Raw genomic sequence first — 144179 nt, forward strand, 5'->3', positions numbered from 1 at the left:
CAGCTGTAACTACTTTATCATGCTTGCCACCCTGGTGCCAATCCTGATAGTGAGCAGAGGTCCTGGTGGGGGTCATGTTTGGTTGCCAGCAGCCAACCTCTCACTTACGTTATTTTAACTGCGGCTGTTGCCATAGGAGACTCAGTTGAGGCAGTGCTGCTGATATTCCCCTGTTCCACTCTCCTGTCTGCTACGGCACTTTTCCTGCCTCTATGTGTATTGGCTCATCTACAGGCACCTGTCTCTGAACCTCCTCAGAATTCAGCCTCTCTTTCTCCCATGAGAAAAATTAAGGCATAAGCCTCATTTTCCTATTTCAGAGGAAACCTGAGGCCAGATCCTGTTACTGGGATGGATGGTCTGAGTAGGATGTCAGAATGTGAGAGAACGCCCTCAAAGATGCCCTCACCTAGATTGTTCTTGAAATTTGGCATCACATGTCTGGGGAATGGCATACAGACGAAAGGAGAGTTGGAGAATGTGCACTTGGGATCCCTTCCTTCTCACCTAGGCCTCAGACCTGAAGACCTGCTGCAGACCAACACAGTGAATTTAAATATGCCAGGCTGCACTTGAGAGAAGTTTCAGCCCCATGCTTTCCTGAACATCACCATTTTCTTCTTCAGTGTCTTAAGAAAACAGGACAACGCTCAGAACCTCTACTTTTGTGGTCCCCAAGGGGTTCCAGCTGTAGCTGAACTCTTCTTACTCTTGTCTCAGACCCTCTTTCACTAGGAGAAAGGCAATCACCCCCCCTAACCTCATGCCCTTCTTCAAGTCAAGGTCAAAAAAAAGGAATGGGTGTTTTATAGCATGCCAATAGGACACCCAGTAGAACCAAGAGCGTGGACTGAGGCTTATTGACACATTGCCAGAGTACCGTGTCAAAGCAAGCACAACCACATACACAGTAGTAAACAGTACCGGTCCCTAGCACCCCCCAAATTTCATGCCATGTGCAGGAGATGTTTAGGGAAAACATCAGCCGTCAGGGAAATATACTGTCCTGGGACCATTCATCAAATTTACAGATGGTTCTAAGAGTTTACAGGTTTACTAAAAACAGCCCAAATGCCAGGGAATAATCATGCACGTGATTCAATTTAGTAGATAAGAATGTGTGATGATATAGAACCAAAGTGTGATGATATAGAACCGATGCTGGACAAACATTACAGGCAAAACAAGAAATTCTGAGAGTTTTCCTTTGGCTTGAGCTGATGTATCCATGTGTTTTCTCTCAGTATGACTCTAACTTTCTGTATTTTACTGCTAGATTTCCTCCATACATAGAAATAAAGTGTTTTAAAACTTGCATGGAGCATTTCAGTTTAGCTACTTGGCCAGGTCGCTGAGAAGTCTTCAACAAAGAGAAATTTCTGCAATTCAGATTCTTCTTAAGGCAGCTATTTTTAATATCAAATATTCTCTTTTAAGAAAATCTTCCAAGAATTTCAAGAATATTTTTCCACGATTAAAGTGTGTTAAACTAATCAAGTGAAGCAAAAGAAGTGAAGCTGAGTGATGTGAAAGGACACTAGGCCTGGTGATAAAGCTATTTATCATTACTATTTTGTCATTCTTATTTAAACCTGTAACCATTTATATTAGAACCAGGAAATTATAGATGAGTTTGAGACACAGAGGAAGAAATCTTCTGGATACAGAAACCATTTTACCCAAAATTCTAGTTTGGTTGATGGCTCTGTTGTGCTAGATACACCACTTGGCTTGTGTTAAAAAGGAAAAGTTATCAGAGTTTTTATACAGGAGATAAACATACTTCTCCCATCTGCAACTGTACTTCCTGCTTGTCTTCACCTTTCATATGCTGAAACTTAGGGCAAGGTGTTGAAAGTGAAATTAGCAGTAGATCCGTATGGAAAAACTTTGAAGTTTTGAGCTTGAGTTAATGAAATCTTACAAAGTAGTTATGAGGTATATTAACTGAATAGATGGAGATAATTGAGAGCATTGAACAAATGTACGTAAAAAATGTATGCAATCAACTTTAAAATTTGCATGTGCTCAAAGTTTAAGGTAAAACTAGATTTACAGCTACTTGTTTAAAACAAATAAGCCTGCTCTCTTTAACATGTACTTATAAAATACTGAATCCAGACACGTGTGTGCAGCATAACACTAACCTACTGTTTTACAGAGCAAAAAGCTGAAATGGATATGTCATCTTGGGAATTCCTGGAGGATCATTCACTTATTCTTAACAGGATTACAATTTTTAAAGCCTGTTACATCATTTAAATAAAGCTAGAACTTTTCTAATTTAAGGATCAAACAGCTGCCTTCAGCATGATAGAGATTTTGTACATACAGAAGATGAGAAGGAATAGTTTAAAAGAAATTATCAGCAAAACTCCCAGGTAGGCATGGTAACCATATCATTGCATTTCTATCAGCATATATTAATAAATAAATATATCAGTATATATTGATATACAGCGTTGTCAGTAACACATGGAACTCTAGAGCTAAAATGTGTATTAGAAGAGAAATTGTTATAAATTTTCAGTTGGGTTTCTCAATAACATTCATCAGCTTTGGTCTTGAAGTTCAGTGAATTTGGACAGTGAGGAAAACTCACTGGGACCTGCAGATGAGTTTGTTGAGAAAAAAAAGAAGAAAGAGAGAACTAGTAAAGAGAAACTACAATGCTGAAAAATAACAGGAAGCAGTTTAAATAAACTTTCCTCTATTTATCTGAAACATAAATCCTTTGCTCCCTGATGGATTTCCAATTACTTTATTTCACTGTTGGACCATTTTCCACTGCTTTCAATCATCTTCTTTCAGAAAAAAAATTTTGGCCTACATTACCTTCTGCACTAGGAAAAGCTGTATAGCTGTTAGCAATGCGTGAACAAGGAGTTACTGTGTACATTTTCACATACTGAGTTTGCAGCATATATATGGATACATATATATATTTCCTACCTGTCTTTGTGTTCAAGACCAGCACTGGGCAAACAAGTTTGTTATGCCTCCATCTTGTGTGGTGAGCCTGTGGGGCTGCTGGGGTGTTTGGCACTTGGGCTGTGTGCAATAGCGAACCTTACACCCAGGAGCACCTCCTATGCACATGAATTGTACACATGCACTGTGTATAACTGGAGTACAGAAAGGAAATCATGACAGCAGAGGCAAATCTTGCCTTAAGATGACTCAGAGGTGATTTCTGATCCTCCAGCACACGCTGTACTGGGAGCCCTCAGAGAAACTCATGTTGCAGCTCACAAATTGGATGAGTCACCCAGCCATGGGCTTACAGCATATAACCTTTTTCCAGCAGGACCTTTCATCTGTAGATAAAAATACATCACTAGTCACATAAATCTTCCTGTTTCTGCTAACAAGTAACTGTTACTGTCTCCCAATGACCATCTTGTTTGGCGTATGATCATTCAGGACACGTTCAAACCCCAAATTCCTTTTCCTATCCACAGGAAGATGTGACAGAAATGATCACTGTGGTTTACCTCATGCATCTGTCATACACTAGCATGTGACATTTATTCCTCAAAGTCTTTAGTGAAAAAAGTGTGGCCTCTTCCAGGTGAAAGCTTGGCTACTGCTGGCCTGTGCGGTATTTCTATGGGCAGATACACGCTACGTACAAGCCAGGACTTGGTATCCCTTAAATAGGGTGAATCAACATAAAGCCTTGAATGTTTCTGTGGCATCTGATACAAGATCTACCATTTACTGTGACACTGGCACTCACCATTTCTAACTAGAAGTCTGGCTAAATGTTGTGAAGACAGCAGACATTGTATCAAGACCTCTTTCTGTTCCTAATAATTTTATCACCTTAGAGCAGACACACAGCAAATTATTTAGAAACATATAGTCTTTTTCACTTGCATGAATTAGATCAGAGTCTGAAAGAGTCAGCAAAGTGTAATTTTTCCTACATAAGATTGAACGAGTACAGCTTGAAGAATTTTCAACTCCTTTGGCACAATAGAGACAGAACAAATTAACAAAATTAGTTTAGATTTAGCCTTCTTGATGTGATTTGCTCAGTTGTCTCTGCCCTGTGTGCTTTTCCTGTTTATAAACTACCCACTATCTTAGTTTTCTTTTCAATGACCACATAGTGCCAATTAGTAGGAAATTTAAATACAAAACCAAAGCAAACTCTTACAGCAGCCAAATCATGCTCCAGCTATTTTACCCGTTATAGCCATATAAACATACCCCAATTAGTCTCTGGCAAAGTTGTTAGTGGCTATTTTACTATATACTGTTTCATTTCCACTCTTGTCTTAGCAAGGAACAGTATTTCATATGCTACAATTTTTTCTGGCCCAATGCAGCTGCTCAGATACTAGCCTGTCCCATGACTGGAGCGTAACAGCATACTCTGCTTGGACTCCATCACAATTCAAGAGTTTATGTAGTTTTCCATCATATTTTCAGGCTGAGTATTCCCTAAAACCCTAAGCCTTTCCTCAAGCAAATTTTGGTGCTCAACTTAATGTATCAATATAGAACCCAATATTACACTCTAGTATTCTATAAATCAGTATGTAAAATGGTGAATATGTTTCATACACCCAAAAGATAAGCCAATGTAAGAACAAAGAATAACAAATTCATAGAAATATTTACACACAAATTACCAAAAATTACCAAAAAAATAAATAAAACTTTAACAAAGGCAGAAATAAAAGAATATATTGTCATGTGTACTATATCCACAACTATTAACCATGCTGTCATTCACATCATCAGTCTTGACAGAGCCAGGTCATTCTCTGAAAACAAGCCATCAATTCCATTATGTTATTTATCATTTACAGTCAAAACTAATATTAATTAACCCTCAAACCATCACAACTGTAGCCTGCAGTGGTCTTGGACTGTGACCGAGAAGATAACTTCCTATATTTAGAGCCATATCATCTCTCACCTTGAGACCACACATGCTGGTGTGTCACAGTGAGTCCTCATGGAAAATTTCTTAGGCTGCAATTTAATTTATGCTGTTTCATTGTTTATCAGTGTAGTTCCACCATGTGGAACTATTGCACCAGCAACAGTCTGTGCAATGGAGATCTGCCCTTGAGGCAGAAAGCATCATGTCCTTCAAATTTACAGCTTTTTGAACAAAAACAGGTATTTTTGTTTTCAAGAAATTAAACTGACCACCATTTCCCACAATTTCTGTTTTCCACAACAAAACAAGAAATTGGAAAGCTCTTCCAGTGCTGTCAGATCCATGGTCTACTTGTGCCTGATGCAGGGAATGCCAGTATGCATACAAAGAGCTTTCAATTTACACAGCTTGCTATACTGCCAGCGTTAAGAACAGTTCTTCACCAAAGCTGTGAAAGTTAGACATTCTCTCATCATAAGGAATCCTAGAGTGAATCCAGGCAGAGAGGCAAGAGAAGCATCAGGACACGTCCAGGAAAGCTAGCAATCAAGATGCACAGAGTGAATAAACAGGAGTAATGGCACGCTTGTGGACTATACAGCTGCAGAAGAGATCACAAAGTCACATACATTAACACCATTAAGGTCTCCGTTGTGTTTACTGCCAGGTAGTCATCACAGCTATATACGCACCAGCACCTGAGTGTGTACTAGGGCAGGTAGACTGATTTGCAGGGAAAACCCATATCTAGTTTTGTTTCAAGGGTTATAAGTCTCAGCAACATCTACAACTTGTTTTCCTTACTTTGTGAAAGAATGTTAGTAATTTGAAACTAACTCACTCTGGGCATTAACAACTCATGAAAAAGAGCAGATCTGAAATCAAGTGGTATACACAAGATGGAGTGAAATAGTTTTGAAGTTACTCATAAAAATTATGTAGTCACTCATTATGAACATATTTTGGTTTATCAGTTGCGTATTTTCAGTATCATTTTTGTTCAGGAAAAAAAGATAGTGAACCTCTAACCCCTTTTCTCTGATATCTTTTATAATGATGACCAAAAGTTCTGGTCTGGATAAGCTAAGTATGTTATCATTAAATTCTATAAGAATTTTACAGAAATACACACTCTCAGCTAAAGAAACATCTTTTTATTATGCTTCTTCCATGACAAGGGCATACTTGGTAGTGTTTATTGTTGAAGAACACAATATAAAACCAACAAGCTGCACTGAAACTGCCTAAGTTGGCAGCTAAAGCACTATGAGAAAAGAAAGTCCTTTGTTTGGCGCTAGGAGGAAGTGACATGGTCAAGTACAACCTCCGATCAAGGTCTTGCTTTCATGTCTCTGTAGATATGATGTTTCAAACACCATCCCAGGGACCAAGAGAAGAAATAGTCATTGGTTTTCCCTGAATAAATTCACACTAGTACAATGTGATCAAGTACATAGAAAGGAAGAGATTAAAGATAAAAAGCAGAAGAAAATAGTTTTCTTTGTTCAAGGGCCTCACTATTTAATTTCCCTTCCATCCTACCCCACTCCCAGCCAGGTAAATACCTTTACTCGACAATTACTAGACAGCACCATGTACACCAAACTCCCCACTGAAATGTTGATGATCAGAAAAAGAAATGAGGGAGGCAGAGGATGAGACCCAAGAGAAATAGGTTCATTTGCTGAGTATCAAACAGATGAAATCTTCATTTACTACTTGCTTCTAACTTTTGCAAATGTGTTGATGGAGATGGGTGCTGTGAAAATCAACACCTTCCTCTAAGTCAAATATTTTAAAATACTAAATTTAAGAATTAGATCCCTATACATTAAATATTTTGTGACATCCTAAGCATACATACTATCCATTCCAGTAGAGTGGTTAAAGAACAGGCTGCATCAGCCTTTTAACATTTGGTACATGAGCATTACCTCATTCTAGTGTTTCTCTTCGAGAATTTGCTTTCATAATACATAAAATGTGGGCGTTCATGAAGAAAGTGGTCTGGATAAAGAAGTTAGCAGCTTGCAAAGGAAACCCTAAAAACACAGTTTATGTTTTGGGGCTTTACATTCCACATGGTGGGTGAGTTAAATATCTAATCTTTTGTAGTTCTTTCAGATTTTGCAAGCCTACTAAGGTTTCAAAACTTGTGTTCTTACACCATGAAGGATAAGAAAGATTATTCAGAGGCAATCCCCTACTTCCAAGCATGCCAATGCAGTTTATACTAGTTCCAAAGCTAGAGTTTTCCAGTAAAATAAAGTAGGAAGTGATTTAGTGTTCACTATATAAATGAATTTTCTGATCTGAATGCAAAGTCTGTCTTGCCACCTAACCAATCTAATCCAAGCTGTCAGGGCATAGCACAATGTCGTCGTTGAAAACTTCTGCAGCTCTGTGGAAATTTTACCTCATTCACACTGCTGCCGAATGAACATCCATCAATTTGACATGATTTAACAGTAAGGAAAAGTATCCATTCTGGCTACTTTAAGTGCTGTAACCCTACTTTTTTCTTCCTATTAGTTTCAGGAAATAAAATTGACTCTTCAGTAGGGGCTTTGTAAGTCATGCTTTGATGAGCAGTCCCAGAAACCTTAAGAAAAGTGACAAGAAAGGCACTGAAACTAGATTTTCTTAAGATGCAGTAGATACACATGATATCACTTACTGTGCCTGGGCAGAGCTTCAGAAGTCAATTGGATGCACAGATGATTTATAGCTCAGAAAAAACATTTATATAAGAAATATGAACAGTTTAGAGACAGCTTCATTTAATTTGTGATCATCCTAAAGCTTATACCTCCATAAAGAGATTCTTACCAACTGGGATGGCCTTAGGAGTTTATCTGTATAAGAAAATAGCCACACCATACTCTAGACCAATTGTGTTTTCTACTTGTATAAATGAACTTTGCCTTTACCTTCTGTGAATTTTAGGGCTGTTAAGATGCAAGTTTATATGCAAAAAATGATACACGGCATCAGTGTGGTGTCAGGTCTGTACTGGTAGTGAGTGAGCATGCGTGGTCACCGTTCTTAGGCTTTCACGGCCCTCCTTTGGTCACTGTGACTTCTACAAACAATTTCCTCTTCAAGTCCTGTTCGTCTCATAATTTGTAAGCAACACAGAGTGAAGGTGGCTTGCTAATTATGTTCCAAGATGAATTTTTTCAGATTTTAAAGGCTAAGGTTTGATCCCTTTTCCCCTCTCTGCATATCTACTGCCCAGCTTCTCATGCCATGTCAGCTCCTGGTGGAAGAGGTTGATGAGGGGCAATTGCTGTTGGAAACTGAGCAGTGAGAGGGGCTGGGGAGGCAGTTAGAGCCGTTGTGGGGGTGACCAGTGACCAGTGTGCCCAGGAAAGCGGCTGGTCCAGGGCAGGGACAAGGTGTGTAAATGGGTGTGGGTTTGGGGGTACCTGTCTGCTCTCAGGTGGGCCCCCATCTCATGGGTGAGCAGACACCCAAGCTGCTGTGTGACAGTGTGCTTGTGGTGGAAGGCATGAGTCAAGACACTCGGTGCATGGGCTTCTGAGCATGCTGGTTATGGGAACCTGCGTTACATACTGCCCCTCATCTGCCGTGTGCCCACATATTTGTTTGCAGATCCATGATTTTGTGTGCATGCGTGTACAAGCAGGAGGAGGGCTTATGCACAGGAGTGTGTGCATGTGTGCATACTCAGGTGTGTTTGTGGAGAAGGCCTGTGCAGATGGGTGCACATCTGTATATTAGAGATGTATGCTTGCACATTTGGGTGCCTGCAGAAGCATGTAAATCTTTGCATGTACTTACGGAAGCATGCAGGAGTGTGCAAGCTGAAGTGTGGTGTACCTCAATGAGTGTTGCCCATCTACGTTTTTTTTTATGTTATCCACTTCCATAGAATTAAAGGGTTGGAAGCACATGGCCCATAAAAGTGCTACCTAGGAACATGTCATACACTTGTACTTATGCCCAGGAATCTATGTGTCTGTATGTATGTATGAATACACAGGTACATGTCAAAATCTCACAGGCACTTGAGTATTTTCATATATGTGTGTGTATGAAGGCTGGAGCAGCTCCCATATGAGGACAGGCTGAGAGAGTTGGAGTTGTTCAGCCTGGAGAAGAGAAAGCTCCAAGGAGATCTTATAGCGACCTTCCAGTACCTGAAAGGGGCCTACAAGAAAGCTGGAGAGGGACTGTTTACAAAGGCTTGTGGTGATAGCACTAGGGGTAATGGGGATAAGCTGGAGAGGGGCAGATTTAGACTAGACATAAGGAAGAATTTCCTCACCATGGGAGTGATGAGGCACTGGCCCAGGTTGCCCAGGGAAGTTGTGGATGTCCCATCCCTGGAGGTGTTCAAGGCCAGGTTGGATGGGGCCTTGGGCAGCCTGGTCTAGTGGGAGGTGTCCCTGCCCATGGCAGAGGGGTTGGAACTGGGTAATCTTTAAGGTCCCTTCCAACCCCAACTATTCCATGATTCTATGAAAGTTTGTGCTAAGGTATTGAATGTCTATCTGCAGAGAGTGTGCATATTCAAATGTCAGTTTGACAGTGTATCTGAGTGTGCACCCACGTCTGGTTTTATATGTGAATAATCCAAGGAAGCAGTTTGGTTGCAAAGTATGCAGGAAGAGATGTAGCATGTGGACAGCAGCATGCCTTGTATCAAGTTAGAAGAGTGTGTTGCCGGAATCAGAATGGAGAAAATGCACTTGTCTGTTCATGTTTTATCAGTGTAATACTGATTGTATTACTGAGAGAATGAGTTATGAGAAAATTTTATAAAGATATATAGATGTCACGTGCATCTTCTCATACATCTCATACAGCTACCGTGCCAGATTAACATGTACATTTGTGTATTTTAATACGTATCAGCATCTGTTCTGCAGCGCTTTCATTTGCCATCTTAGAATGCACGAGTACACACTTCAAATTGTGGAGCACATGTAGACCAATTGGGAAGTATAGGCTATTGTGATGTACGTGGTATATGTTTTGTAGATCTAGTCTTGTGGTACTTGATTCTTATTGCTCAGTGAGAGCGGGTAACAATGAAAGGCAAGTTCTTTAGCCAAACATTTCCCACTGTTATGGCATATTTTCATCTGTCTGTTTCCTATAGGCCTGAATTCAATGTCATGTTAACTAGTCTGTCTTGCTACCTGGTTGAAATGATTTGAAGAAAGCCTGTACCTAACATTTCATTCCTTATTAATATTTTCAGATGAGATGTGAAAAAATAATCAGGGTAAGAGTTATCACATTGGCCACTATGCCTAGTCTGTGATCTAAAGGGAGCAGCTCGAGTGGGAATGCCATGATAGTTCAGATTCTGGATGTATTTAGAGGTCAACTTGTCAGATATTAGTGCCAGTGGAGGTGACATGCATGGCAACACTTTCCATTAGCCCACAAGAAGACTGTCAAGACCTTCATAAAACTCCACTCAAGCTGTTGATCCAGTGATAACATTTACTATTCAATCAAACTCCATTTGGAAGCTGAAGTCAAACTTCATCCAAGTATGTAACTTAAGTAAGATAGTTTTCCTGCCCATTTCATTGTTAATTACCTATCTTATAAAAGAAAGACATATTTTATTAATGCCAAAATGATGAGTGAACCAGGATTCAGTTTGGGAATGTAGTTATGAAAATTACATGTAAGTAATTGATTTTCATGTATCTCAGAAGATAGAAAGCCTGATTTGATGTCGTTAGAGTTGAAGCACTTCAATCAATACTTTTCTAAAACGGTCCACTGTTATAGCAGCAGTCATCCCATTGAAGGTCCTGTGGCCATTCTGAAAAGAGTAATTATAAGCTTGAAAATTTTTTTGAGGTCAAAAAGTGTTAAAGACCCTAACAGGTTAAGAAACTAAATTTTCTTCTGTTTCCTTTGCAGTGTGGGGTTTGCAAGTAAGTTGTATATTGTTTCATGGAATTCTGACACCAGGCATTAACTGCTATTGTTATAGAGTCTTCAGTTAAATTCTAAGGGAATCAGAAGGCAGTGCTGTGTTGAAAACCATATAAATCAGTTCTGCATGTCACAAATTCTTTTGAAAAACTGTTTAATTTTAAAACTGTATTTTGATATGTCTCCTATTATCATAGGGAAATGGCAAGCAAGAAGAAATAAATTCAATTCCAGGTATAAATTCTAATTATTTGAACAATTCTAGAGATTAATATATTTTTTATGCCTTTTAAAGATATTAAAATGTCAATTCATTTTATTTCAGTCCATAATAACCAATAAAACCAGTGCGATGAAATGTTGCTGACCAAAGGTGTAGTAGGTACTAGCTGTTACTATTTTCTGTTCAATCTCTCATGAATACATTTACAGTGTTTCATACTTTTATTTCATATCATCTTTAATAGATACTTGTCATAAATCTAGAAAAGTAGTGTCATATGATCTTTTAAAGAAAGGTTATGTTAATATATTTATAAATGTATATATTGTGTTAATCAATATGCATTGTCTTCTCTGAGAAATAAATACTTGTCACACATCATATTGTATTATCCATTTTATGCATTGCTGTATACTGATGTTTAGGAAATACCTTTCCAATATGGCATTCTTTATGGCAGAAGGCAGGATGTTTCTGTGGAAGTTTTTGCCTGAAATCTTGTATAGGTTAAATAAATACTGTACAGATGTACTTAGCAGCTAACTGACCAGCATTCCTTGGAGTGCGTGTTCTATGATGTGTATTATTCCCGGTTTCCAGTTCACTCACTCCAATAGCAATGTCTAGTAAGTCTTCTAGGAATTGTATTTGAGTAGAAGGAACAAATGTGTAATGGGATAAAATCTGCAGAGAAGCAGTAATTGTAAAGATATTATAGACATAGGCTGATGGAGGTAAAAACCCTATGAAATAAAGTTCTAGATAAGAAAGAAAAACAACAGTGGGAAAAGAAAAAGAACAATTAAAAGGAAAAGGAATATTAGAGAAATGTAGCTGTTTGAAATAATTATCTCAAACAGTACTGTGAAGTAGGTTGTTGATGTCATTGAAATAAAAAAGGAAACCATGAAGGACACATGGATGTATTCACAATGCAGTCATGGACTGGGAGAGGACTGAAAGATACCTCTGAATGCCTTCCAGGGCTGCAATACACTCATAAATACGTCTCATTTTATAATTTCCACAAATCAACTGTTTGTAATTCCAAACCATTACATTTTAGTAATAGATGTGTATCAGGCTTGTTGTGGTCCCTGCAAAGCTATGGTGGGTTTATTCAGACAACTGAAGAACGACTTTGGTGAAGATGATGTGTTGCACTTTGCAGTGGTAAGTAAGTGTAAAAACTGTTTGGAACTTTATTTACATTTTATTTTAAATATAGCTTTTTATCTGCCTGCATATACAGAGTTCTCATTTTACTGCCTTCACACTGAGTTGTCATAATTCTATCTTGTTTGCCTCTTCTTCTGCATATGTCTTTGTAAGATTTTATTCAGAGGTAGATTAGGAATGGCTATAAATACAGAAGGAGCTATGATAGAAAGGGAGTTGATGCCATACAACTTCTTTTGTCGTTATGAGGCTGCAGAAACTTCTAAAAGCCAGACTATATGCTCTTTAGTTTTAAGCCTGCACATTATTGATTATCACATTTAAAATTCTTACATCCCTGGAAAAAAAGCTGTTACACCTTTTTTCCCCAAATATTCCCTTGCATTTCATTTTTAAAAGAACAAAAACGGGAATGAAAAAAAAATTATTAGAGAACTACAGCAGTAGAAATATCCCTCTACACTAGCAGTATAAACCAGGAGATATACACCATATTTTACAGTAGATAAATTTGTTTCACAGATTTGGTTCCTCCCAGATGTTGACCAAGCTCACTCTATTTCATTCAATTGCCTGATAGGAGCATTTTTGCAGAAAATACGTTTATTGTTTATACACAAACAAAAAGTAGGCAGTTATGTTCAGAGATTATCTCAAGTGCTTTTATAGAGCTGACAACATCACAAAGAACTTACAGTGAATGATCTCTTCTGTCAAGACTGATGAACTACATCCTCATTTATATATGTTGTTATAACCTACATTGGAACACAGTATTAAGACAGGGTATATTTCCATGTGAACTGCTGTAATGCAGAGACACCAATCCCATGTTACCAAACCAGTCCTTTCTTCGTCATAATTGCCGAGGACTGCTAGTTGTACTTAAAACTGCAGTTTGAGTGTGTAACACCAAATTATATAAGAATAGTTTTCTTGCAGACAAAAAAATTTATGTATGTGTATGTGTGCGCGCACACTTATATACACTTAACCTAAGTAAACAGTATTTTTCATCTGACTTCAGGCAGAGGCTGACAGCATTTCCACTCTGCAACCATTTAGGAACAATTGTGAACCTGTGTTTCTCTTTTGTGTTTTAAGTACATCACGTCAGTTTCTTCTAATGTGTTGGCTACTTTGCCTTAATGTTTCAGAAGAGTCAAAAGAAATGTGGAGCTGTATAAATTGTATCTTTACATTTTACAGTATGTAGGATCATATAATCAGATTTTCTTTACTTGCACCTGATTCTCATGCCTAAATCTCTGGTTCTCAAACACATTTTCATTGTGGCTGCTGCATACACAGCTTGCGAAGATTTAGGGTAGCCACAGTTTTGGTATTTACTTAGTGAGAAATCTATGTAAGTTCTTCAGGACTGCCTGATGTAAAGTAAGGCTACACTGCAATTATTATTTTATGCACACTTTCCCTCCAGGAATAAGAATTCACAGCCCGATCTAGTGGGATGTCCCAGTCCATGGCAGGGGGGTTGGAACTAGATGATCTTTAAGGTCACTTCCAAACCAAACTATTCTATGATTCTATGATTCTATGATTCTATGATTCTATGATTCTATGATTCCATTCTACCCTGTTTTGCAATGAGGCATTAGATCACTGTCGTAGATTAAATTATGTCCCTTCTCCTTCCTTTTCATGTTGTCTTTATTGTATGGTTCAAGTGACACATCCCTGGCCATTTTTCTTCTCATAAACCCTCTAGGACATAGTAGTATAGTAGTAGAGATCTTCTAGCAATTATATACAGACTTCATGCTAATCCATAGAATCTAAATGTGTGACAAAATCAGGGAAGAAGAGTTTTGAACTTGGGTTCAACTTCAGGTTAGGCTATCCCTCAGAAGCCACAGAGTCACAGAATCACAGAATCACCAGGTTGGAAAGGACCCACTGGATCATCAAGTCAAACCATTCCTAACACTCCCTAAACCATGTCCCTAAGCACTTCCTCCACCTGTTCCTTAAACACCTCCAGGGAAGGTGAATCGACCACCTCCCTGGGCAGCCTGTTCCAGTGCCCGATGACTCTTTCTGTGAAGAATTTTTTTCTGATATCCAACCTGAACCTCCCCTGGCGGAGCTTCAGGCCATTCCCTCTTGTCCTGTCCTCTGTCACTTGGGAGAAGAGGCCAGCTCCCTCCTCTCCACAACCTCCTTTCAGGTAGTTGTAGAGAGTAATAAGGTCTCCCCTCAGCCTCCTCTTCTCCAGGCCACGATATACTAATGCTTGACGGTAACATATTCCTTATCACATGCAAGTGTCTATTAGTGTATTCTAGTACTGGAAACAAGTATCAGTCTGGTGTTTCCATTAGAGCTATCATTAAATTCTTCTGTTGTTTTTAGGATCTGATTGAATTAAACGCTAACACTTAACTGTAAAACTCAAATTCTTCAAAGAAAGATGTAGTTTACATGTGTTACTTCTACAGCTGTTGTAAAAGACTTCAGCATGCACAATGCTAAGGAAACAAACATCTACCATGACAAGAAATGTGTATTTTACTGGAAATCTCCAATATTAATACATATCTTCTCTTAGTGAATTTTCTCTAGTAATATTCATTCCTTTCACATTTCTAGTCTTGTACATACAAAGCATCCACCCTAAATTCTAGGTTTTCCACTGCACTTAGCACCATGTGAACCATTCCTCCACCATATGACCCAAAGCATCCGTGGTTCCTCAAAAATGTAGATTCCAGGGATGGCAAAAGGCATTCTCATACTTCAAGACATACTTTAAGTGCTGGAGTCACTTATTTTTTGGAACCACTGCTTGGCCATCTCAATACCAAAATGGAGAAGCATGGAAATCTGTTCGTAAGCAATAGAAAATTTAGGTGTGTATTTATTTTGATGGATGTACTCATGGATGTATTTTTTTTCAGTTTCCCAGAAGAACTAACCAGATATTCTGCTGGAATTATAAAACCTGATGCTGTCTTAACGGGATGTGTAGAAGAAATTAAACAAAAGGTAGATCAAATCTGAAGTTTCATTCATCCTTTTTAGCTAAGAAGCATAGTAGCAAGATATAAGATTAAGTAGATCCTAACTTATGCCCAGGCTTTAGAACAAGACCTGTTAATACTTTTTTGATGAGGATGAAAACAAGTTAATTTTGAACCTGAAATAATATAGTATTCAGATTGTTGCTATTGCTTTATTAATTTATATCACTAGGTGAGTTATATCAAGATAAAACTGTACTCATTTTAAAGTTTTATGACAGGGCCAGTGATATTCGCAGGGAAGTGTTATATAGGCTGTTTCTGCAATTAGTCTTCCTTGGTCAAAAAGGAAGAAAGCTCAGTAAAGGCAAAAAAAAGCAGGCAGTGCTTGAAATCAGGCTGGAGTTGAGCAGTGATTTATACGCTGTATACTTATATTTTTTCCACACTCAGCCTCGTCAAGGCAGTCTGGAAACAACAGCATCATAGGCGTTTTTAAAGAGCAGAGTGCTGGTTAGCAGATTACTATTGGCATATGATCAGAATTGGGGTCGGGTAGTGCCAGTGATGTTTGAATATCAGTATACAATATAAAAGTGATACCAGTGGAATTTTGGCATAGTTCAGGTAAGTGTGCAACTCTTACACATTGTTGAATTTAATGCAGCAAAGTAAGTTATAATAGATAATCATAAAATAGATTTTTTTCTTGTAAAGTAAGTTATAACAGATAATCATAAAATAGATTTTTTTTCTTGTTCACATGTTGTTTCGAAAGCCAAGTATTCAGCTATATACAAAAATTCTTGTCAAGTACACATTTATAAGACTACTATGATTAGAATCATAGAATCATAGAATCATAGAATCATGGAATCATGGAATCATACAATCATACAATCATACAATCATAGAATGGTTTGGGTTTGAAGAGACCTTACAGATCATCCAGTTCCAACCCCCGCCATGGGCAGGGACAACTCCTGATAGACCAGGGTGCTCAAGACTCCATCCAATCTGACCTTGAGCACCTCCAGGGATGGGGCATCCGCAGCCTCCTTGGGCAACCTGTTCCAGTGCCTCATCAATCTCATTGTGAAGAATTTCTTTCTAATGTCCAATCTAAATCTTCCCTCTTCTAATTTAAAGCCATTCCCCCTCATCCTGTGCCCTTATAAAAAGTCCCTCCCCATATTTCTTGTAGGCCCCTTTGAGATATTGGAAGGCAGCTATAAGGTCTCTCTGGAGCCTTCTCTCCCCTAGGCTGAACAACCCCAGCTCCCTCAGCCTGTCTTAGCAGAGGTTCTCCAGCCCTCCGATCATCTTCACGGCCCTCCTCTGCACCTGTTCCAACAGTTCCATATCCTTCTTATGTTGAGGATTCCAGAACTGGACACAGTACTCCAGTTGAGGTCTCACAAGAGAGGAAGAGAGGGGCAGAATCACGTCCCTCGCCCTGCTGGCCACGCTTCTTTTGATGCAGCCCATGACACGGTTGGCCTTCTGGGCTGCGAGCGCACATGCCAGCTCATGTTGAGCTTCTCACCAGCCAGCACCCCAAATCCTTCTCCACAGGCTGCTCTCAATCACATCATTCCCCATCCTGTATTGAAAGTGCAAGTTGCCCCTACCCAGGTGCAGGACCTCGTACTTGGTCTTGTTGAACCTCATGAGGTTCACAGAGGCCTACTTCTCCAGATTGCCCAGGTCCCTCAGGATGACATCCTGTTATTCTGGTGTGACAACTACACTACTCAGCCTGGTGTCATCTGCAAACTTGCTGAGGGTCCACTTGATCTTGCTGTCTTTATCATCAATGAAAATATTAAACAGCAGTATGGTCCCAGTATGGACCCCTAAGGTAGTCTAAAATAACATTTTATAAGTGGTAGCATGTTAGTCACTCACAATTGTTTAAAAAAAATTTATACAATGTTGAATAAAATGGATTATTAACTACAGAATGAATACATACATTATCTACTATATTTTTCACAAACATCAACTTGGTGGGCGTTGTAAACCTGAACTAAGTGAGGTCTTTTGAAAAGCTGGAACTTCAGTTTAGGTAGATGTAGCAGTTACATTTGGAATATTTCAGAGAATTTTAAACTTAACAGAGCTTCCAAAATCAATCAGTCTTCAGATTTACAATAACATATGATTTTGTGTGTATTCATTTTAAAATGCCTCTGAGTAATGACTGAATAATTGCAGATTGCAAATGCAGGATTTGGCATTGAAGCAGCAGAGGAGAGAATGTTAACTGAAGAGCAAATCAGAGTATTCTATGCCTGGAATAAAGAACAGGTAAAACCAAACTGAAAATTTAAACAAAAGGAAGAGGTAAAACATATAATTGTATCCATATGTGTCTGCAAATCTCTGTCTTGTAAAGTTTGAGTATATTGAAGAACTGAATTACTGTAGATTCAGTCCATAGGGAAAAAATGAGATATTAACTCTCTTTCTTTCTCACTGACTCACACAAATACAGCTTGGTAATTCTCTAACATTCCAATTAAATTAAATTGAACTCCAATTAAATGCTCTAGAAGATTTTGTAGATCTTTCTGTTATCAGAATGTGTATGACCTCTAGTCATGGCCTTAAGCATAGGCTGTTAGGTTTTGAAATATAGCACAAAGTCAAAATCCAGTGTCATCAGTTTTTCAGTACATATCTATTTAACACATACTCTTCCAGCCAGAAAACAAGTGAAAATATGTATTATGTTTGTTCTTCTTTACAGCTTTTATCATGGCATAGTACTGGGAATAAACACGCGCACAGGCAGAAAGAGAAAGAGAAGCTTATTTTTCTGGCCCTGTCCTGGACTAGGGAAAAACAAATAGCTAAGGACAGACAGAAAGTTCAAGAAAACAATGAAATTACACTGGTCACTGTTAAATGGCAGTGCTCTAGCAAACTAGTATCTAGATAGTTACAGTTAACTCTACAAAAGGATGTGAATCACAAAAATTATGCTGCTTAGCAAATATTTATACCTATCTGCCTAAAATAAAAAGAGGCTGGAATTATATGCAGACAACTAGTTTGATATTTATTAGAGAGGCAAACAGAAGGGATCAATGAAAGAGCTGGCATAATCAAAAGAAGTTTGGAAAACTTTCCTGTGGCATTCCAAATGAATGAGAGTGAGTCAAGATGGTTCCTACTGAAGCCAGAGGAAAAAAAGAAATCTCATAGTAATCACCAGATGGCTACACTGTGGTTTAGAAGGGAAGTAACAGGGACAGCTTGTAAAGAATCATGAAGAGCTCGGTTTTGGCAAAGCTGGGATTCTAGTTTAAACAGAGACAGTTTTGAAATAGAGGTAAAAATAAGTTACCTTCATAGGAACAGCAACACAATTTGAGATTAGTTAGTTGTAGAGGAGATGGGAGAGGAACAAAACCAGGGAAAAAAGCATGAAATGTTTGATATATGGCAGCGCTACTACACCACAGCAGATCCTAACCAGTGGTAGAACAGGGAGAAAAACAAAACTACTATGAACTGTCAGAAGCAGTATAATGAGTCCTGCGCATGGTGAGAAGACATTTTTTTGACATGTTTTAAGCTGAAAAGTAATGAGGTTAAAGTGACAATACAGAAAATAGATTCCTTTGTGCTCAGTGGGCAAAACTATTCCTAATTAAATATTGTGCAAGCTTGCTGAAGGTCCAGAGGCTGCCTATTATAAGAGAATAGGGACCCAAGACAATAGACCTTCTGATATAACTCAAAGCAGAACTAGTTTCTTGTTAATGATGAAGCTGTGTGAGCCAGGAGAGACAATTCTAATAGCTACATCTATTTCTTTCAATGGAAGCAAGTGTACTTTTCAATCCACAACAGTATAGATACTCCTTTTCTGCATTGTACTAAATGGTTTTGCACTTGCATTTATTTTCTCTTTTGAGTTTGTTTGTCTTGTGCAAAGGGTTAAGTTTATGCATTGATATGAAAATAACTGAAAGAGAAAAACAATGAATTGAAAGCATAAGTATGAATATTTAATCCTTATATTACTAAAGGAAAATTGTATCTTACACAACCAGATGAGAGTGACTAGTAAAGAAAAAATTTAGTCAAATATTTAAAAGGAGAGAAGATCTTTGGGAAATTCACAATATCGAAGAAAAAGGTGACAAACAAGATTTAAAAAAAGATTAAAAACTCTCATCATCTTCAAAAATTATTTTCTGATGAAAATGTACATTTATAGGATTGAAGGTTGAAACTGAAGGAGTGAAAACAACACAGCAAAGAGAATTAAGGAAAAGCCTATAAATGTCTTGCAACTACCTCAGTGTTCTATATTTACAGCCAGCTACATGGTTTTAGTTTAAAAAATTATGCTTGGAACTGTATTGCGGTTTGTTATATAACACTATATGTGCTACTGCAAGCATAAAGCATAGCATTTGATAACATCAAGTTTCTAGATAGTTTTCTTTGCTCTTGTCTTTCTTATTTAACCTGGAACAAAATGTGGTACACGCTTAATGTGGTTTTATTACTTCCTTTATCTCCATTAATTGTATTTTATACATTTTATAATTTTTTCTCAAATTATTGTTCAAAAACTTTCCAAACAGTTTGACAGAGTTTTCAACAATATATGTGAATGTTATTTTAAAACAGGAGTTACGACTTCCTTAGAAAAGGATGGTCTCATTTCTGACAATGAAGTCAGAGTTCTTACAATTCATAGGGGAAAAATTATGCTTTTTAGCCTGATTTTGAAGACTTTGTTCAATTCATGATGAATGGACCGTGCCATGTTTTGGTGATCACTAAAAAAGAAACAACTAATGCTATTCCTCACTGGAAAGAACTGTGTCAATTGGATGAGAGAGAGCCTGATGAATCTGAGGCTGAGAAGTCAAACAAGAAAGCACTAATGAAAATGCGTGTATGTGATTCAGTTACAGTATTTGGAGCACACCATAAACTAAGGAATGTTCTTTCTCTCAAGTGCCCACATGCACACGGTCTATGGTGTATGCAGAGGTCTTTGCGAACTACCACTAAAGATGCAATCACAGTTCCCGAGGGAAGATAGTAAATCCATGCTTTCTAGAAAAAGATGACAAGCAAAGGGCACTGATCTCTTGCTGTTTCTGAACTAGCCTCAAGTGGTTTGTCAGACCAATAGGAACAGTGCTACATTTAAAAGTTGGACTCATGCAATTTCACTTCATGCTAGTTCATCCAGACAAGCCAGCATTGCCCGCTGAGGGCTGCAGTCCTGCCCATGTTCACTGCTATGTCTACTGTGAAGCTGTAGTTGTAGCCCAAGGAAGTCTAGGGGACAACTGAAACATGCTGTGCTCCCTGGAACCACCCTGTGAAAGCCAGCAAACAAGTGGGAGGTTTGGGGTGTTTTTTTCCACAAGATGCATTAAAACATTGTAAGGATGTGCTGTTCACAATCATGGTATCTTGAAATGTCTGTTTCTCTCCTACGACAATTATTTAGTAGAGAATTTTGAGGAGGATGATAGTTGTACACACAGCCTCGAACAATAAGGAGTCTTCACGAAAATTTAAATATTGGATCAAGTTCTATACCTAGACGAGATTTACTTAAAGCAGTATGAATCTAAATACTTTTCTCAAAAAAAACAAACTTGTCATAATAATTTATATTTGTGTTGATGTCTGCTGTATCCATTTCTGCATGAATTTAGCACAACTGGGGAATATTAATTTTTCTGTTGGTTGGCTGAGAGTGGCTAAATAAACCTTACAAATACATGCAAGTGACAATGAGAAATATCTCTGTTAAAGATAAATTTGCAGTGCTATCATTTTTATCATGATGGTGTAGGTGATTAAAAAATAACTCTTTTTCTTATCATTTATCATACAGTGTGTACTTGTCAGTAGTAATTCTACCTAGTGAAACAAAGAGACTACTTTAAATAAACTAGAGGGGAATTATATAAGCTGCGTAGTTGAGATTTCTCTTTCACAACACATTACAAGGTACTTTTCAAGAAGTTTAATAATTCTCTTCTCGGAAACATTACTTCAGTCATGAATCTGAACTTAATAAAAACTTAGTTTAGCATTGTATTCTTATATTTCACTAAACTTTAAGAAAGTATATTTTCAAGAAGTTGACTGTTAACACCATACAGCCATGCAGAAACTTAAATACTATATTAATTTGTCTCATTAGGTTGGAAGAAACCATGCAAAATGAGAGTCTATTAAATCTATGTGATGTATAAGACAGTGCAGAAGCCAGCAGGCAACTTGCCTTTTTTCCCCAAATTTTCCTAAAATGCACACAGACCAGAAAGTTGAAAAGACTTTGGCTTTAATTAGACCTCTCTCTTAAAGAAAAGAAGAGGTAAGTGTTAATAATCACATTTTCCACCTAAGGTATATAAAAAGTACCATTTTTTTCCTAGATCGTAGATAGGACCTTTATTTATAACTTGAGAATCTATATACTGGAAATAACCTGAACACAGAGATCCGGAAAATGGCAATTGTGACCTCTCCTTGTGTATTTATTTTCTTAGTTGTTGTCTTGTGGAGTTGATTAGAGCAGCAGCTTTGCAGTCCATATATAGGCAATCATAGAGTCATTTTTAATAGTACTAAAAACTGAATACTCATGCACGTGGTCCTGTAAGACTTAGTCAAAGTCCCCTATTCAAAATCCTTTAACCTTTTGGAGACAGTAACGCATATCATCTATCTCAGTCAGGAATACCTGTTGAGGTTTCTGAAATGCAAGAAAGCCCTGAGAAAGTGATCATCAGATTACTGAATGTCCAAGCAACTACTGAAGCCCTCTAGCAGTTGCTTTAAATTAGTTTTCTGTTCTTCAGTTAAGAAATTGATTCACCGGTAAAAATTTAATGTTGTGATTGGAAAGTCCGTGTCATTTTTTGCAAGTGTGTAAACTAACGAACAGATGGCAGCTTAATATCATTCAGATATTTTAAACAGATTCTGACTTGGAAAGAATAAAGGCTGATGGCTTCGAAATAGCAATGCAGAAAGAAATAATCCTATCTGAAGAACAAATACACAACTTTTACAAAGAACATGAAAATCAAGACTACTTCCCAGTCCTTCTAGAGCAAATGGCCAGGTATATTGAATGAAAAATGAGAATGCGGATCTGCAAATAAGACTGAAACTTTCACATTGAATAATTGTCCTGAATAATATATGACTACAAAATACCCGTTTATCTCAGAGTTTAGTAAAACTGAAAAACAGGACCAGACAGGTACAGATAAGATCATTTCCAAGTATAATAAATGAATAAATCAGGCTTTTTAAGACTCTTAGCTATTCCGTATCTGTATGTAGCATATTCAAGTCAGTGGCTGGTTTCATTGATTTAGGTGAAAATAGCTGAGCTCTGCTTTGAAAGACTGCACTTAGGAGTTCTGAAACCTTCACCCAGTCAGTCTGCTGGATTCCTTGGGCAGGAAAAACAAACATTGTTTGGATATTACCTTCATATGAAGTTGGGACATCGCTGGGATAAATACAAAAACTTATGAGACAATCAGCAATTTTATGTCTAATAATAGCCCAGTCCTACAACATACTTGACATCAAGTTAACATTCAGTAACTTTTAAATTTAAATTTGCATTTAAGTCTCATAAGCTTTTATCAGACTGCAGCTGTTTAAATAGAGATGAGTTCTCTAATACTCCAGCACTAGGGCTCACTTTCCTGGCCCAGGCTGTATATAATCAAATTCCTTTTACAAATTACAGAGAGTTCAATATTTAATATTTTTCATGCCTATTTTTCCATTTCACGGTAGTCCAATTCTTGTACTTGCTTTATCACAAGAAAATGCTATAGCATGCTGCAGAGATTTGTTAGGCTCAAAGACTGTTGAGGAGGCTAAGAAGGAAAATCCAGACAGGTAATACTTGTAATAGTAAATTATCATTCACAGCTTCCAAATTGTTTTCACGTTCCTCATCTAAACGAATATCTCATTCCAACTGGTGTTACTATAGTGCCATCATCTGGAAACTGATATATATTTCTGCAGTCTGTTACGCTTTTCATGGAAGAAGTGTTGTATTACACATAGCATCTATAGCATGCTTGAAGAAATAATGGCTATGAAACACAATGAAAAGCTGAGTTAAAGAGAGGGTGTTGAAGTGAAAGATGATCTCTTCAGCAAGGGAAAAATCCTTTACCACTAGAAGTACATGCCACAGGAAAATCCACCTGTAATAATCTTTTTATAATATTGCTCTGGTGGTTGTATGAAAAGGTTAATTGGCCATCAAGTCGAATCTTTGTGACCTTGGACGGCAATTTTTAGGCTTTATAGTCTACAGAAGTATTGCTATTAATTTTCTACATGCAAAAAATATTAATATTTAATTTTTACTGGTTTTTTCTTGACATAGCAAATGATTTTGTAGAACAGTTTCCTATTTTCATAGCTTAATGAAAACTTTCCACCAGTAGCACAGTTTATATGTGCACATATTTCTTGTACAGATTTTATCAACGAACATCTTAGATTTACGTGCTTATTTTATTGGTCTAAGAAACCACTGTGGTGTAGTCTTACCTGTTGTGTTTCATTAAGGAAGAACTGTCACTACCTTGGAAATACAACAAGATTATAGTTAGGAGGGGAAGTGTTCATATTTCAAGTAGTTAATTTAAAAGTTGATTGTTCTTTCTTAGTGAAGGTTTCTTACTCCTACAGGGAGATCATAAAGCACTTACCTTGCCAGATCAATTTTAGTTTATATTCAGTGGGTTAAGGCTAATCATTGTTGAAGCTCAAAATTGCTATTCCTTTAAGTAACTTACTCTTTTAATCATTCTTAGTTTACGTGCAATGTATGCAGTTGACAACACACCTATTTGTCAGCTGCATGGTAGTTCTACACCCGATGATGCTCAGAAGAAATTGGAGTTCTTCTTCCCTCAGGAACACACATCGGCATTAATTAAACCTGCTGCTAATAAGAAGCATAAATGTGAGTGATCTAGAAAGTATGGGCTATGTCTACAGATGCAATTTCTTCAAAATATTACCAAAGTACACTGAAGTAAAACATGCCAGATGCATTCTTTTTATTCTCTGAAATGCTTTTTCTGTGAAGAGAAATGCTCTTACAGGGCTTACACAATTCACATCCAGGTCTTAAATGTTACATTTCCTTTGTTTAAGGCTCCTGTAGCTTTTTCTTAGCCAAAACTATAGTGAATTGAAGTGAGAGAGTTCTTAGCTATGTTACACTGTTTAAAGCCAAGCACTTGCACAAACTAGTCATCCAACACCCTTAGCATCCTTTTAAGTCAAAGGAGAGGGAGGCTTTCCAAATTCGTGTTACTTATTTCAGACAGGTATCTCTACTGACTCAAAGGGATCGTTGCTCAGCTAGACGCATTCCAATCTTTGATTTAGTTCACTATTAGACAAAGGCAATGAGCAGGAAAAGTCAAAGTAAAAAGTACACTTTGTACATTTTGGAATCTTACCTTAAAGATTTTTGCTGCCACTTTTTCTTAAACCCTCTACCCGGAGCCTCTTCTTAGCATCCCTCTTTTCTGTACTAACAAATTTCAGTAGTGCTACTAATGTTAAATCATGATTGAATTTTCTGAGTCTTCCTCCCCTTCTTGTAACAATCCAGATTGATTTTAGCAGACCAGCTGGTGTGTGATGTAGTATTACATCTACAGCCCACATTCTGTCCAATGTGAGGAAACAACAGTGAACGCTACTGATCTACTTTATAACAGTTTGGGTTTGCCACTTGCACAGAGATGTATTAATGCAACAACAACGGTTCTCTATATTTTAGAGGACTGCTGAAGTGTTTGTGACATTGCCTATGATGACCACTTGATATTGTAAGCAGAATTTTAATAGGTAGTGGTGATCTTTCTTAAAAAGCATCTATTTTTTTCTGAAACTTTTAATGTTTGCCATTTTTTTCATCTAAGCTATTTCAATCAAGAATGAGTTTTCTTGTTATTCCTCTAGACGACATTATGCAAAAAGTTAAACATGCTGGATTTGCCATCTCAAAGATTACAGAAAAAGCTTTAACCTATGAAATAGCTGCACAGTTTTATGCAAATCACAATAGAAAACCCTTTTTTGAAGACTTACTGAATTGTATGACTGAGTGTCTTATACAATACTGAGGTATGTAAGTGTAAGTATACATCAAACTCTGAATTTACAGTGCAAACAAAACATGTTAAACTCACAGTGGGCAGAGGATTTTACATTCTGTCACTTTCTTGGAAGTTTAGTGGTTTCTAGCATGGAGTGGTCTTCCTTTAAAAGGAAGAATTAAAATTCTTTCCAAACTTATGGATAATAACTAGTATTTTGGATATTTTTCAAAGAAAAAAAAACCCACGTCATTTTTGATTGAATACTTGTTCTTCCCATGTAGGACAAATATCTTCCTCATAATATTGTTATAACTGCTGATAAAACAGTATGTATTGTCTAACTTCAGAAATCATTAGTTGGGAATATTTTTAGAACAAAAAGTCCAAATCCAAATAGCTGTTCATCATAATCTTTTTGGCTTTCAAATACAGGATGTTGTCTTAAACAAAACACTCAGAAACAAATCTTAAAATATAAAGAGTTTTAAAAAAATTCAGATAGCATAAAATCATAACCCTTCACAGTAATTCTGAAGGCAAAGCTAAAACTGAATCTCAAAATAATGTAAAAGAGCTTAATTATATTTATTTCACAGGGGCCTATCAGTGATAATGGTCTTAATAAAGGAAAATGCTGTGGAAGAGTGGAGGCAACTAATTGGTCCAACCGATCCAGACAACGCAAAAGAGATCTCTCCTGAATCAATTCAAGCTCAGTTTGCACAAGATATTTTGTGTAATGCTGTTCATGGATCATCTGATAGAGAACATGCGCTGAAAAGTATTGAGTACCTATTTGGACAGATTGATATAGACTGAACAATAAAGATGCAATCTCTGAAATTTGATATTTATGTAATTAGATGCATTTGTCTACCCAACACCTATATTTAAGACTCTATATACACACATATTTTCCTTCACATTCCATCTATTTTTTTGTCAGCCAGATTTTATCAGCTTTGTCATGTTGCAAAGTGTATCAACATAACAATGAATATCTGCTAGAAGTTTGATGTTAGTAATGATTTCTTTATGTATGCTTAGTAGACAGTTTATCTTTTATGACTTTAACAGATTTATGCCTTTCCAATAGTTCCACAAGTCAAAGGGTTTTTTTATATATAACTACATTAAAAAAAAAAACAAACCAACAGGGTCAAGGAAGGTCATTAAAACACTATCAATGACACATCCACTATGATGTGGATCGAGTCCTCCAGTTCAGGCAGCCTACGAAGATGCTGAAAGGTTAGTGGCAGCGCTGCTACAACGTTGGCAGGGAGCAGCAGCAAGTGTCGGAATGCTCCACAATGAAGTAGGAGTCAGGAGCTAAACATGACTGCAGCACAGGCCATGCCCTTATCTGTGGGGCACAGGCCCACAGCAGCCAAGTAGAACTGGGCAGCATGTCCATCAACAATCCCAGACAAAGCAAGTTATGAACCAGGTCCAGGACCTATTCAAGAGTCCAGTTCGGGAAGAACTGGCAAGAATACCAGAGATAAATCATAGCTCAGGCAAGGATAAAGCCCAGGCGTGAGCTTAAATAGGGCTTTTGTGCCCATTGGCCAACAGTATAGGTGTGCACCCCAGGTGAGACTGCTCAGGACTATTAAGGCCTATTTGTTCCTTCAAGGCCCTGCAAAGCACACATTGTTTATTTATCCTTTGTCTAAACATCTTCAAAAGTTTACTGTCACAGGTAGGATAATAAACTAGAAGGTCCTATCCAGTCAATTTACTCAATTCAGATACATAAGATGAAGTAAATACAGTCAGCTCTTGTATAACAGCCATTCTTGACATATACCTACTTGCTGAAATAGTGAATTTATATCCTGTCTCAGTCTAGTTTGGCTGGCCTTCATAAAGGACTTCTGTAACGGATATATTCTCACTTTTGCTGTCCGAGACTGTTGAGATACTAAAGAATGGCATTCAATTAAAGCTATTTACTTGTGGCATTGATTAGAAGTGCAAAGTCTTTCTCACACTTTCTTTACAGTTCTGATTGTATTTAACACAACTAGCTGTTTTAAAGAGCTTCCTGACAAATATTTCTGTTGCAATGGGGCATTTGTTATTATAGACATTCCTCCAGCAGAAGCTGGACTGAGCATTATCCTGATGGCCCAGTTTTCACCCACAGATGCTTTACTGCCATAAACTCAACTTGAAGCTAGCTAGCCTGTGAGAAGTTGTGATTAGTGAGAATTTATATGTTGTCTTGGTGAGGAGAGTTCTGAGAAGCATACTTCAGAATTGCTTTGTGTTCTTTGGCTTGTTCTTTACTATAAAAACCTATTAAAACTGTTCTTCCTGGCATCACTTCAACACTCTGAGTCTTTTGGGTGCTGGCACATTGTACTTTAAATGAAGAGGTAGTCTCAGAAAAAGCTTGAGTAAGGCAATTTCAGCTATGTCAATTCAGTTCACTTCCCAAGATCTTTGCTAGAATTACTGGGTTCTCTATCAATGCAGCAAATACAGTGTTGAAAGTTTAGATCGGATTATTTTTTGACAAGAGCAGAAATGCTGAAAAAAAAATATGTCTATGTCTTATTAAGAGTTCACAAAACTTCTGATGGGAGTTCATAATCAAATAGATTGATAGGTATTATACACAGGTTTTGAATCCTGTGGGTCATTTATTGCACTGCTCTTAGAAATTTCAGTTAGTTGTAGTACACCAGCTCTGCCTGTTTAAATGTGATATAATTTTATATACTGAGTTATTGCTTGTTTAACTATCATTCTTTGTTCTCCATTACATCACTCTTAGGCAATACAGAATTTTTTCTGTTTGTTTCAACTATTTAATGTTGAAGGATTTAAATTTTTGGGGTTCATATATTCATGTGTGTCAGTTATGATCCCTGTCTTGTGCTTGGTTAAAATGATCCAGTAGATTACATTGAAATGTTATACATAGATCTATGTCAGTTTGTCTTCACACTGTGTAAGTATCCAAACCCAAAGTGAAATGTGAAAACATTTAATTTAGTAATACTTATTTGCCTTTCCTAAGTATATTCTTGATCTTAATGTATTTTAGCAACTTTGGAAAAGAAGAATTTAAGAGATACATTTCAAAACAATGAAAATAACCATTTAAATCAGCTGATAAAGAGCTTTAGATTCATGAAGATATTACTGTGAGATAGACACGGAAGTAATTTTTAAGAATGTGAGAACTTGTCATGGTATCGAGAAGCGTTTGCCTTTATACAGTCAGGAGGAGCGTGTTCCACCATAAATTCCATTCAGTCTCAGAGAAGAAAATCTTCTTGCAACTAAATCTACACAACTCCTCTACCTACGAATCTTACAGAACATCTGATGTTGTCCTTTATCTCATATTTAAATGCCAGGCCGAAGGAGAATGAGATCTTCACGACCATTTATTTAGAAAATACTTTGTGGTTCAGCAAAGAATTAGGTGGTGCAGATATGTGCAGAAAATTGTTCCAGCATTAACAAAAGTTAAGGTAATTATTCTTCTGATTTTTGTCCCAGTAGGAGAGAAATTAAATCTCGGGCACGTTATTTGCACAACAGACCAAGTATTTCCTTGTTTAGGAAGTTTAATGAAATCATAACCTGACACCAAGACTGCATTAAAGATCTGTTTCAGTTTAGAATGATAAACAAGCTAGTTTTAAATCTCAAAATACTGTTTAAGAAGAACTAGTAAGTCTGATTGTAGTGAATACACTGAATTACTGCATTATAAAATAAGAGAAGTGGGGAAAAGGCTTTTTTCCCTGCCAAGAAGATGGAATCAATCAGTTTGTGGTTGTGTACTGCTAGACTGTTTTTTCTTTGCTCTGACTGCTAAATGAGCTACACTGGCAAGTCAGATCCTGTAAGTATGTATTTTCACTTTTCTTATGAGAAAATTATTAGCTTTCCAATTACCTTGATCAGAGGATAAATACTGATGTGCTCTGAGTAAATACAAACTGAAGTTTTCATCATATTGTAACCTGAAGGAATTGAGGTACTTAGGGTGTTTGGTCTGTTTGGGATATCTCTTGATCATTCTGATGCATCCATTAACTTTCTGTCTGTAGCTTAGATTGTCTGACGTATTTAAGGTACTTTCAGGGTTTGATCTTAGTATTCTCATGCAGAGAAAAGGAGTGCATCCTCCCTTCCAGATGCTTTCCTGTATGCTTATTGCCATACTGGTTTATTTCCAACCCTTTTGGCACAAACAACAGGAGCGAATTTGATATTAATAGATTACCAGGAACCCCTTGAAATTACTGCATCTCTAAGAAGTAAATTTGAAATCCTGTTTCACCTTCCAACAGGCTGGTGTTTAATTTCATAGATATTACAAGAAATACAGTGTCAGCAGTTGAAATTAAATGTAGAGCTGTGACAAGCTCTAATTGAAAGTAATCAACCTCTTTGGAAATTAAATACTTATTCGTAGATCCTTGCATGTTATTGGTTTTTACCATAAATGGAAACACAGTTTTGAATATTTGTTCACTCATATTTATGGATTTATATTTATTTACAAAATTAATTGGAGCTGATGTGGTTTACCAGAAAAATCTGGTTGAGGAAAAGTTCTCAGATGTGCATTTGCATTCAACTGCTAAGTGCAACCAAAAAGTGTGTATCAGTTGTGCATAATGGGAGTAAATATTTTTTCAGGTTTCATTCATTTGGAATCTAGGTTACAACACTGGATAAAATAATTTCAGAGCTGTTTGAGTACTTTGGACTAGAAAATCTTCTTTTTATTTATACAGGAAGTATTTCTCAATTATGCAAAACGACTGGACAAAAGTAACAAAGCTGCAACACTGAGTTCACTTAAAGTGACTGGGTCATTCAGGTCTTATCGGAGGGAGGTTTATGAGGGTTTTGTAATGTGATTCATAAAAGAGTTTTGATCTGCTTTTACAGTGAGCTTCTAAATCAGTGCCAATTATTCATAATTAGAGTAAATATTTTTTCAGGTTTCATTCTTTTGGAACTGGGATTAGAACATTCAGTGAAAATATTCAACGGCACTTTTTACCAAACTGGGTACATGTGTTTGGGAGGTAGTAAGAAAAGCACTAGAAGCAACTGCTTGGTGTTCCAGGCAATTTGTATTTTATATGAAAAAAAAATGTCAAGCTCCTCAGTAGGAAAGCAGCTGTATTACTGACAAAAAACATTTGACACTTCAAGTTTTGGCCTGTTAATTTTTCCAGCTGTAAATAAGTACAGTAATTACTTTTGTCCATTAGCAGACTATTTGCCCACTCTGCTAAACTGAGATTTCATAACCTGGGGTGCACCACCACAGCAATGACTATAGCTGGCCATGGATGTGTACAAGGGAGAGCCAAGTCTGGCATTTTGCCACATGCTGGGGAGTAGAAGTGGCGAGTTGGCCATGGAAGGACACAGGAGGATGCATTTGCCTGCTTGAACATCCCTTTGCTGCTCTAAATTCCATTGTACATGTTCACAAAGGAAGGGCAACGGGCTGGAGGGCAGGGGTGTTCTGGGTCTGGATTCAGCCAGCGTTTGTTGTCACAGTGATTTAATTATTGTAAAGGACTTTCAAAATGGAGTGAATTGTATTAGTGTTGGAGTGGGTTGACTCATGGCTTCTTAAAAAGTAAAAAAAGATTTGGGGGGAAAAAAAGGAACAGTAAGGGAAACCTTACTAATTCATTCCCTTTGTCTGCACATCTGTTCCTTATATTATGACGTCCCTTGGGTTTTTGTTGTATTGCCTTCCCTTCTTCCATATTTTTACCTGATCAGAATGAAAGTTAGTCAGCATAAAAGTGTCAGTAAGTTTGGAAACATCGGTCTTGGTGCATCAAAGTTTATTCCAACACATTGGAATTCTCAGTCCAATGATCGTAACTTACAAAAGGAATGGTGACAATTCTCTATAGGAAATAATTATTTTTTCCATTTTTTCTCTGATATCAAAAAATGCAAAAAGTTTTATTTTAACAGTTGTAAAAGAATATACAATGTTGCTACAAAGTCTAGCTAGCTGTTCCAAAGGTTTCATTTAACAAACACCACTCTCGGTGATGTTCACAACAAAACTTCTTAAAGTGAAATATCACAACTTTGGTACTTGTTATTTCAACATCCCATTGATAGGACTGTTGTTCATTTTTAGTAGCTAACATTATACATATTTATTGGTGTACTTCAAATTAGGATCAAGAGGTAAACAAGGCTTAAAACCTGCTACACAGTAAATAAAACTATTTTAGAAGCTTTCCAACCATATTGATCTTTTAAGTTGTGCTTACTTAAGTCAGCATTTTCAAACTCTCCTAATTTAGTCACCTGCAGTGAAATTCTGTCTCCTCTGATTTCAATTTCATTGTTTCCACATCATTATACAAGATTAAGATTTCACCTACAATATTTAGGCACCTAAATTTGTGGTCTGTTTTTCGTGCATGTCGAACACACATGATTCCCACTAAGTTCAACAGATGCAATATACAGTCAGCCATCCAGGCACCTGGATTAAATATTGGATCTAATTCTGCAAGTGTTCCATGGAAATGAAGTTCTGCATCTGCCCAGAATTAGCAGGAAGGGCTACATTCAAATTCTGACCTTTGCATATTTTAAGCAGCTGCTCAAGATTCAACCAAAATGATCCTGTGGGGTTGCTTCTTCTCCCCCTGAATTACTTTATACATGATCATTACATTTTTCTGTAACATCTCTGTCCTTTTGTTTTAAGCTTTCTAACTCAGCATCTCTGTCTTCAGCTTGCATTAGCATATTATCAAGTATATTACTGCTGCTATCAAAATCACTCAGCATATTCTGCCTTCGTTTTCATGCCTGCATATTTCATTGCTACTCTTGTAATAATATAGATCAATATTTTGATACGATCAGTTTTAACTCTGTATGTTAACTTATACAGAATTCTTTTTCTTATTTTGCTGATGTAGATGCTTTGTAATTTGGAACGGCTCATTTTGATTTATAGATACCAGAAGTGCCGAGTTTAGTGATTAGTTTTGCTGCAGGAATTCTTGAAGTTTTTTAAGGTGACCATCATGAGCTCTTACAACTTTAATGCATGTGAACTCTTCAGGTGTTAACAGAAATGAGACTGTTCTAGTCATACTTCCTTATCTAGGGGCTTGGGAAAGAATATTATACATGCCAAGTAAGAATTATTCTAATTAGATTTATATCACTTGAGCTATTTTAATACCTCACACAGCAAATGCTGTCAGTGAAACTTAGTACGTAAATAAAAGCATCTGCTTTGTCTGTGATGCTTTGCAGGGTAAATATTACCTTGTGATCAGCAGAACTGAAAATAATACTTTTGAGAAGTTCAGGAATTAGGGATAAGCCTTATTTATTTATTTATTTATTTATTTGGTATCGGAGAAAGATTTAGAAATACAGTGTCAAATAATAAAAAAATTATCCAAATGAACACTGAACCTCATGAGGCCCTATCGTCTCTTTAATACTGTACAGTAGCTGTCAGTTACATTTAGAAGGCTGTTTTTATTCCAGTTCTCATAACAAAGCTATATTACAGCAAACTTTTTAGAACTCTACAGATCTGCTTCAATTGAATCGGTCCTTTTAAAAAATACTGATTTTTCAGTTAGATGCTTAAATACATTTGAAATTATAACAACAGAAGCCAGCCTGAAGTACAATAAAAAAAATAAAAAATAAACTGTCTGCTTTCAAGGCATTTTTGCTACACAAACCCACAAGATCAAATACTAACAGTGTGAGCATATTTCTGGCACATCCATAAAAATAATCACATAATGCATACCCAGATGGTTATTGGTAAACTATGCTGCTGAATGCTCTGAACAAAAGCTGTGATTCCAAATAGCAGATAGATTCAGCTCCAGCAGCTGCAGTGGTTGCTGCTCTGGATATCTGCCAGAGGTACCATCCTTCTCCTTATCTCCCATAGATCTGAGCTCACCAGACCAACTCACGGAGTAACTCAAACTCACCAACTACTAAACCAGTGCACTTTCTAATGAAAGAAGAGATGCACCATGCAGCTCTCCAACCTCTGGCAGTGAAGCAGGGCAGGCAACCTGCAGAAGGACTCAAAACCTTTGAGAGCCAAAGCTAGATCTGTCTATAATTGCAAACCACAGCCCTAAGAGAAAGTTCAGTCAGCTTGAATGTGCCTACCACATATTAGTGCAAGCCTACACTCTATGGCTTGCAGTGGCTTGAAAGGAAAAGCAAACCTTTTAGAAGTAAAGTGCAGCAAAAATGTCTATGTAGAAATTGAGTTTTTAAAGTCGATGAGTTCTGTATTAATAAACCATGCTGATCAAGCCAGATTGTGACCCTCATCATGTAGGAAAAGTCTTTCCTTTTGGATATTTCACACTCATACATTTTTAGGATTGATGTCTTTCTGGCCATTTTTTGTTTTAACGGTCTTTTTGGGGCCACTGAGCAGTGGGTTGTTGTTCTTGGTTGATGGTTTTGGGGCTCCACTCCGACCACTGCGCCCTGCATTCTGGTTCTTACTGCGGGCCGTCTGCAGTTTTTGTTCTTGTAGTCTCTGTTCCCATCTCTGTGGAAATGCAGAAGACAAAGAGGCTGACGTAGGGAAGGACATAATCATAAATAATTATGTCTTAATCAAAGCTATCATGAACCACTGATTCTAGTGCTGCTTTTAATGGTTACATGTTCTATCCTGCATGGCCATTGTTGTCTGTATCTTATGGCTCTCTGCAGGGAGAATCCGCCAAATGCTCTCAGGCAGGGAAATCTGTATGATACCAGCTGATGAAAATCACAAGTGGTAATCTTGTGTGCATGCTGCATGTGAGTGCGCATTTCATGTGCACCCTTTTCAGAAATCCAGAGGATCTGGCACCATGCATCAAAAAGACAGGATCTGCATACTGGGACTCCTTTGCAAACCCCATCTTTGCTGTCTTACTGAATGTGCTATTTGATTATTCATCAGAAAAGCCTGCACACAGCAAACTATTCTCTCAAAACATATATTTTAGCGCACAGCTGTGAGGGAAAGTGGTATTTACTTTCTGATTCTGCTTTTCCCTGGTGTGGAAAGGACTGGGCATGAGGTGAGCACTGAAGTCACAGAATTCAGTGTTGCAGTGGGATGGTTGCGGATAATGCATCTGCAGTTTTTTTCAGCAGCATCCCTGAGAAATTTTGAAAAGCAATTAGATCAATAAGCCCACCAAAGAGAATAGCTGTCAGATTTCCAACCCCAAAAGTGCAATGGTTAGAAAACAAGTTTTTACAGTGATGTTAAGTGGTTAGGCGGTCCAAAACATGGAGAGATCCACAACATTGCAGCAGAGACTGCAATCTTTCACCTCTAGGAACTGAAACATTTTAAGGAAAGCAAAGGAGACACCTAAATCTGGAAAAAGTCTCCCCTCTATTCATGAACTTTCTCTTCTGAAATTCCTAAAGGCACGTGCTTTTCACAGCGATCAGAGCAAGAGAAGTGCTCTCCAGCTTTCCTATTTAGTATCTCTGCACTGACCCTGTTGCAACTCAGACTCCTGTCCTGGCTAGAGAAGAGACCAGTCATGTTGTGGTTAACAGCCATCTTCTGTGGACTACAGACAGCTCAAAACATTCATTTTAAGTGATAACTCAATATAAAAGTTGGATGTAAGTTTTCAGAGATGAATGATAGATGTTAAAATGAAGCTACTGTGACACTTAGCTCCATACTGGCTATCTTTGTGTAGTCAGGATCATTAAACGCATCTTTATAAAACAAAAACCATCAGCAGGCATTTACGTGTCACACCCCAAACATATTTAAATGAGGATTTAATTTATGAACCTGTTAATATCAGAGGGAATTACACATGCTTTGAGAAACATTTTGTTTGGCAGTCATGCATCTATTCGACAGTCTGGAAATGAATGTTCAATTAGGTTTGAAGATACAATTAGAAATGACAAAACAGTGTGAAGAGGCCATTAAAACACACTGTGTGCCAGTAACAGGTCATTAAGTTGATAGCTAAGGGATTTCAGGAGTCTGAGTCATATGTCAGTATTTTCCTAAATCCCATGTGGTATCATCTGCAATTGCAATGCATTTATTTTTTAAAGATCTAAGGCATGGTTTTTCCTCTTTACACATAGATTTAATAAGAGTAAGTAAGGAGAAAAGGGAATGATAAAAAGCATCAAATATGATTTCCTGCAAGATGTTAGTCTGTAATCTAAAAGCTTCTACAGACAGAAACATGTACCTTTTATCCTCCTCTCTATCAGTTGTCAATCAGCTCATAATTAAAATTAATATACGTGTATGTCCTTAATGTTCTGAAACCTTTTCTGAATTCCAGAAATAACTTTCTTCCATCTCTAGAAGTTTGTCTTGAGAAAGTCAGACATTGTCTTGGTCCATCCTTTCTTTTCATTGTGAAGAGGAGTTTACAAACAGGGAGTGATAGCAAGTGCTATCCTGAAGCCCCGCCAAAGCCACGGCATCTGCTGCTCCTTCCTCCCCGGTCTCTATAGTAAAGACTTTTCCTTCCTATGGTCCCTGAAACCAGTGAAGGAATGCCGAGTACTTTCACTTAGTCTTCACTGGGGAGTAACTGGTGAGAAGAGTGTGTCTCCAGCCTTCAATCTTTAATGCAGCAAAGCTCATTTGTCCAGTGGAGTGGATTTTAGCTTTCTTTCTTACCTAATGCGCACTATATACTCACAGATCACCTTACAGTTACTAGTCTTAGCAGTGACAGGAAAGAAATTCCTAGTCATTATTGTAATAAGCCAGAGTTCACATAAAAAAAATCATCCAACCATTCTATTTACGGACAGTTTACAGATCAAATAGAAATAAATTAGAAATAAACTTTTGGACACTCCAAAATGGAAGACTAAAATTTTCAAATATTCACTTACACTTACATGTAATTATGAGGTATGAAAGTGTTAAAGTGAAAATAATAATACTCAGAGGTGTTAAGGCTATCTGAAAGTCAAGCAAGTTATTCATTGCTGAAGTAGAAGAAAAATGTTTAACGTTTTATCAAGTATATCAGCATTCTTTTCTTTGGTTGTATTTACCTTGAATCTCTTGTTTAGTTGATCCTTCCATTTTTCAACCAGACATCCATCAAGAAGCATCAACCTGAAAATTAAGAAATAAATACAAGTTGTAGATATTTCTGATTTAGATTCCTGAGATGTCATTCTAAATAATTTATCACAGACTGAAGCTGAAATGTCCCACAGGTACCAGTACTGACAGTTCCTATCTATGGGGCAACAAGCGGAAAAATATTTTTCACCACCCCCACAGCTTTATAATGTTTTCCTATATGCTTATATTGACACTTCTGAAATGCTATTCTAAACTCTGTAAAAACAAAAAATAGTTTTCAAAAGAAATTTTGAAATTTTTACAACCAAAACCGCAGTGCATAGCCAGTATTGAGAAAACATTTAGAGCCCTTTGTCCTCACATGCAGCTATTCTGCAGGGGAAAACTGTCCTGTCTTGATCGCTGTTAACAGAAAGTGATGGGTTGGGTAACATCCCATGAAATTGTTTAAATGTATATGTACATACAATTTTACTTATCCCCTCTATATGATTCTCTGTGTGTTTGTGTGCAGGAGAGTATTTTAAACTAATCAATTTTATTTCTGAATTAAAAAAGCTGTTTCACATACACCAACTAATTCAGCTCAGCTGACAAATCATAACACATTATCTGAGAACTTACAGTCTTCTTCATTTCTACCTACAAATGCACGAGGACAGTATTATGTATCTCCTACATGTAACTACTTAATGAGTGCTTTAAAGTGAATTTAGAAGATGCATGAGCAGTGATCGTTGTGTACGAATGCAACTTGGCTAGCTCCTGTACGAAATACTGAGTCTAGGAGTTACAAACTAAACAAAACAAACACGTAACTATTAAATGTATATGTCTTAAACGGCTTCTACAACAGCCACTGTGCATCCCCTTTGCCCAAACATAAAAGGACTACACTGAGAGCAAGCCGTGGAGAATCAGGACCGCGATGAGATACATCTCCTTTTCTTTCTGAGGAAAGATTAGAGAATTAACATAGAGGATTGAAACTAAGGCCACATCATGATGAATGAAATCACAACACAGTGTATTTCTGATGCAGCTTCTGTTCAGATCAAATTATTGAGTGAGGCCCCAACCCTACTGAAGGGCAATGGGTGTTTTGCCATTGACTTCAGCGGAGACACAGCTTCCACAAGTTTTGCTTCTGGCATTTTAAAAAGCTGCTGTAACTCAAAACCTTTGTTTGCATGCCGCGGAGTTCAACAGGAAACACATATAATAGTTTATGTTCCTTTCCCAAATCCATTTTAGTACACTATATGAAATCAAAAACCTCAGTGACCTTTAAAAACCTTCACAAAATATTTAGTGAATGATGTGGTTTTCCATAGTAATGGAGAAGCATATTGCAATCTTTCGTTTTTGAAATCTCCTCTCCCTGATAGCCTCCTGAGGGTCCTCTCCAACAAAGCTCTTCAGCTCCTTGATAGCAACCCCAGTCATGGTCCTCTGCATGACTCAGAGCATGTAACCCTAAAACGGCTAACACAAGAAGAAGGCTCTAAACTAATCTTTGTGAAATACTTCCAGACCTGGAGGGGCAAGGTGCCCGTAACAATAAAATAGTGCGCCTGTTAGCTCACAAAAAAAATGTTAAGAAAAAAGGTAATCAGATAACAACTTTTAGAAACAACTATGAAAAGCTTTTAAAATATCAACATAAACCTAATTGAAAATACAGATATGGCCCAGCAAGTTCTGTACATAGATGTTCAATGGCCCTTATGAGTGCATGTGTTCAAGTAACAGTCATATCACTACACTCAAAACCAGCCTGCACATTTTATGAACAGCCTTGCCTCTGACGGACAGCACAGAGCCATCCATATCCAGCAACCACAAACCGTCCTGTTCACATCTGTTGCTACTGGTACGCTTCAGGTGCTAACAGGGGTGGGACGTACCTTTCTGCCTCAAGAACCCAGAGAGAAAAGGGAGCTGTGATTCATCACTTCCTCATCTCTGGACCAGAATGCTGGATTTCCTTCCATGCCTGGGGCTGGGCTGACTGCCAGATGAAAGGTCTGGTAAAGCTAGTTTTGTTTTCTCTTTTAATCATACAGCAGAATTGGCAAGCTGCTCTGAGAGTATTTACTTTTCATCTGCCATCCGGGAGCTGGAGCTTCAATGGCTGCAGCCTTGGCTGGTCCCGGTACAGCTGTGGGATCAGAAACATCTCGCTAATGGCACCAATCCGAAGTATGGATAGGCCAGAAGAGAAAGCCTGTCTCCGTCTCCAGCAGCTCTGCAGACAGAAGATGTGTATCATCTCCTGTCCTCCCTCCTGTGGTCAGCAAGGCAGAACTATGCCTTCCATGTGTGCCAACACAAATGATCATCTACAGCCACCATTGGGCTTGTAGCACACAAAGCAACTCATACCTATGGAAAGCAGTCCTTGAAAAACGCTCACAAACAAATGGAGATTCCTGAACTGCTGCACGATGCATATGCTGTCGGCACCTAATGCCATCAGGGTTTATCATCCACGTGTGAGCCAGGTTTTGTAAACACCACATGATGGCGCAGAGCTGAGGCTGATTAAGTGCAAAAAGTTAATTGCGAAGGTAAATCAAACATGTAGATGTAAGTATGAGCTATCCTAAGAAAAACTATCACCAAAACACTCTCATGATGAGGAAGGGAGCTTTGCTGGTCCTCCTTCCCATCTATCGCAGCTGGCTATAAGAATTCTCTGTGCATCACCAGTGCTCACCTTGAGCGCCATTCATAGCACATGATGAGAACATCCTGCTTTGGTTGAAGAGGTGGACACTGGCAGGAGGAATTTGTAAGAAGAGGCACTTGAGACAGAGGAATTGGTGTCGAAGACTTAAGTATGTCTTTGACTTCAACAGTGGTTGTTATCTCATTGCAGTTCCCTCTTTCTACGCTTTTTACTTTAGCATGAATTACTGCAATTAGAAAAACAGGTGTGAGAACAACAAACACAACAGTCTTAAAAATTTAAACACGTCCCAAAATTAAATAAAACATATTAAATGGAAAGCTATTGTTTTATCTGGGAAACTAGAATTCTTCTTCATCTGTGGGCATGTACAGTGGCTTAGAATAACAGAGGCTTGATCCCAATTTGGTTTTCAGTAGGACTGTTGACAACTGTGAAATTAAACATATGCTTAAATCTTTGCCAGATCAGGCCAAGCGATCTCGCCTGGAGTCACACAGACAAACAGCTCCTTTGACTCAGACCTGAACAACCCCTTGCATAAATTGGACCCATTCTATAGCCACATCTGGCTATTTCCAATCAAGTAATGAATAATTTACCTCACAGACAGTTACCGTGAGTTCAGACTTTTCAATGATAAAATCATTTCCCTGGAGGCTGCATCCAGGAACTAAAGCCTTTGCTTAAATATAAGAAAGAAGGGAAGATTTGAAACAAGTAGTCAAAAACTAAGAGGTTTAGGATTGTGACGATTTACCTGGTCCATATTTTTTTTCATCTTTTGCCTTTGTATTATTCATCAATAGTAAGATGATCATACAAAACAGACACCGAAAAGGGTTCTTCTGCCCCTGAACACACAAACATTTCATATTTTTACCTTTTATTGAGGAAAACTGTATGTCTGCATGGATGCAAAAAATGTGAAACTCTGTAAATTGCTCTGAAGATGAACCCTGGCTGACTTTGTACCTACAAACCCTGGCAGTACCTACTAATGCAGCATTTCACTCCTTTCCTGGCACCAAATCAGAGAAATGAAGCATGATTTTTACACGAAGGACTTTGTCTCCAGGAAATGTTGAAACAGCAGGGGTCCTATTATCTCAAAATTCCTCAATGAAAGAAGCATGAGAAGTTTATGTACCATGGGGTGATCAGCCTGCACCGCCACTGCCCCTCACAGTCACTAGGTCAAAGCCTTCAAATGGACCTCCTAACATTTGGAATAAACCTCATATTTAGAAAACAGAAGACCACTAATTTTAATGCAGTCTGGTTTTTATGGGCTAACTTTATCAGGACATGTGTAACAGCCACAAAACACGAGGCATTTCAGTTTTGGAAATGCATAATCTATTTTCAAGTCTGATTGAAGCCAAGTTCTGACCAGCTAAAAATACAAGTTGTCTGTTTATATTATTTTAAAGGATTTTGGAAACCCTGAGGTTCATTTGCAACTTGTTTTGCCTTATCTTGTCTCTCAATTCACTTCCCATATAAACATATCTATTTATACCAGAGGAAGCTGAATAAAAATCTACACCTTAAAAAAAATCTTGATTTCACAAATTCAATGGAAATAAATATTGCACCTCAAATTAGAGTTTTTACTCAAGCAACACTCCCACTAAAGTCACCACAATCAGAACTTATGACGTACACCTGTATTTCATTTTGCAGTAGTCCTTTTTATTATCACTGCTTTTTCCTATATTTCAGACAAGTGTGGAAGTTCATTGTCCAACCTGAACACATCACTATGTTGCTTCTGAGATAGATTAAGGAATTATATAAAAAGAATAGATGGTATAAATGCACAAAAAATGTCATAACAAAAAAAGTGCATAATTACCTAAATTAGATATGCAGCTTGATTATTCTTACCAAACTAGGGTTTGAATTTTTTTATCTATACTAATAAAGAAGCAAGTAACCAAGTAACTACGAACTAACTTTCATTTGATACCAGATAATTAGGAATTGAGTAGATATCACAAACCTATTGCATCAGAAATTAATAAAACCCTTCAAGAAACAACTTCCATCTGAGAAAAAGCTCGTAAAGTGCAAAGGACCATGACAACACGTTAAATTCATAGTTAATAGGGATTTTTCTATTGACATTACAGACATTTAATCTGGTATTTTTCTAATCTTAAGAATTCTTCCTGGCTCCCAGCATTAGAAAATCAGAGGGCAGTGGGTGGCAGAGCCAAAGGGAAAGAAGGGTGAATACTTGTATTGTCAATATGCCATGCAACATATGATGAAACTATTGGCCAACTCCTTGGATTGATAATGCACATTGTCACTGAATTCAATTAATCTCTGATGCACACCAGGTGGAACTGGCTAGTAATTTAAAGAACAGATGAATTTCTAGGTAATCACTTTTTACCTTACCACAGCTTTGTCCATATTTTTAAGTTTTATTTATAAATAAACCTATTTATAAACATCTGTTTACTCCACCTGCCAGATGAAAACAGGAGCTGGCCAAGCAGCACATGGTCATGCTCATATTTAGATGTAATTGCGCTTACTAGAGTGACCTTTACAGTCACAGGTACCCTTTCTGCAGAGTGACCTGTTGATCCCAGTGTACATTACTGACACTTCACTGCTTTATTCAGAAACACACTACCATCTGTGCAGTCACTACTACTGCCTGCACAAGGTGTGAGCGAGTGGTGGGTTTTGGAAGAGGATAAAGTGTCCTCAAGCAAAAACCCACTTGGAAAGGCTGCAACACACCGTCATCTGTGCAGTCACTACTATTGCCTGCACAAGGTGTGCACAAGTGGTGGGTTTTGGAAGAGGATAGCCAAGCGTCCTCGAGCAAAAACCCACTTGGAAAGGCTGTGGTGGAGCGGTGTCCTCTCGCCACACTTCTTGGACCAGTCCTGGTGCGAGTGCAGTTCCCACTAACTCACATGGGGCACAGAGAGGGGTGAAATGGGCAAAGTGAAGCATTTTCCCCCACGCACTTACTATAGCTGTAGTTCTTGGCCAGGTAGGTTGACAGCGTAGGCTTTGTCTTTTTGCACCTGCATCGCTCTTCAAGGGAAGAGAAGGGGAAACGGTTGAGGGGTGTCAAAGGGGTCTTGGCTCCCCAGGGAGGGGGAGACGAGGGGTTTTCGAGGCTCACCCTGCCCACGGCTCCTGCAGCTGGGCTCCAGGGGTCTCTCCGGCACCAGCATGCCCTGTGTGAAGTCTGTCCACTTCACATCTGCAAACAGAGGCGGCGGGGCGGGTAGGGGGGAAGGAAGGAAAGCTGTCAGGGAGCGGCTCCCCGGGGCAGGGAGGTGGGGAGAGAGGGGATCCCGGGGCGCTCACCCTCCGGCCACCGCCGCCCCCCGGGGCGCTCACCCTCCGGCAGGTCGGTGACGATGGCCTCGGGGGAGATGCAGACTCCGCGGTCGTAGACGGGGAGGTCGTCGCAGGAGAGGCTGTCGGGCCAGCTGTGGTTGTAGCGCCGCATGATGGGCTCGCAGCCGTCGCGGGCGCGCTGGCAGACGGAGCGGCAGGGCTTGATGGGGTCGTAGAGGAACTCCAGGGTGCAAATGGGGGCGTACATGGCGCAAAGGAAAAAGGGGAGGACCGGGCTGCAGCCGGTGCCCACCAGCTCCTCGTACTGCTCGATGGCGAGGACGGCGTTCTCCTGGGTGCTGTGGTGGAGGTGGTTGGGCATGCGGGTGATGTTCCAAGGCATGGAGCGGCACATGGGGATGCGCACGGCCTCGCACGGCGCGCCCTGCGCCCGCGGGCTCACGCGCAGCCACAGGGACACCGCCACCAAGGCTCGCAGCATCCTCCTCCTCCTCGGCCGCCGCTGCCTCCCGGCTGCTGGGAAGCCGCGGGAGCCGCCGCGCCGACAGCCATGGGCACAGCGGGGCCGCATTTATACCGGCGGCAGGAGTGACGTGGGGAGCGATCGCGCTCCCTTTGGCAGCCCCGCTCCTCCCGGGGGGTGTGAGTGTGCGTGTGTGTGTGTTTTGCTGCTGCAGGCACGCTGACATCACCTCCACCCCGCTTAATCCGCCGGCGACATCACTGCGTCTCTCTCCTCCGCGGCTCCAGTTCCGTTCCAGTTTGCATCTGTGTCATAAATTCTTGCTGGTCCGGGGGGGTGAGGGGGAACAAACCCAAACCACCAGCATCTGCCGCAGGGCTGCTCGCTCCGACCCGGGGAGAGGGGCGCAGGGTCCCCCTCTTGCGGGGCTGAACTTTACGCTGCGTTCTCCCAAGATAAACTTTTTTTGCGGGCTTGGGGGAGCCAAGAGAAACTTTTTTTTTTTTTTTTTTTTTGCGTGCTTGGCGGAGCTCTGACAGTTATTCCCCTCGCTTCCAAGGGGTTGCAGAGTTACCTTCGGGACGAGGGAAGCGGTGGAGTCTTGACCCGAGGAGTGACTCCCCTGCCGCGCTCCTCCGTCCCCCGCTTCTGTCCCCCCACAGTCTCACCTGCAAATGGATGGTGGGAGGACGGATTTAACGCTTTCTCCAAGATTATATATATACTATTCCCTAGTGCTCCACGGCCACCAGCCCTTGACATAGCAGAGCAGGATGCCCAAGCGGGAGCAAGGACCTCCCTCCCACTCCCTTTCCCAAGGAAAGATCTCTGGGCGCTTCCTTCACTCCAGTCTTTGAGGGACTCGCTGAGAAAACAGGACTAACTCAATGCCAGGCTATTGCAGAAGCCTGGAAAAGCCCCAGCTGCCCTGGCCAGGTACAGTGGTGCCACCCGCGTTCCTCCTGCTGGACCCGGCAGGGCTTAGTCCAGGGTATTTGTGGGGCTTCCCCCCTCCCTCTATGAAAGGAAAGCTCAGGGTATCTGTGGGGCAGAGGCTTCCCCCCTCCCTCTATGAAAGGAAAGCTCAGGGTATCTGTGGGGCAGAGGCTTCCCCCTCCCTCTATGAAGGGAAAGCTCATGGTATCTGTGGGGCAGAGGCTTCCCCTCTCCCTCTATGAAAGGAAGGCTCATCCAAAACGGGCAGTAAACAACGTCTGAGAAACCTGAGAGGGCAGTGGGAGACGAAGGTATGCAGGTGTTCGGTGACATCTGTGGGAACCACTGGCAAGGTAAACGTAAATTCTTCCCTCATTCCTCCAACATTAAAGTAGCTTCACCCAGGAGGTCCCCCTCCTGTTGGTGTAGTCCCTCCCAAGTCTTATGAGGAGCCGCTGAGTGAACTGGGGTTGTGTAGCTTAGAGAAAAGGAGGCTGGGGGAGACCTTATCACTGTTTACAACTACCTGAAAGAAGGCTGTAGGTAGGTGGGTGTTGGTATCTTCTCACAAGACATAGGCGATAGGATGAGAAGGAATGGCCTCAAGTTATGCCAGGGGAAGTTCTGATTAGACATTAGGCAAAAATTCTTCACCAAAAAGGTTATCCGGCACAAGCACAGGCTGCCCACGGGGGTGGTTAAGTCGCCATCCCTGGAGGTATTTAAAAGATGGGTAGATTAAGTGCTTAGGGATACAGTTTAGCAGTGGACTCCATGATTTCAAAGGTCTTTTCCAGCCCAGTGATTCTTTGATTCCCTCCCTTATTGCTCTCTACAACTACCTGAAAGGAGGTTGTAGTAAGGAGGGAGCTGGCCTCTTCTCCCAGGTGACAGGGGACAGGACAAGGGAGAATGGCCTCAAGCTCCACCACAGGAGGTTCAGGCTGGATACCAGGAGAAAATTTTTCACAGAAAGGGTCATGGGGCACTGGCAGAGGCTGCCCAGGGAGGGGGTGGAGTCCCCATCCCTGGAAATATTTAAAAGACAGGTAGACGAGGTACTCGGGGACATGGTTTAGTGGCAGATAGGAATGGTTGGACTCCATGATCCAAGAGGTCTTTTCCAACCTGGTGATTCTATGATTCAAAGCCCCCACAGTGTGCCCAGAAGCCCCCCGAATCTCTGGCCTTGCAGGTGGCATCACCAAGCAGGGCAAGCAAACCCTCCCGCCCCCGCGGCTGCAAGGACAGAGATACTGCTGGGGGCAGGGTTCCCCACCCCCGCCGTCCCCGGCTCCCACCCCGCTCGCCCCCAGCAGCCGGAGGAGCAGCCGCCTCTCGCGGTGCGGGTTTGGAGGCGGGCCGCCCCCGCCCCGCTGCCCGCCCTGCGCCGTGCGGGGGAGCCGGTGCGGAGCATGGCGCTGCGGCTGCTGTTGTTGCTGCTGCTGCTGCTGCGGGGCGGCGGGGCGGCGCGGGCCGAGCCCTGCCAGGCGCCGCTGCAGTGGGAAGGGCGCACCGTCACCTACGACCACGGCACGGGCCGCAACACCCGCGCCGCCGTCTCCTACGACGGCCCCAACCAGCGCCTCCGCGTCCTGGAGGAGAGGAAGGCGCTCATCCCCTGCAAGAAGTAGGTGCCCGCGGCGGGGCCGAGCCGAGCCGAGCCCGGAGGCTCCTCCCGGGGGAGTGCGGAGCCCTCGGCCCCCGGGTTAGCGCCTCCCCCGCGGGAGGCCGGGGAGCGCGGCGGGAGAGGCTGGGCAGGGCTGGGGGCGCGGCTGGGAGCGAGCGGCGGGGGGAAACCCGGCATGACGCAGCCTTCCATCCATTCTATCCATCCAGTCTGTCTATCTATCCATCCAGTCTGTCTATCTATCTATCTATCTATCTATCTATCTATCTATCTATCTATCTATCTATCTATCAACTTATCTACCTGCTGACTTATCTACCTACCTGCCTGTCTCTGTCTCTGTATGTCTGTATGTATGTATGTATCTGTCTGTCTACCTACCTACCTACCAACTTATCTATCTGCCGACTTATCTACCTACCAACTTATTTACCTGCCTAACTACCTACCTGCCTGCCTGCCTAGCGGATATATATGTCTTGAGAGATTTATAATCAATAGCATCAGCTTTTTACACTTGGATATAATTTACCTTGGAAATAATTGTTTTCCCCTGACTATTTTTTTGGTTTTAATGAAATGGGAACCGAATAAAAAAAAAAATCCCACAGCACGAGATGTGAGCTACAATCAATATAATGAAGAATTTGTGCGTGAATGCAGGCATAATGTCATGGGGAGAAGGGTGTCTACCTCAGTAGTTTATTAACAAGTTTGAGCTGCATTTTACAAGTTCTCTGGTCATTATCAGTTCCTGCGAGTGCTAAGTCAGTGCAGGGGGTCTGGATGCATCTGTTACCTGTGGTAGTTACTCACATTGCACAGGCCCTCCAGTCCTGGAATACTTCTCTGTTCTTAATTTATACAGTCTATGTGTGTTAAGCCTGTACCTAACTCAACTGAATCTCTGCGTCATTGTCTATTTCTTGATTTGCTAAAAAATAAGTGCAGAAAAAAGCTGACTGAAGAATGGCCTCTTTTTTCCTCCTCACCATACCAAGCTGAGGCCCTGACAGACTGGGTGGAAGAAATTACCAGCCTCGAGAGGTCTTCCTAAGTGAGATGTTTCTGGGTACCAAGAGGTTAGGAACTGTCAGATATCATGTCACAACATACCTGTTAGTGGGAGGGTAGCCAGACTGCCCATGCCTCCACCTCTCCCACTCAGAAATTGTTCAAATAATAGTGCGTCGGTCCTGGGCATGAGTAAGCCAAGGTGAAGTTGAGCCTACAAGTGCTGCATCATCCAAACTAAATGGTTCCTGCTGTTGAAAGATCAATATTCTTTTTTGCTCCTGGCCTGTTTTCCTTTTGATGATCAATTCATTACCAGTATCATGGACATTGTTTTAATCTTTCCAAGTGTTTGCTCTTCCTTTATCCTTTATCTGAGACAGCCCAAAATACTCTTAAAATTGGTTTATGTGTCTCATTTTAAAGCTTAGCTTTCTCTCATTGTGAGCTTTTTTTCTTTATTACTGTTATCCTATAGGAGCCATGTGAAGAATGTTAAAGGCAATATAAAGATGTTTGTTGCTGGTCTGCTAACATACAGCATTGAGTCTGACACTGACTGTGCTCAGACTCCCCTTTTAGAAGTCCTGGGTTGACCTTCACGTTTGACAAGCACAAAACTGTGATACAAAGTCTAATGCAGGCCTTTTCTAGCTTCCAAGTTGTACTGGGCTCATTTCTTCAAGCTTAGGGTTTTTTTATTTGAAAACTTTGAGATTGAACAATTACTCTACATTTTCTCCTCTGAGACAGATTTTGGCTTTTGTCAGGATCAGTTCTTTTTACATTTTTTTGATAAATATTTGCTCTGGATGCAGCTCTGTCTGGACTGATAGTGCTAGAAAGAGGCGGGGTGCAGACAGGTGCACTTAAAGCATCTCTCTGTTCTTTTTTTCCTGTGTTCATTTTTTTGTTGTTGTTGTAGACAATCTTTGACTTCAGGGATCCTTGCTGTTTTCCAGGCTGACTGTGTTTCAGGACTGGAGGGTTTTGTTATGTGCACAGCTAGTGTCTGCGAAGGGCGTGACACAGCTTCCATTAAAGACAATGGAAAAACTTTGATTGATTTCAATGTGTGTTGGATCAGGTCTGGAGTTGTGATCACCACTTCACTGTGAACACAGTGAGTCATAAACTGAAGCCTTCAGAAGTTAGAAGCAAGGGGATTTATCCTGCCTTTTGAAAAATAACTTCACAAATGGACACATTTTGCTTCTATCAGTTGTAACTTACTTGCAGCAATCAGAGTTGGCCAACAACCAAATTTTTATACCAAGTGTTTTCTGAAGGTTGCAGATAGAGATCTTAGTCAGACACAGTCCTATTGAGGTTAGTTGGCTAAGGTTAATCTAGGACACAATCTGCTTTTGTGGAATGGCTTGTAGCCTCATAACCACAGGAAAACCCGAAACTTTTAGTTTTCGTTGTAGATGTATGTTTCAAATTCATGTGATTTGCTATGTGGTATCTTCATACCTACATCAACCCAGTGTTTTAAGTAAGCTCCTGAGAAATAACAGTAAGGTAGCTATCCCATAACTACTTCATTAGCATAAATTCTTTGCTCACCAGTCATTGCAAGAGCACCCGAGATGCAATGACTGTGACGGTAAAGGCTGCCCACTCCCCATCGACCACCTGCAGTGTTGTCACCTGAGCACGCGTGAGCACGTGCTCACTCGCTGTACAACCAAGTGAAGTTGGTTTGTTAAAGCAGTTGTTGTTTTTTTCAGTAAGCTAGTTGGGTTTGTGATTTTGTGGATCATACTGTGAACTGCCTATACTGCTGCTTAGTAAAAAATGAAAATGATGATCCTAGGCTGAGCTTTTCAGAGAAAATCTGTCCCAGTTGGATTCATTACTAAAATTTATTCTTCACTGCTTTTACAGTCCCAGCCTCAGCTACACTCTACATCTTATGTTTTCTCCAGTGTACCTTGCCGTGCCACAACATCCTTCTTGTGGTGAGGGGCCCAAAACTGAACACAGTACTCAAGGTACGGTCTTACCAGTGCCGAGTACAGAGGGAGAATAACCTCCCTGGACCTGCTGGTGACCCCATTTCTGATACAAGCCAAGATGCCATTGGCCTTCTTGGCCACCTGGGCACACTGCTGGCTCATGTTCAGTCGGCTGTCAACCAGCACCCCCAGGTCCTTCTCCTCCGTGCAGCTCTCCAGCCACTCTTGCCCCAGTCTGTAGCGCTGCATAGGGTTGTTGTGCCCCATGTGCAGGACCCGGCATTTGGCCTTGTTAAACCTCATGCCATTGGCCTCGGCCCAGCAGTCCAGCCTGTTCAGATCCCTTTGCAGAGCCTCCTTACCCTCCAGCAGATCCACACTTCCACCCAGCTTAGTGTCATCTGCAAACTTGCTGAGGGTGCACTCAATGCCTTCATCCAGGTCATTGATAAAGACATTGAACAGGGCTGTACCCAGTACTGAGCCCTGTGGAACCCCACTTGTGACTGGCCTCCAGCTGGAGTTAACTCCATTGACCACCACTCTCTGGGCCCGGCCATCTAGCCAGTTTTCAACCCAGGAGAGTGTGCACCTGTCCAGTCCAGGGGCTGACAGTTTCTGAAGCAGAATGCTGTGAGAAACTGTGTCAAAGGCTTTGCTGAAGTCCAAGAAGACTACATCCACAGCCTTTCTCTCATCCACTAGTTGAGTCACTTTGTCATAGAAGGTGATCAGGTTAGTTTGGCAAGACCTGCCTTTCGTAAACCCATGTTGACTGGGCCTGATCACCCAGTTCTCTTGCCTGTGCTTCATGATAGCACTCAAGATCACCTATTCCATGACTTTCCCCGGCACTGAGGTCAGACTGACAGGCCTGTAGTTCCCCGGATCCTCCCTGCAACCCTTCTTGTAGATGCGCACAACATCAGCCAGCCTCCAGTCTAGTGGAACTTCCTCAGTCAGCCAGGACCGCTGGAAGATGATGGAAAGGAGTTTGGAAAGGACATCCGCCAGCTCCTTCAATGCTGTTGGGTGGATCCCATCTGGCCCCATAGACTTGTGGGTGTCTAGGTGGGCAAGCAAGTCTCTAACCTCCTCCTCTTGGATCATGGGAGCCTCATTCTGCTCCTCTAACTCCTGGGTTTGTAGACAGAGGGAAAAACTTTCCTTGCTATTGAAGACTGAGGCAAAGAAGGCATTAAGTACCTCAGCCTTGTCCTTATCCCCTGTCACTGTTGTTCCTTCTGCATCCAATAGGGACTGAATATTCTCCATAGTCCTCCTTTTCTTGTTAATGTATTTGTAGAAAGATTTTTTTATTATCTTTCACAGACTTAGCCAATTTGATTTCTAGTTGGGCCTTAGCCCTCCTGATATATTTCCCTGCATGATCTCACTTCCTCCCTGTAGCCCACCCAAGACGCCTGTCCCTTCCTCCAAAGCTCATAGACATTCTTCTTCTTTTTGATGCATCTCAAGGTCTCCCTGCTCAACCAAGCTGGCTTTTTCCCCCACCGGCTCATTTTCCGGAACACAGGGATGGCCTGCTCTTGAGCTGCTAGGATTTCATTTTTTAAGAGCACCCAGCCCTCGTGGGCTCCCTTGCCCTGAAGGACCGTCTCCCATGGGACTTTGCCAACCAACCTTCTGAACAGTCCAAAGTCTGCCCTCTGAGTTCTTGAGGCAGAGCTGTGTCATGTTACCTGTTAAAAAATGGGATGTGTTTTTTAATCCTTTATTGCCTGCTACATGGAGTTACTTCTTTTTGTATTCTTGTTCAACCCTCCATTGGCCACGTCACAAAATAGGTAACAGTCATCAGCACGATTTTGCTGTTGGGGTAGAAGTGTTCATTTTAAGGTAACATCTGCCAGTTCAGATTTGAGCATCACATCGTTACAAAACAGTGAGAAAACCTGGCACTACAAAAGTCTAAATCAAAAATCCTGCTGACTGCATTGCAGCCAGAACTTCACATGTCCTGCATCACCTTTCATTTTCTTGGAGAAATAGAACAAGAAGTGTACTACATGGCACTGCTGAAGCCAGTCAGCAGGCGCTAGTGCTCAGTTACGAAGGAAGAAAAGCATGAAGTGGAGAGCAGAGCAAAAATCACACAAGTATTGTTCAAGGGCTGGGGTGATACTTACCATATGTTGTATTCATAGGGTTTCATGCTCATCTTCCATACTGTTTTTACAGAATGATTTTCACAGGAGGCCCAGTTACAGTTTGTCCAGTGAGAAATGTGATGGTGGGAAGAAAGAAATTTCTGTGTGATCAGGAAAGTCAGTAGGAGGAAGAAAATTCATTTCTCTCTTCTATGAATGCATTTTAACAGTAAACTCCATGGGCCTTTGTACAATGTGCAGTACATTATGTTACCTGTTTATTTGAGACTGCTAGGGTTGTTGCCTTAAAACGCATAACAGCAGAAAAAACAACCTTGTAGATATCATATCAGTGTTTATTTAAAAACTGAAGTGCAAGTTAGTAATTTCTTTAGTTTAAATCGTATTGGCAAAAGAGAGGCACAGTTATGGGCAGGATTGACTCCTTTGCTTGGCAACACAGCCTGCTAGTACAGTAGAGGAGCTTAACAAAGCCGCGTTTGAAGAAACATGTCTGTTATTCCAGCAGGCTGTTTGCATGCATGTGTCAATCCCCATCCTTGACTGAAGAGAAGCAGCGTATGGTCAGGTGCAAATATAACAGTATTCATCTGGAGAAGAGGTGATGACTTTTCAAAATAAACACAGTGTGGGCATGCGTGTCTGACTCTTGTCTAAACTACTTCTTAGTTGTTTTAGGATGTGTGATTGTAAAGGAAAAAACAGCGGTGTCTGACCTATTAAAATCATATAATCCATCCGTTCTGTGGTCATTATGGTGACTCAACAGGCTAAGTATTGAGCTACCCTGAGAGACTGCAAATTTGTTTCCCAGACTTGGTTTTGGGAGTGGTTTCAGCAGCTTAATGTTTAGGGGAATGAACAATGATCATGGGTAAAATTTTCAGAATTGACCAAGTTGCTTGGGAACCCAAGCCCCATTTTTAAGATTATGTAGAATGTGCAGACTTCCAAGACCCTTAATTTGCAGTGAAACATAGAATTGAATTTTCAGCAGTTTCATGAAATCTAATGCAAGTTTTTGAGATCTAAAATGCTTCATAAGCTGCTGTGTATATAAGGCACTTTTGAAAACAAGAACTAAGAGAAACTCCACAAACCTCCTGCATTTACTTTCCTCTGATAAATGCCAGATTCTTTCAGGTGCTTGCTGCTGCTAACAACTCTCATTTTGGAAAAGGCGACACTGAAAAGCTGCTGCAATGGATGCAGGCTGGGAGTCCGATTCTAGGCAACGGCCTGAAGCATGCAGCAGTTGTTCTAGTGAGAGCCATGTGTGTTGATTTACTGTGCAAGCCTCAACTTTTTGCATTCCAATCATAAGCCGATTTATGAGTTGGTTTACTGAGCTTCTTTATGATGCTGCCTGCAGAGGCGGGCAGTTCCTTGGAGAGGAGTACTGTACAAGGAAGGAGCAGTGGTCCATGAGGGCTGCATGGAGAGACATCTTGTCTTGCCCATACTGTTCATTCTGTTTGTTTCTGCCCATGGGAGCCAACAGCCATTTCGCTTTTGAAGTTCTTGATCTTATTGGAGGTCAACCAGGCCATACAGTTCATTGAGGCAGTGAAGCCGGTTGCCTTCATTGTTACAGGTGAGCTGGTTGGGAAGAGATGAAAACACTCAGGGAAGGAAGTTGTAAGTCTTCAGCTGTCAAGATGCAGCACTAACAAGCAAGTGAACTCTATGAGAGGAAGCTGGGAACTGTTTGCTTAGCAATGCTTTTGCTGTCTTGTGTTTCATGCTGTTGATAACTTCCTTGGACAGCAGCATCTTTGTCAGAGTTATTGTGGAAAAAGAAAAGGTAACTGAGGATGAATAAAGCAGATCCGTTGCTTTGAGGTGATGTATTCTATTTAGTGTAGGGATCTCAAACCCCTTGTTTATGATAAGTACTCTGGAGCTGTTTCATACACTGCTGAAAGACAGCACCCACCCAAACTGCAAAAAGTAAACTGTCTCTTAAGTTTGAAAGAGCAGGATCCACAAAACCCTTTAAAGCTGGAGAGAAAATGTAGGTAAGCAGTGTCCAGTGCCTCCAAATTGGTAATTTACTGGACTGCTGGTTGTTGTGCTTAGAAAACACTGTCAGACATTCAATGGGGTCATTAGTATCACATCAGTTGTAAATATTGTTGACTGGATGTTCTTAAAAAAATAGAAGTTCTCACCAAGAAGTTTTGTTTTTCTAAAAAACACTCTTAAATGATAGCCACTGGCACTGTATTGATGTTGATACTAATTTAAAGTCTGGGGAATGCTTCCTCTTAATGATCTCTTCCTTGTCTGTTTGAACTCTTTGGGGTAGCGTGTGTTTGCATTGAAACTTACGGCTCATTTGTACTATTGGGCATTGCAGTAAAATTTAAAGCAAAATCAGAACTGCACTAATGTATGTATGCCTACATTTCTGCAACTCAGACCAGAGGACCAGTGTTTTCACAAGATAAGTCACTGTCATTTTTAATCAGAGTTTTGTTTTTTGGTAGTGAATTAGAGTGGAGATGAACAGAGAGATTGAAGTTCATAATTTGTTCTATGCCTGCAGACAGCGCGCAGACAGTTGATGATGGTGTGACTGCACAGCTAAACAAACTTGATGAAAGAAATCTTTATATTCATGATCTTAATTTGGGCTCCATTCAGCTCGAGGCCTGATGTAATTCAAATGGCACAACTGGCAACATCACACCTATTCTTCCAGAACCAAATGTCATTTGTCTGAAAAAGTATCTCTGAACAATAAACCATAATCTTCTAATTTAGGGCTGATCTTGCGCTGCTATGAGCTGAGAATAAAACTGACTGTACATTGTATTCAGAGAAATCCAAGGGATAAAAACATCCAAAGGATACTTTACCATTTGGTAAATTACTTCTTCAACTCTAATCTGTTTAAGTTAAGGATCCAGGTCTCCTTAATGTAAAAGGGCCAGTAACTTAAAACAGCTTCAGGAATCCAAGAGAGCATTTACTGAAATGCCTCCAGAAATCTGCCTATTCATGCAGTTAGTAAAACCACTGTAAGTTTCTGTAATCGTTACTATCTGTGGGCTCTCGATTTCTCAGCATTCCAGATTGGTTCATAACAATTACAATGCACGACACAATAGGGTGGTTTAGGACACAGTCCCTTCCTAGTGGTATGTATCCATCAGTTTACTGTTGTGGCTGTAGGTGTCCCCGGGCTGTTGAGTGGTGTGTGTGTGCTGGGATGCCTTCCGTTGCAGGGTGAGGGGATAGAGTCTGGTGTTTCCCAGCAGCTGGGAAGCAGCTGTGAAGTGTTCACAGAATCAAGACTTAGGAGGTACTACCTGCATCCTGGAATTTGGTGAGCACTAGGACCAGGGGGGACACAGAATTGTTGAGTTCCACTGTTTATCTGCCGTATGCAGTTGAACTGTATTTTCCTTGGTATGCCGGAAAGACATGGGGTTTGGATATGACAGCTGCATACGTTACAGTTGAGAGCATATTGAAAAGCTGAAGAGTTTGGGTTAAGAAGCAAAAGGTTTTTTCATTACTTTTTGCTGACTTTTGCTTACTCAGGACTGCAGACTTAGTGAAGTTTATGAGAATTTTGCCTTTGGCGCAAGGATCTCACCCTAAGTCTTTATGTTAGATGCACATGTGTGGGAAGTATATACAAGAAATATACTTCTCCATTTCCAGTTCAAACTCAGCCTCAATTCCTGAGGTTGGTCCACACTGCCAAAACTGAAACCATCATTCAGCCCTTAGCCTTATTAATGACAGCAATGGTATAACTGTGGTGGATAGCTTTAAATATTGTGTCATCTGAGTGGAACTGGAAGATGTGGTGATAAAGCCTGTGCCTCTGAATCCAGTCCACACCCTGCCTCTGCCAGCACTTCCAAGGATAAATTTTGGTAGGCAGTTGCCAATTAGAAGAAAGGAAGTGTTCAGGGGAGGAGGCAGGATATTGGTTTTTGATTATAAGAACAGAAAAGTATTTTTTTTTCCTTCCCTACATTTCATTTTGCAGTCCATTTGCACACTATTATACTTAAATTTTGTGCTGTTGCTGTTCTTTGATTGGTATCACTATTGATTTGTTCATGTGATGAGAATTTATGTATAAATTTATCACTTTGTAGGTCAGAGGATGCTTTTCTTGTGCTCTTTTTCTGTTAGAGGTCATCCTACCCTGAAAGCTTTCTTCTCTACCTAGAGAACTGATTTGTTTTACATACCAGCACGCTTGTCCGTTTCTTAACTGCATGGGACAGGTTTTCAACTGAATGACATTTTCATAGGCAAGTGAAGTCAGTGAAATGGTAGTAATTTTTGCCTTTATCTGTTTATGACATCATTATCTTATGCAAAATTGAAAGATAGGGTTCAAATATCTTCCATCCTCTTCATTTTGCTGTGAGCTGGTGGCTGAACTTCACATGATTAGATGCTTCAATTCAGGAAGGGACAAAGGCGCAGCAAATACTGTGTTTTTTAAAAAAAAGAATAAATACACAATCTGTCTCATAATATGGGGGAAGGTTAAATTTAAAAGAGCTTGGGGAAAGAAGAATGCTTGCTACAGTGGCCAGGTGTAATGAAAAGGTAAGAGTAGCAATAGGAGGAATGTAAATAAATATGTACAGTTAGAAACTGACGCAGATTTGAAGGTGGACTGTTGTCAATTCAGGGATGAGCATAGTAGAAAATAGGACAGGATTTTCTTCTCAAGCTGTTTTTTTAAGCATCAGGTCTGTGCAAGAACTGGAGAAAAGTTTTCCCATGCCTGTCATACTGAGGCTGCTTTCTGGGCAAATGGACTTGTGACCATCTGGCTAGTGATATTTGGGCTGTGGATCTGCATAGCTGTAGCAGCAGTCCAACTCCTGACTCTCATGTTGGTTAACTTCATTGCTATCTTCAGATGGCCTTTAGCTTGGCCTTCCCTGTAGATTTGCAAGGAATTGCATGCTCAGCAACTTGCCAAGTTCTCTCTCTCAAAGTAGTTTTACCTGTTGCTCTTCTTAACTCAAAGGGGAAATTATTTTCTCCTCTGAAATGTTTTTAAGGCATAGTATAGTGTCTGGCATGCTGGAGAGGGGGTGATGTCTGGGTGGAACAGGGCCACCTTGTGCAATATTTTGGCTCTCCTAGAATAAGGAGCATTATGCCCAGCATGGCATTGCATAACCTGAAGGTAGCACTGGCCAGTGAAACGTCTCCTCATCTCTGCCAGACAGACCTGTTTCTTCCAGCTGTTTTTGTTTACCGCCTGACTTTTATGGCTCTTGGGGAGATACATGTATGTTGACAAGAGATCTTAGATTCCACAGGGAAACTTTGTGTCCTTCCGAGGCTCTGGAGGACAGCTTTTTTGCCTATATCGTGGTCACTCTGATACCTGATAGGATTTTCTGCCAAGACTATGTTCCTTTATGTGAAGGAGGCTCAACGTGTGAGACAATCCTTGTTTTTAGTAGTGTATTAATTTCCAGGTGAGTACCTTTAGTATTTTTACACCCAGGAGTAAATTAGGGGGTTCCAACACCAGCATAACTGTCTTTGTCTAAAACCTAATTTATGACAGGTGGAAGTAAGAAAGAATCACTTGTTTTCAACTGAGCTTGTATTTTTTTTCACCTTTTATAAATACACATCTTTGTCAGAGATTTACTTGAGAATCAGTTTAGTCATTCTTTTGACGGGTACGTATGTGCACACATTTGCCTTTATGTCACACTTGATTATTAAAAGATGCTTCCCTTGTACCACAAAAAGTGAATAAGGTCAGAGTAATTTTTGCAATTCTTGCTCTTGCTCTGAGAATTTTATTAGCAACATTCCTATAGTCAGTAGGCCTGTTCCCATAACTTAGCAATGACTATTCTGTTTTTCTTTTTTTTTTTTTTTTGCTTTTTCAGATTTTGTTTTAGGATTTGCATGATTTTCAGAATTGCTGGCATCAGAGCATGAATTTGGGAGGCACTTTCTTCTTGTACAGTGCTCACACTGTAGTTGCTACAATTTTTCATTCTCTGGCTAGTAAGTTTTCATATGTTTTGGGAGCTGCTGAGCTATTCATTCCATGAAAGCCTATTTTATCCCTTTCATTGCTTATGACATTTACCCTTTCATTCTGGCGTCATCTAGACTATATTTTGTCAGCCAAATTCAGCCCAGAGGAAGCTTCTATCCAGGCTTCTGACTTTCTCTACTGAATAGCTCCTTGTTGCTTTAAAATTATCTGGCACTTGGGTCCCCCTCTATTGCTTCCCCTGTGTCCGTGTGAGAGGACCAGAAGGGACTGGATGCATAGGTTGGAAATTATCCCAGTCAATCAGCCTTGTAAATCAGGGTCACTGGTGTGCACAGCTGTATTGGAAGAGTAATGGGAAAGTTACTGGTAATGTGTGTGGATGCCACACAGCATGTGTAGAGCTTATTTCTTTTGCATATAAAACAATGCATGGTTGAGTGATGTTGGGACATTATTGAGTTCTTGTCTGATGCAAAAAAAAAAAACCATCCTGTAAGATTTTGGTAGTTAAGAAGATTTGGATTATTAGATATCATTGATAGGTAACATATTATTCTAAACCTGGAGATCTGTCTGCATTTTTTTTTAAATAAAAAAGAAACACAGTTTGAAAGTTAATATAAATACAAGTATTACTTATTCAACCCGTATGTCCCCAAAGAGCCATCTAAAAGCTACAGATATAAAAGTTCATAAGGTTTCTAGAATTCTGGAAGAGTAGTAAAAATCTTGATTGCTGCCTTCTTTTGAATCCTAGGAGGGTAAAACTGTTTTGCTCCAGCTCGTCCCTAAATTATAGACAAAAACAATCTCTTCGTTGCAGTTGAAATTGCCTTTTAATATGAAATATTTGAGAAGGAGCTTATGCTTAGGTTCATGAAAGTTATTTTCACTTCTCAAATGGAAGGTAATATTGCATACTTTCTGAATAACTTATTTGCCACATGTATTATTTATCCTGAGGATAGTTCATAATGAAATGAAATGTGACTGATAGCAAAACAATGCAGAAGACCAAAATTACCACAGATATTTCAACATCTCATATTAAGGTTACTTAGGATGAACCTTGTTTCTTTACTCTCTTTGAAAAACAACGTTGTAATAATGCACTGCATATTTACCTTTTGGTCAGTTGAATAGTTCACAAGTAATTCATTTCATAAATGGTTTCACTGACCCTTGTTGATTGACTTCTTGTGCAGTATTGTGCTCTTCAGAATCAGCTCCTTTATAACTGTTGCCAAATATTTCATAATTTTGAGTGTATGTTCAAAACACACTATCAGCTGCTTTACTTGACTTAGCAGTAAAGAAGGAAAAGTTTCATGATGCCTGTAACTAATAATTCAGGCTGCCTATTGGGAACAAACTACTTTCTAATATTTTTAAAGAACTGACTTACTTTTTCTTAAGGCTTTAATGAATCGAGAAAAAAAAAAAAAACGAAAAAACAAAAACCCCTCCACAGAATGGCACCACTTACCAGCAGGATAAAGAAAGAAAAACCTTTGCTTCTGTTCTGCTCTGTTCTTATGCTAAACTTGGAACCAGTTGCAGAAAAACAAGGTGTAAGATAGCAAAGAAGGCGACCACTTCCTAGACTTTCCACTGAGGCTTCAATCTCTGATGTCTCCCATGGGTTTCTCTGTCAGTTCTGGTACTTTCAGACTTAGTGAGCCTTATCTGCTGTCTTCTTGTCAGTTCTTTTGTGGGAATTCATGGTGAGGTTGTTGCTCTGTCTGAAAATCAGAAGACTTGGTAGGTAAGAGGGTTCCTAAAAATGTGGTGTGCTTGGCATTTACCATCTATTTTGGTGAAACCCTACACAGGAAAGCTGGTGTGTGGCCTGTACAGCATTTAGCTCCTGCACAGCTGGGAATTTCTCCTTAAATAATGTGCCTGGAAATCTTCTTTTTGTATGGATACCTGTTGCCTCAGAAATTAATATTTCTGAGGGGGAATGGCCAGATTTACCCCAAAGTTTTCCAAGGGCAGTTTTGTTCTTGAACGTGGTAAAGGCTTTTAAACGGTAATATAGAGCACAGAGCTGATGCAGTGAATGCAGCAAAGAAAGATGTTGGGTTTTATTCTTTCAGTATCTCTTAATATCATCTGCAACTGTGGTTTTATCATATTCACATATTTTTCTTGCCAGGAAACTTATGATTCTGCCATGATTTTCAGCAGCCAGCACTGGAAAGTTTACTCATGCTATGTAGTTATGGTAATTCTCAGAGGATGTTGATTATTTGGAAAACAGAGTTCCATAGAGGACGAGGAATTCTTACTACAATTAGTTCCCAAATTAATGTATCACTGTTTAATTAGATCCAGATTTGTTGGCCTACATCTTCTGTAGAAGAAACACATTTCTTATTTCTTATCTGTGATGGTATCTGGGAACTAGAACACCTCCTTGTGTCATTTTATATACCTGTGCATAAAAACACACATGAATTTGCAAAGTCAGACTAGTTTGTTACCCTTCCTGCCCCAGAAGAGAATGAAATGGACAAATTTGTATAACATGCTTGATAGAATGTGAAGATGTGGCATCTCATGTACATTTTTTATAGAAGGGAAGAAGATTTAGGGAGAGTAAAAGGAGATAAGGATGCAAGAGTGGAGACACCCCTTGCATTTTGTTTATTCCCTTATTATTGAAGAGTGAAAGTCTAAGCGACCATCTAACTGCCTCAATCTGGCAGAAAATGAGAGACTTCCTGTTCTTTTCAGCTGGTCTTCTGGGCTGTCTGTCTCCAAACCCAAATGTAACCATGTAGATATTGATTATCAACACGTTTATTGACATATTTGTCTTATTTTTTGGTTAGTTACATTACCTTTAAAAGTAGGTGATCTCATAACATGCATCCCTCGTAGGCAAGTTATTTTAAGTTCATAAATCCTTAATGCATCTCTTCTAGTCTTCTGAAGTAGAAGACAGTTGGCCATCAGAAATGGAGGCAGAATTGGATGAAATTGAGATACGTTCGGGGTACCTTGTCTGTCACATCGGTTATGCTAATATAGTCAAGGCAGGTCGAAGTGAAATACGGGCTGCATGGAGGCATGAGCTGCTGTTTGAAGCCTTGCCAAAGGTAGGTAGCATCTGCTTATTGGAGCCCAGTAAAGGTATCCACGGTGGATCAAGTGGGATCTCCTTTCTTATTGTGTTTTGGAAGTCTAGCACACATCTGAAACACAGTTTGGTTCTCTGGATTATCTTCTTCAGAAAGAATGGAAGCTTGTGTTATGTCTCTGCAGGTTATGTGTTGTAACCAAGATGGTTATATACAGTAGCAATAGTGACTATAAACATTATTCAGTGTGTTCAATGTCCTTTGTATTTTTTTTTTTAACCATGGAAGTGTTCGTTAAATAACCAGTATTCTCCTCCATGTAGGCTTAATGAATTAGCTGTTATTCGCAATTGCTGTATACCCTTTTATATGGAGCCTGGTCTTCGCATTTCACACACACACACACACACACACACACACACCACCACCACCACCACCACCACCTCCCCCCCCAGATATTTGAATGCAGTTTCAGGCTGTAAAAATCCTTAGATCATTTTTCTATTTTTGAAAATTTCACTTAAATTAATAGGAAAAGAAGGAGACCATCTCGTCATTACAATATTTGCATGGTTTGCTCAGTAATTAGTATAGTATATGAAATAGTATATGAAATAGTATATGAAAAAGCATCAAGTATAAAGACAAAAAATCTGCTTAAATCATTAGCCCAAACTGCTTATACTGAAGCAGCCTATATAGAAGTTAAGTTTTGTAAGAGCTGATCATAGCAGCCTCCATCTACTATGCCTTTGAATTAATGCCTGCATATAGAAGACTGGGTCAGGCAGTGAAAACATGGGGCTTGGTTCGTGCAGAAAGCCTTTTCTGTCCTCTCTGTTCCTCTGGTTGCTGCAGTAGCAAGCCTGCTGATCCTGGTGGAGGGTAGCTGGCTCTGCTAGGAAGGGCTGATCCATGCTGCTGGGTACACTACTGGGAAGAGGACCCACGGGACCACTGCAATGCATCTTTGGCCAGAGAGCTTCCTGCTCAGAGCCTGGCAGCACTAATAAGCAGTTTGCTGGAGGAGATGGGCCGTGTTGTTGCAACCAGTGTGTTGCTGCTCTGTTAGGCTTTAAGGATAGGGAGGATTGCCAAGAAAAGTGACACATCACTCACGTCGCTTCTTAGGACTTGATAGAGGCTTTGGGTATACCTCTACCCGGATGCTTTTCGTAGGAAGAGGTGAGCACCAAGGAAATCACTGTCTTGGCCAGAGTGAGTTCCCTGTACAACTTTTGCTCAGTAACAGCTCCCTACCTCAGAAACTGCTTTCCTGTTCCTTGAATGGGTCCAACTATAGAGTTAATGCAGTGCAGAGAACCTGGGAGAGAGAGTAACCCAAGAGATACAGCAGACCAGGAAACAAAAGGATAAAGGAAAATACTGCAAAGATTTCCCATAAGGGAGTTAATTTTTCTGAGTTTCCATGCTGTCGGAGTTGCAGCATTTTTGTGAAGTTAACTACAGCAAATGGCTACGTTAAAACCCCCCAAAGAAGGGGTTTTAGGACAAAAAGGTATTTAAAATAATTTAAGGTTTTATAGTTAAGGATACAAAGACATGAATTACTTTACATATAACCAAATCCAGAACATGATAAAGGAGAGAACAAGAAATATCACAAAAATCAGAATATTCAAAGTTGGCTTAAACTTGTGGAAATACATTTTGGGGAGTTGAAAGTACATAAAACATGTTAATTTTGCCTTCCAGCATCTCCTCATATTGCCCATTTGAGAGAAGTTGATAGTTGTGTTAAGTTTTAAACATTGTTTGTCATCTTCTTTCTTCTAATCATAATGTCTAATAACCACTTGATCTAACACCTGTAAAAATCTGTGAAGCCTTTCTGGCTGCTTTCACAGGGCTTTGAGTCAAGTTAATGCATAATTTTGGAAAAGGAGTTATACAGCCAGAGTTATCTCTAATTACATAGCTTGTAGATGGAAATTGTAAACAGCAGCAGTTACATGAGGAGCTGCTGTTTGATATGGAAAGAACAATTGTCTCTTGACAGCCAGGGGAAATATGAGAGAAGGGAAGGAAAATCTGATGGGCAGAAGAGTGATTTCTGTTGATGCACTTCTCTGAGAACACAATTCAGGAGTTTCTTATACATTCTTTGAATAGAAAAAAGAATCTAGTAGTGTTGGGCTCCTCGATTGTGCACGGGTTACACTGACACACTGAATTTTAGAAAATACTGAGTACTGTCCCTCTGAAAATTTACGTTTTTTAAATAACTTCATGTTAACATCCAAGATAGGAAACTGTTCAAAATCACTGGTCAGTTTTGAAAATATTGCCTATTAAATATATAAAATAACACAATTAGAAACAGCAAAAAGCTACAATATGAGCAAATACGAGACAGTGTTCATTATAAACTAATCGGTACTTTAAAAGCAAGAGTTACTTTCTTATTTGTTATGATTATAGGAATGGTAAAGTACAATAATTTTGGCATGTACAAAAGTTATGAATTCATAATAGTTAAAAAAAACTCAAAGAAAACTGGCTCCCTGGCAGTGTCTGTATGGCACTGGGCTCTGTGTCAGGAAAACACCCCAAAATTAGGCAGGCATACCTGTTTGCTAAAGACTTCAGTTTGTATTTGTGTCAGATGCTAAATGGTAAAGCTATTTCTGTCATGTTTTAAGCAGCATGGGTAGTCTAAACATGTTCAATAGGTCTAGTGACCTTTTCCTGAGTAATGGAAAACTTTCAGCTGTGCCAGTGCAGTATATTTATACCAATATTATTTGCAGGTCTTGTACTCCTTGCTGCTGCTTCTTAGAACTGTCCTTGAAGGTGAAATAAATGTGTCAGGTTTTTAATACAATTAAAATGGCTATAAACATTCTTGAAGACAGAAATGTATTCTTAGCGTTGCTTATTTTAGCTTATTGCTGTGTCTTCACCAACTGTTGTTTCCGTGATGGGCTAACAGCTAATTTGTGAAATGGTTCTGCATCAAATACAGCGATGTGTACCTTAAAGCAAGTTAGCAATAATTTGAAGAGAAAGGTTTTGAAATTTGTATTTACCTATTAATTATTTATGTATTTGCAGTCCATCAGATTTCTAAGAACATATTGGGATCTGCCAGTTTCTATTGATGCGTGATGGATATTGCTTACGGAGGATTCCTACAGGCGCTCTGTGTGTGGTGACTGCTGAAAGTCCCCCACAAAAGGCAAAGAAGTTGTGGGTTACTGCACAGTTGTAATAACAAAAAGCAGAATAACTCAACAGAGGACCAAAATAATCTCAGTTTTGTGAAGAGCAATTTTAACAGATAGTTTAACATTTTAATTATCGCCTTTGCATGCTGACCATGTATCATTGGAATCCTTTCCCCTCAGTCCAGATTTTAGACAGGATTTGTCTTTAACTTATTCAGGTACTGAAAACAATGAGATAGTTTTATTAGGGTTAACAGTAAAAGCAAACAGAGCTGAGGATCATCAGTGTGCAGAAGATGGCACCATCCCTCAGATCCCTCAGGTCCCCTATGTAAAATAAGATGGAGGCTCAGCCCTCTGCTGAGATTTCTCAGAGAGGATGCACTGTTGCCACCATTGCTTTTGAGAGGTCTTAGAAAGTGATCTCCAAAGGTTGTTCAGCACCTGTGGGCTGGTAGCAGTGTCAAGGATCCGAGCCATAGATCTGTTAATGTGAGGACTTATTATTAAGCTTGTCTGTTACCGGAAGAGATGAGCAACCATTGATATTCTCTAATCACCTACATGTAAGGCTGGGGAGGTCTCTGAGCTACCATATAACCTGTTCCTATAAGTTCGTATAAGCTGTATTTGTGATGTCTCTGTACCCTTGGTTTTCTTACTGGTTCTTGTGAAAGCTGGAGGTTTAGAAGGTTGCATGGAAGCCGGCAGCATTTACACAGAAAGATGTTTTCAGAGGATCTCATTTAAACCCTCCCTGCTGAAAGTGATGCTTTTGTCTGTCTTTGAAGTGCTGTCTTCGGGTAACAACTGCTATTCTTTTTTAGCTTTTTATGTACTGGACAGCTTATCACATGTTGTACCTCAGTTGCTTTTGCAGATTAAACATGCCTAGTTTCTCCATAGGTCCTGTTTCTTAAAGATCATCTTAAACCAGTCCTGCTGTTCTCTGTACTATATCCAGTCTGTTTATCTGTTCCCTTAAGGGTGGCATCCAAAACCAGGAACAGCATTACCACTCTGACCTCATCAGGGCTAAGCAGAGTAGAATAAATGACCTCCCTAACTGACCCAGAACTGTAAACTTGCCTTCCTAAATCATGACTGTGTATTGTACCACATCTCAATGGATATGTGTTCAAAATGCCGTCTGCTTTATAACCATGGAGTAATTAACATTTGTCCCTAATGACAGGGTTTCTTTCACACAATCATTTCCGTCTTTCCTATAATTCTTTTGTTTTGGGCACTGTCAGTCAGGTCCACCTGGACTTTCAACTCACCAAATCTTTGTATTGGAATCTAGCCACTAATTTATGCACTCAGCAAACAATATTAGTTTTGATTGATAGCTGCTGAAAGAACAAGAAAAGGACCTGCAGAAAGACCTCTGGATGAAGTGAAGAAGTTATTTTTACACTGGAGATGGGGATGGAGTGCCAGAACTTCAGGTTGCATTTATTTCTAGTGAAGTGAATCTCTGTCTTTCACAAAGCTTATTTAAAACTAAACTATACTCATATCTTTGGATAAAGATGTTAGAAAGTTAGAGTGTACTTAGCTTTCAAACTATGTTGTCTGATTATCCTATCTGGCCTGACTTCCAAACTATTTTGAAAAAAAAAAAAAAGTGGTTTTTATTTTTTACCTTGGACAGATATCTGAAAGACCTGAATCATCCCTCTTAAGGAAGGCGTTACAGATGGAAGGTGGAAATCATTACATCTCGGGGCAGTAATCTGGTACAAATGCATATCCTCACAATTTTTTTCCAGGGAATATTCCGCCATGAAATAAAAGTTTTCTGTATCAGAATAGGGACCTATTCCCCTTCTGTTCCAAAGGGCAGTCTGTTCCTCAGATGTTTTTGTGATTACACTTTATAATGGAATACATACTGAAAAGTAACTAACTGGCCAAGTAGATACTTGATAGGATTTACAATCTCAATGAAGAGCAATGTTGCGGTCTTGAATTTCCTGTAGTCCTTGTTCATGGTATCTGAAGATCTTTCCCTGTTTATACACAAGTTAAGATGTATAAAAATCTACAGTGCCCAGTCAGAGCTGAATAATTGATGTGGGTTTTTTATTATTCTTTTATTCCTAAGTGCCTAGAAAATGGTTATTGTTTAAATTTAGTTATTTGTGATTAGAGACCTCATTGTCCTATGCCTTTTCAATGTGTAAAACAGATATTATATTGAGGCAGAGCTGAGATCCAATTTAATATCCTGTCTCTGAGCCTGATTCAGAGAAAGAAGTGAAGAATACAATTAAATCTGAAAATTTGCTTGTGCAAAGTATTTGACACTGTCCTGCATTGGTCTCTAAATTGGAGAGATATGGATGTGATGGATGGACCATTCAATGGAAAAGGAATTGGCTGGATGGGCACACTCAGAGAGTTGTGGTTAATGGCTTAATGTCCAAGTGGAGATCATTGATGAGTGTTGTTCCTCAGGGGTCAATATTGGGACCGGTGTAGTTTAACATCTTTGTCACAGACATGGACAGTGGAACTGAGTGCACCCTCAGCAAGGCTGGTGATGACACCAAGCTGTGTGGCACGGTTGACACACTGGCAGAAAGGAATACCATCTTGAGGGACCTTGACAGAGTAGAGGTGGGCCTGTGCCAACCTCATGAAATACAACAAGGCCAGGTGCAAGATACTGCACCTGTGTTGGGGCAATCCCAAGCACAGTTACAGGCTGGGTGGAGAATGGATTGTGTGTAGCACTGAAGAGAACGGCTTGCAAGTGCTGGTGGATGAGAAGCTCGACATGAGGCAGCAATGTGCACTTGCAGCCCAGAAGGCCAACCATATCCTGAGCTGCGTCAAAAGGAGTGTCACAAACAGATCATAAGAGGTGATTCTATCCCTCTACTCTGCACTCTCTCAAAGTACTGAATTCAGTTCTGGAGTCCTAGGCACAGGAAGGATATGGGTCTGTTGGAGCAAGTCCAGAGAAGGGCAATGAAGATGATCCAGGGGCTGGAGCACATCTCATACAGGACAGGCTGAGAGAGTTGGGCTTGTTCAGCCCATAGAAGAGAAGACTCCAGGGAGACCTTATACAGCTTTCCAATACTTAGAGAGGCCTAAAGCCAAGCTGGAGAGGGTGTCTTTGTCAGGGAGTACAGGGGTAGGATGAGAGGTAACACTTAAGCTGAAAGAGGGTGGATTTAAATTAGGTGTTAGGAAGAATTTTTTACTGTCAGGGTAGGGAGGACCAGGTTGCCCAGAGAAGTTGTGGATGCTCCATCCCTGGAGGTGTTCAAGATCAGGCTGGATGAGGCTTTAATCAACCTGATCTAGTGGAAGGTGTGCCTGCCATTGCAGGGAGTTGGAACTGGATGGTCATTAAGGTCCCTTCTGACCCAAACCATTCTATGATTCTATGATTCTATGAATTAGAGGTAAGATTAAAATCAGAAACACAGGTATGTCTTTTATTTTGTTCAGTTTTGTGTATTTCTTTCTGGAGATAGTCGCAATCTTGATAAACATGATTTTTCTAGCACTCTCTACATGTTAAATTTCTGCTTCCTTTTTGTTACTTTTTTCCCAGGTTCATAGAGTTCCTTAATATAATTGCATGCTCAGAAGAACATTTCCATATCTCATCTACCTTGAGCATCCACTCTTTCTATGAAGTTATTTACTTCTCTTCTGTATGTAACACAAGGAGGATGAGAAGTATAATAACTAAATGATAATGTACCTCTATCATCTCCTTCCTTGTTGTTCTGTCCTTCCTAAGGTCTTTAGAATATATAAAGAGGCAAATCCTGGCCTTCTTCATTCTTTTTCATCTCCTCTAATCCCTGTGGGTATCTTCCACTGCCTTTATTATTATTTTTAACTTACTCAGAGGAGCAAGACCTCATGGTAATAGATGTTTTTACAAATCCAGAAGAGGAAAATAATCTTTGACCTCAAGTATATTTTGATATCATGTGGCTCTACTCACATATACCCTATTCCCTAGGACATGACTCCACTAATTCATTGGAAAGCATTATGCCTACATCTTCCACTCCTTTCCTTTTGAGCTATGCCATTGGCTACTGAGAGCTCCAATTCACAGATATGCTGTTACTTAGGGGAACACACAGATGCTCTTTATTAAGGACAACACATCTTTTGGTCCCTTGCAGAGCACTATTCCCTTAAACACAATGCTTTATTATTTTCTTGAATTTCAAATTTCAATTTTGAATGTGTTGTTGTCAGGGGTGCAACTTGGTGGATCAGATTGATTATTATGGGATGTCCAATAATCAAAAAGAGACAGCAAGGGAAATGGCCTTCTTGATTAAGAGCTTTGTTTCCCTTAGTATTTGCCAAAGTAGCTAATCTAATTTATGGGAAAACAATTAGGAGAATAAGACATTACACATTTTTTTAAATCTGTTTTCATAATTAAAGTCACAAAAATATGTCATCTGTTAGCTGGTGTAGCTTTGTGTTTCCAGCTTTTCATTCCTATAGTTAAGGTTTTCTTTCTAAACAAACTTCATACTTAACAGAACTTAAATTGCCTAAATCTCTCTGCTTTAGAAACTGGTAGTGCTGTCATAGTTCCTTATATACCTTGCAAATTAGATATCTGATATGGGGGATTTAGTTGCCTTGAAAATAAAAAAAAAGTGGGTTTAAAATCTGTGCATGATTTGAGTCTGACTAAAAAATACTGCTTTTACACAGTATCACATTACGTCTTCTGTCACATGTATTTGCACAATACTGTATTTGTACAATATACCATAGTCCAGCACTACTGCCAAACATGTGAGATCAAATATGGTAAATTACTGTTGTTGTTGAGGTCTGACACACCAGAAGAAAAACACAAGTCTGAAATTACCGAAAACTTCATAGGAAAGAGGAAAGGACTTCCCAGAAATTTATGGAAAAAGGAATGCTTCTCAGTTTTGAAATGAGCTCTCCAGAGCTTTCCAAAAGCGAATGGATGTTCTTGACCTGATCAGTGTTTATCAACTGTCTGCGTCTCTGCTCGGCAGCTTTGCACCCTTAAAAATGGTCTTTATTTGAAGAGCTGAGAAGCTGAGGTTTTGTTGTTATCCTTCTAGTAAAGGTTCCCATTCTCCCAGTACATCTTTCTTCAACAAGAAATGTGTAAAAAATAGTGGTATTGTTATGAAAATTTTCTGGGTTATGTAATCAAGAAGATGCAGCTCAAGAATTATATATTTGCTTGTTCCTGTCTGTGCACACTAGAAGAGAGAATTTGTTTGGGCTATTTTTAGTGACATTTCTTCTAGATACAAGTATTTCTAACTTTCACAGTGTTTAAAAATGCCTTTTTGCAAACAGAATGGGCAAAGAGTTAAGTAGTATCACAAAGATACTTTGAGCTTTTAGTTAATTGTAAAAGAGAAAGCAAAGTTAGCTTTGGAATAATTGCAATGACCTCAACTTGATATCTTAAATATCAAATACTGTTCCCTGCTGAGTAATACAATATCTCTGATACAAATCATACATAAAATTTTGCTTTAATTTTTCAATCCCATTATAATAATTACTAGGTAATACAAGCCCTGGCCAACACAAGTGGGAATTTTAAGGATACAGTAGCTGTAGCTGCAGAAACTGAATGGATGTGTTAAAGCCCTGAGTGGATGAAACCCCGTATGTTTTTGAAGGAACGAAAAGTCTGTTTTACAAGAGCTATTGCTCCGTTGTATTTCTGGGGACAGGAATTGTGGTTTTGGTTTTTGTTAATACAATGCATCACACAACTGATTCTTCATCCCTGTTCAGTGTCTCTTCAGTGCTACAGCAATTAAAAAATAAATAAATAACAAGAAAGGCATTTTAAGGCACTGATCCTGTAAAGTTACTTCTCTAAAGCCACAGAGCAAAATGATGAAGAGTTAGACATAGCACACAAGGAATTTCTTTTACCCAATCTCAGCCTCAGACCTTTATTTTGCTTCTCTGTAGCTAATGACCTTGCCTGATGTGCTTTGATACATCACACAGATCTTGGCATGTCACCACCAGCACCTCTGTTCTTCTGAGTCACTATGAATGCGACTGGACAGAAAGCAGCTCCTTCCTTCCAGGCTTGACGTTTGTGAGGAAGCCTTCAGAAGTGCAGAAGTAAACCCTAGGAGTCATGCAGGTGTGTTAGGTGATGGGCTAGTGTGCCTCAGGACTGACAGCTGGGAAGGACTTTAGCATAGCACTTTTCAGCAGGACAGGGTGCAGACCGAGTACCTGAAACAGAGCTGGTAGTATGGTCTTGAGTCTAATGACTTTTTTCTGACAGATACTAAAAAATAATTCATTGGTTTGAGTTGCATTCATAAAATGCAGAACAGTAATCCATTCAGAAAAGAAATCATTAGATAAGTTTATTGATTTCAGTCATTTATGAGGGTCAAAGAGTGGGTCTCTGTGTTACCTGGGCTGTCTCCTGGGAGACATTTCTAACTATTTCCCCAAATTTCAGGAGGAATCTGCAAGGTAGGATGATATTTTTATGCACACTGACTCTTCATTGCATGTCCTCAGCACAAGTGCTTCGCCTTGTGATTGTGAGGGCATGATATTCTGTCCCTGTATTGAACTAAGAGGGTCTCTTCTTTGGAAAAATACTTTCCTTAGGTTGGGAGAAGAAAGTACAGAACACATGTATCCCACCTGTCTAACGTGATTACTTCCAGAAAAGTCAGTGGAATTATTTGTGTAGGATATGGTCCAGTGTTAAGCAATCCAGTGTTAAGCACAGGAGCACGGAATGTGTGTGCCTTTATGTGCTGGAATTTATCCATTTTCAGGCACAAACAAAGGCCGTATTAAGGACCGTGAGACAGTCCCATTGTAAGGGCATAGTTAGTGAAGGGTGTAAGGCATAGGACAGGGTAAGATGGAATAGGATAGGAAAGGAAATGAAACAATCTCAGTCAGGCAAATAGGGCAACTTGTCCAAGTAACTTCTCCGAATCTGTTTGAAGGTGCCCGGTGAACAGGTTGGGACCTTCTTGAAGTTACAGTTTAAGGAATGTAATTATTGAAAAATAATATTAGATGTAGGCACAGGCTTCAAATATGTTACTTTTTTCTGAAAAAAACCCCAAGCTAATTAAAAATAATTTCCTCTTTTATTTCTTTGCCAAGACCTAGTTTCAGGACTCTGTGCTTCCCCTCAAGCAGCCAATGAAATCTCAGGCACCTAAAGCAAATAGAGGCAGAACACTTAAGATTTGGCTGGTAATAAAAAAAAAAAAAAGAGGAAATTATTTTTAAATATTTTGCTTTAAAACATGCTAGATTGTAATTTTTATATTGAAGCACATTTTGTTATTTTTGGATGGTACATAGTTCTCTTTATAAAACAACAACTTAACCGTTCACCTACCTTTCATATGCAGTTAAACTCAGATGCTGCGTAATCTTGAGTTTCTGTACTTGCCATTTCGAGGACACACACAGAGGCAGTTCTCTTCGATGTGAGGTACATCTAGGTGGAATAATGACAGTGTAAATCATGTTCACTGCTTACCCAGAGCTGTCATGCACAGTGACTAGAGCCACACTCTGCAGTTCTCATCTTGTGTGCATGCTACTATAGCTGCTGAGTTCATCCCAGCAGCACATCAAGTCATATGGCTGGTGCCTATTCCACATATGTTCTCTCTGCCTCTCCCAGAAACAAAAATGTAGTGGTAGAGCCTCTTGCTCTGCAGAAGGGATGCTACAGAGATGCTTAGTGATGAGTTTGATTTGTTTAGATTTTTCTAATTCTTGTTATTGTTGTTGCTTCATAATAGACATCTTGCTGTCTGTATGGAAGACCGCAAAGTCAAGAAATTAGGCTTCATTGAGTTGAGGCCCTCCTGCAAGTATTCAGGCCATCTGTTGAAGTCACAGTGGCTATCCGTGTGCTGAAAGTTAAATATTTGTTAGATAGAAATTTGAATTCCAGTTTTGCTTGACTAAAGGTGGCACATGTCCTTCATGCAATGATATCAATTCACAGTTTGCAAAGTTTAGAACAAGAGATATTTATTCCATGAAATAATGAGGATAAGGAAAAAGAAAACATGAAAAAAAATATTGTTAAAAATGTAAATACAATTTCAGTGCAAAATAAGTTTTAGGTAAGGATTTAAAATAAAAAATAAATGTTTTAAATTTTATTACTTATAGGCCCTAATGCTTCACTAATGTATCGCCTTTTTGTTCTTTCACAAAATAATGATATCCCTCACATATCTCAAATGCATTGATAGACTCATCTGTAAGTCATTTTCCATTCCACTTTCATGGGAGCTGCTGGGCATCCAGCTGAACAGTAGCTGAGTCATTAAAGTCCGGTTGAAAACAGATAAATAAGTGTATTTTAGTGTTCTTGCAAGTATGTTCTGTGCATTGAGCGCAATATAAAAGTTAAGTATGTCCCTACATGGTTACAGTCTTAGGAATATGCAAGGAAACAGTATATATATAGAATTCTTCAGTAGCATTTCGTACTGTGGAGACTTTGCCCTTGACTAAGAAAAAGGCAGGCAAGTTTACATTGCTACAAGTTATCACCGAAGCAGGAATATTTTAAAATATGGGCAGCAGAATGATTTACCATGGGAAGCTAATATATAATCTTGCAGCTTGTGATCCTCTCTGCGTGAGTCTTGTTATGTGTGAGAAGTTCTCAGTGACTGAATTCCTTATGGGAAGTGAGATAAGCTATCTCCTGTATCGTGCAAGTTCGTGTATGAGAGGTATGCCCCAGCTTACTTCATGTCAACCTCCTTGTCCGCTTTCACATTCTTCACTATTCAGTTTGGCCAATGCCATTTAGCCTTGCCTATGTTTCCACACATGCTGGATAAATGATCCTTTCCAAAAGTCATGGGAATGCTGCTCAGATGCTTTTAGCCTCTGTTCGACACTGCTCAGGGTTCAGCCTTTAAATGCCTCTGTGTTGGTGGTGGGTGAAGTGTTTCCTGTCTGAAGTAATTGTGTAGTGCAATAATTAAAACTGTAAATTGTTTTGTCGTCAACCCTGTTTTATGTAAACCTTACATACTCCCAAAGAGAATGTGAAGACTGCAGTGAAAAACATGTAGGAGTTGGGAAATACCACAGTGAAGGTCCCCTCTTGCTTTCGTACATCATCCTTTCAATTACGTGGATTATGCACTGTTTTCCACCAGCTTCCTGTCTTGCTGATAGCACAGGATGAATATTGTTAGGGGTTATCATCAGGCTTGGGAAGGGGATGATACCACTGTCCAAAGGACACCTAAGCCATTATTTTTTTTTGCAGGAAATGGAGTCAGCATCATGAATAAAGCAAGGAAGTACAGATGGAAAGAGACACTATTACACATGAGCAAGATGAAACTGTTCAAAGGAATGAATACCATCCCTTCCTTTTCTCTAGAGTCACTGCATAACAATAGACTGTAGCTAAATACTTGAGCTGAGATATTCACAGGGATCTCTAGTAATGAATGTACAGTCTTGGAGGAGTTAGAGAGGGACTCATGGCTCTCCTTTGCAAAAGGTACAGAGCACGCATGAAAACACTTTGAAGAACTCATCATCTGATGGAGAATGCTAGGTACCCTGAAGTAGTTAAGCTTCTGGTGTTTTCGGTTGTGTATTCAAAATCACTTGATACTTCTCATAATTTTGATTTCAGTTTCTCTCTGTTTCTGTCCCAAGTTATAAGGTAAGGAACATATTGCCACCCTTTTATAGGCATGGAAGCAAAGTCACAGTGTTTGTGGCAGACCCAAGTACTATAACTAGTAAGTAGATTAAAATGTTCATGAAGAGGTTTATCATCTCTCTTCAGAGCAAGGCTTGGTCACTTCATACTCTATGGAACATTGTTTTTAAATCCTTATTAACTATCCTTTTCATGCACCTCAATTCTGGCCTCTCAAACTTATTGATCTCCCTGCTTCTCCTTACCTCTGCCTTACTATTTTGCTCCTCTGCTTTCTCCTTTCACTACTTCATTGAGTCAGGTGGATTCCAAATTAAAACTTTGCATTAGGAGGGAAAGCCTCTCATTTCTGCAGTTCAGATCGTGTACTTACCCCCTCAGCAGCATGTCCCACTAAGATACATGGGCTTCCAGGGAGGTGGCAGATACCACATCTGGCCGGGACAGAGAAAAGCACTGCCACATTCCTGGGGAGCTGAATTTATCCAGCCTATGAAGCCAGTTTTTTTCAAGGACTTATAACTCAGCCAAATCTGGGCACCTTTTAATAAAAACTCTTCCCCTGCCAAATGTGAAGTCCTTTCTCCAAATATGAAGACACTAGAGCTTTTTAATGAAACAGTTATTAAAAAACAAAACTAGGAATAGTAACATGTTTTTCTCTCAGTTGTTCTCAGAAAAGTTGTTCTGTTGTTCTCAGAAATGGCTGAACCAGTGCAGCCTGATTTATTTATTTTGGAAAGTCAGCTGAGACAAACTTTCAGCATGGGAAATTTCAGCCCAACCGGTTAGCCTTTCGCAAAGTTTGGCAAAGTTTAATGCAAGTGAAAATGGACTTAAACAAAGAAGTCAAAAGCAAGCTTACTTATCAGCAATGTTCTTTGCTTAGCATAGAAAAGAACTATATTAACTGTGTTTTTTTAACGCTTCAGGTTCTTCGAGTATATATTGCTCTACAAAGATGCAGTGATGTTTCAGATTGAACAAGTTACAAAGCTTTGCTCGAAGATTGCTCTGACAGAGCCATGGGATCCATATGATATTCCTGCCAATTCAACTTATGAAGATCAGTACTACATTGGGGGACCTGGAGATGAAATTATGGTACAGGAGTGGTCTGACAGAAAACCAGCCAGGAAATGTATGTGCATGTTTTTGCTTCATCTTAATAATAATCGTCTCTGCTATCCAGGGAAAAATAACTTTATTCATATTTCACCCCACCTGTTTATATAAAGTTTGCTGGAATAAATATACGCTGTGCACAGCATATAGTTTTATTATCAGTGTGTTTTGTTAAGAAATTGTTTCTTATCCCAGCAGGATCAAATACGTCCAAGAGACTTGATTGTATTTTAGTTTCTATCATGCAGATTTTGACATGGAGCAGCATCAATTTGTATCTGAATCCAGCAGCTTGTATCCAAAACTTATCTACAGAAGAATGGGCAATATAATTTGAGGCACACTCAAACTAAAGTATGCATAATAGAAACAAAGAGGTGTCAATGCCTGTCTACATACTACTATGAAATATTATCATAGAATACATCCAATACGTGGTTCTGGAGCAATGGACATCCTTAATATGCACCTGAGTTTTGTAACCACTACACTAGTAAGAAACATCTGCTCACAAGGCTTAGTTTTGCATTCGGCGGCTGAACACCTGCATCATAAAAGTAGGCTGAATTTCCAAGGTACATTATGTTAGGTTTTGTTGCATAGCAATTTATTAGCACACTGGCTTCAATTTCATTTATGGTTTACTGATGACTCAGACAACTATAAAAATAATTTTAAAAACACCATGAAATTTATGGCATTATTCAGCTAATGCAATACTCACGGTTATAGACAGCTAATATATAGGCTGGTTATGAACCTGAGCATTTAGCCAGAGGGAAATATTTCTTTCTTGAATACAAGTAGAAAGAATGAAGTGAAAATGAAGGATAAGACTGTTAGACCTCTGTAACTAGGTCAATACATCCTCTGGTATTCTGCAAGAGACAAAATATCACTTACTCCAAGAATTTTGTTTTTCAGATCTGGTATTTTTGGAACTTCTGTGAAACTTAATATCCAGATACATTCATTTAATGATGTGATTTTTATCCTGTAGTATTTTGTATCTCTAGTGTTTTTCTGTATCATGATTTATAAAAATAATGTCTTAAGGTTGTCTACCCATCCATCTTTCAGCTAATATTGGCTTGGATTCCAGAAATTATATTTATGTTAAAATTACGATGGTTTCAGTGGAGATACACGCTACCTTGGTAGCATCATATTTTACCTTAATTTTTTATTCGTAATTCTAATAGAAGACCTGTTCAGGAAAAGAAGCCTCCATTTCTGGATATCAAAACTAAACTCATTGAAGTCAGAATGATTTTAGTATATTAGGATGCACTGGAGAGTTATGTTTAAATACTGCTCAGCTTTCCACCCTTTCTTTAGATACTGTACGTGTGTTTCATATCACAGCTTATCTGTTTCTGTGATGGTGGTACAGTGTATGACACTATACTGGGAAGACAGAAAATAAGTATGTTTGATTGCTGAGTAACAGAAAACAAGCTTCCTTGGGACTGGAAACATTTTTCACAAGTATCCCTCAGAGGAACTAATTTAGGATCGCAGCAGATAATTTTGTATTTTAACCTCAAGAGTGTGTGCTATCAAGAGATCTGAAATACATAAAACAACTGAATGAAGTGGTGTATGATGGAAGGGGTAAAGAAAGATCCCAGAAGAGGTGGATGGGGTTAATAAACGAGATTTTACAGTGAAGGGTATTCAAAGGAAGCCACCTCAGTGGTATTGACTACAGAAATAGCATAGTAGTGAAAGTAGAGGTGATGGCAGATGACAAGAGGAGGGAAGAAGGCAAGGGAACACCTCTGAGGTAAGCACGTTGTGGAATTAAGCTGAAGTTTAAAAAAGCAACAGACCTGCTGCATCACATGTGTGAAGATCAGCACTGAGTGAGTCTTGAGATAATTAAGGAATAGGTAGAAATGTTTGAGAGGAATAGAAATTAAAAATAATGTCATCATACTGATTATATGAACAGATTATGATAAACAGAAGGAATGAGTTAAAAGAAGAGATGAGGGCACTGGAGTTGTATTTAGGAATATTCATCTTCTACTGACACAAACCCTCTGTGTTTGAGACAGTAATATGGAAAAAGGTGAAGCAAGTTCATGTTTATTTGTATTAAAGATTTGAGTATCATCAGCGTAGGAGATATCAGTTAAGATTATAGAAAACCAAAAGCTGTGGAAGCAGGGTGGGAAGCAGGGCTGTCAGTTCTAGTGCAGAGGAATCCCCAGCACAGCAGAGGACAAGGTGAATGCAGAACTTCCTGAGCACAGGAAGGAGTCAGATGTCCTTTATAGTGGGAGAAGTGTTTTAGAGTGTCAAAGGCTATGTTGAGGACCAGGGTTGTGAAACAGATCACAGGTTTTCAGTAATCGCACCTTTCAACTTGTCAAGAATAGAGGATGAGGTGAAATGTCCCCATGCTACCCAAGCTGATGGCACCAAAATTTGCCTTCTGGGAAAACAGAACATTTCCTTGCTTTCCTAGTGAGGTGAGTAAGTGTTGACATGAAAGTGGCACAAGAGATGAGAGAAATCAGACCTGTGCAAAACACAGCTAAATTTGGGACTAAGCAGAAGTAGAGATATGCTTGAAAGTTGACATACCAATGCCATGATAGTGTTATGATTTGAAATGTGCTTGACACCAACATGTTCAGGTTTAAGATCATTACGGTGTGCAAGTTATACCAATTTTTTGTCCTTTCTTGGTGTTGCCATATGTATAGAACTGTGGGCAGTTCCAGCCTATAGCTTGGAATACAGGCCTGTAGGAATGGCCATTTTTTTGACTGATGTCATCGTGACACATTCATTTATTCTTGTCATCTGAAGTAGTGACATTTCTGTTTGGTTACAGTGGAATCCTGGGTTGGTGTTTACACAGTCAAAGACTGTTATCCAGTACAAGAAACCTATACGAAGAACAGCAGCGTGACAACCTCCACTCGCTTTTTTGATCTACATCTGGGCATTGCTGACCCTTCAGTGTTTACCCCACCCAGCACCTGCCAGAAAGCCCAGCTGAGGAAGATGAAAGATGAATGCTGATTATGGACACTGGCTGCTCTGGACAAACAAATATTAGCCAAGAGGATGGATATTAATAGTCAGCTGCTGATGTCTAATCTGATTTTTCAAGCTTATTGTTGCTCTTTTGGGAATTGCAAGCTTTTGCCTGAAAGAGAGCATAAACATTTAACTGAGTAAAATTTGTAACAAAAAAGATCTCTTTCATCACATTAATCTGTTCAGCGATGCACTGGAAGTAGCATATATTTACCACAAAGATAATATTTATAGATACTATTTATTTAAGTTGTGACTGATTTTCCTTTTGCAAAGATTTCAGTATGTATTTTTCCAGGAAGACAAAACTTAAGCACATTACAATAATGGTAACATCTAGAAGGAAAAGCTAGATTTTATTGCTCTTGTTGCTGCTTCTGGGAACTTGAGAGAAGGGGATATATGTCCTGGGTAAGAACATCATACCTAAGCAAAGAATACCATTTTAAGCAATGCACATCAAAAGTATGGAAATTCATTCTCTTGATTTTGTTCTGCTTTGTGGTTTTTTTTTTTCCTTTCTGCCCTTCAGTTAGCTGGTAATGTTTGAGCTGATTTTTTTTTTTTTAAAAAAAAAAAAGAAACTGGAGTAGCTCTATTCATGTAATGCTAGCTGACATGCAAAAATCCCCCTTTTTTGTTACTTGGGACAAAAACATGAAAGTTAAGGAAAGAGGGAGAGGGACACCCCTAAAAAGTAAGCCAAAGTTTTCTTGCATTTATGACACTTTGGGGGAAGTATTCCAATACAGTGCAATGAGACTGTTTTCAGTCATATTTTACTTTAGCACCCACTTTTCAAGGCAATAATAGTTTTAACCTATGCAAAGACATTAAGAGGTACAGCACTCTAAATGGCTTTAATATTTTGTATTGACTTTCGAAAGTCTTTACTCAAAGAGTATGGAAACACCTTTATAATTCCAGGTAGAAGTTAAAAAAAGCTGAGTTTAGTGGGTGATTAGTAAAAGTTAAATCAGTGTTCACATAGTGCTCGGTGATCTGTATGGAGTAAAAGAGCTGTGTGACTGGTGTGGGGTTGTGGGGTGAGGAATGGGAGGGAGAGGGTTTTGGATGTCTTCTGTCTGGTGTGAGTGCAAGGCACTACAATCTAAGCATAAATGACAATCTGACTTTCTTTTGCACCTGCTCCACTGATCCCTGCTGTATTTTCTGTTCAGTCAGCATTTCAAACTTTATCATCTCCACATATTTTTCAGGTGGGCAGAGTGAAAGTTTCCTTAAGGGAAATAAATAACCAAAACAGGAACGGTAAGTGCACATATTTTGCTTTAGAAAATTCAAGCCAAATCCTCGTGCAGCCTCAGGCCCTTAGAAGTCTGGAATGGTGGTGGGATTTGCACTTCTAATAAATGAAATTAGTTGATTTATTCTTTAAGTCTAAGTGTGCATTTTATTATTTTTTTTGCCAACACATGTAAAGCCAGATTCTTGTCCTCTTACAGGTCCTGGGTAGTAGTTTCCTCCAGAAGTTGTCTAGCTGAAAACAGTGCAACAAAGGGGCATTTGGTGTCATTTTGTCATTGTTATCTAGTTCTGTTGCTTCTTCAGTGGCTGCTGGACTCTTCCGCACAAACAGATTTCTTTTTCAGGACAAGTTTTAGTGAAAAGAAATGATACAATTTGAAAGCGATAGGAAGTTCTGCATAAATAGGACACATAGTTTACTGGCCAATAGTATGATATCTAACAGAAAACTGAAAGCTAGCACCATTTCTGGAGCAGAAATGCTGGGCAGGCTTTTAGCACTTGTATGATCATAGCTTCTTGTACGTAAGCAAGTGATGCAGTCGTTATTTTGATTTCACAGTTGTGGTCAGAATGGCATTTTACTTTGCCTTGTGCCTAACGAAAGCATATACACACACCTGCTAAAATTTAGGTAGTTCATTGAAAATTTTCTCTCAGATATGACCATTTCATCAAAACATGCTGGTGGAAAGAAGGACTGGGTTTTCTTGAATTTAGGGTGCATTTAGTCTGTACTTGCCTTCTGCATTTTCCCTGACAGTCTAAATGCTAACTGCATATTGTTCTCATTAGAGCAATGATTAACACGTGTTTCTCAATATCTGTGTCTTGTTAGAATCTGGAAAATATAATAAATCTGGCTAGCAAACATGAAACTGTGGTACTGTATCATTTGGGATGACTTTGTTGTGGTAGAGCAGATAGCTGAGTAATCAGGGTGGCTGTATTATGTTTTTGCTGACAGTGATATAATTTATAGCAATAAAGTTAAATGTTCCTTTAAATATGAATTTGCCAAATTCATACAGAGAAATGCTTTAAAAATGTTGTTGTGACATACAGGGCAATTTTATATGGCTAAATATGTACATCTAAACCAATGCTGTCGCCTTTGTATCTATGCTCTGCAAATTCAATAAAGAGAGCTGTCAAACAAAAATATTTTGGATTACCTGTTTCAAATTAGCCACAAACCAAATATGAAGCACTGAATGCATATGCCCAGTTTGTTATCTTTGTTATCATTTTCTATGCTTTCTTATCAGGTACCACAATAGACATCTCGTCTTTATGCTGCTATGCGAATGAGTCGATAAGAATGAGCACGTAAGGACTTTCAAGTAGCTGTATAGCGTGCTGCCATGGTAAAGGAAGTGTGGGGCTTTCATATGCCTGATGGTCTGGGTTATGTGTTTGAAAAATTAATAATAAATTGGTGTCTATATGAGTTACATTGTATTCTACTGGGTAACAGTGACAGGAGCTGAATATCCTGAGACAAAGCTGGTTTTGTGAGATTTCCAGTGCTTCCTGGTTTCAGCTGGCCAGAAGTAGTGCAAACATGGATCTGCCTGCCATATTTTTGTATTTCTGCTTGGAGACTTTGCTGAAAGCAGGATGTGTAGAAACACAGCATTGTTTTATATAAAGTTAACCAAACATTCCTGAACCTCAAAACAGCTTTAGTTTGAGTTTGGGGAGGAGATCTGGGCATTTGGTTCAGTTCCTATTTTAACAGTTTGCTTAACTCTAGTGTCAGGGCCAGATTTTGCTGCCTCAAGCATGCTGTATGCCATGGAAGTGCTGCATTTACCAGGGCATGCCAACTTTCATGAAGTATGTAAGAAGAAATACAATAATCCACAGTCAAAATGAATTTCAGCCAAGACGTCTCTAAACAACACAGTATTCTTTTGGGACATTTAATGAAATTACTCTGTTTTCCACCTTGAGGTTCATTTCATTCTAGCGCCCATACTTAACTCCTTGCAACCTTGATTCTCTTTTTCCACCACCTTTTACTTCCTAATGTCAGTGAAGTCCACTTATGAAATGGCATTTTCAATGGTCACTTCCAAATGGCATTCTCAGCCATCACTACCTGATGGATCTGATCTGGACCTGACCTCTATAATTTTGCCAGCAATCTTATCTCAAGTGCAAGAGTGGTGCCAGCCATAACCACATGTGGACAACACAAACTGAGCTATATATTGGCGGTCAATGGTTAGAGCAGTGTTTGCTCAGATGCAATTGCTGGTGCTCCCAAATCCTGACTTGATAATAGGAGCTGGCATGGCTCCTGCGTCATATCTTGCAACTCCTGCATCATTTGCCACAAACTAGTGCTGGAAGCAAGCTGCAGGATGTTCCTATGTGATAGAAAGGCATTTCATGAAATCAGCAGCTAGTTGCCAGCTTCCTAGCTGAGAGAAATAAAGGTTTCCAAAGAGCATTTGCAGAAGAAGATAGAGGTCCCTGTCTATAATGATCCAAAGGTCTCCCTTAGCTACCTTTCCAGAAGGTTGCATGTTTAGTGGGGACTCAGGCGTATATAAATCGAATTTTCATCTCTGCACTTAGACATAGGAACAAACGAGATGAGCTTGGAAGGCTCTTTAAACACCTCTGAGCATTTACTTCTTTGTAAGGGGAGAGAAAGAAAAGCTCATGATACGATGAGTAGTCACAGAAAACAGTGGCAGATATGTATGATGAGAATGATGAGATGCTTCTATGAAGCTGCTAGGGTAAATTTCTAGCAAGTTACTTTTGAGTGCATACTGGTTTAACATGCTCAATGATAAAGACCCGTGTGGTTTGATGTCGCTGTTTCAGCACAGGGCCTGAAACTGCATAATGAATGAAATGATGCACGTAATTAAAGTATTATGTTTTGTTTGAAATAAGGACACGTAGCCCAGCAGTGCACATTTTGCAGGCATGAGTGAGCAACCAGTGACCTGCCTGTTGAGCTACAGGGACATATGTGCCTTTCAGGGGGGGCGCTGCCTCTGAGCAGACACTAAGCGTGTCGGAGGACAGAAGAATTACTCTTCTCACCACTCCATCCATGGGAACCCACTTCAGAAGCCTTTCTTTCCCACTCTGCAAAGTGAGAACAGTAATTCTGCTTTTCACCAGCTTTTGTCTTCCCAACTGTGACAGCTGTGGGCCAACATCATCACATCAGCAAGCGGGGTCCACAGAGGCCTGTTGGCATTGCTGCAGTAGCACGAATGTCATGGAGGGTTTCCAGCCTCTGCATTACAACGTAATACAATTATGCATGTGTGTAATACGTGTGGGCTTATCCTTTGCACCTCTGCACGCTCACTCAGTGCATGGGGTTGTTGCTCATGCGCTCAGCACCTGGCCATCACCATTAATTTGGCTCAGCTGAGGCTTCATTGACGCCAGGCAAAGAGGCTCATGAACAAAAGGAGAGGAGAGGAAAGGAAAGCCTGCTGGGCTTACCCCGCTTCCCACTGGGTTTTTTCCCACGCTTGCCCAGCGCTGATAAACAGCTTTGACATTCCTGAAAAAGCAGCAGCTGAGTTGCTAGCTTTGCATTACAGCCTGTGTGACGCTGAAGGAGAGGGTTGGGTTTCAGCCTCTGCACTAAAATTAACCTTCAGGCTAGGCCAGGGACTCAATTTTGTTTTCAGTGGAGAAAGCATGCCTGCTCCCATCATCCCTGTCACTGCCATCCCAGCCTGGCTGGCAGGGGTTTGTGCCCATACCACCTGCCCCCATCCAGCACTCTGTGAGAACTCTTCAGGCTACCAGAAGGTATTCCTCACCCTTTCCCCTCGATATTCCTCACTCCTCAGCACAAGCAACAGTCTAGCAGGGACCTCCTGTCCTCAGGTACAAGGCTGGCAGATCTTTTCCACGTTCCTGTGGGGCTTCCAAAAGTGTGGGGAAAGCCCTTCCTCTCTTCCCAATGCCATGCCATTTCAAAAATTTTTACATGCTTGCTTCAGCTCATTCCTTTCTTTATATGAGATCTGCTTCTGATAATTCCATGGCGTCATTTGTAGAATCACAGAATAGTAGAATTGTTTGGGTTGGAAGGGATCTTTAAGGTCATCTATGAGCAGGGACATCTTCAACTAGATCAGATTGCTCAGAGCCCCCTCCAATCTGATTTTAAGTGTTTATAGGGATGTGGCTTTTACCACCACTCTGGGCAATTTGTTCCAGTGTTTCACCATCCTCATTGTGAAAAATAGCATCCTTATATCTAGCCTAAATCAACCCTCTTTCAGTTTAATACCATTACTCCTTGTCCAGTCGCAACAGGCCTTGCTAAGTTTGTACCTTTCATTCTTGTAGGCCCCCATTAAGTGCTGAAAGGCCACAAGAAGGTCTCTGTAGAGCTTTCTGTTCTCCAGGCTCTCTCAGCCTTTCTTCATAGGAGAGGTGTTCCATCCCTCTGACCATTTTTGTGACACTCCTCCGGAACCACTCCAGCAGGTCCACATCTTTCCTGTGCTGATTGCTCCAGAATTGAACACTCCAGGTGGGGTCTCACCAGAGTGGAGTAGGGGGGCATAATCACCTCCCTTGACATACTGACCATATTTCTTTTGATGCAGCCCATGATACAGTTGGCCTTCTGGGCTGTGAGCACATACTGTCAGTTCATGTCCAGATTTTCATCCACCAGTATCCTCAAGTCCTTCTTGGCAGTGCTGCTGTCAATCTCTTAATCTTCCAGTCTGTATTGATACCAAAGATTGCCCTGACTCAGGTGCAGGACCTTGCCCTTGCCCTTGTGAACTTCATGAAATTCACATGGGCCCACTCCTCAAGCTTGTCCAGGTCCTTTTGGAGGGCATCCCATCCCTCAGGTGTGTTCCTCAGTTGTTTCACCAGTTGCCCTGTTGGCTCCTGTTACCTCAGGAGTCCCTGGCTCATCTCTGTAACACCAAGCATGCTGCAGTGTAGGCAGCACATCTCAGAGAAACAGGCTGAGGGTCCTGGGTAACACCTCTAACCTTGGTGTGTCATCCCAGAGCTTGTCACTGGTGAGCCTGATATTATCCACCTTCAAGTCTAGTATAAAGCTGTGTCAATGAACCCTGCAAGCTCCTCAGCAAAGACTGTCTTCCTCCTTTGAGAAAGGTGAATCGCAGCTGATGCCAGCAAGTCTGGTGCTGTTAGACCATCCCCTTATCAAAAAAACCCAAAATTATGGCAGTGACACCAGCCACGGAGCCAGGTACTAATAGTCTGGGAGTGTCTGTGCCTTCCAATATCACTCGCACAACTGGAAGGAGAGAGGAAAAAATAACCTGTGCTCCAGATTCTTTCACCAACCTTCCCAAGGCCCTGAAGTCTCTTTTGATTGCCCTTAGATGGTGCATTGTAGTTTCATTGCCGCCCACATGGAAGAGCAATAATGGGTAATGGTCCAAGCCATACCAAGCTAGGAAGTTTCCTAGTGAAGTCCTTAACCTGGGACCCACAGAGGCAGCAAACCTCCCTAAGAGGATGGCCCATCTGGCATGTTGGACTCTTTGTTCCTCTTAGAAGGGAGTCACCTACAACTATAACCTGTCTTTTCTTCCTTGTGGAGTGGTTGTGATGCTGGAGGTAGACCTTCATGTTCTTGGCAACATCTGTGATGTAAATGGACCTTCGCCCTCATCATCCATTGACTTCCGTATCCAGAACCTCATACCTATCATACAGACGTACATGGGAAGGCAAAGTAGGCAAGGAGAGGGTTTTCCTGCCACCCTGAGCATGGTCTTAACCTCCATTCACTCCTTTCCTTTAAGCTACTGCCTCCATCCTGGCTGGGGAAGGATACAGGATCCCCATGACATGGGTTTTTTGACTGGTGTTTGTTCCTGTTTCTGTCCCAGGGAGGGAAGAGCATGGCTCCACCAGCCTCTCTCCGTCTCAGCCCCTCTGATGCTCTTTATCCTTTACACTTCCTTTCGTATCTGTGCCACCAGGCTGAGCAGATGGTCTGCCTGGTCACACACACCTCACACAACTATTCTCACTACTTCCATCTGTTACCAGTAAAAGGCTCTGGCTTTCCCCGCAGCCTGAGACCTGCTTTTTCTTAGTTAACTGAGCTGCTGAATTTGGATGTTGAAAGTGCTTAACTCCCTTCCATTTAATTTCCACCTTCTGCTAGCTCCCACTGCCAGAAAGATGTTGCCTTTAGGATTATTTGTTCCAACAGTCTCACTCTTACAGATGTGGATGAAAAGGAGAGATGGTCCCTGGGGAAACATTAGGAGAGTTCATCAGAGGGAGAAGTCCTGAATGAAGCAAGGAAGGATGTGTTCCCATGCACCTGCTGCCTTTCCCATCATACGAGCCACCCGAGCTGGACTTGCCAAATGGGCAATCACAACAACTAGGCCATTGGAATCAAAGTGTTATTCATCTTCAAATATAGGTGTTAATATTGTCTATATTAGAACAGCACTCACACAATGTCAGATGTGTTGCTAGCTAATGAAATACCTCTCTGGTGGATTTTTTTTGAAGAGTTGAAGGAAATGTTGGATATTGCCTCCATGGTGAGCTGTTTCCCAGCCAACCAAAAGCACCAGGAAAGGCCAGCCAAGCACAACACATCTTTAAAGTTTCCTCCTTTATTTCTACAGCAGCTGCCTAAAACATGGCTATTAAAGGACTTTAGAGGAAGAAGACATATGTGGCTTGTGTTTGGTCAGGTGTCTCAAGTGCAACAATGAACTTTGGCCCACCTGAACCTCAGGGTGTGAGAAGAATCCTTGCACTCCAGTGCTGTAAACAGCACTTACTTTGTACTGAAACCCCTCACACTGTAGGGCCCTGCTGTGTTACAGGCATTCGTAGGGAAACATTTGGGATGAGACATAAACCCAAGATCAGCCCATCGATGGCCATAGTTAAAAAAGGAAAGCAAAGAAATTGTTAAAGAAAGCCAAAAAGCCAAGTAACACCTGCACTTCCAAAAACTTCCCATCTACACTGGCTAAAAGATATGAGTTTATTTTTTGATGTGGCAGACAGTGCAATTATCTAGGAATTTGTTACTTCCAGTCTGGATTGTTACTAGATACAGCACAGGAAGGGAATACAATTAGTACAGCTAAAGCTAATTGTTTCAGAGCATGCTGGTTCAGCATTCATTTGCCCTGTGGGGCCCTTTGCAAAGAAGAGGGCTCGGTCTTAAAATGCACTGGCTGCCAGTTTGTTTTCAAGTGTAACTCAAACTGTAGGTTGTACCATATAAATCCCACACCATTTGAAATCCTTACTACTTAAGGACTTTCTTCTGCTTAGAAGCCCTCTGGACAGGGGCCACTGACAGCAAAGAAATTTATCTCTAGCCTCACTCTGCCTGTACTCATTGCATCAGTTTTGGAAACTAGTTACCATGGAGGTTCTAGGAGATTGTTTTCCATCAATTCTTTCATTAAATAAAAGAAGTTCCTTTGTATCTGAATAACATAATCAGTAATTTCATCACACTGACTTTCTCAGGTGGTTTCATGTGGATGTATAAAAGCAAAATCTTCAGTCCTTCTTGGCAGCTATCTCATAGGTGCATAGGGTCTCTTAAAAGAGAAGCAGTTGCCTTTCTTTTAGTGTCTGATCGCCACCTGGCCAGCCTATTCTTTACCTATCTCAGCATTACCAGCAACGAACTTTCTCTTTACTAAATGCCTACTGAATTCGTTTAAAAAATCATCAGCAATCTTTATTCACACTCCCAGAGAGTAAAGCACATCCCCACAGACAGCAGGGCCATGAACTGCATCCTGCTGACCAAACAGTGCTCCATTTCTTGTAGCTTTTCCACTGCCTGGGCTGGTTTGGCGCTTTCTCCAATGAAACTTCAACAATGGAAGCTCAGTTAATGTTGGCTGTGGTTATTTTCTTCCATAGGAGGCAGACATATTTTTCAAAAGTGACTGGACTGATACCACCAGCTTCATGTTCAGAGCCCACCCACACAGCCCACCTGTTGCTCAGACTGAGAGTGGAGAGCAGGATCTGCTGGTCATGGCTGCATGGAACTGGACTCTAGCAGGCTACTGGTGTGTGAAAGCTCCCTTACCACCTCTCTATGGCTCCAATCTTCATGCTTTGCTGTCATCAAATGTAGAAAACAGTGAGGTTCGTGGTTAGGTCTTTCCAATTTAGATTTCAGAAAACCGTCATTCAATATCGGTAGGCTTTCCTGCCTTCTCCAAAAGATACATTCAGTAGGCACATTGTATTATGAATTTCATGGCATCCATGAATTATAAAAGGTTGTATCCTACAGTATAGTTCTGCAGGCTCTGTACTCCCTATAAGTTGAAGCTCTGACAGAAGAGAGATCCCCTGCACCAATAAACCATGTGTAAAGAACTACAGGGTATAAATAGATAACACCGCATCAGGTGGAGTGCCATGAGTTTCTGCTACAGTTCAGAAGCTGGTAGGCAAGAGTTCCTGAAGGACAAACAGAGTCTCCCAAGTAGCAAAAATAGCCCATTGCTGCTATCACCACTGTACCCTCTTTTCTCCCTGAAACCAAGCCGTGCAGTTGGCTGTGTTTGTTTATATGGGGTACAAAACAATTCTGCCACAGGGTATGAGTTATGCAGCTCAGACCTTCTCCTTTCTGGGAGTTCTTTCTCTACCTCACTTTGCTGGAAGATGTCCAGATCTTATGTAAAATCCTGGCAAAACTCTCTTTCTTTTAGGATTTAGTATTTTTATTACTGAAAGAGTAAGGAAGGTACATAGTTGTGATACCAGAGTGAAAGAAAAGGGCTTGGTTTCCTCTCCATGAACCTTACAAGGAAGTAAAACCATGCAAGATTTCCTCCCCATTCCAAGGGACATTTGCTCCTACACTGCTTACGGTGAAATGTTCTTCTTGGAAGGAAGTCCTGAATTGTTTTTTGTTCATGATTCTACTTTTCCTTGCCCTTGAATAGAACTTTTCATCTGTTGGCTTTCATCTGGGATGTCTTTCTTGAAAGTGATGGCAGCCCTCTCAATCTTGGTCTTGCTTCTTCTTGTTGTTATCTTCTCTAGGTCCTCCATGCTCCTAATAAACGGCATTTTGTCTGCTTTCATCCCAGATAGAGTATATATTTCTCAAACCTGAGTAATAAGAAATGTCCTCAGTGGTACAGGTGAGTGCTCACTATGGCTTTGCACAATGCTTGTCTTTCCTGCAGAAACACCTTTCCTGACATGCAAGAATGCATTTGCCCAAATCCCATCTGTGGCTTATAGGCACTGTATGACCTCCCCATGCCTTCAGGAACACTTGCCTACCAGCTTCTGAACTGTAGCAGAAACTCATGGCACTCCACCTGATGCAGTGCTATCTATTTATACCCTGTAGTTCTTCACACATGGTTTATTGATGCAGGGGATCTCTCTTCTGTCAGAGCTTCAGCTTATAGGGAGTACAGAGCCTGCAGAACTATACTGTAGGTTACAACCTTTTATAATTCATGGGTGCCATGAAATTCATAATACAATGTGCCTACTGAATGTATCTTTTGGAGAAGGCAGGAAAGCCTACCGATATTGAACGACGGTTTTCTGAAATCTAAATTGGAAAGACCTAACCATGAACCTCACTGTTTTCTACATTTGATGACAGCAAAGCATGAAGATTGGAGCCATAGAGAGGTGGTAAGGGAGCTTTCACACACCAGTAGCCTGCTAGAGTCCAGTTCCATGGCAGTGTTTTGGGCATAGATCCAAATATTCTAGGTCTGAAAATGACCAACCTTTCTACCACACCATTGTGACCTCTGCTCACTTGTTTTTCAGAGTTTCTGTTATTTTCATGGTGGTCTTTTGGCATAATTCATCCCAGCCTATGGCTCTGCTTACACTTTGGCTTTCCTCTGGGTTGTGGCTGCGAAACCCATACCCTGCACCCCCCCCACCCCCCCCACCCCCCAAAAAAAACCAGTTTGTGTCCCTCATTCTCCTTGCTGTATGGCCTCATGGACATTACTTCTGCCTCAGAGATGGGACAGCTGATAGAGGTGGTCGCTGGGCTGCAGCGCTGGTTTCTGCCATGGCCTCAGAATAAAATACCAGTGCTTAGTTTGTCCTTGGGAGCTGAGTGACAGAGGAGGCATCAGGGACACCAAGCAGCTGTGCCCAGTCCATGGCCACCATGGCAAAGGACTCTGGGACTCCTGGGCATAGGGACTGCCTCGGGGCCAGCAACCCATAGGTCTTTCTCTGCGGGATGCTGGGTCGAAGGGTGGTGGGTGCATGAGGCTGTGCACGCGGGGGGGGGGGGGGGGGGCGGGGGAAGATCGGGGGGGGGGGGGATCAGGGCGGGGCAGGGGGGAGGGCATCACCCCCATGTCACAAAGCCGTCACCCCGGCAACGCAGATGTTACCGTCCCCTGGGGCAACACAAACTGACATCGACCTGTGTTCTGCTGGCAGACCTGGCCGGGAAGGTATCCTGAACACATCGGAGAGTAAGTCCTAGGAATGCCAGTGGAATTACACGGAGGAACATTGTCAGAAGGCTCAAATGAAGGAGAAGAGGGCTCGGGGATCTCCTGGGAGGCGTGACCAGCCTGTGGGAGGAGAAGGTATGTCTTGCTCACATGCTCAGAAAACAGCCCATCACCAGCTCTGGGGTCAGGAAGGAATTTTTTCCCCCAGGGCAGATTGGCACTGGTCCCTGGGGGTTTTTTTTGCCTTCCTCTGCAGCACTGAGCATGACCACTTGTCAGGGCTCCTCTGGTCCACTGTGGCTGGCTCACCGCCTGCTGCTCATGCACCACGAAGGTGGCCTGTCGTGACCTCCAGCCTGGTGGAGGAAGGCTTTTTTTCCCCACGGTGGGCTAGCCAGTGTCCCCGGGGTTTTTTTTTGCCTTCCTCTGCAGCACTGAGCACAGGCCCTCGCCAGGGCTTCTTTGGGCCGTTTTGGCTGAGTGCCTGCTGCTCACGCTCCACGAACATGGCCCTCGTGCCCCACATCTGGGGGGAGGAATCTTTCTTAGAGTCCCAGCGCAGGCCCCAAGGGTGGCCCGTGGGAATTGTTTCTTTTCCTCTGTAGCATTGAGCACAGCCCCTAGTCAGGGCTCCTTTGAGCCTTTCCAGCCGGCTTCTTGCCCGCTGCTCTTGCACTTGTTTCAGGTTATTTTGACTCTTTTCTGGTCTTTAGGTTATCTTTCACTCTTTTATGGTATTTTAGGAGTGGTTTTTACAATCTTTAATGATATTTTAAGAAGAAGGTTTCTATTGTTTTATGGTATGTAAGGCTGTTTTCTCATTTTTTTATGCTACTTCGTATTATTTTTCAGAGTCTTCTGGTGTTTTAGGTTATTTTTTTGACTCTGACAGTATTTTAGATTTTTTTAGACTCATATTTTATCAGGCTATTTTCTGATGCTTTGATGGCATTTTTGGGATTTTTACATTCATCCACGTTGTTTCAGGTTTTTTTTTTTTTAATTCTATTTTGTTACTTTTCATTTTTCTTAGACTTTTATGGTACATGGGGCTATTTTACATTCTTTTGTAGTATTTAGGTTTTGAAATTTTTATATAGCTAAGGGTTTTTTAAAGAAGGGGGTGATATCAGCAGAGGGGAGCATAGCATGGAGCATAGCATGGAGCAGAGAAGGGAGCAAAGAAGAACAGCAGACTACAAGTACGGAGGAGTGGACCACCAAGGAGGAGCAGCAAACAGGAGCAGAGAGGAGGAGAGAGGAGAAGAGGAGAAGCATATAAGTAGAGGAGCAGAGAAGAGCAGAGGAGCACAAGGAAACAAAGAGGAGCTCAGTGGAAGAGAGAGGAGCAGTTCGGTGCGCAGAGAGGAGTGTGCAGGAGCAGGAGGGAGCTAGCTCTGGGCTCTGGAAGGAATTTTTCCCCAGGGCAGATTGACACTGGTCTCTGGGGGGTTTTGCCTTCCTCTGCAGAACTGAGCATGACCACTTTTGAGGGCTTGGCCTTATTTAAGAGAGGGCAGAGGAGAATGGAGGATCACAGATGAGGAGGTAGGAAAATTTTTGACAAGCACAAAGGAGTAGAAAGGAATGCAGAGGAGAAGAGAGAAGCTCAGAGGCAAGGGCAGGAAGGAGCACAGGTAGGATGGAGGGAGCACGATCAGGTAGGAGCATGAAGAGGAATGTGGAGGAGCATGATGGAGCAGAGGGGAAGAAAGAGGTGCAAAGAGGAGCAGAGCAAGTCCCAGAGAAGAGTACAGGAAGCAGTGCAGGAATGAGAGCAGAGGACCAAAGAGGAGTGGAGAGAGGAGTGCAGGTAGGAGTGCAGCAAGCAGCGTGGAGGAGCACGAAGGAGCAGAGAAGAGCACAGAGGAGCAAAGCGGAGCAGAGAAAGTCACAGAGAGGAGTGCAGGAAGGAGAGCAGAAATGAGAGAAGAAGACCAGGAGAGGTACACAGAGTACCATTGTGTATGGATGAGGAAAAGGAGCAGAGAGGAATGCAGAGGAGAAAAGAAGAGCAGAGAAAATCACACAGAGGAGTGCAGGAAGGAGAGCAGAGAACCAGAGAGGAACACAGAGAGGAGAGCAGAATAACATAGAGGAGTGCAGTTAGTAGCACAGAGGAGCAGGTAGGAGTGCAGAGGAGCAGGTAGGAGTGCAGAGGAGCAGGTAGGAGTGCAGAGGAGCAGGTGGCGGCACAGACAGGAGCATGGAGGAGCACCAAGAAGCAGAGAGGAACACAGACGAGCAAAGGCAGGCAGAGAATATCGCACAGAGGAGTGCAGAAAGAAGTGCAGGAATGAGAGAAGAGGACCAGAGAGGAGCACAGAGAGGAGCGTGCAGGAGCACAAAGGAAAAGAGAAGAACGCAACAGAGCAAAGACGAGCAGAGAAAAGTGCAGAGGAGCCCAGGAATGAGGGAAGAGTAGCAGAGAGGAGTGCAGAGCAAGAGGTAGAAGTGAAGATGAGCAGGTAGGAGTGCAAAGACGAGCACGGAGGAGCACAAAGGAGCAGAGAGAAATCCAGAGGAGAAAAGAGGAGCAGAGAAGAGTGCAAAGGAGTGCAGGGAGGAACGCAGAGAGGAGAGCAGAGGACCAGAGAGTAGTGCAGAGAGTGGAGCAGAGCAGAAGGGAGGAGTGCAGGTAAGAGCACAGAGGAGCAGTTATGAGTGCAGAGAGGAGCATGGAGGAGCACAAAGGAGCAGAGAGAAATGCAGAGGAAAGAAGAGGAGCAGCGAAAAGTGCAGAGGAGTGCAGAGAGGAGAGCAGAGTAGAAGGCAGGAGTGCAGGTAAGTGCGTGGAGGAGCCGGTAGGAGAGCAGAGAGGAGCATTGAGGAACATGAAATAGCAGAAAGGAACACAGAGGAGCAAAGAGGAGCAGAGAAAAAAACACAGAGGAGTGCAGCAAAGACAGCAGGAAAGAGAGCAGAGGACCAGAGCGCAAGTAGGAGCACAGAGGATTCAGTAAGAGCACAGAGAGAAACTTAGAGGAGCACGAAGGACCAGAGAATTACACGGCGAAGCAAAGAGGAGCACAGAAAAGCAAAGAAAAATGCAGGAAGAAGTGCAGGAATGAGAGTACAGGATCGGAGACGGATGCAGAGGACCAGAGAGAGGTGCAGAGAGGAGAGCAGAGTAGCAATGAGGAGCGCAGATAGGAGCACAGAAGAGCTGGTAGGAGTGCAGAGAGGAGCATGGAGGAGCACAAAGGAGCAGAGAGGAATGCAGAGAAGAAAAGAGGAGCAGAGAAAAGTGCAGAGAGAAGTGCACAAAGGAGTACAGATAGTAGCATAGAGGCGCACGTGGGACTGTTCAGAGGAGCGTAGAGGAGCACAATGGAGCAGAGAGGAACACAGAGGAGCAAAGACAGGCAGAGAAAACCACAGAGGAATGCAGGAAGGAGTACAAGAAAGACGGCAGAGGACCAGAGAGGAGCAAGCTTGCAGCACAGAAGAGCAGGTAAGAGTTCAGACAGGTAAGTCAGAGCATGAAGGAGCAGAGAGGAACACAGAGTAGCAAAAAGGAGCAGACAAAATCACAGAGAGGAGTGCAAGAGAGCAGGAAGGAAAGCAGAGGACCACAGAGGATTGCAGAGGAGCACAGAGAGGAGAGCAGAGTAGCAGAGAGAAGTGCATGTAGGATCACAAAGAGGAGTACAGGTAATAGAGGAACAGAGAAGCAATGAACCACAGAAAACAACAAGAGTGAGGAGCAGATGGCAGGCAAGATGAGCAGAGCAGTAGTGACGAGCCTAGAGAAGAAGCAAGAGGAATGCAAAGCTAAGATCAGAAGAGAGAAGAAGGGTTAGAAGGCTGAGAAAGGGATCAGAAGAGCAGTGAAGGATGGAGGAAGACAGAAGAGCACTGAAAACATAGGAACAGAGAAGAAGAAGTATGCAGAAAGGACAGGAGCCAAGCAGAAGCAAGGAGCCTAGAAGAGAAGAGTGGAACAGAAGAGCAAAGAAGGGGATTGGCACAAGATTGGCAGAGGATCAGATTGGGATTGGAGGAGGATCAGAGAAGGTTGATGAGACCAGTCGCATCAGGCCACTCTTGGAAACTCCCTGACATGGCTCCATGTTGAGGGACACCAGGGCTTGGGCATCTCCCGGGAGGCGTGACCAGCCTGTGGGATGAGGAAGCAGGTCTTGCTCACATGCTCAGGGAATAGCCGATCGCCAGCTCTGGGGTCAGGAAGGAATTTTTTCCCCCAGGGCAGATTGGCACTGGTCCCTGGGGGTTTTTTGCCTTCCTCTGCAGCACTGAGCATGACCACTTGTCAGGGCTCCTCTGGTCCACTGTGGCTGGGTCACCGCCTGCTGCTCATGCACCACGAAGGTGGCCTGTCGTGACCTGCAGCTGGGTGGAGGAAGGCTTTTTTTCCCCACGGTGAGCTAGCCAGTGTCCCCGGGGTTTTTTTGCCTTCCTCTGCAGCACTGAGCACAGGCCCTCGCCAGGGCTTCTTTGGGCCGTTTTGGCTGAGTGCCTGCTGCTCACGCTCCACGAATGTGGCCCTCGTGCCCCACATCTGGGGGGAGGAATCTTTCTTAGAGTCCCAGCGCAGGCCCCAAGGGTGGCCCGTGGGAATTGTTTCTTTTCCTCTGTAGCATTGAGCACAGCCCCTAGTCAGGGCTCCTTTGAGCCTTTCCAGCTGGCTTCTTGCCCACTGCTCTTGCATCCCCAAGGCACCACTTGTGCCCTGGGTTTCTCTGGCTCTCTTGCCCATTGCAAGTTTCCAGCAGGAGTGAGCTCTGCTCTTCCCTTGGCTGCATTTCCCCACGGGTTCTTGCTCGTGCAAACCACCTTACGCTTGGAAGGGCCCAGGCTCGCCCCACCATCAGCAGCTGACACTTTACAGCCCTTCCTGCGTACAATACAAGCACCGGACAGGCACGAGAGTAGTTGTCATGCATCACCAGCAAAGAAGCACAGTGGAGCAAGTTTTGGAAGGAAAAAGTATGCTTGTCATCAATATATCTTACACTTTGGAAAACACCACATGGTACCACACAGTGAGGAGCTCAGAGAGCAGTGCACAGGATCGAGTAAAAGGCAGAGAGAAGCACAGTGGTAGTGGGCAAGTGTGCAGAGGAGCAGGTACGTATGCACAGAGGTGCGTGGAGGAGCAGAAAGAAACAGAGAAGAATGCTGAGGAGCAAAGAGGATCAGAGAAAAGCTCAGAGAGGAATGCAGGAAGCAGAGCAGGAAGGAGAGCAGAGGAGCAGGTAGGAGCACAGAGAGGAGTACAGGTAATAGAGGAACAGAGAAGCAATGGACCACAGAAAATGACAAGAGTGAGGAGCCGATGGCAGAGGAGACAAGCGGAGCAGACTTGAGAAGCCTAGAAAAGGAGTGAGGGGAATGCAAAACCAAGATCAGAAGTGAGAAGAAGGATGAGAATGTTGATTAGGGGATCAGAAGAACAGTGAAGGATGGAGGAAGACAGAAGAGCACTGAAAACAGAGGAGCAGAGAAGCAGAGGAGTGCAGAAAAGGACAGGAGCTGAGCAGAAGCAAGGAGCCTAGAGGAGAAGAGTGGAACAGAAGAGCAAAGAAGAGGATTGGCACAAGGTTGGCAGAGGATCAGATTGGAATTGGAGGAGGATCAGAGAAGGTTGATCAGGCCAGTCGCATCAGGCCACTCTTGGAAACTCCCTGACATGGCTCCAGGTTGAGGGAGACCAGGGCTTGGGCATCTCCTGGGAGGCGTGACCAGCCTGTGGGATGAGGAAGCAGGTCTTGCTCACATGCTCAGGGAATAGCCGATCGCCAGCTCTGGGGTCAGGAAGGAATTTTTTCCCCCAGGGCAGATTGGCACTGGTCCCTGGGGGTTTTTTGCCTTCCTCTGCAGCACTGAGCATGACCACTTGTCAGGGCTCCTCTGGTCCACAGTGGCTGGGACACTGCCTGTTGCTCATGCACCACGAAGGTGGCCTGTCGTGACCTGCAGCTGGGTGGAGGAAGGCTTTTTTTCCCCACGGTGAGCTAGCCAGTGTCCCCGGGGTTTTTTTGCCTTCCTCTGCAGCACTGAGCACAGGCCCTCGCCAGGGCTTCTTTGGGCCGTTTTGGCTGAGTGCCTGCTGCTCACGCTCCACGAATGTGGCCCTCGTGCCCCACATCTGGGGGGAGGAATCTTTCTTAGAGTCCCAGCGCAGGCCCCAAGGGTGGCCCGTGGGAATTGTTTCTTTTCCTCTGTAGCATTGAGCACAGCCCCTAGTCAGGGCTCCTTTGAGCCTTTCCAGCTGGCTTCTTGCCCGCTGCTCTTGCATCCCCAAGGCACCACTTGTGCCCTGGGTTTCTCTGGCTCTCTTGCCCATTGCAAGTTTCCAGCAGGAGTGAGCTCTGCTCTTCCCTTGGCTGCATTTCCCCACGGGTTCTTGCTCGTGCAAACCACCTTACGCTTGGAAGGGCCCAGGCTCGCCCCACCATCAGCAGCTGACACTTTACAGCCCTTCCTGCGTACAATACAAGCACCGGACAGGCACGAGAGTAGTTGTCATGCATCACCAGCAAAGAAGCACAGTGGAGCAAGTTTTGGAAGGAAAAAGTATGCTTGTCATCAATATATCTTACACTTTGGAAAACACCACATGGTACCACACAGTGAGGAGCTCAGAGAGCAGTGCACAGGATCGAGTAAAAGGCAGAGAGAAGCACAGTGGTAGTGGGCAAGTGTGCAGAGGAGCAGGTACGTATGCACAGAGGTGCGTGGAGGAGCAGAAAGAAACAGAGAAGAATGCTGAGGAGCAAAGAGGATCAGAGAAAAGCTCAGAGAGGAATGCAGGAAGCAGAGCAGGAAGGAGAGCAGAGGAGCAGGTAGGAGCACAGAGAGGAGTACAGGTAATAGAGGAACAGAGAAGCAATGGACCACAGAAAACGACAAGAGTGAGGAGCCGATGGCAGAGGAGACAAGCGGAGCAGACTTGAGAAGCCTAGAAAAGGAGTGAGGGGAATGCAAAACCAAGATCAGAAGTGAGAAGAAGGATGAGAATGTTGATTAGGGGATCAGAAGAACAGTGAAGGATGGAGGAAGACAGAAGAGCACTGAAAACAGAGGAGCAGAGAAGCAGAGGAGTGCAGAAAAGGACAGGAGCCGAGCAGAAGCAAGGAGCCTAGAGGAGAAGAGTGGAACAGAAGAGCAAAGAAGAGGATTGGCACAAGGCTGGCAGAGGATCAGATTGGAATTGGAGGAGGATCAGAGAAGGTTGATCAGGCCAGTCGCATCAGGCCACTCTTGGAAACTCCCTGACATGGCTCCAGGTTGAGGGAGACCAGGGCTTGGGCATCTCCTGGGAGGCGTGACCAGCCTGTGGGATGAGGAAGCAGGTCTTGCTCACATGCTCAGGGAATAGCCGATCGCCAGCTCTGGGGTCAGGAAGGAATTTTTTCCCCCAGGGCAGATTGGCACTGGTCCCTGGGGGTTTTTTGCCTTCCTCTGCAGCACTGAGCATGACCACTTGTCAGGGCTCCTCTGGTCCACTGTGGCTGGGTCACTGCCTGCTGCTCATGCACCACGAAGGTGGCGTGTCGTGACCTGCAGCTGGGTGGAGGAAGGCTTTTTTTCCCCACGGTGGGCTAGCCAGTGTCCCCGGGGTTTTTTTTGCCTTCCTCTGCAGCACTGAGCACAGGCCCTCGCCAGGGCTTCTTTGGGCCGTTTTGGCTGAGTGCCTGCTGCTCACGCTCCACGAATGTGGCCCTCGTGCCCCACATCTGGGGGGAGGAATCTTTCTTAGAGTCCCAGCGCAGGCCCCAAGGGTGGCCCGTGGGAATTGTTTCTTTTCCTCTGTAGCATTGAGCACAGCCCCTAGTCAGGGCTCCTTTGAGCCTTTCCAGCTGGCTTCTTGCCCGCTGCTCTTGCATCCCCAAGGCACCACTTGTGCCCGGGCTTTCTCTGGCTCTCTTGCCCATTGCAAGTTTCCAGCAGGAGTGAGCTCTGCTCTTCCCTTGGCTGCATTTCCCCACGGGTTCTTGCTCGTGCAAACCACCTTACGCTTGGAAGGGCACCAGGCTCGCCCCACCATCAGGAGCTGACACTTTACAGCCCTCCCTGCCTACAATACAAGCACCGGACAGGCACGAGAGTAGTTTTCATGCATCACCAGCAAAGAAGCACAGTGGAGCAAGTTTTGGAAGGAAAAAGTATGCTTGTCATCAATCCATCTTAGACTTTGGAAAACATCAAATGGTACCACACACTATCCTACTACTTCTTCCTTCTCTTCTGTGTGTGTGGTCATTCCTGAACCTCATTTGTCACATTCTTGCTCTTCAGGAAACAGGGACCGTTTGGTCTCTATTCCTGCTGGTACTTTCTGTAGCTCCATGGCTTGCCCTTTGCCAGGCTGCCAGGGATATTTCTTCAAGCTAAAGAGCACATTAGCCAGTTCCTGGCTACGCGTGTGCATTGTGTTAATGCTTGTGAGCATAGTCTCTGAAACAGAGTCAGAGAAATAACAGAAAAGTACATAAAATAAAATCCCGTTTCCACTTGTATCTTTTGTGTTATGTGTCCTTGAAAGAAGTTTTTGAGCAGAAACCTCCAGACATTTCAGGTAGAGAATCTCATTGTTATTTGACTCAGGTGGAGGGGAAGGGGAGAGGGGGAAGGGAAAGGGAGGGGGAAAAGGGGAAAAGGGGGAGGCGAAGGGGGAGGGGAAGGGGGAGGGAGGGGGAAGGGGAAGAGGAAGGGGAAGGGGAAAAGGGGGAGGGGAAGGCGCATGGGAAGGGGAGGGAGGGGAAAGGGGAAAGGGGAAAGGGAAAGGGAAAGGGAAAGGGAAAGGGAAAGGGAAAGGGAAAGGGAAAGGGAGGGTTATGTGATGCTACACCTAATGATATGCAGGACAAGCTCTGAGCTAGGACTGAGGGCTCCATCCAGGAGAGAGGCTCTTTGCAATGCACGCTCCAGGCCCATCCAGGGCACAGGGGCAGAGACGGGCACCCCTGCAGCATCGCTCAGGCAGGGGCTGAGGGCCCTGGGCTGAGCTGAGACACCACCTCCCCTGGGCCCTTGGCAGGAGACAGTGAGGGTCAGGGTCCCAGGGGAGCACAAGGCCAGCCACGGAGGCCTGTGAGCCCTGCCAGGACCCTGACCAGCAGGTCTTGCTCACCTCAACAACATCTGGAACCATTTAGTGAAGGAGCACATCGTGCTTCAGACTGGGCCTCACTCGTGCCAGAGATGGGGCAGGTTTGCTGTCCTCTGGAAACCCACCTCAACTGGATGAATACAGAGCCTTTCAAAAACTGCACTCCACACATGCTTTTTGCCAATTTGTCAGATGCTCCAATTACCTCAAGGTGATCCGCAGCTGTCTCCTCCACCAGCAGCTCCGTGCTTCTTTCCCACAGCATGACTGAGCCAATGCCCGGGCTGAGGCACGGCTGCCCATTCCATGCCTTCTGCTCGGGGCGGGGCGGCTGGGAAGAGGTGGCATCAGCGATTTACTCAGTGGGGACTGCAAGGGGAAGAGGAGGTAGGAAGAAGAATACATTAGCACAGACGAGCATAAGCCAGCGCAGTCCACCTGGAAGGGACCCAGAAGGATCTCTAGTCCAACTGCCTGATCGCTTCAGGGCTCAGCAAAAGATAAAGCATGGTATTAAGGGCATTTTCCAAATGCCTCTTAAACACTGACAGGTATGAGGCATTGACCAACATCCTGAGAAGCCTGTTCCAAGGTTTGACCTCTCTCTCACTCAAGAAATGTTTCCCCACGTCAAGGCCGAACCTCCCCTGACAGGCGCAGCTTTAAGACACTCCCACACAGCCTGGCACTGGGTACCAAGCAGTAGCGATCAGCACCTCCCTCTCCACTTCCCCTTCTCGGGAAGCTGTAGAGAGCAATCAGGTCAGCCCTCAGCCTCCTTCTCTCCAAACTGGGCAAACCCCATGTCCTGAAGTGCTCCTCAGAGGACATGCCTTCCAGTCCTTTCCCCCACTTTGGTGCCTTCCTTGGGACTGTTTGAGTACCTTCCCATCCTCCTTAAATTGTGGGGCCCAGATCTGCACAGCAAACTCAAGGCGAGGCTGCACCAACACTAAATGCAGTGGGATGATCTCCTCCTTTGAGCAGCTGATCATGCTGTCTTTAATATGCCCTGGTTTGTGGTTTGCCCTCTTGGCTACCAGGATGCACTGATGGCTCACATTGAGCCTGCTGTCGACCAGCACCCCCAGATCCCTTTCTGCAGGGAATCTCTCCAGCCACTCCTCTTCTGTTTATACTTGGATCTGGCGTTACTCCGTCCCAGGTGCAGAGTTCAGGATTTGTTCTTGTTAAATGTCATGCCAGTATCCTCAGCAAACTTCCTAAGGGTGCATTCAACTCCTGCATCCAGATCATTGATAAAAATATGGAAGAGAACTGGCCCTAGCATTGAGCTCTGTGGAACACTGCTGGTGACTGGTTGCCAGGCTGTTGTGGCCTCATTCACAACAAGCCTTCAGCCCTGTCCTTCAGTCACCTACCTGCACATCTCACAGTTGCCCAACTTGTCCGGAAGGATGTTGTGAGGGACAATATTAAAAGCCGTACTCATAACCAGAGAAACAACATCTTCTACCTTCGTAGAAGGATTTCAGATGAGTCAAACAGGACTTTCCCTTTGTGAACTCATGTTGACTGCGCCTGATGACTGTGTTGTCCTTTAAATGCCTTTCAGTAGCACCGAGTATGAGGTTCTCCATCATTTTCTTTTCTATCTATCGGTAGATAAGAAACTGGTTGGATGGTTGCATTCAAAGAGTAGCGGTCAATGGCTCAAAGTCCAGATGGAGATCCATGATGAGTGATGTCCCTCAGGGGTCCTTACTGGGACCGATGCTGTTTCATATCTTTATCAATGGTATTGACATCGAGATTGAGTGTACCCTCAGCAAGTTTGCAGATGACACCAAACTGAGTGGTGTAGTTGCCACATTGGAAGGACGAGGTGTCATCCAGAGGGACCTGGACAGACTGGAGAAGTGGGCCTGTGAGAACCTCATGAGGTTCAACAAGGCCAAGTTTAAGGTCCTACACCTGGGTCGGGGCAATCCCTGTTTTCAGTACCTGATGGGAGATGACATGCTTGAGAGCAGCCCTGCAGAGAAGTACTTGGGAATGCTGGTCAATGAGAAGCTCAACATGAGCTGGCGATGTGTGCTTACAGCCCAGAAGGCCAACCATATTCTGGGCTGCATCAAAAGAAGCGCGGCCAGCAGGGCGACGGAAGTGATTCTGCCCCTCTATTCCTCTCTTGGGAGACCTCATCTGGATATTGTGTCCAGTTCTGGAATCCTCAACATAAAAAGGATATGGAACTGTTGGAACGAGTCCAGAGAAGGGCTCCATGGATGATTACCAAGCTGGGTCACCTTCCATAAGAGGACAGGCTGAGAGACTTTGGCTTGTTCAACCTGGAGAAGACTCAGAGACCTTATAGCAACTTTCCAGTACCTGAAGGGACCTACAGGAAAGCTGGAGAGGGGCTATTCATAAAGGCTTGTGGTGATAGGATGAGGGGGAACGGATATAAACTGGAGAGGGGCAGATTTAGACTAGGCGTTAGGAAAAATTTCTTCACCATGAGAGTAGTGAGACACTGGAACAAGTCACCCAGGGAAGCTGTGGATGCCCCATCCCTGGAGGTGTTCAAGGCCAGGTTGGATGGGGTCTTGGGCAGCCTGATTTAGTGGGATGCCCCTGCCCATGGCAGGGGGGTTGGAGCTAGATGATCTTTAAGGTCCCTTCCAACCCTAACTATTCTATGATTTTTCCAAGTATTAAAGTCAGACTAACAGGTCTGTAGGTTCCTGGGTCTTCCCTCATGGCCTTCTTGGAAACTGAAATAACATTGGATAGGTTCCTGTCAGTGGGGACCTCTATTGAATAAAAACATCTTGTTTCTCTCCCTATACTTGCTGGAGTAGCATAATTGGCTAACTGGGCTACAAGAAGGGAGTTTTAGAATGCCTTCAAGCATGTAGCTGTTGTTATTTGGTTGTAACAGTAGTATACTGGTAATACAGCACCTGGACTGCTGCCTTAGCTGTTTTTTTTTTTAGAAAACTAAAAGCCTACACTATCTTTGAGTTTGTGCAAGTACGGAGCCAAGGAGAATTCAGTTAGACTTTGAAATCTTCCTTATACAAGACAGATCACGGAAGATGAATCCAGGCAGTCAATTTTTTTATTTTGTTCAGAAGTTAGTCTCAGCCATTGCGTAGCATCAGGTAACAGAAATAAACTATTCAGCTTCAGATCTGATTTTCAGTCACATGTTTTCCTGGCAACTATGACAGGAAAGCAGGTACCCCAGAAGGCAATTCAAGCTTGACAATGCAACGCTTAACAGCAGGAGCCTCAAGTTCTCTATAATCTGCAGATGGGCATGAAGGAGCATCATGAAAGAGTCTATCAAATAACTTTGGTTTCAAGTCCTATATGGCAATGACCTGGGCTATCTTATTTGTTCATTGTTCATTGCAGTTTTTTATTTTCCCTTGTGAAATGTCATCCTGGAAGACTGGAAAGTTCTAAGAAGAAAAGCCACTGTCTTAAATTTATGCAGTTCTTGGAAGAGCACAGTGTGTTGGCTATACAGTTACTAGTATTTTATTTCAAGTTTTCTGCAGTAGCTGCAGAGCTCAGCTGCCACCTGTTGAAACTGAAGCTTATACTTTGCTGTCAAAAGTCTGTGCTTCTCTTACCAACCCTATGGCTGGCCTCTGCTCCAAGCTCTCTCATACTACTTTGTTTTTCCAGTTACTCCATCCCACTGCTTCCATTCATTTGAGTACTGTAAAAAACTCACTTGAGTATTGTCAACATTCCTTTTATGGTACTAAAATGCTTGATCCCTCTCCAGATGGCAGTTGAGAACACCTCACCTCTCATTCATAACCGTGTATTACACTACAGATAGTATGTTATACATATATGTACAACACAAAGATAACATCTGTAACCGCCAAGTCCAAAAGCACTAATCATTATTAATGTGGTTATCTACATAGGAACTATTGTTAAGAAGACTGTTCAACTTACACACAATGGTTATAACACCATATTTGGAAGTTTCCATTACTGCTATGATCATTATCTTGGTTTTTCCAATCTTATTCCTGTATTTGTCTTTCCCTATAAAGCTTTGGTTCAGTCTAACATGAAAAAAGGTTGACATCTGCTCATGAAACTCATTTCTATTTTGATGTTCCATTGTAGGAAATCCTGGCAAGGATATCAGCGAGTGTGATGCTCTATATCACTGCACACACCCTTAAAATATATTTATTAGAGAAAACTTTTCATTTGAACTCCCACTGACCTGGTAAGTGTCTTCCTAGGTTAAACGTGGCATCTCCAGGAGAGAGGTCTGTGCAGATGGTGTAAGCACATTCTCATTCTCTGTTTAGCTTTGGTGTTGTTTCCACAAGATTTAAAGGTGGACAGAAGTTAAAAAGCGAGTGCAAGGCTAATTCACTAGGGAGATGGAAAAGAGTGTTTCCATGAGATCTATAAATCTTCTCGAGACATTCTAAAATTACAGAAAGCTCCCTTGGCTGGGTCCGATGCTAGCAGTTAAGAAACTAAGCTCTAATTTGATATTTTTAAACTGTCTGAAAATAGGTTTATTTTTTGGCTAGAATGTGGATGACTTAAAGCCATCAGGAGGCCCAAAAGATAGCGTTCCAGATCCTCACGCGGTGCAAAATAGTATCAGTCCATGGCATCCAGTGGAGCTACACTGGCTGGCACCAAGCGAGCCGCTGACTCTTCCGTACCATTTGCTATGCACAAAATCCAGGCAAACAACATCTTTGGGGCTGGGGACACTGGGAATCTGCAAAGGTCACATTAGAGAACTTCACGTTATACAGCCTAGCTGAGTTTTGTCTCTCTTTTCACTGACCTCAGCGTTTGGTCAACTGCCTCCAAGACAAAATGTGAATCTCTTCAACTTTGCTGCTCTATCCATGCAACTGCTACAGCAGACACATGACATGACACCGGTGAAGTGACCTCATATCATTGGCCCCTCTTTGGCATGATGAAAGCAGGGTCATTTTGCGCAAGCAGTGGACAAGCACACCCTTGAGTTTACTGACATTTCCTTGTCACTCTGTAAGGCACAGCAGACGCCAGTGATTTCCACAGTTGCATAAACACACGCCACGTGAAACCACATGCTGGCACAACACACAGGCAGAGCTTCTGTTCTTGTAATTAACGAGCTTCTGGCAGGAAGCTGCTGGGAGCTCAGCATCCCCTAATGAGCACATGCCAGACTGCGCAGAGGTGGCACTCACTGTTGTTGGAAGACACTGCTCCAGTGGAAAAGAAAGCAGAAGTAAACAGCAGCCTTCTGTCAATAAGTGCATTTCGTAGGATCAGGGCTCTAGAGCTGTGCAAGCTGCTACCCTGCGTGGATTACAGCTTCTTTAGTCATGCACAGATCAGTGCTTGTAAGCATCACTCATGGGCTGTGGTGTTTCCCATTTGGTGCACAGACCCCGCAGCTCTAACCTGCCATGCACCTGAAGCACCACAAAAGATAGTCCCACCCAATAAACAGAAAGGTATGTTTGGCCTCCCAAGCTGCAATGCACATACAGGCACGTATGCAAATCCAAAAGTCCCTGTTGCTTGACGTTTCCATAGGTGGTGGCATCCTCTATTAATATCCTGGATAAATGGTTTCACTTGGAAGAAATTCCTTGAGAGGACCCAAGTTCAGTTCACAGGAATGTTTGTAAATATGCCAGTGGAAGACCTCAACCAGAAGGGCAAGACTGAAATAAACTACTGAAAAAAAATCCAGTGTATAACACTATGATAAGAACATGATGTCATGATACTGAGCTACATATCTGTTCAAGGTGAATAAACTCTGACTAAGACTCAAACCCTAACTGGATGACTGTGAATGGAAACCTTCAAACTCAAGGCAAAGGCTAACTGAAGGCCATTGAGGTAACTCCAGAGCAAGATTTACCTTCCTGGGCAAGGATTGTTCATTTTTTTGCTCTTGTGGCACCCAGTATGCAATGTCTCAGACTGAACTAGAGATTTGAAACATGGCATGTTTGTTCTTAGTTGGTGATCAGCAGCAGACTGCATGGGGCAAGCATGAAAATTTCCCACTGCAGTGCTTTGCCTTTGTGAAAGGTGCTGACACACAGAAAAGATATAGTGGGTTTTGTTGAATGATTTGTTCAAATGAGAATTTCTCTGGCATAAATTCAGCAAGTCTTGCTCCTAACCCTTACTTCTTCAGAGCCAGCACAGCTTTGGCCTGATTTATACCACCATTTCTAACACCGAAGTTCTGGTTGATAGTCATAAACCTTAATAATCTTCAATTTTCCAGCATTGGAGGCACCTTGCTACCAGTTTTATAGTCATGCGTAAGCATTAAGAAACCAAATCCCCTTGCTATTCATGACATGAATAGATTTGTAGTGTTACAAATTATGCTTAGCCTCTTCTTTTCTGACCTTCTTTGCCTAGATTTTCAATTTAGGGAGAAGCTTTGGAGAGGAGTTATTTCTATTTCAGTGAGAGAAATGCACGGTGCCAATGTACCTATGAAAGAGAGGGCAAGGCAGTCATGGATAGCAGATGTACATCACTGGTTAGAAATTCTCTCTACATTTAATTTGGAAAGCAATTTATACTTTGAAAAATAACCTAAAGCCCAAGTATATTGATACCTGTTTTGTATGTAAGCAATTAGACATTTAAGGCAAAGACTTCCTGACTCCATGTATTTCTAATGCAAATAAAGTATTTCAGTTCAGGAGAAATTTTTAAGCTTAGCATCTAATAGAAAAAGAAAAAAAGACTTAGGTTTCTCAATTAAAAATCACTCTGATATTTTCAAAGATTACATGTGTAATCTATACAGTTTTGGTAGGCTTCATTGTATCCTGCCTTAGATACCAGCATACGAAGCTCTCCGTCGGGCTGAGCAATCTTGGTTCCCCCTAGAGGCAATGAATAAGAAGAGATACTTCACTGAGAGAGCTACGTGACCTCAGCGAGAAGTCTATTTTAAGAGGAGACAAATCAATCTCTCAAAATGCACATTTAAAACTTGCATTGACTAATAAAATTAATTTCTTCAATTCACTTGCAACACAGGTAAATTGATACTTGCCTTGGACCATGTGAAACTTGTCTCACTTTTAAAGTATTAAAGGAAATGGCCCAGATTTCAGGGATTTAGGCACCCAAACTTGAATATTTGTTTGTGCAGGTATTGTTGCCACATATTACATATTTTAACAAGAGCTGCTATGACTTTCCCTTTGGGTAGTGATACAAACCATACATTGTGAAGTGATTAATTTTCTAGATTTTTTTTCATCCTCCTTTATTATATAAATAATTTCTCAGGGTATTATTATCATTGTTATCTGAACTGAAATTGAAACTCTTCAGTTTGTAGCCAGGATTTTAATTTACTTAAATATGTGGCAAATATTCCTGCAACTGAAGATAAAATGGGACTTCTTTTACTTCAACAAGAAAACAATTGTTTTCTCTTCTACCAAAACCCGAGGAGGCAAATATTATATATTTGCTAATCTCTGCAATGTATTGTCTTTAAGTGAGATTTGAAAATACTAGTATTGTTCAAATAACTTTATGAAATTAAATCTTTTCAGTGTAAGTTACAGATTTTACGGTTAGTTTACAGTCAACACTTTTTTCCAAAATTGTTAAATGAAGCCAAAGAGATATCTCCCAGCTTTTAAAATTGCTTTAATTTGTACTTAAGCAATTGTAAGATAATAGCAAAGACTGTGGCTTCTTAAACGTTCACCCCTGGAAAAAATCGCAAATCATTAGTATTTCAAATGTTAGCAAATTCATTTGAAGCCTAACTTCTGACATTTACCTTGAAAAATTAGAGTCAAGACTTCGCTCACATTAGAAGTAGGAAACACAGTCCTCACTACAGGAGGTCCTCGGAGATCCAGCTTCAATGGTCTAATATTCTATAACTAGAAGTTATTTTAGAATATGGTTTAGACCCTTTAAACTACACTTTTATTATTCTTCAGAAATGCATACAGTTCATATCGAGAAAAAATAATTGTATAAGTTCTTTTTACAGGTACAGAAAATTACAGTTACTTATTAAATGATGCAATTCCTTAAGTTAATGAACGAGTGGTTCTGTTTACTAAAATACGTGTTGAGAATGGAACTTCTTTGTGCCTTATGAGTCTTTATTTCACACTACAATATATATGTTTTAAGCTACAAGATGCTGAAAAGAGCTACAATGCTAAAAAATGGAGAAAGATCAAACTTGAGTTGCTTTAAAACTGTGTTACCAAAAAATTCACTTTGGAGTTCATATACTACGCACTGAGCATTGGCTTACTGAAATAAAAACCTTAGAGTAAGAGAAAAAAATGAGAGGTTGGGCAGGTTAAGGCCATGAGGAAAAAGAAAAGAAAGAAGAAAAAGAAGGGTCTCTTCAAAGCAACACCTTATGCACACCAGATGTCAGTTTACATTTCTCCTGCCTTTAGGATGTTCAGTTCTAGGACTCATCAAAACTTACATATCTTCCAGTGTTGCCAGAGAGTTATTAAGCAACACATTGACTGTCAAGTATCAGTTATGTCTCTTTTGCACTGAAACATACTACAAATTACAGTTGGAAGATTTATTTGCCTATATGATAATGCCAGTTTGTTCTACTTCAATCAGAATATGCACTGAAATGGAATGAAGGAAATGGAAAGATACCTATTGACTTTAAAGACAGCTGGGTCTGATCCTGAAGTGGTAAAGAAAAAAAAAAATTCTTTCTGTCCCTCTTTTATAATAAATCATGGATGTGATTGCTCTTTCATGCTGGAAGACAGACACTGTGGTAACAGAATAACAGATAACAAACAAGCATTATTATGTCTCAGTGCTCATTCAATGTCTCAGTGCTCTTAGTGTGTGTCACAAACTAACAAACACACAGAGCAGTGTTCTTGCTCACTTAAAAGATTTAATTACTCCTATTTCTCTTGTGCTTGGCTCACTGTCCCTTTGCATTACTTGGCATCAACATCCTGCTGCATCTCCACCTGCCAGACCTGAGCTTTGATCTGCTCTTTGCACTGTGCCACTGCATTTCTCCACTGACCTTTTCGGTTATTCTTTGTCAGACTTTCAGACACGGAGAGGTCTTTTGCAGCACTGCTTTGCCATCCATGCAGGTGTGACGCTACTGCAGGGGCTTTGCTTGCCGTTGGTACCACAGGAATTGGCCTGAAGCTTGCCCAACCCCACGATGAGGCTGGTCCAGGGGGCTGAAAGGGTCCATGGCGTCCTCTTTAGCCACATCCCTCTGGGAACACAGCAGAAACAAGCTTTACCACAGCATGGGTATATGCTGGTGCACGTAATTTGTCCAAAACAGGTTATAGAGGTATAACTGAAAAAGGACCATGAATCTCTTTTCCATCCTCCTGGTCCACGTGGGGCACAGATTGGGTTACACATGCACAGCACAGAGCCAAGGGAAAAAAAATTTCTGGGTGCCTGTAATCGTTTTTATCTCACCCACACCGCAATAACTTGTCCCTGTCTGAGGGGCATGCAGAGGCTGGATAGGCTTCCTGCAATATGCTCCCAATGTCTCCTGGCTTGGGAAGTGACATCTTGAACTAATTTTTTTGAATGGGGGTTGATTTTAAGCAACATATTTTCCAAACTGCTTTTTTTTTTTTAAATATAATTCTAATTATTTTTTTTATATATTTTTTTCCTTTTTTTGAAAACAAAAAAAAAGCAAACAAAAAACCTCTTGGCAGAGGAGAGAATTCTGTGCAGGGCCTTGAACATGGGACACTCAGAGCAGCCAAAGACATCAGCAACCTCTGCCAGCCACCCCTAGAAAGCGGGAGCGTTGCCAAGGACTGGACATAAGCTCATACATCGGCAGAGCTCTCGGCCGCAGACAAGGTCAGTAACCACAGTTCAGTCTGCTGCCCTTTCCACAGCAGACAGCTCTCCTTTGCCACACAATCAGGTACACTGCTTCTGGGAAAAATTTGGGGGGTTTCATCATGGGTGATGAGAGGGTGGGAGAGCAACTGCATCCAAATAAAGTACCATCATATGTTGGACTGGAGTAAAAAGGTGTCCTTTTAGCCAGACTGCAGATGAAGGGAGAGACTTCCACTGCAGCTTGTCCTCCTGGATTTTAGGAGCCATTTGAAGAGTGGTGAAAGGGGCAGCCAAGGTTCCTTTTCCCCTTGCTGCCTCCCCACCTTTGCGCAGCTACTCATGGAGCATCCTTGGCATATCATGAGTCTGCACAATAGGGAGGAGGACTTGGCCAGCCCCAGCCACCTCAGGCTTCTTGGCTCATCTTGCATGGAAAATACATGAAGCACCAAGTATTACACACTGAGGATGTTTTGCAAGCCCCGAGCATTCAAACATCAAGAAAAATGCTCCCAGATATAATGGGAGTGGATTAAACCTTTGAAAATTGAAGTGTGTCAGCTTCCCATTGCATGTGCAATTGTTTTTTTGCAATTCATTGTCAGATATGCCTGCATATTAATGTGGACACAGTTTCCTGAAGGGAGTTTGCTTTCCCTAGGCTTGTCTGGTGGGGTGTAGTGGTGAAGGTGCTACAAGACACCCCATGATCCCTGACAGTGGGACAAGGAGAGGCCCTTTACTGTGAGCAGGACTGCTGCCTGTTGTGGTGCTCGGGAGGGCAAACCCAGATTCTTCACAAAGATTTAAGCTTTTCTCACTTTGTAAAATTTTCCACCTACTTTGCAGACAGGCTTCTCTGGCTCTAGGCTGGTTTCCAATAGGCTGGATGGGAATGCTTCACAGCAGCAGGATGTTTTATTGCTGCCTTTTGTATTTTGCCAGACATCATTCCTCTGTACATGTGCCCAGTGTCGATGACTGTAGATTTTTCTTTGGTGTGTAGAGCACTTTTATCTTCCTTGAAAGCCAGCTCCAAAGATTATGATTGACAGGTAGCTGACACTGGAGCAAGGAAGCGCTGCAGAGGACCAGGCTCTGCCCAGTGACGGGATTCGTCCCACCAAGTTTCAGTGATATCAACAAGATCATAGCTTTCTAGTAGCATAGTAGCTTCCAGCTTCTCCCAAGCTTTGCCCAAGCTTCATGCATTTGTATAGAGGCACTTCAGCCAGTCTGTTGGCTGTATCACCTTCTTAGTGGAAGACCCTTTATTTCCTTTAAGGTGTTCTGTGGAAGTTTTCTTCCTGGCACCTACTACCTTAGGAGCCCCCCGCTTGTCTCCAGAGGACTTCAATTGTGCTGCAGCATCCTCAGTATGTCTCGGGCAGCAGGTGGAGGGCCCATATCAGCACCCAGTCCCTCCAACCATCGTGTGTCCTCCTGCGACTTGTCATAAGCAAGCCTGACATTATCCCCCTTCCCCTTCACATCTAGTTTGAAGCCCTAACAATGAACCTTGCAAGCTCCTGAGCAAAGACCGTCCTCCTCCTCTGAGAAAGGTGCTCCCTTCTGATACTTGTAAACCTGGTGCTGTGTAGGCCATCCCATCGTCAAAAAAGCCAAAGTTATTATGGTGACATCAGACACGGAGCCATATATTAACAGACTGGACCCATCTGATCCTTGCAATGTCACTGCCCGTAACTGGAAGGATAGAGAAAAAACTCACCTGGACCCCAGATTCCCTCACTATCCATCCTAAAGCCCTAAAATATCTTTTAATCACTCTTGGGCTACGTACTGCAAGCTTCGTCACCTCCCACATGGAGCAGCAGTAACAGGTAGTAGTCTGAGGGCCCTACCAGACTGCGGAGTTTCCAGTTTAGAGATTTTACATAGAAATCAGATGGTATTATATCACTTACTCAGAGGAAGCGTGCACACTGGGGACCTTGAAAGGACTGCACCCAGCCCTTGATTTAAACTTAAGAATGAAATGTGGAAAAGGAGTCAAATCAGCAGTTTTTCATTAAGGAAGTGGGAAGAGGTTTGTCGTGTAAGGCAAGAGGCTATTAGTTCAGCATCGGATGTCAGGGAGGGTTCAGGCCTTGGCTGTGCAAGTGTTTCTAGTGAAAGAAGCACGATAAGTTGGTGCATTTCAGTGCCCAACTAATTGCTTCACAGTACACATTTTCATCATTCAACAATGTCAGAGCATCTATCACCAATGACTTTCATCTAAATCCTTGGAAATCTGCTGGGAAACAGTTTTATTGTTACAGGTCTCTGTATCATTACTTGGAGCTAGAGCAGACAAGAGTGCAGTTTTAAACTTGTATTTTTTTCCATTATAGGATGTAGATGTCCAGCTTTTCAGAAAATGATTTCTTTTCTTTTTTTTTTTTCTCCCTGAAACACTTGGGATCTGCCTCTAGCCCTGCAAAAACCATTTTAGAATGTAATGTATTTTTAAACAGGGCTTTAGCGATTAATGGATGCAGCCGTTTTGGTAGGGGAAAATGCAGTTCCCGACTTCGGCCCATGCCACCTAAAGCACACACAACTCTGCTCCGTGAAGACATGAAATGCTGTATAAATACAAAGGGCTGAATAGAAGGCAAGGACTGCAGTGTCTGAGCCATGAATGGAGACGATGCCTCCCAACAGTGACAGAACTTACTTCTGCCTCTTCTCCCCACTCCCACCATTGACAAGATAACTAAGCTGGCTTCTCCATAGCATCTGTCCAGCTTCCTTTTATTCTTTGGGATTTTACCAGCAAAATTGATTAGTGTTGATACAAAAAGAAAAGAATTGCAAAACTGGCTGATTGGCATATGACACCAGTACCTCTGAGATACGTGAGCATCAAAAGTATCTTTTGGTTTCAGGTAGCCTTTTGACTTCAAAGCACATTGCATGTGGCTGAATAACATGGATCTAAGAGTCTCATGCTCCATGATAAGATGTAAGACTGTATTTTATGCACTTAGAAATATCGAGATCAGGTGTAGAAACGGGATCATGCAAAGCAAAGACTTCAGACTCAGAAAATGGACACCTAGAGTTACTAGTAAGAGAAGCCAAACCCCGAGTGCATCACAGATGACTCCTGCAGGTATGTTAATCAGAGGGATTAGGGGGTTGCAGGAACCTTGGGGCAGATCAAAGGTTTGCTCTTGCGGACAATGACCCAATTCCCTTGTAAGATCTACAGCCCGAAATGGTGGACTTTGCATGCAGTAACAGAGGTGGCTGTTAATGCTGGTCTGCAGGCTGTGACTACGCCACAACACGGAAATGGGATATTTAGCACATGCCACTACTGCACCCCACACCCACCACTCAGAAGCTTGTATCCAATCATTGGTTTCCTCTTTGTTTGCATACCCTGTATGAGAGCAGAAGGGGATTAAAAAGACATACTCACTTGCACATCTTTCTAAGTCCTAAGTGGATTCACTCGAAAGATTCCAGTTAGATTTGACTGGCTTGGGACCAGTCTCTCAAGGAAAAGATGCAAACTGTGTTTTGCAATCTACCATCCATTTGAACAAGTTTGGGAAGCTAACTTGTAATTTAGCACTTAAAAGATTTTAACCACTGTTACTGAGGAACTTTAAACCTGAGCAGTACAAAAAGTCATCACTCGTGGACTCCTTCATAAAGTCAGGTTTTTAATTTGCATTTAAATCATCATTTTACCAAGTACAATCTTTAGAGGTGGGATTTCAAATTCACAAACCTGATAATTTATGTTTGTCTGTCTAGCAGAGGACTAGAAAGCCTCCAATGATGTTCATAAATCCTCATGTTAACATGAGATTTAATGATTGTGGTAGTTTTGGTTTTTTGTTAGGAAGGGATTTACCTGTCTTCTTTTCAGAGTATTTTCACATTTAAGAAGTTCACCACCTGACGTACAAATGACTTTATTTGTGTCTGTCTCACTAGAACTACTTTTTTTCTCAAGGAAAGACCATTCAAAGGCAGTAAAGGCAGAGCTATTTTTGGAAAAATATTGCAGAGAAGAAATATGGTAGAACATTTCTTAGGATTTTAGAAAACTGCACTCATTTGCACTTATTACTATATCATTGTTACAGACATGGTGAATGTTTTCCAGCAAGAACTTCCTCTTAAATGAAAATGAAATCCACAATTGCATAAGCAATTAGAAGAGGAATTAGCTACCAGAATCTGTATTGCCAAGACAGCAACAGTTGTTTGCTGCTTTACACTGCTGCTTGACTGTTGTCAAGCTTCCTTTAAGCTTCTCATCAACCAGAACTCCCAAGTCCTTCTCCACAAGGCTGCTCTCGATCACATCATCCCCCATCGTGTACTGAAACCATTATTTAATATGGAAGTATTTTGCTCTAGCTAAAGTGGAGTGTTCACCCACCTCTGAACTAAGTAGAGCACCTCGGTTTATCATTAGCGAGCCTAAGCATTTCCCTCCAATTTCTTTCTCACTTACTCCAACAACCTAAGAAGTTTCCAGATGCAAATTGCTATACTGTAAAATACAAGGCAACAAATTCTAGCCCTAACCTTCCAGGCCAGGGTATTTCAGCCGTCCCCAGGCAGTCAAGAAACCAAGAGCTATTCTTCAACACCTTAAGACTCATGCTTAGGCTTCTTCTGAATCTGTACTTTGTTTAAAATAAATAGTGATATTTTCTAACAATCCCTTATACCCTTCAGTAAAACAGCAGTATTTATGCAGCTTTGTGTAATGGTGGTGGATACTTATTCACAGATTTGCAATAAAAAAAGCGCAGCTGTGATGGCATATGCTTTCTAATGACCCTGTGAAGCATTGCTTTTTCATACCTTCTGCTGGCCTCTACTCTGGCCAGGGCTAACAGTGTCGCGTGCCCTCAGCCCTCTGGAGATGCCTTCAAGGACTGTACCTGTCAACAGAATTAAAAGGAAATTTACTGACTGATAACATGCAAGTCCTTCTGCTGTCCCACTCCAGAGGGAAAAATAGTTGCAGGTCAGCTGACAGTGAAAGTTAGATGCATATGAATGTCTTTTCCTAATATCCATTTCTTTCTTCTGCGCTAAAGATAAAGTACTTGCTGTAATAGTATCGCTGCCCCAGAAGGAACTATAGACAGATATTAGATTGCATCTGAAGGAATAATTCGGTAAGAACTAAAAAAAGTTATTACCTACCTAAAGGCCTCCAACTCAGGCCATGACAGAGACAAACCCACTGCGTTTCACAGGACCAGTCTGGAGGGAAATTCTTGTGCATCATTTAAAAGGGGATTTATTTTTAAAATACAAGATCCTCTAATGGAATAAATGTTTCACCTCCAGCTCACTTATATCACTTCTGGCATATTAAAATTTGGCCTTCCTTCACAAAGACTTATGATCACTCTTCAGAGTTATGTGAGAGAGAATCCAGCAGGACCGTCTGAGGGGATGGCTAATGATAGGGTATCTGTTTGTACTGAAAAGACTTTGTTAAGCAAGTTAAAGAATAAAAACTTCAAATATTGACCTTGCCATCAGCTTCCAAAGGTATTTTTCTTGGCAGAAGTATTTTTAAACTCTCCCCAAACAGTCTTTTGATAATATTTTAACTTTATTTTTACATAGTCTTTGAAAACAAACCAGTTTGTTGAATCTTTTTCACCTGAAAATTTAACAATCATATGAGGTCTTCCATTATAACAAAACCAATATTTTAACATGGAGACAACCAAAACTTCCTGCAAATAAATTATCACATAGTACAATCTTAAAGAACAGTAAATACAGATCTGGCCAAGTCACCGTAAAGGCTAAATGACCTTATCCCAAGGCAACAATCTTTCCCTCCTGAAGCTCCAGAGGACTAGAGGAGTGGGTGGCCAGATTTGAAGAAGTTTGAAAATCCCAGACTGCAGTACATGAACTATTTTTCTGAATTTGACCTCAGTTTTTCTTCTAAGACCAGGCATTGCTAAAGTTATAATCTTTTACAGTTAGAATTCTGAAGGCTTATAAAGAGAATTTAAGCTAATAGTGTTACATCTACAAGTGGTGAGCTGAAAAGATGGGAATCATTCCTGTACACTTTAAAAAAAAAAAGTTGTTTGAGTTATTGAATGAAAGACAGTGTAACTGTAGGAGCTGATGAACTTTTCTCTCATTTTTGAAGACATGATGGAAGTTCAAGGGCAGTATAATCTCTGCCATTTCAAAAAAAACCCACGTTTTTTTTTGCTGATTTATTCTTAAATAAATAATCCATTGTAGAAACTTTGCTTTTGCCTGGTCAATAGCAAATTAAACAAATAGCAGCTAAAGAAATTGTGCCTAACCTGAAGTCATTTGCTAATTACCCTGTTCCTTCAGGAAAGCCAGAAAGCCAAATGCCAGTGGATTTTCACTGTCTCCAAAGGAAAAGTGTATCATCTATCAGTAAACAGGAATCTTGACCAGGACTGTAAACCACACAGCACAGGAAGAGACACAGACCAAGATAAATAATTACTACCCTGTCAAATGTTTTATGAACAAAACTCAATATAACAAAACTTGTCATTCAATAGGCGAGTGTTCCTGGCGCGTGGGCATGGTATACGAGGGAAAGATGTAGCCTTGAGTACCAAACTGTGACCTGAATTCTGTGCTGCTTTTCACTTTAGGAAAAGCACCAGATGTAAGCAAAATATGTCACAGTAATTAAAGCTAACAGGTGAGGAATAAAAATATTCTTCTACCCCAGAAACTTGTGATCACCACCAGCAATGCTGACTTCATATGATTGACATGGATGTCCACTAACCCCTTAATCATTGGTTTTCCAGATGATATCACTGCAGAGGTTGCTGACTCTGGCTGACTGACATGGAAAACTACTCATCACCTTTTGCAAAGTGAAAAATTTAGTAGATAATCTTCCCTCTGAAGAGCTCTGCAGAGTTGTTGAAGCATCTGCCAAATGCACCTCCAATACACCTTACTCTGTATTTTCAAAACTGATCTTAGTTTAAGTGTGATTTTGTTATAATCAGTCAGTTTGTGCAGAGTAATCCCTCCAGACATGGGGACTTATTTGAAAACTTGTTGCTTTTCTTACCTGGACTATTCATTAACACCGTCCAAGAGTTCACATTGTAATGAATGCTTTGAAGTGAAAGCTGGAAGATGCATCTATACTTGCTTTCACATAAAACATCTATCTTCTGTTTCAAACCTGTTGCTGAGCTGCTGTGACTATTTGCAAACAGCTTAAACTGATCTTGCTTCCACAATTATTGAATTATTTGTTAATATTGTTTGCTAATATTTGTCTTTTAAGAAGGAGCCCTGGTGCTGTGTATATAAAATATTTTTGATGGGAGGTGGCGATACTTAAATCTGGAGAAAAATTACTCTCAGAAATTATTTTATTATGCAGAACAGACACTAGTGCGTCCTACTGTGGTATAGAGAAGACTATTTACCAAAACATTCACTAACAAAAATACTTCACTGTGCCCCCCCCCCCAAAAAAACCCCAAACCCAATTAGATTTAGTTACAGAACTAAAAGAAATCATGAGAACTACTGTAAAATATTCTAATCCTGGATAAACGTAGCAAGCATATCAATCAAATGTACTTCCAAGTATTCCCATTACCATTCACTAATCACATTTTTTTGGCAAATGGCTCCAGAAAATAGAAGCCTGTTCATTAGCCAAAAATTTAAATGCTGTAACAGTTGTCTAGGGAGCTGTAGGCCAAGGCCAAGGCAAGATAGAAAACTGAAGCAACTCAGAGGCTGAGCAATCTTGGAACCGAACAAGACAAAAACATATTGTCAGATGTGAAAAACACGTCTCCCTTTTTTATACTTTGTCAAATCCCAACATTTCATCATGTCTTTTTAGAAGCAGAATTGTTTTCTAGAACTAAGAACAGACCATATGAAAATTCAAGGAAAATAAGGATCCTCAAGCATGACACACAAATCCTTCCCATGGCTTGGCTGCTGTTTATGACAAACGTCCTTTTTTTAGGCTAAGTTGACCAGTCCAGATGTTCATCTTCAACATCATGTCACAAAGTCTCTATGGTAACATCTGTTCTCTGGGTTAAAGAGAAATGATAAACAGTATTGAGGTCCTGGACATAAACGGTAAAGTATAGACTATTATAGCTGTATTGCAGAGATCATGAGATGTCGTAATACATCCCTGCTCTTAGTGGAGACTGGTGGTATTTGGTAGTGGGTAGGAAAAACTGACACATGCAATGCTGGAAGTCAATTTCCAGCCTTGGGTAAAGATCCTACTGTAAGAGTCTCAAAACAGGGCAAGCAAACCCCATCCCAGGGAGCCTCCGCTGACTCACAGGTGTTAGTGGTGTCAAACTTAACTGGGATCAAGGAACAGTTGCAGACATGTGGTGAATCATTCTTCCAGTTTTACTCTGAGCTAAAACTCCCCACTCCCCCAGCCATATTATTAAAGCATAAAACATTTCAAAAACTGCTTCAAACCAACTTCAAGACAACAAAAAGTTTCCTCCGTTGACCCTCCTTTTCCCAGCTGCTTAAAGAAACTTGTCTTTTTCTATCGTTCTGTCTCTTTCTGTTCTTTTCTACTACACGTAAGGACTTCAGATACTTATTGAGAAATGTAGCATATCCATGTGAGGCATTAGAAATCCTCCTCAGACATATATTTAATTCTTTTGAATTTGCATTAACTGTGAGAGAGGGGTTATTCAAACTAAGATTGCAACAGATTATTTGTTGTCTGACAGTTTTAGAGCCATCAAAATAATTAGCAGCAGGAAATCTGCAGCTGGTTTTATGTGTTACGATAAAAGGATGTTTTTATAATCCCTCTGTTTCTAGCATGCGATTGTTAGAAAGTCTGGAGATTTTATTAAAAAAAAATTAAGAACAATTATTTAGGCACCTAATTTCCTATTGAGCTCAGCATGAGTTTAGGAAACTAAACACAGTTTGGGACCTCAGAGATCTGGTTGACGCTTCTTCCTGTTGGCTTCCCAAATCTACCATGACAGATTATGTGAGTGATTTCTGGTTTAGCATCCCATTTGCAAAAAAGGACAATATTCTTTGTGAACATTTTTTTTTAGTTTCAAGGTAAAAGAAAGTAAAACAGTATATCTTTCATACATGCAGGGCTCCCCAGAGCTGCACTGCAGCAAGTTCAAAAAGTTACAAGGCGCAGAACTGTGCCAGATGTGCCTGAAAGATAACACACTTCACATTTCCAGTTCTGTTGGTCTGACACTCAGACTAATCACTGTCAATCTTCAAGCCAATTAAATAATTTTTATTATGTTCTGATGTTGCAAGAATAAAGTCATCAGCAAATGTCATGTAACACATGAAAATGTTCTCAAGTTCCAAGCATTGGGTGAGGGCTGTCAAGATGTTATTACTATCAGCAGCAATATAAGCTGGGACAAATAGACAACTAGAATTATTCACATCGCCTCACATTTCCGATAACAGAAACCTGTGAAATAAGATTTCTTTTCCTTAGTAGTTGTAATTTCATTAAACTCAGTTCTGACTCTACAGCAAACACTGTTTTCTGCTTTCACTGCTCTAAAAGGAAGCAGAGGAAAAAGAACAGATCAATCCATTACAGTCTAGGTGATACAGTGTGTTAGGGAGCTGAAAGAAAAACTTATCAGCCTCACTCTCTTAATCATCAAACAGATGGAAAATTTCAACACTTGAATACAGAAGGTGCTGATCATTGCAAGAACTGTTGTTCAGACAACAAAAACTTGCTTAATTTTGCTAGTGCAAGAAGTGAAGTTTTTCCATCATCTAGGCACTTCTGTAACTTGAAAGCGAAGCAATCCCTCTCAGAGACCTCTGAATTTCTTCCTACACAGTCTTATTAAACATCCAGATGTTACCATCTCAGTGGCTGATCCTTGACCTCTTTCTCTTACTGTTTTCCCACTGGACATTTCCCCTGTCTTGTGCACCATCTGGTTGCAATGAAAGCATTCCAGGGGGTTGCATTCCTTCTCAGCCCGGAAATCTTATGTAAAAACCTGCTTATGCAGCTTTGTCAATCTGTTAGATCTTCAGCATCTCGACCACTTCAGCAACACCTTCCCTTGAAGGATTTTGTTTGCCAATTTTGCTGATACTGAAACTAGTACCAGGAAGGTCATCTTTTTCCTTCACATTGTAGCAGCCTGCTGTGGTATAACAGACGTGAAAGATTCCAAGATAATATAATTCCTTATTAACTGTTATTATCTTTCACCCCTCCACGCTGAAGTATCTTTGCACAACTTTTAACGATAGTCAGTTTGGGAGTTTTCATAGGCATTATGGAGGTTAAACTTCAAACCTATTCCTTGTAAAACCTGGATAATTAAACGTTCATAGTAAATTTTCAACATAGGCACAATTCCAGTCCTCAGTGAAACATCTCCTGTTTATCAAACCATCAAAAAAGCAGCCTGGAATGTCCTAGCTGATGTTTAGCTCACAGTCATTTGTCTTACCCCATGGATATTGAAAAATGATTGTTCCCTTCACCATTGCAGCAGCTATTCATGATTTAGAAACCTGTGATGTCCCAGCTTAGCCGATCTTCCTGCAGTAGCAACACAAGTAAATCCACTCTTTCTTCAAAGACAGCATTTTCGAGGCTTCTGCTTTTTGTCATTACTCTTCTCTGGACACTTCCCAAGCAGCTATGGCCTTCTTAATGTGCAGTACCCCCAGCTGGACACAGAGCTTCAGCTGCAGGTCTGCTCTAACACAATGGTTTGGTTTTACTGTCCATGTGTCTTACAGTCATCCCATTATTTATGCATCCCAGTTTTTGCTTTTCTTGTAGCTCTATAACTTCGTTGACTTGTGTTTAGCTTGTAGGGGCATGTTGCCTAGCCAGCTAGTACTCCTCGGTGTATGCATGGCCCACACTTATCCCTGTTGAAAAGTGGTTTGTTTCATTTTATTTCCATAATATATTTCCAATTTGGCAAAGTTCTAACCTTGCCTGCCTTCCCAGCTTGATGTCATTTGCATATGTAATACAATACATTTTTCTATTATCAGGTCACTCATGAAAACATTGCATAGTATCAGACTCAGAAGAATCCCCTGAAGTCCTGCTCACTGCATCCCTTTGGCTTCATAGATGATATGGAGTTCTAGAAGCTTTGCCTCCCAGGAATATTTGTTTCATTTTGACCATGCTTCCCTAGTCTATTTATGAGTATTATATAAAATATGGTTAAGATATATGACACCTAGTGCTATTGATTTGCCCATTGACAAAGTCTATGACAGAAGGAAATTAAGTGGGTTTGACAGATAACTAAGAGCAGAGAAAAGTAACTAATAGCTGTGGTGAACAGTAACCTGTAAGACCTGCTGTACGCTGGTATTTCAGATTGCAAATAAATGGAAACGTTACAGACTAGGGGAATATTGGCTAGAAAGCTGCCTGGAGGAGAAGGACCTGGGGGTGTTGGTTGACAGACAACTGAACACGAGCCAGCAGTGTGCCCAGGTGGCCAAGAAGGCCAATGGCATCTTGGCTTGTATCAGAAAGAGCATAGCCATCAGATCCAGGGAGGTTATTCTGCCCCTGTACTCGGCAGTGGTGAGAATACTGTGTTCAGTTCTGGGCCCCTCTCTACAAGAAGGATGTTGAGGCTCTGGAGTGTGTCCAGAGAAGAGCAACGAAGCTGGTGAAGGGGCTGGAGAACAAGTCTTACGAGGAGCAGCTGATGGAACTGGGGTTGTTTAGCCTTGAGAAAAGGAGGCTGAGGGGAGACCTTATTGCTCTTTACAACTACCTGAAATGAGGTTGTAGAGAGGAGGGCGCAGGCCTCTTCTCCCAAGTGACAGGGGACAGGACAAGGGGGAATGGCCTCAAGCTGTGCCGGGGGAGGTTCAGACTGGATATCAGAAAAAAAATTTTCAGAGAAAGGGTCATGGGGCAGTGGCAGAGGCTGCCCAGGGAGGTGGTTAAGTCACCGTCCCTGGAGGTATTTGAAAGACAGGTAGACGAGGTGCTCAGGGACATGGTTTAGTGGCAGCTAGGAATGGTTGGACTCGATGATCCAAGAGGTCTTTTCCAACCTGGTGATTCTATGATTCTATGATTCTATGAAATAACGACAGTATATGCTGACAGTAAGTAGTGTTTCACTGATTTTTGACTCATCAAATGCAGAAGACCACCCTCGGTGGAAGGTCAGCAGACATAAAGGAGATTTTGTTGGACTCTCACACAGAAATACAGGCAAGTCGTTGCAGCAAATCTTAAAGTGGGTAAGGGCCAACAGTGAGAGAGGGGAGGGTAAGGGCTCTGGCAGTCACATTTTATCATTTGTGGATTTTGTATGTGTGCATGAGCCAAAATGAAACCACCTGATATGTCTTAGATACTGGTAACTGCTGTGGCAAAAACAGGTCATGAAGCCCCAAAAGCCATGACTCATTTACCCAATAGCAGATAAGGGCAACACATCTGTTTTCAAAAGGTTTACTTTTTGGTGTTTTTTGCTAAAAACAAAGAACCCAGAAACATGACACTTCTCTTCAAACATTTGGTTATAACTAATGCTTAATTGGGCAAGGAAAATGCCCACAGGGCTTTATTAATCACAAGTCAAATTAGAAAAAGAAAGAAGCTACATTCCTTGTTTTGATGGAGTACTTTGCATTTGGAGCTGTGTTTCCTCATCTCTCACATTACAGATGTCCATTATAACATATCTCCAGATTATAAAAAAATGAATTTGTTTTACCCTATATGAATGAACAGCTTTCTTAAACTCACATTTTGCACAAATCAAGGGAGCAGTAGGATCTCTTGAAGCACCAGGGCTAGGTCCTTTTATCACCATGCTTTCATTTCACAAGCATAAGGTTACTCCACCTTAAAAATAACTACATATTTTTTGCCTCATGCTGCTTCTCTGAATAGGATGTTGTGGAATCTCCCTTGCTCAAATAGTTAGGCATGTGCTACTTTCCAGCTTGAATTTACCCATGCCCACTTTATAATACTTCGCTGTATCTTATCACAGACTACTAGCTCAGTTGTGGGGGCCCATACTACTTGCATCTCTCAGTACATGCCTCTCTTATCCTGCTTCCACTTTGGCCCTACCAATATTCAGTGCAGTAAAGCAATGGGAAAAGCCACAAGGGTTGTGCTGGGATCTTGCAAGTACTGGACATAATATTAACTGAGCAATGTCTGAGTCAGTGAAGCAAGGCATTCGCCCTAGCACTGATTATCTTTCCCATCAGTGTCAGCCACTTAAGCACTCTCTCAGAAACATATCCAGCTTGGTTAAAATTTCTGGGAAGTGAAGGTTTCCTCCATTCTGTTTCCAAGTCCACAGCATTAAGAGTGGAAAACATAAGGATAAGTCACTTCTAGGAGATGGATAATAGAAGCTGTGTTTATTTCTGGTTCTGTGAAATCTTTTCTTCTCCCACAGAGTGTTCATATGTGCTATCATGACCATTAGCACTTTCCTGTTCCTTTTCTATCTTAAATACAATTCCTTAGGTCAAGAGGGAAAATCTGTGGGTCTCTGCTAGCCCTTCAAAAGACGCCTTTCCTCAGGAGAGTGGGTGATCAGTAGCAGTGGTATGAGACCAGGGGAAGATGCAACCCAAAGGTAGTGGAAGTCTTTGGATGTTTGTGCCCTAACACTACCCAAGCACTCAGTTGTACAACACTGTCTAGCACAGCTCCTCAAGCAAAACTAATCTGGTAGGATCACCTGGTGTGGGACCTCAGTGTATCCTCCTGGGGTGCAGGAGGGAGTTACCAAGAAGGATTCATCACCTTGGAGATTTTCAAGATCCAAGCGGACATAGACTTGTGCAACACAGTCTGAAATCAGCTCTGACCTTTGTTGGACCTCCTGAAATGCCTTCCTGCCCGAGGAACTCTGAGTCCACGCACACAGAAGACCCTGATGAGTGATCTATCATAAATTGCCAAGTGTCAGCCACAAACAAGCCCTGCAACTGAGAGCTGGAGATGAAGGAAGGTAAATAATCCAACACTGGAAACACAGGAAGCAAGATGAAGCAGCCATGGTTACTTCAAAGTAGGTAACAGGCATTGGAAAACTTAATCATGCTGAGGATCTGTGTGGAATAAGTTGGCTTCTGCCTTTAGTTATAGAAAATATGCCTTCAGAGCCTTCCATTGAGATTCTGGCAGGCACCATTCCTGGGCATCATCTATTTGAAAATGATTGATTCCTTTTTGACACAGCATCAGAGCATCTTTGGAATTTATATTTCTTTATGCTTGGCAAGGCCTTTGAATTATTAAGAAATAGAAATATCAGCATGCAAGTGTTCAGTACTCAATTTTATGACTACATTGCCCAAGTGACAGATCCTTGCAAGGTTAGAGACTTGTTAATGCTCACTATTTTTAAGCCCAGAAAAGCATTTTTTTTATCTTGCAATACCAGTGTTATCTGCCAAGATAATCAACAGAATGTTTCTAGATTCCAGGACTTCTCCTGGAACTTCTTCCAGGACTGCGTGGTCTGTTCTGAAGCTGACAATTTATTTAACCATTTTAACACAGCAGCATTTAAAATAAATTACTCTGTAATTGTTCCTTCATTGTATTCAGTCTTGCAATCATAAAGCTAAGCCTAACACGGTGTATGTGTAGTGGGTCTTGCTTAAACACAAAGCATACTAGTAAGAGACAAGTCATGCCATCACAAAACAGTACATTTGCAACACCCCTTCTGTTTGTTCTGAAGCTCTGGTGCTAATACTTCTTTCAAACAGAATGGGTGATCTGTTGTTCTGTATTGGTCTCATACAATTCACCTGGCTAAATTCATGAGGCATAAATGTTCAACGAGGCCAGACTATTTCTCTCAAACAAAAGGCAAATAAAAAAGATCCAGAAAATCTGTTCCTTTCCCAAATTAAACATCACACCACTGCATGTCTTTCCTGTCTCCAGCACAGGCTGTAGGCTATAATGTTATGGATCTTTCAAGCCTCTCACATTCCTGTGAATGCATAAAGATTGCATATTCATTTCTGACTGCAATAAGTTACCTCAATTTGTTGTATCAGCAGTACTGAAATTTAGTTCAACGTTCTTCTTAGGAGAGAAACGATCCTTGTATTTCCATTCTCTCTCAGTCTTCATTCATTGAACACCTCCAGGGATGAAACATCCACAACTTCTCCGGGCAACCTGTTCTAGTGCCAAACCACTGTGACAGTAAAAAATTCTTCCTAACATTTAATCTAAATCTACCCTCTTTCAGTTTGTTACCCCTCATCCTACCCCTGCATTCTCTGAAAAAGAGCCCCTCCCCAGCTTTCTTGAAGGCCTTCTTTAAATACTATAAGACTGCTATCAGTTCTCCACAGAGTCTTCTCTTCTGTTGGTTGAACAAGCCCAACTCCCTCAGCCTGTCCTCAGAGGGTAGGTGCTCCAGCCCTCTCACCATCTTCATGGCCTTCCTTTGGACTCACTCTAACAGATCCACATCCTTCCTAGAGCTTCCTTTCCAGAGCTTTGTTTAGGAAAACATCTACTGTCCCTGATTGTCACTTCTCTGGGTACATTGGCCAGTTCTGATCAGCAGCAAGCTGACAGCAATAATTCACCCAATTGTTCTTGCCATGTGGCCACTGCCATCACATCCTGCCTTTTTACTACAGCTGAGTTCATATGTTGAAAATCCTGCTTTTCAGTCTTTAGCCATTAATTACACAATCAAATTAATCTCTGGCATCACTTCTTTAGATATAAAATCATGTCGACAAATTTTGGAAGTGCAACTGGAGATACAGCACATTTTCCCCCTAGGGAAAATCCCATTAGAGTATACTTATATTCTCAAAGTATCTTCAGAAGTTTTTAGAGAACTTTACGTGTGAGGTAGAAAACCCACCCAAAACTTGGTAGGACATGTATTTCTAGAAACTGTTTAAAGGCAGATGATGGTGTTCCTGCAGATTTGTTGTTGGCAGACAGGGAATGCAGTAAAGTTTTAGTAATAAATAACTTCCAGTCTTCATGTTCTAGCAGAAACATTGTCACCCTTTCAAGCAAAACCAGATTCAACATAAAAAATTGTATCTTATACCTTATTCAGACAGTCTGATTTACAGGGACTGCTGTGCTTGGTGCTAGTCATTCTGTGATTGCATCCTTGTATTATTTCATATGTTGCTAGCACTATCTCACTTTGTGGTAATAAAATTTTGGGGGTTTTATTAGGCTTTCCCTCGTTTATTGGGCGAAAACTGGTTATAACTAGTCATTTGAAGTCGCATTCTCTATCATGGAGGACTATTTAATAGAAATATGTTTAAATAAATTAGCTATTACTTTTGACAGTAGAGCACATTACCTTTCCTTTCTATGTAACCACATATCAGTTAGCTGAGAAATACACAAAATAGAAATAGAATTAATACCACTTTGTCATCATCCTCCTTCCCTTGAGTAAAAACTTCCAGGGATAATACAGTGTCTTGGAAGAACTAAGTGGGTTGATCCTGCTTTGGTAGGAGATTTTAAGTACAGTACTTGTTGCCAGACAGTGTAGATTGCCAGACTGTAACCAATTTATGGAAATGTTTGGGGTTTTTTTCCCTCACCTTTTCTTCCAAGAAGGTGGAGTACCCCTCTGTACATAAGGAGGATGTCAACTCAGCTGTATTCCCAGTAGTCTAGGCCTCATTCTTCTCATATGTGGCCGAAGAAGACAGGATAATGTATTAAGTTTTCCTGGGAAGACAGAGACTATTAAGCACAGGGCCTGGAAGAGATGGAATGTTTTGGAATTTCTAGAGAAGGATGGTGGTTTGATTTGCATAGTTTTGCTGCTGACTGGTGGCACGAAGTTTGGGCAGCATCTGTTTTGTTGCATCACCATTACTGAACATCACGTGATATGATAAGGGTGATCCACCCTGGAGTGACTAATCGAGTGGGATGCTTGAAAAGGTTTTTTTCTTTTTTACAACCCTCAATTAGAGAAACCACATTTTCCAGGGGAAAAAACAGTAACTTTTAAGCGTGTGTGAATGTTGTATGTCTGTTATGCTTTTTGTTTTTAGTTTTTTTTGTTTTTTAACAAAGACGACTCTCCTGCCCACTAAAGAATTTGGTCAGAGAAACTTTTTGTTTTTCAACCTGTAGTGAATCAACATGAATCATCTAATTTTAACCAGCCCCTTTATAGTTTGAAGCAAAAAGCAGGACTTACTCCCTAGGCAAGGCAAAAATGGATTTCCTGGCTCATGCAGCTTGTCGCCCCATTTGCTGTGAGACATACAGCCACATTACTTTCCCCACTTTCAGCTGTGCATATTGGAATTGCAGCTCCACCGTTTCCCAAGAATATGCGTGGTGCGTCAGCTAACCTTTAAAGATTAAAAATGGAGAGTGGCTTTGCAAACTTATGCCAAAAGGGAAAGGTGTAAGGAAACCGCAGTCTGGAACACGAGAACTTGACGTTCCTCGTGCTGAGGCCCCTCTGCATCTTTCAGCACTGAGGCCATGGGTGGTTTCTAGAAATAATATTGTGTTTGTAGCCGTGCACTGCTAGAAAATGGTTTTCAGACCTACCTGTTTATGATAAAGCCCCAACCAATAAAGTGGCTGCCTTTTTCTCTCATCCAGCTGAAATTTGCACGCTTAACCCCTCAGTAAGGCCTCTGTCATATTTTGCTCCTCTCTTTCCTTGCTGTCCCCTTGTTCTCCTGACCTCAGTAGGGCTTAAATATAACATGCAGCAGATGGAGTGTGGATAACCCACCATTGGAGGTGTTCATCTGTCTTAAGGTCTCTTCAGTAGTTTTGTGAGAGTTCTGTAAGAGTTTTAGAGTAAAAGGCACCATGCACCACAATTAAGGTAGGCAACATATGTCTCTTGAGTAAATTTATCACTGAGAAGATCAAAAAGATATCCAGCTAGCCACTTCACTTCAATAATAACTATCCTTTCAGGCTGGTTATGTAGGCTAAGTAGGGCCTTTGGCAGAACAAGCAAACAATTCCTGACCAAGGTCCCGTATTGCTGAATTTGGGGGAGATTACCTTCTACCAGGCAGCCTATGGAAATCTCCCAGTCTTCCACAGAGATTGAGAGGTCAATCATCCCATGTAGCAGGATCCATGGTGTCTGACCATATCCATAAATAAGTGCTGGGCTTTACAAACCACCTTCATATGTGTCACATATGGTTGAGATTTCTTTTATTATTAAGCGCAAGTCCTATGAGAAGTGGCTGAGGGAACTGAGGTTTTTCAGCCTGGAAAAAGAAAGTTCAGGGGAGACCTCATTGCTCCTTTCAACTACCTGAAAGAAGGTTGTAGTGAGACAGATGTTAGTCTTTTCTCCCAAGTAACAAGTGACAGGACAAGATGAAATGGCCTCAAGTTGCACCAGGGGAGGTTTAGACTAGATATTAAGAAATATTACTTCACCAAAATGGTTGTCACACACTGGAACAGGCTGCCCAGGGGACTCTGTGAGACACCATCCCTGAAGATATTTAAAAAAAGCATAGATGTGGTGCTCAAGATTTAGTGGTGGACTTGGCAGTATAAGGTTCATGGTTGGACTCAATGGTCTTAAAGATCTTTTCCAACCTAAACGATCCTGTGATTCAGTAATTTCTTTGTGCTTTTCAACAAGATTTGAATCTACCTAAAATTTCGGGCATGGCGAGGGGGTGAGGGGTGAGGAGATGCCCTTCATTTATACCATCTATCCACTATCGCTGCAAGAGCGCATCTCATTTGCCTCTCACAAGAGCTTCAAGACTTTTCCTACATGCTTTGGAAGAAGAAGGAGTTTTTAGCAGTAGTGTGTGTTGGGGTCTATGCTGCTACTCAGCCTTATTCTGCTGAACCTATTGCAATGACAGAACAGGCATTAGCATCTAGAATTTTTCACTGAAAAAAATGAAGAAACAGTCTTCTTCCAGCTCAACTTAATATAAAATTTCTTCTGGCTGTGCTTTTTAGGAAATGCTCTCTGACATGAAAACAGCAATCTCACAGATGGCTTCAGAGCTGAAACATCCTTTCTAGAATTTCCTGGTTCTCACACTCTTTCTTGACATTTGTAGGGTTGGACAACATATTTTCTGCGGACCTCTTATGGTACCCAAGTTATTTTAAAGACCTCCCACCCTTCTGAAAAATCTCTCTCTTGGTGTGCCTGCAGGCTGCTGCCATCACCTCTAGGGATGCCAAAATACACCCAAGCTCCTTTGGGCAAAGCCTTGCTTAAAATAAATCCCATGCAATGCAAGACAGCAGTCAGGAAAGCACAGCTAGAGCCTCCAGGACTTATATTCTTATCAGGTATACACTCTAAAAGAGTGGGGAGGGGTTGTGGTTTGTAGCTTGTAGTCAACTGGCAGATTTGAGCTGTCTGCAGGGTCCCCACAGGCTGTCAAAAGAAAACAAATGGTTGCTGCTGCGGCTGCAGCCCAGGGAATCCCTTGGGCCTCTGGTCACAGTCTTCACGCCCTGAGCCTCAAACTCCCAGTAACAAAACGAAACAAAACAAAACAAAACACTGTGATTTCCTTCATGAGACATCAACTTTCAGCCCAGAAAGCTGAAAGGAGACAGAACCTATAAAGGCATCCTAACGCGTTATGGATAGGATTCCAGCCTGCAGTAAAGGTAACAGTCTGTCTGCTAAAATCACTGTTATTTTAAGGACTTTTCCTGCTCACTACAACAGTTCTGTTTGGATCCACACAGCCAGGGATGACGGGGAGCAGTGCAAGTGCTACTCACCCTTCACCACCTCCCACTCCAATTGCACCTTCTTCCCAAGGTGCACCGTCTGAAACAAGCAGGGTTCACATCAGGTTGGGGATTTTAAGAAAAACCATCATAAATACATCCCATGCTTTTGCTGATTTATTAAAAAGGACTGACCTTGGCAAATGCCAAAGATTACCCCCAAAACAGTCAGGCAAAGCCCACATTATTTAGCAAGATGTTTTCCTTCCCCTGTTCCCTTTCTTCCCTAGAAACTGTGATGCAGCTGAGAGTATAGATGGAAGGTTATAAAGAATTCAGGGAGCACTATGTAACCACTCTTATTGTCACCAAAACCTGCAAAATAGTCTGACTTCAGAAACTTTGGAGGATGAGTCAAGGTTTCAGGACAATTCAAAGACTATGCCATGCCTTAGCACCCAGCTTTGATGGCCAAGCAAGCCAACTCCTGCTTCCAGGGCTACCTACAGGATATGCAGCTATTGCCCTCTCCCTCTGTTCCTGCTGACACTAATGCTCTTCAGGTTTCAGTGAGGCTCACAGGGAGTGCCCTAGGCAACACCTTCAGGGACTATCTGGTCTCTGCTAGCACCTCAAACAATATTTCCCCATCTCCTCTCAGAGCAGGGTAATACGGATTGCATCACAAACTTACCAGCTACAGCTTTTGACCTTCCTATGCTTTAGGACACAAAGTAGATTTAAAAAGAGGTTTAAAAAATTACTTCTTTATGTTCTCGTCAAATTCTGACATTTGTTTGGAGATACTGATAGTGTCTTTGTGCTGGCTTTTCAGTTTGAGCTTTACCACAAATTTCCTATGGCTGTAAAGGCAAATACAACCATGTAATTATCATGGTTTTCATTGTTCAGTGGCATTAACTTGGTGTTTACAGTGGCTTTTGTACCCTGGTTCCTACCCACATTCTAACATTCACTTATAAATTTAGTCCCTGAGTTAGACGCATATTTCATGTCTTGTCGTGGTAGGTTAAAGTTTCGTTTAGCTGTTCTGTATCTTGCAAACTCTGTGCATGTTCACAGTTACTATATACATATCCCAAAAAAAACTAAAGCAATACTTATGAGAAGCACAAAGAAAATTCAGCATGGATATTGGTGAATGACTGATTTACAAAAAAAGATTGATTAAGAATGTTATTAGATCAGTTTTAAAGGTGTTCGTTAGAGTACAACAACATAATCATTTTGCAGGGAAAACACAGGAGGGCAGTGAGATGATTTGTTAAATATCCACACATTTATTTCTTAGCAGACGTGGGCTGGTCACGGGGATGGTAGTGGAAGTCCATAGATGCGCCTCCTCAGAGGGGACAGATTATGGTGATAGACAAAGGGGAAGGCAAAACCTTTATCATGCTCTCGAGCAATCATACATAGATATATCTGTGGTTTACTACATTCAGAGGAGAGAGATATTTTTCTTACTTTTTCTGTCACTCATTTGATATAATTGCCATTTTCTTTTAAGAAACAAACTTTTAAGGAGATACTTAAATTTTGATCAATGGACAATCCCATGGTAAAGACAACTTTTAAATCATTTACCAACCCACACACAAATCGAATGCATATAGCAAATAAAATCAGTGGTTCACGATTTAAAATGCCCCTTTAAAAGGCATAGCTAGAGCTCTTTCAGTTTTAAGTGAAAAACATGAAAGGGGTTTGATATCAGAGCAAGTAACCTTTACAAGATTGGACCAGCCATAACAAAAGCCTTGCCGTCTATTCATTTGGAGCATGATGGAAACCTGTAAGCAAAATGAATCTTGACACAAAACTTTAACTGCATCAACCAGAGGCTCTTTTAAGAGTCCTAGGCAGTAGCAAATCCTTTTCTGCAAGGAGAGTTTAACTGTGAGCTAGAGGGCAAAGGAAGGTGCAGCAACAGAAAGGAAGAAGTTACTCTCCTCTTCACAGTATCTGCTCAGAAACTCCATAGATCCAGATTGTCTATAATATACAGAGACAATATAGCTGAAGGGGTATTTTTTTTGCAATATATCATTTGTTGTGTTCTTCTTGCAAGAGATGATTTTCTACAGTGTCCTAGTACCAGAGATCATCACACTAGTGAGCTTAGTAACACAACTGGCTATGCCACACTGCCTGATTTCCTTCCAGAACTGAAATCTAGTCCTTGAACAAGGTTGGAAGCCAGGATGTTACACACCAAAACATGAAAGCACTATCTGGTTTGATCAAGAGAAACACAAACCAGTGGCACAGAAATAATGTTTTTCATATATTCTGGGATCAGACACATCCTCCAAGTTTTCACAGGATGATTCATGCTAGCTGAAATAAAAATGCCAGGTAATATATGACTACCAGGTGAGTGATCATTCCTCTTCCCTCCCCATCCCTGCCTTTCTTCCCTCCAAGAGGTTAGCTGATTAGAGACCTGTAGCATCAAGTATATCATTTCAACTGTTGCCACAAGAAGTTAAAAGATTTTCAGATGGCGGTATAAGCCAGCAACTCTTGCTCAGTCTCACAGACTCATTATTTGCAATGAACAATAACTCACCACCAGGGAAACAAAATTCCTTTTGTCCATAAATCTGCTTAAATGCAGGCATTTTGTCCTTCACCTGAATGTTTTTTAATTTTTTTTTAGTACAAGAAGGTGGTACTGAGGTCTGATGTGAGGAGCATTGAAATATTAATAAAAGAACTGAATCGCAAAAGGGTATTGCAATTACCAAAGGCACCTGTGAGCAACGCCTACTGTATTTACGCTCTGCTTTCAGCCAAACCATTATACAACACTAGAAAGCTGTATAGTCTAACTTTGACTTGGGTCTGGCAGGTGGAAAAGTTATTAAAAGAAAGACTGCAGTGCCTAGAGGTTTTTATTTTCTTGTACAAACATGAGGGTACATTGGAGCATGTGGTGTTGATGATACCGTGGGGACAAAGCACAAACTATCTGGGCCATTAAAAACCCACATCCCAGACTATGCCACATGGCAGCACAGAAGAAAAACCAAGCATTTCTTGCTAACACAAACCAATTAAATTATTTTTAGCTTCTACAAACACAAAAACACAGAGCAAAAAAAGCAGCCACAAGGGTCACTAACACAATGAGTATTTCTAACATTAGTGTTGAATTTCTCTAAATATGTGTATCCCCTCCCCCAACTCCAAAAAGCAAAGTCATAGTAACCATTAGGATGTCTGTGTTTATGACTAAAGCCCATAAAACAAAGACTTAGATTAAAGGCTGAAGATTTTACTTTACATTCTGCTTCACAAAAGGAGATTTTTTTTATTCTACTTTACTCCCACTAAAATGATCTATACAGCCATTTTCTGTGACTGATTTCCCTGTCCTGATCTTTTTTTACAAAACACAGTAAATTTGGATATTAAGTCTTCTACAGTCTTTGGACCTTGTTGCTGGCTTGACAAGAGCTATTCCTGTAGCTCAGACAGTTCCCCAAGGTGTGCATTGCCCTTCCTTTTTCCTCTGAATTTGCCATAAAGTGGTTTTGCCTTCAGACTTCTACTGCAAAATATTATGGAAGAAAAAGAGTAAAGAATAATTTAAAAAAACATATCCTGGATATACTTAATTTTCTTGGGAAACAAGTCGATGCGTGTGCCTTTATGTGTCTGCGTGTAGATATGCACATATATATATCCCTTTGTGTGTGTGTTTGCATATGGGTATCCAAGGGTCTTCTGGATGGGCAGCAGCGCCACAATGTAAGAAAAAGAGATGAGAAAAACATTCTTTCATAACCTGTGAGTATGCTTAAAAGCAGACCTGAAGCTTTGGGGGGAATTGCAAAGCACTTTTCAAATGCACACAGTGAAAACACTCACTAAAGCTGCCATGATAATACTCATTAAATAAACATACCTTGTGGAAGACTTCACGCTAGGTTACTATACAAATCCCAGAAACAACAGAAGGAAAAACAGTGGGACTTGAGGTAACACGTGTCAGTGTTTTTTTGAAATTTATCCTAATGCAGCAAAAAGATGAAATTGCTGTTACTCTTAATTAACATGCAGTTACTTGAGCTGTTACTTTTATTACATAAAATTTAGGGTGACAATGCTTGTAAATTTTGCAAATATAAATATATAAGAACCTATTTTTAAACTCTCCTAATCAAGCACCAGCATGTAATTTTCAGAACTGCTGCCTTAACCATTCACCCTTTGCCTCGCAGAGGTCTGGCTGATGGTCTGGGGTGAGAGCCCAGAGTGGCTGGTGGCTGCCTCCATCCAAGCCCTGGCTGGCTCACAGAAGAGTCTTCAGAGGACTGATGCAGATCGACTGGTGGGCAGCCCTACATAGATCTAATAACTGTCCTTTGTTAACATCTTTTTGTGATATTTCAGTTAAATCCATTTTGTTCCTGAATGTGGGGAAATTGAGACATTTACTACCCTGCGGGGAAAGCCGTAGGCAGCTCTGCTGTGTGCGACATGCCTGGAGTGAATGGCCACCCTAATTAGAGGCTAAAGCCATAGACTAGCAAAACATTGGGCAAAGAGGGTTTTATTAAGAAAGAAAAAAACCTGCTTTTAAGAAGCGTTCATTTTTGATGTGGCAAGGACTCTGTGTGGATCCCACATGCCACTGCACCCTCTTTAAAGCAATCATTTACTGAAATAGACTGCTACAAGGTCTGCCCCAATCAGCATGGCTAGAGGAAATATCTAGAAGAGGGCAGAGCAAACAAGACAGCCAGCTGCAAAGGTGCTCAACTTGCAAAAATGTTCATCCATGGTGAAAAGCAGTAGCTGGTGGGGAACTTTGCCATAGAAAAGCTTAGTAGCAGCACATCCCAGTGGCCTCTGGCCACCTGCTTGCCTCACCACAGTCCACTAGAGTTAAAAAGGGAATATTTTAAGGCCATATGTCCTCTACAAGCAATCTTCACCGGATAGGATGACAGACAGAGCAGGAGGTATACTTTTGGAGGACAGCTGCCAGGTAGGTCAGTTGTCACTAAGGCATTTACTAGAAGGAAAAAAATGCATGCAGCCAGACATTCCTGTTGGGGTATTCACTGATGTTCCTCTGTTGGCTTTGAAAGGGCTTGTGTTTTGCTCTCCATACTCCTTTCCATGTTTCCATGTTGCTTGCTATCAAGACAGCTCTGCATCATCATGGTGGAGCTTGACTCAGTAGCCTCTGCTCCAGCTCTATCCTGGCACTGAGGATAAGAAAGAGTTGCCCTCCCTGGTGCCAGCCCCTTCAATTTCCCGCTGCTAGCACAGCAGCACTCTCTGGCATAGTCCATCACCTTCAGCGATCTCCTTCCATGTAGGCTGGATAAGCCTTGCAGGCTCGGTTGATGCATATCAGCAAGGCAAAGGGAGCATATTTTCTCCCCATTGTCTGCACTGACAACTAGCTAGGACTTCTTCCTGCAATCATCAAAAAGAAACCCAAGTTTAAATCTGTGTCTATCCATACATTGTGCTGTTTTGTCTTTTAACTTCTGGTGGTTACAGGCTAGGAATCCTTCTATTTTTCTATTTCTCCTTCTTGGTTGTCAATTCCTTTCCTTAGCAGTAGAAGTATACTTCAAATCTGAATCTCATATTTGGCATCCTGGATGCTTTGCTGTGGCAGTACTTACATTTTCAAATTACAGGGTTTTAGTTATTATGAGAATATTTTGAGTAAAGGAAGTGCCTTCTGGAAGAAAAGAAAACATGGCAAATTCAGTGCATGACATAAACACCGTATATCATGCAATGGATTACAAGACTACCTAAGCAAGTTCTTGAACATCCTTTTAGAATTCCTTGTTAGCAAAGCTGTTTTGTCAGACCATTAGCTTCAAAGTATAATTTCATGGAATCTGAGCAATCACTTCCTTAGCAAAGGATGGTCAAAGATGACAAACTCCAATAGCCAGTCCATCAAACATACCTTGTGGAAATATATAATACAGATTCTTTTCAAAAAAGGTAATTATAATTAATCAGTTATTTTAATGGTACTATTTTCTCAAGATTTGCATTTTAGTTGTGCTTATCTACAGTTTAGGCCAAAATTTTGTCTAAAAACCTGGCCTGACAATTCATTTTGCTGACTCCAGGGAAAGCAGAGTTGTCTGAGTTCATTAAATCAAATTATTCTATGGTCTGGGTTAACAGTTATTTCTAGAGACCAGCAATTTCACAGATTTTATCTGCCTTTTGCTTAAAATTTAATGATGACTCTGCTGTCTGTCTTCCTACCTCAACCTTCAACACTCTGCTCTCCCAGTGAGTCATTTCAGGAAATTCCCCTGCAATTTCTTGGTGTACTGATTTATGTCTAACTAAAGGAGCAGCTGCCTGGGCTACTGCTGTCTATCAAACAAACACAGCACATATTTCAATGGGTCAAGTGCACAGGTATCATCTATAAACCCATTAAAGACCTTTCTGCATTTCATTATACAAAAAGTTTTGTTATACAAGGTTTAACATAATATCGGAATTATTATTCTTAGTTGCCTAATGTTAAACAATCCTTTTATATGAATCTTATAACACTGTATTTCATTGCTGGCATACATTTTTGTAGGAAACAAAGCACTAGAAATTCATCATATGTCGTTTAAAAAGAAAATGGCTCCATAATCCTTGTTAACGTCTGATTTTTTTTAATTTTACGAAACTAAAAAGCATTAATGCATTTGATGTATGACAACTTCTAATAAGCTAAGGAAAATCTTATATTGCACACTCTATTCTACATACAGGCTGTACCAACCACATGAGTGCCAAAAAGTGACAAAAAGTCCTTTCAGAAATATTTTTTGACCACAAGTAATATAAAGTTTCAAACCCCACTTTGACCACTGGAAACTAAATATTTATTTTATGCCTAATCATTGTAACAAAATCCTGTGTCCACACTGTGACATTTTGTTCTGGTTTCCTCCATGGTAAATGATGGGATGAGGCACAGTAAAACTAGAAAGAGTTAAAGATTACAAGTGGCTGGATAATTTGACTTCATGGGAGCTATGAGCATGTAGTCCAGCTACATAACCCCAAAAACTCTTATTTAAATACCTAAAGCAAAATCCTTGTTGTTGTCACTGCAATGTTTCCCATGTCCCTGACTTTATCACATCTTTACACAAATGTGTGCATCACATTTTCCTGAATAATTTGAGGTCCTTTAGCATATCATTTTTAAAAGGATCAAAAAAAATTTGCTATTATTTTTTTGTTTGTTTGTTTTCATACACAAAACTGATGAAGACCTTTTCAGCTAGGACAGATCTCAAAAGAGTACTAACAAGCTTCAGGTGTGACAGTAGTCCTTACTCTACGGGTTTCTCAAGCAAAGAGGAAAATTCTTTTTCCTTGCCTAAGCCATGGAGATGCAAGACGTTCAAGAGAGCAGACAAATTGTGGAGGTAGTGACCTTAGGCTGGATGGGTGTAGAGAAGCTAGATGTGGAGGACTGATTTAAAAGCTTCAGCAGTGGAAGGCTTGGGCAGCATTTAGAGGAAAAAAAGTGCAATTCCACATCAGAATTCAGATCTCTCATATTTGAGTCATGCCACCATTTCTTTAAGCATCTGAAGCACAGAAGACCCTGAAAAAACCTGATACAATTTGATGAACCTCTGTCAAATGGATGAGTGCCAGGAGAACTTCCTAAAGACAGCCATGTAGTCACAATGTTGACAATTCTGAACAAGGACGTTTCTAAAGGCTAGTCAGAAGTAATAAGTAGAATAGTAAGAATAGTACTAGAAATAGTACTAGAAATTCTACTAGAATAGTATTAAAAATTACTAGAATAGTAATTCAGATTCTTCAGTCCCAGAAATGTAACAAGAATAACACGTGGAAGGATTGAAGTCCTCAGTATTCATCACCAATTTTAACACTGATCCAGTTGCTTATGTTAGGGATAAATGTTCTCAAATTGGACCTGGATTGTCTAAATAAATTCTCTGAGCCTGAAACTGGTCATGGTCTTGCTCCACTCAATCAGTGGTAGTCCAGTGAAAACTATAGGTTTCACAACCTTACAACAGTCACAGACTTTGGCTACTGAAATACAGATGCTGATGTTCTTGGTCTCCTTGTAGGCTCCTAATAGGAAACCTTGCCCTGTCTCCTAGTCCTTTCACTCAATAGCAGCAAGAGTTGCCAGACCTCAAACTGATCTGGAGAACCTTAGGACTTGAGGAGGCACAAAAGAGGTCTATTTTCTTCCAACAGAAATACATGTCCAAAGACAGAAAGCAAGCCAGTGAGCATACCTGTCTGCTCCACACAGGGGATGGTCAGCCCAGGGGGTGCCCCAAGCATGCTTGTGAACATAAAACCACACCATTCAATCCAGATTCACTAAACCTTCCCCAGAATAGCTGAGCTTTAGATATGATTTCCATCTGGAGCACAATATATCAACCAATGCTTCGCAAGTGAAAAATAGGAAATAATCTGACAGGTGTCATTTCAGTAAACGGTATTCTTCAGCGCAAATGAATATTGTTTTGTTTTCAGTTAATTAAATGGGTCTCTGTAATAGTGTTGGTGTTCAAAGAACAGGTTCAAGGTCTTGCAGGATGTAGTTTTGTGATCATGGAGGTTGTCATAGTGGAAACCAAGCTGCCATGAATTTGAACAGTCTAATTGACTTCCCCACACATCACTTCATTTTTTCAGGTGGTCACACCTATTGCCTCACTATTTACTTGCAGAGTAAGGCACAATGCTGCAGGATGCAAGTGTCTATAGATTGTTATTAGACGCTGTTCTGGTCATTTGACTTTGTGTAGTTCAAAGCTGCTTAGAATTTCTCATCCTACTAAACAGACTCACAGTTGTTATCACACACTGTATTTCCTTGAGTTCCTCCGGGTGCATTTCCCTTCTGAGGCTCAACTGAAGAAATCAGCCAGTGAAGTGATGGAAAAGGTGTGGGCCAGGAGAACCTCAGAACTAAGCCTTTCGGTGCAGTGAGAGGGGTCAGCAACATGAGGAACAAAATCTCTTTGAAATCTTTATCAGAACTGGTTTTGTGTTGCAATGGGGATTTATATACCTCTACACCCCTCTACTGACGACTGACTACTGACTACTAACAACACTTCTAAATACCACTGCTTGGTGCCTGCCAAATGCTCCTTGTGACTGTGTACCTTACCCACTGTCTTCTCAGCCTGCCACTGACCAGGCAGATACGATCGCTACCCAGTACTCCACAACCATTCAGTTACCAGTTTATTTACCTGCAGATCCATGTTCTTTCCTTGATACCCCACCCATCCAGACTTGTAGTGTAGCACAGCTCCAGCTTAGGCAACATTGAGGACTGTCAATACTAGAGTCCTGTAGATATAAAGTTTAATTTCCAGCCCACTTTTCCAGGCGTTTCCTTTTCAGCAGTCAGAATCACATCAAGGAACATTTGCTTTCACCCCTTCAATACCCACAAATTTCATGATGTTCCTAAATTCTACCAAAGACCCTGATGGATGTACCAAAAGGACAAATAAATAAGGATTAGGAAATGCATGAGGAAATTCCACCAGCAAGGTCCTAGAGTGGCACAAAAAGAAGAAAGGCTTTATTTTGGTTGTTATATTTTTCAGGAAAAGCAGTTGTTAAACATTGGTTTCAGCAATAAGCACCTCAAACCAACATCAATTTATTAACAACACTCTGTGCACTTCATTTCTCCAGAGAAACTGGTAGCAGCAATCTTTAGGCTTCATCTGTCCCACAGGGCTGCTCTTACAAATGGAGAATGGAGATGTCTTCTTTTCTTCTCAGCCCACACTTGAGCTAATAAAGCTCTCCTCATTTTTCCCTTGCCTTCACATCTGATGTTTATTCATGGTTTGATGGGGGATGTGGTGAACTGAGCAGTCTGAGGGTCATTTTCTGGGTCTTCACACCTTTGCATGCTCTCTGGGGATGACATGTCTCCCTCCACTCTATGTGATCCTGCACTTAGTGCTGTGATCAGCACGACTGACATTTCTATAGTAACTATAACCTCTTGCTCCTCTGTGATGATCATCTAACTACCTACCTGCAGTTGGACTTTACTTTCCAATGTTTTTTTTTAGTTTTGCTGTGGGCACTGGGGCTTGTATAAGCATCACATAAATGCAGTTGGAAGTGTACCTGCCCTTTGAACTCCTCACTTGCTCTTCCTTAAGGTTTGTCTTATTCTTTCTGTTGAAGAATACCTAAAGTTGGCTGCATGTCTACATTTGCATTTGGTGCCTAAAAAGAAAACAATTTGTTTCAATACTGTATTCGGAGATGACAGAGGACGAGAAGAAGCTGAGCCTGAGAAACTGAGCCATTGTCATGGAACTGAGCAGCTGCACACACCCTACCTGTAGCTCAAATGTGTTAGTCCCGAACCTAAGAGCAGGGGCCAGAGAATGCAACTTTTTCCTTGTATACACAGGCTTGTAAAAACAAACTCTTATAGAGTAGAATGTGATATTTTTTTCAAGATCTCCCCAGCTTCTTATTATATTTTATGATTGCTTTGCTTGTAGTAAGAGTAGTAGGTGGAACAATGCTCATCCTCCATAGATTAAGGATGTTTTGTGCCAACTCACCACTCCTGCTCTGAAAATTTCTTGAGGGTATGGAGATAGTGTCTTGGCATCACAGCTCTGCAGGACCTTCAGCCGTGCAGGGAAACATTAAGACTTTAGGCATACATAAAAGTTAAAAATCGTCTCTCTCTTCAGAAGTGCACAAATGCCCTTCATCATGAAAAAAAACCAGCTACAAGCCCCTCCACTTTCCCCTCTACTGTGATGAAAACAGCAGTAGCTTATGGAAAGCATCCAAACAACCAACCAAATCATTGCTCCAGAGCTGTCAGCTGAGTATCTCTACTTCTGACTCCTTCGCCACTCACTCACAAGGTTAATTTCCTGATGATGAGGCTACAGCACTTCAGTGACTGCATCAGCAATTGTACAGTTTTGTCAACAGGATTAGCAATACTTACAAAATCCAGTGCCTAACATTCAATAGCTGCTCTGGAAAGAAGTCTACTCGTCCCCTTAAAAATTACATCTTTGATTGCAGATCAAAGGCAGGTGTCCCACTGCCTAAATCATGACTTGGAGCCCTAGTCCTCTGGGGATTTTTTTCATCTGCAACTTGAACCATACATTTCACTTACTTATTAGTACTATAAGCACTTCTATCCTGAAAAGCTGAAGGAAAGGTCTGGTGTGCCTGATCTCTTGGACAATCAAGTCAGCATGAGCAAAACATGTATTTAACTGAAGACTTACTGAAGTGAGAGTGTTTTGCATAGCGTCAGCATCTTGGCTAGCTAATAACTAACCTGTAATAACTATCCTGTTCTTACCACAGGATGTGCAGCCTCCTTATTTTTGTAGGATAAGCGATCAGTTTTTGCAGAATGGGTATTTACATGGATTGGATCCTGTATTACTGAAGCATGCCCATGTTTTTACTGAAGAAAAACTCAGTTCTTTCCCAGGCTTGAGATGTGCGTTGAAGAGGAAGACAATATTCGCTCTTTTGAGACTAATGATCAAATGAATTTTTCTTTCCTCAGACCATTATTCAGCTGAGTCTTCAGTCACTCTCAGTCCTAACATTACTTTGTATGCCTCTTTAGGGAAATCAGAATTCATATTACTTTAAACATAACTGTAAAGCAGAAATGCCTATTGCAAATATTGTCTACGTATTATGGCCACGATATATTGTGGATGTATTTCTATAAATGCATCCTAAAAGAACCCAGAGAGAGAACAGATGGAAAAGATTTTTAAAGCCTTCATAACAAATCCCAAGCAATTTCCAGAAACTGTCAGTTAGCATAACAATAATTGCACCCACAGTTCTTCCTTCTCGAAAGATTTAATATTGTATGTATAGGACTTCATAGTCCTGTATTGCATTTCTACAGCTTTTGAAGTCTCATTTACTGTTTGGAAAGTGAAGCTATTGGAAACTTGGCTATTCCCTTGTATCTGACGGCCAACCAAAACACTGGCTATGTCTTGTCAGATGTAAATGATAGGATAGTATGTTGTGATGTGTGTATTTTAGAGACCAAACCCTTGTTTGTAGAGGTTTTGTGTTGACATGGGAATCATGCGCCACTTCATCAGTAATTTCACTCTCAAACCAGTGCAATTATAATAAAATACAATAGAGTAGAACCAAGCCACAACTGACACATCAGCTTTATATCCCATCCCATCCCTTGTGAATGAGATGTGAAAAGTTCAGCCTTACCGTAACTCTGCACTAGTGCCCAATACACTCGATTTTGATCAGTAAAAACAAATATTTTCAAGTCCTTATTGCTTTTTTTTAGGCTGTAAGCAGAACAGTCTACAAAAACACTACCATAATTCTACCAACACATGGCTTGCTTAACTTAGTCTGCTTTGTTAGTAGATGCTACTAATATAGCCATAGAAAATGCTTTTCTGACATGGCCAGCTTCTAAAGATTCCTTTCCCGATTGTCTTTTTCTATGGCACCTGTCTGATGAAACATACTTAGCTGAATTCCTCTTTACTAAGGTATCTATTAAAGAGAAAAGCTTCTGACACATTTCCATTTGCCCACACTATTGTTTTTTTCTTCTCTGATTTGCTGTTTTGTTATCTGTGCTTCTGGCAGCCTTGCCACCCATAAACAGTGCCTCAGCTGTATTTGCTAACTTTGTGAATTTAGGGCACAATTAACAAATTTGCTGTAATGCTGTGATGCTTTCATTCACAGTATCAGAATGATCCTAACAGTAATCTCTGGAGGATCTGGGTACAGGTCAAAAGTTGGTAGGTCAGTTATGAGCTGATTTTGAGGTAGAGTCTTCATACCTTGCTCTTGCAGTAGTAGCACTTCTCAGAGATTCGTCTCGTTTACTGTACTTTGTACCTCACCTGCACTTTCATAGCTATCATTCTCTTCCAACTGTGTTGCCACACACCTGATAGAGCTTGATTCCCTTTCAAACAGCAACAGCATTACTGTGTTCATGCCAAGTGAGCTGTTCTCATTGACTCTCAAAATTAATGAACAAAATTCTAAATGCAAGGGAACCAGTTCACACTTCGCCACCAGTTTAAGAAATGAATCAATTAAACTGTTTCTTTAGTTAGCCCTAAATATATCATAAGCTGTGTCTTCAAAAATTAGGAAGAGGAAACGTTTTTGTTGCATTTATTACTTAGGTCACAGGAACATTAAGTAAGCTTATTTTGGCCATGATATATCCCCCCTTTTTTAGTGCTTGTTACTGTTTGGTTCATCTGAAATCTTCTAAAGGCAAAAACAAGCTTTAACCAGAGCAGAACTGCTCCCATTCCCTGTACCATGCTAAAAAAATCTAGGCTTAGATTCCAAAGGCTGGCAGGAAAACAAACAAACCAACTCTAGTCCTTCCTCATTGACACTCAGGCACATAATACTTCTAAAATAAACATCTGTCTGAGAAAGACTTTCTTCTTTGGAAGCCGAAATCTACCATTTGAAGGCCTTAACCTGGTGCTCGGGACATGGTCTGATGCTTCTGACTGCAGCCTTCAACTCTTTGCCACCTTCTGAATGGGAGCACGTCTACAGACATTTATAAAAGGATTTACCAGTAGAGGTGTATGTACATCTCTGCACCTCCCCATTCACAGAGTCATACACAGCCTTACTATAATAAATCTGTAAGATATTCAAAGTTGTAGTACCATTTATTACAAATAAATTACAGCTGAATGCAACTTCAGCAAAAATAAAATTTGGCCTCTATCTATTACTTTGTACTATTCATTTGTCTAACCCCTTTTTTTGCATTAGTGTCTTTGACCTGCCCTTCTGCCCTCACTTTTCAGTCTCTGTCCCAGAACCGTGTAAAGCATGGACCATTAACTACGCAGCCTTCATATGTATCTTTCCAATTGAATATTTTATGTGGTACAAAGGCAATTTAATTATTCAGCTCTTTATCTGATGCCTCACTTACTAAATTGTCCTTCCATGAAAAATCCACCTTTGGGAGTCCCTATTCCAGACCCTCTGCAAATCTAGCTATCCATATCCTCAAACACAACTTTGTCAGCACCTTTAATAACTCAACATAGTGACTTTTAAGTCCTGTATCCTTGAAGAAGGTCTTAGGAGCATTCCATGCCAACACAGGGATTAACAAAACTGAGGTGCAGATGGTTTCCAAAGCTTCCCAAGTTCTGAATGGCCCTCCACATCCCTTCATTGGCCCACACATCCACAGAACCCTAAAGGCTTGGTGGTAACACACTTGCACACAGCATCTGCTGCCACGTGTGGTCAGACACCAGTTTTGGAGGAGCTACTGCCCAGTGTGGTAAAGGCTCAAGCGGTAAACGTCACTGTGCAGCAACAGCTGGAGCTGAATAACCACCCATTAATTGCATGCATGTTTCTTTCCCTCAAGGGCAATCACAGAAAAAGAACAAGACAGTATTTCCCAGCAAGGAAGCAACAACGTGTAACTGTGAACGCACTTTGGAAATGTGCGATAATTGCAGCATGGTCGCACATGCACAACAACAGGAAAGAAGCCAATGGAGCCAGGAGGAAGGGAACTTTTTCATCAGCCATCACCCTGGGAGCGACGCACCCACCAGATCTCCTCTGTCCGCCTGGCGTGCAGCAAGACGTAACACTGCCCAGGCAAGAGGGTTTCAGGAGAAGTTCGATGAGGTATTCCTGAGCAAAAGAAATTTGCGCGAATGAAGTCACAACCCTGGCAACAACGCAAATCATTAATAAGGTGCAAGCTCAAAATCAAAGCCTGTCCCAGCAGGGAACACAGCTTTGTGGGCTCAGTGCCATAAGGTGATGATTCAAGAATTTCGCCTGTGTGCTGGGAAGGGAATTGGCTGTTACCTACACTAACCACCAGTCAAAATGTATCTCAAAAGATCAAACTCAGCTCCCACAGAGTTGGTGACACAGGTTTGCAGCCCACAGCTGCTCACACTGCTCTACACTCTCTCCCTCACAGATGGGATTTCCCACTACAAAGACGGAGGGTTTCAGGTTTCCATATCACAGACTGAAAAACATAAGCATTTCCTTCCCCATTTCTTTAGTGCAGGGCAGAGTTCAATACAGCATTAGAGCAGCAATCTCTCCCTTTCTAAGCAGCTACACCAAGTCTATAATTTTGCAGCTGAAATAATTCACATTAACCTAAAGTTTCTCAAACTACCACCACTTTGTTTACAGTCTCAAAGTAGTTTCATTTAGGAATAATATCCATCAGGTTTAAGAATTCTTCATTAAAAATAGAAATTATTGTCAACAGTTGCATACCCTCTAGAAAAAGCTTAATTTTCCAAAGCTAGGGTTAGATTTTTGAAACTGATGATGGGGCTGCTTCTTTTTTAACTGTTACTCTTTTATGTATACACTGTCTACACAAACGATGGTCTCCTGCTTGTACTAATATCAATAGTACCAGTATAAAATTATGCAAAATACATCTTACAAAAATCTATATCACATTAAAGTCACAGAATCATCTATTGCAAATAAATTACAGCTGAATTCAACCTCAGCATAAGAAGGAAGATGTGATCGCTAATCTTACATATGAAGTATCGTACTCTAACAAATATGTAAAAAAAAATAATGCTTTTGATGTCTGCTGAATTAATTTCTTTATGCAAATTTACCTACATGGGTACAAATTGTAATGAAATGCAATATGTTTTGTATCTACATTTCACTAACTGAATAATGCTTTAATGTCTGTAATGCATGTGAGCTTGATCCCATTGCCTCCACATCCGGCCCTGTTTTTAGAAAGCTGCAGTCCACTGCAATACAACTGATGAAATCGTCTTCTCTGATAAAAAGTTGGCTGCACAACACAAGGATTTTACCCTACAGCATGTTATTTCCCAGAAAGAAGGAAACAATCCTGGACAAAATCCTAGAAATCACATTTCTTTTTCTTTTGTAAATCCTCTACAAGAGGTAGCTTAAATACAGCTGTAGTAGGTCATATGTTATCTTTTAACTTTCATAGTTTTTTTTTTTCCTTCTCTCTACAGTGCAATGGTTCACGATTGCTAGACTGAACTCTAGGAATAAGAACAGTGCGGTGTTCACAACCAAATGAATGCTGAGAAGATACTTTGTGCATCTGAAGGCCTTTTGTCTCTTCCTTGAGCAGCCTGTGTCAGTGCTTGATAACTGTTTCAGTGAAAAAAAATTTCCTAATATCCAATAGGATATTCTTACCTATCTTCATCTCATCTCCAGGATCCAGCTTCTACAGTTTCAAAGCCAAACAAATTTCTGAGTTTCATCCTTTCCAGGGTATATTTTGCTTAATTAGAGGGGCAGTATTTTCTCCCAAGTCAGCGTTTATTGCCTTGCTGAGCCACAGGCGACTTTCATGGCCCCTTCTCATCATGAATTAGAGAAATGGCTTGTGTGTGGAGAGAAAACACCTCAGACAGCAACACCTGACTGATACAAGAAGTAGTTTCTATTACAAAAAGTGGAAGACCTTTTATTTAAGCTAAGGTAGCATTAAGTTTCATCTAAATAACTGCATTTTTGTTGAAAGATACACAGAACGTCCCTCTGATAGCATGTTTTTTTTCAAGCATTTTTTCCAGACACTGTTCATTCTTTGAAGACCATAACGTCTTGTGTGAAATACGATCTGTGCTGAACAGATGTGTCGTCTTCCGCAATCGCCTCCGTTTGCAGTGTTTCTCTATCTCAAATGCAAGGTCAGACAAAGAGCTGAAGTCAGCTCCAATTTAGCAAGAGCTTTGCCTGTCGTGAAGTTCATAATAATATTAAAATTAGACCTTGGAAAGTAATAGAATATGCATAAAACTTCTGGGAAAATTATACGTCTGCAT

The 144179-nt window shown here is 41.2% G+C and overlaps 3 protein-coding genes across 3 annotated transcripts; 2 read left to right on the plus strand and 1 right to left on the minus strand.

The window, feature by feature from the left end:
- Positions 1 to 11023: 11023 nt before the first annotated feature.
- On the plus strand, positions 11024 to 26181 carry NME8 (NME/NM23 family member 8). The gene is given in 15 exon segments (XM_054057889.1): positions 11024 to 11056; positions 11148 to 11204; positions 12112 to 12218; positions 13252 to 13352; positions 15143 to 15230; positions 17423 to 17515; positions 19947 to 20095; positions 21399 to 21484; positions 21487 to 21549; positions 21552 to 21572; positions 22181 to 22325; positions 23018 to 23122; positions 24058 to 24209; positions 25223 to 25367; positions 25959 to 26181. Coding segments are annotated over 14 exon segments (1503 nt in total). The 5' UTR covers positions 11024 to 11056; positions 11148 to 11179.
- A 5025-nt stretch (positions 26182 to 31206) lies between these two features.
- Positions 31207 to 43265, minus strand: SFRP4 (secreted frizzled related protein 4). Its single transcript, XM_054058963.1, has 6 exons — positions 42555 to 43265; positions 42334 to 42414; positions 42177 to 42242; positions 39207 to 39405; positions 36451 to 36514; positions 31207 to 33943 (listed from the first exon to the last, which is right to left on the minus strand). The coding sequence occupies exons 1-6, from the start codon at positions 43084 to 43086 to the stop codon at positions 33755 to 33757; spliced, it is 1131 nt and encodes a 376-aa protein (XP_053914938.1). The 5' UTR covers positions 43087 to 43265; the 3' UTR covers positions 31207 to 33754.
- A 1788-nt stretch (positions 43266 to 45053) lies between these two features.
- Positions 45054 to 79322, plus strand: EPDR1 (ependymin related 1). The gene is made up of 3 exons (XM_054057890.1): positions 45054 to 45544; positions 73586 to 73794; positions 76624 to 79322. Exons 1-3 carry the CDS (start codon positions 45054 to 45056, stop codon positions 76812 to 76814), a joined length of 891 nt encoding a protein of 296 aa, XP_053913865.1. The 3' UTR covers positions 76815 to 79322.
- Positions 79323 to 144179: the final 64857 nt, after the last annotated feature.

This window comes from Cuculus canorus, chromosome 2, assembly GCF_017976375.1.
Source record: "Cuculus canorus isolate bCucCan1 chromosome 2, bCucCan1.pri, whole genome shotgun sequence".
Taxonomy (NCBI): domain Eukaryota; kingdom Metazoa; phylum Chordata; class Aves; order Cuculiformes; family Cuculidae; genus Cuculus; species Cuculus canorus.

What these genes read in the sequence shown, in the direction of transcription:
- SFRP4 (XM_054058963.1), bottom strand. Translation starts at nt 43,086, where the DNA reads ATGCGGCCCCGCTGTGCCCATGGCTGTCGGCGCGGCGGCTCCCGCGGC. An exon ending in TGCTATGAATGGCGCTCAAG is followed by an intron (nt 36,515 to 39,206) that starts GTGAGCACTGGT and finishes CTTAATTTTCAG; the next exon opens with GTTGATGCTTCTTGATGGAT. An exon ending in AACTAAACAAGAGATTCAAG is followed by an intron (nt 33,944 to 36,450) that starts GTAAATACAACC and finishes GCATTTCCACAG; the next exon opens with AGATGGGAACAGAGACTACA.
- EPDR1 (XM_054057890.1), top strand. Translation starts at nt 45,054, where the DNA reads ATGATTCAAAGCCCCCACAGTGTGCCCAGAAGCCCCCCGAATCTCTGG. An exon ending in GCGCTCATCCCCTGCAAGAA is followed by an intron (nt 45,545 to 73,585) that starts GTAGGTGCCCGC and finishes TTAACGCTTCAG; the next exon opens with GTTCTTCGAGTATATATTGC. An exon ending in CAGAAAACCAGCCAGGAAAT is followed by an intron (nt 73,795 to 76,623) that starts GTATGTGCATGT and finishes GTTTGGTTACAG; the next exon opens with TGGAATCCTGGGTTGGTGTT.